This window comes from Urtica dioica, chromosome 6 (assembly GCF_054948205.1).
Source record: "Urtica dioica subsp. dioica isolate 48M chromosome 6, U.dioica_male_clone48M_v1_H2, whole genome shotgun sequence".
In the NCBI taxonomy this organism is placed as follows: Eukaryota; Viridiplantae; Streptophyta; class Magnoliopsida; order Rosales; family Urticaceae; genus Urtica; species Urtica dioica.
In genome coordinates, this window is record NC_142761.1 from 32181035 (window position 1) to 32325213 (window position 144179).

A 144179-nucleotide genomic window follows, 5' to 3' on the forward strand; every position below is an offset into this window, starting at 1 on the left:
TATCCTCCGTGGGAGACAAGCCTCTACGCCCCCCGCGACCCCGACGAGGACAATGACCATGGCCGCGATGAGTAGGGCGCTCGATCACCCCCGCAAAGGTACGTTCCTCCACCCATGTTTTGCATAGATACATTGAGGGCAATGTAAGTTTTGAGTTTTTTTTTGGGGGGGGGGGGTTTGTTTATCTTGCGGGGGTATTTTTGTATACTAGTAGTTAATATTCTAGGTTTTTGTGTATTTTAGGATAATTGGTAGAAATTGGTGTGTTGACTGATTTGATTGACTCGTTATATGTTTGCCGATGATATGGATAGTCTTGAGCTATAGGCATTTGAAAAGATCTGTGAATTACCAAGTGAAAAAGAATATGTTTGAGTTCTGTGTATTGCCTAAAGCCCGAATAATGTGTGTCTCGATGCTTAGATGACCTTGAGTAGTAGTCTAACTAGTCCTAAAAAGTGACCACCGAACACACTAAGAACCTCTTCGGACCCTTAGTCGAGGCGAAATTGAGCGAATGCTGATCAGGCGAGAGTGCTATAGGCATTAGGAATAACCCTTCAAGCCAAAAAGCCAACCCGGAAATATGTATCAAGCAGAACCCACTCACAAAAAGCCGAACAATTTGTCCTCTCTCGATACTTAGTCAGAAAAAGCCGAGCCAATAAGTTTGAAATCCCACAAAGAACCCAGTTAACTTTAGCGACTCCTGAGTGACGTATTTGAGTGATTTTTTCCAATTTTGTGATATGTACTATGACCACACTCTCTGTGTTTGTTAGTTTTTTTTAGACACCACGCCGGTGATTTACCCGTCTATATCTCTTGAAAAATAAATTAAAAAAAGAGAAAAAAATATTAAAAATAGAGAAAAAAAAAAACTCACAAATGTGCCTAATTGAGTTATTTGTAGTTATGGCGTGGTGGTCTATGTTCTTTTGAAGAGTGTGATCGTGGTTGAGTCAAAATTTGGGGAAGAAATGCTAAAGAGGTAAGATGCATTTTCAAAGCCAAGAACATTGAGAAAAATGAGTGAGTGAAGAAATAGGGTGATGTTTTGGTGAGGATGGAGTCGCTAAGGTTAATGTTAAAGTCACTAAAAATTCGTTTTCCCACCCGAACCTAAGCCTGAACATTACAAGGCTTTAAGATCTATTGACAAGCTAGGAATGACGTGTGCGCATTAGTGGAGATCAAGGGGGAAGAGAAGGCTTATGGTGTGTCGAGTCGAAGAAATTGTCAAGACAAAGGAAACAATTCTTGTGGTTGCGTCTTAGGATTGGGAAGGTCACGAGACTTGGGAAGCAAAAGTTAATTGAGATAAAAGAACATCGCAAACGGCTAGGGCTAACACGAATTTGTAAGGATTCTTTTAAATTTGGTAGTTGACTTGGAGTTTAAAACCACAGATGTCTATGTCGATGTAAGTCTAGAGGTTTGAAGTTGAGGCAAGCATGGGTCGATCAGTATAGTCAAGGCATCGAAATTTACCAATTTTAGTCTGGATAACTTCTTTTGCGTGATTTTATGTTTTTATGTTTCTTTTGTTACTTGAGGGCAAGTAACGGTTTAAGTTTGAGGGGATTTGATAGGTGCGTTAATCGCGCGTAAAACTCCTATTTCCCGAACCAAAAACCAACGAGTCCTCAAGTATTTTAATGGTTTTTAGTAGGTTTTTGAGTAGTTTCAGGTTGAGAGGAGCATTAGAGCGTCTACAATCAATTTCGTTGAAAGAGGACGGGATTTGGAGACAAAACGGTCGAAATAGAGTAAAAAAGAGATGAGCAAGAAAATTGGCGACTACGCGCGCCGCTCGCATCCCATCGCGCGCCGCGGGAAGACAGAATTCGAGACCGCACGCCGCGTGCCTCTAGTCGCACGCCGCACATACGGTGGCACAAACCGTGAAATCGCATAGAGTCTTATGCGCGGAGCGCGCGTAACCTGGAGTTTAGTCTGCGCACCGCACATCGACCACCGCGCGCCGCGCGCTTCCGGATTGCTGGAATAGGAAACTAACGTTTTCTGAAGATTTTTTACCATTGGATTGAATTGGAAGGCTCAGATAACTCCGAAAAACACACATTCAGGGCTAAAAACACCTCTTGTAACCTAATTAACTCATTCTAGTTTGAAGTTGTTTTTTCTACTTTTTTTGGTGCACTTTTTCTTTGAGAGCTTTTGCTTGGGAGCGAAGTTGAGTCGAAGATCCGACGAACAAGCAACTGAACTCCCGTTTTAATAGTTTTTCCTCCTTTCCCTTATTCTCTATTACTCTAATGTTCGTTAATTGATAGTTTCATTCTTCCCGTCATGAATCTCATAGTGTTTCTCTTATTTATGGTTATGTTGATTCTTGTCTTGATCATTATGTTGATGAATATGGATTCCGTTAGAGGCTAGATTTTTAGCGGGGTTGCGATGTAGCCGGATTGAATTGGGTTAGGGGGTTTCGTTAGGGTGAAATTATGCTTTAATTTACTTAATTATTCATGCTTGTGTGGATGTGTTCTTAATGCGTTCTTTAGATTGGCCATCTTTAGGATTGTTTTTAGGAGTTTTATGTCACTCGAGAGAGGGCGAAAACTCACGATCATAATCCATGCTTTTTTTTGTTCTTAGGTTGCTAGACGGCTTAAGCTTAATGTGATCATTTGAATTCTCGTGTTTATTGCTCGAGATTGTTTTAATAGGATTAGAGGCCGAGAAGATATATAATCCGTCAATTGCGTAGGTTGCTAGATCACTCGAGAGAGGCTAGTAATATCATAGGGAGAATGAGATTAGCGTGAGTAGAGTAGGGCAAGTTGTTTGAACCTGAAACCCCCGAGTCTTAATTTTCTGGTGAAGTCGTAACCCCCATTTTCTCTTATTCAAAGTTTCGTGTTACATTTCTGTTGCTGTTTTTGTTAGTTTAATTATAGTCAAGTCTTGCACCACCTACTTGAATACCGTGAATTCAATTTGCTTTTGATTATTTAACGTCGCTATAGTAACTAGTCTCTGTGGGATCGATATCCGTTACTTACGTAACACTATTACTTGTTCGATACGTCCGCTTGCGTACTAGTTATAAAAATATCGCAACAGACGCATCAAAGAGGGATCTTGATGGCATTGCTATGACGGGAGTCTCCGTATAATTATCTTGCGTGAGAATGACGAACTCTCTTCGTGGCTAAAAAATATGTGCTCCGTCGCTTTGTTGGAAACATTCGTCAAGCTTGCCCCAAATCTCATTCGCCGGCAAACAAGAAGCTTGATCAACTTTCTTTGGCAACAAAATCGAGAAGCCAAGAAACTACAATGTTGCTGTCGCGCTTCCAAAGATTCGGTCTTGTAGATTATCTGAGGCCGGTCTGGCGGAGTGTACAATATTCACTATTCGCAACAAAGAGACGTGATTGTCTTCACTGAGCCGATGAGAGAGCAAGGGTTTCTTTGGAATATCGTAATTTCCAAAATAGAAAAGATCGGTCTGAACTTCGAGAACGGAACTCCGTCTCGCTCCTACACCGGATCGAGAGAATGGAGCGCTGTCTCGAATCTTCACCGAATCAGAATAAACTCTTCATCGATGAAATTCCAGTTTCCGCCATGGTAGCACGGGAAGGGAATCGGAATGTACATCAAGAAAAGAGAGGCAGAAAAACCTAATCTTCATGAGTTTTCACTTGAGCTTGCATCGGAGATCTACGTGTCCGTCTGAATTGCCATTGAACATGAAAAGAATGAGAAAAGCAGAAACATAGATCATTTGAATTGTGGACGACGGAGGATATATTTAACCTAGAAAATCAAATCCGAAAATATGCTCTGAACTACACGACCTATCTCCGTGGATGAAGATTTGTCATTTGCCATTGTAGTGATAAGAAAAAAGCTTGAAAACGTGAAGGAGAAGAAATTGGGGATCGGAAAACTCAGAGTACACGGAAGACTCGCTATGACATCATATTAGATTTATAGGTTTAGATTGAAGAAATCGAATTGGGAAAAATGAACTTTGTTCTTGATTGAATTAGAGACAAAAGTTTATTCGATCTTAATGAATTGTATAAGATAACAGCCTTTATATAGCGGAGATAAACAACACATTACAAAACCTAAACAACCAACTAAGAAAACGAGATGTTATTTGCTTATACAGACTAAACCATAAAAGACTAAACGACATGGACTGAGACACAGAGTTTGTGTTCCAATACCCTTCAAATCCATGTCCGACTGTGAAGCTCATTTGTTCTCCATTGGACTCCTCCTTTTCTTTTTATTCAGAACCCTAAATCCCAGACAAACCAATCATCGACAGGGGAAGAAGGCATAAGCGTGGATTTCATCTTGCCAACAAGAGAGAGCAAGCCTCGTCGTGGATCAAAGACACGCTGTGGGTCTTGTGCTCGCCGGTATCGACATCGGTCATGTCGTGGTCTTGTTCTTTTCGGCCTCAACATCGGACTCGCGGTGGGTCTTAAGCTTGTCGGTGTCGACATTTGACTTTTCATGGGCCTTGTGCTCGCCTGTCCCAACATCAGACTTGCCATGGGTTTTGTGCGCGAGTCAAAGCAAAACCCACTATGATTTCGATTAGAAAGAGAGGAACAAGGATAGAGAGAAAGAGAGAGAGAGATATATTTTCATATTGGGCTGGTTTAATCGCTTCCTTTCAATCATCACGTGACATTGCGATCTTAAGGATAAAAATAACAAAAGGACAAGTGAAAATTTAACTATCACAAAAGGCCGAGAAATCAGTTTTTCGTTCTGGGTGCAACTTGTTAAAGTGGCTATAGTTGAGATGCTAAAAGTATCAATAATTCATATATATATATATATATATATATATATATATATATATATATATATATATATATAGAGAGAGAGAGAGAGAGAGAGAGAGAGAGATAGAGAGAATGGAAAGCCTCCAATTGAAGGCTCTATTTAAAGTTGAATTCTTTACAGTTTAGGCCGTGTGCAGGGCCGACTTGAGATATTTTGAGGTCTAAAACTAAACTTTAAAATAAGACTTTTATGAGTATTGAAATAAAAATATATATAGTAGCAAATTTCAAGTGCGATAATAATAGAGATTAATTACACAAATCCCCCTGAAATTATGCACCATTAATAATTTGTCTTGTCAAATGTTTACCTCAAACTTTAAAACATAAGAAAAATTCTCCTTCTGTCTAATGTTGAATTCTTTATAGTTTAGGCCATATGCAAGGCCGGCTTGAGACATTTTGAGGTCTAAAACTAAACTTTGAAATAAGACTTTTATGAGTATTGAAATAAAAATATGTATAGTAGTAAATTTCAAGTGTGATAATGATAGAGATTAACTACACAAATTCCCCTAAAGTTATGCACCATTAATAATTTGTCTTGTCAAATGTTTACCTCAAACTTTAAAACATAACAAAAATTCTCCTTCTATCTAATATTGAATTCTTTACAGTTTAGGCCATATGCAGGGCTGGGTTGAGACATTTTGAGGTCTAAAACTAAACTTTAAAATAAGACTTTTATGAGTATTGAAATAAAAATATGTATAGTAGTAAATTTCAAGTGCGATAATAATAGAGATTAATTACACAAATCCCCCTGAAGTTATGCACCATTAATAATTTGCCTTGTCAAATGTTTACCTCAAACTTTAAAACATAACAAAAATTCCCCTTCTGTATAATATTTAGAGCATCTTCTATCACACGGCATCCCACTATATATATGCCGTGTGATATGCTCCAACCACACTCTATGTGCATCACCAAATATAGAGTGTGATACAGTGTCATGCTATATTTGCAGTGGCACTGTATAACATGGTAAAGTTAAAAAAAAAAATTCTTTTAGTAACACATTAACATTAATTATATATATATATGTATATATTAACCGTATAAATATTTATAAAATACCAAAACTCATAAATTGACTACAAAAAACATATTAAAATAAACTTCAAGTAAAACATAAAAAAATTTAAACATAGATTACAAAGTTTAAATTAAACACACAAAATAAAATAAAAACTAAAAACAATAACATAATTTTAAAAGACATAGTAAATACTTAAAACACAATTTAATAACCGGGAAAATTATTTCCAGTTCCGTCAAGATAATTATAATACTGAGTAATATCTTGATCTCGATCTCCTTGAGTTTGATCTCCCTGAGCTTGATCTCCCCGAGCTTGACCTCGTTGATAATTAGATACTCGATATTGAGATCCATGATATTGGGAACCTTCTCCTTGTTCTTCATATTGGTTCGTCTGTTGATGGAAATTTTCTTAACTAAAGAAAATTCTACACGACGCAAGTGAACGTGTCGTCAAGTAATAGAGTGCAAAAGCACGGATATCGATCCCACAAGGACTCCAGACTATTTCCGAAGCAAACTCACTAGCTTTCTTTCTCAAGTTATGGAAATAAAAAGGGGGTTTTTTTTATTGTTTTGAGAACAAGATGAAATGTAAACAAAAGCGAAAACAATATTTAAACACAAGTTAAAAGCAAGGGGCACGATTTTGTTATTTCATCGAGTCGGTCGGTCATGGTACGATTCTAAGCTCGGGTTTAGAGTGTTAAAATTTAGTCTCAATCCCTCATATAACATTCGCTAATCTCTCTCGAGTCTTTAGGAATCTAGCTATGTGTCGAACTTACACCTCTCGGTTTGGGTTCTATTAAAACACAAAACCGCATTTAGCCCGAGATTTCAATCAACTACAACTACCCCCTAGTCTGTCTATAGCTCTAGGAAGGTTAAAGATGGGATAGGTAGAGCTCACTCGTTTATTACCTCTCGGTGTCTAAACTTATCTAAGATTCACTAACTAGGTAGCTACTCTAGTTAGCGCTAACACACACCCCATACCCATAGAATTTCACTCTCAACCCAACCATGGAGCACCAATCTAATCCAAATATTTGACCAATCAACTCAACTACTCAACTACATCGCACCCCAAATCAACTTAGCTACTCATGATTAAGAATAAACAAAGTAAAACTGAAATAAGTAAAGCAATAAAGAAACAAGATATTGAATGCTAATCTCAACAACCAAATAAAGCTTTCATTAAACTCAAGCAATGCTTCAATATTCCACTTAGATAAAGCAATAAAGTTAAGATCACAATATTCAATGCTCAAGAGATAAAGGTAGTCAACAAAAACTCAAATAGAATACTTGAAAGCTTAAAATGTGTTCAACAAAGCAATAAATGAAGTAAATAAGTCAAGAACAATAAATAGAAGAGATAAAGTTAAGGATGACCAAATGGAGATGATGAGGATGATGGAGGTTGTCACTTCTTCCTCTTCTTCTTCACTCCCAAGCTTAAGAATAAAATGAGAATCAAACCCTAGCTTTCTCTCTCTAACTCTCTCTCAAGTTTTTAAACAAAAGTAAAAAGTGTTATATGGTAAAGATGATTTTCCTTTTTTTTGAACAAGTGTATATGAGGGATTAAGAGAGGTTTTCGGAGCAATTATGGAACCTTGGATGAGATCCAAGGGCCAAAAATGATTTAAAAGACGAGCTCCAAAAAACACTGAAACAGGCGAGGCACGGCGCGCCACATACCTGGCGTGCCGCGCCACTTGTAAAATTCTGAAGGTGCGTCGCGCCTCTCGAGCTCTCGTTGTAAACTTTGAGCACCAGGGAGCGGCACGCCATACAATAGGCGCGGCTCGCCAACCTTGAAACGTTGACTTCTTTGTTGACCGTCGTTGACTTTTGTTGACTTGACTTCAAAAGGCCATAGCTTCCTCGATTTAGCTCCGATTCAGCCCGTTTTCGCACCACAGCCTTCTCTCACTCTCTTTAACCTGAAAACATAATAAAAACTACAAAATAACATCATAAACACTAGGAACAAGTTCCGATTCTTATCTAAGAACCATAAATAAGTGTGAATGAATATCACTTATCAAACCCCCAAACTTGAACCGTTACTTGTCCTCAAGTAACAATCAAAAGTATATACAACACAACCATACAAAACTTAAACAAGACACAAAGCTATACCAAATAATAAAAGAAGTTATGCTACGCTAATCTAAAAAAAATTGAGTGTTGAAAGTGTTATGTCCTTGGTTTCGCATGAACGTCTCTCCTAGATAAAATCGACTCAAGAGTAAGAACAATCACATGTAAAGCTCAATTAATACAAGTGTTCAACCAATTCTCGTGTGGCTTTACCTAGCTTGAGGCTTCCCGTGTAGAAGTTTTCATCGAGTCCAAGTCAAGTATCTTTGGAGTTTTTCCTGTTGTCGCACGAAAATGAACAACTATTGAATACCTCGGGCGGTTCGATCCAAGGCCGGACCAAGTGATCACACCCGGGCCAAAAGTGTGAACTCGAAAGTCTCGAGCTAGGTTTTCTCCGATCAACCCGCCTCTCGGAAGAGGGAATGGGTGAGAAGGAGGAGTGACCATGCCTTGTGTGTCGGCTGCCTACGTACCTGTGTGTGGGATCAGGTCAGAACGTAGTTCAGGTGTGTAAGACGCAGTATGAGGCGCGGAACCTTGGCGGAGAAGCGTGCTCGACGAAGGAGACAAGGCGCAGAGGAGTCCTCGGCAGCGTCTCAGAACTTCGGAGATCGCGTGCGCGTCTAGCGTGTTAAACGCGCAGGGGGACGCTAGTCGAGAACCCTAGGAGCGTGCTTGAGCACCGGGGGGCGTTCGGTCAGAGGGAGCGACGTCCGAAAAGTCCCCGTGAGTGCTTCGGAACCTCTGAGAATGAGAGAGACTTGCAAGAATGCTTCAGGCCAAATATGGCATCAAAAGAAGCAGAGGAGAGCGAGAATTCGAGCGTATTGATAGGAGAAGAAGGGATCGCCTCCCCCTCAGTGAGAGGGGGTTTATATAGGTGTTTGAGGACCTTAAGAGGGTCATTCGTAGCCAATGTGGGACTTGGGGCGCGCACCTTTTCAAGAGGAGGCGCACAAGGGGCAGCAGCGCACCACGCACGGTGCGCGACCCGCGGCGCGCAAGCTGCGTCGCTCAGCGCGCGGTGCGACCCTGACCAGGCGCGGCGCGCTTTGGGCTGTGTCTTCGTGGGCTTTTCGCGATCGTCGTCCTTCCGGGCCCGTTTAGTTATTGTGGGCTTTGCATTTCGGGTTTATGACACAAATGTATCTATTCCACAGATAAAATCCGAGTCGAGGCTCGATTCGAGGAGCGAGGCTCGACTTGAGGAGACCGACTCAAGGCTCGACTCGAGGAGACTGACTATAGGCTCGACTTGAGGAGCGAAGCTCGACTCAAGGAGACTGACTCAAGGCTCGACTCGAGGAGCGAAGCTCGACTCGAGGAGACTGACTCAAGGCTTGACTCGAGGAGCGAAGCCCGACTCAAGGAGACTGACTCAAGGCTCTACTCGAGGAGCAAAGCTCGACTCGAGGAGATTGACTCAGGGCTCGACTCGAGGAGCGAAGCTCGACTCGAGGAGACTGACTCAAGGCTTAACTCGAGGAGCGAGGCTCGACTCGAGGAGACTGAATCCTTGAAGGCTCGCCGCTCTTCAGGACCTCCGGCCTGATCACCGGCCCTTTGAGCGACGTGTCTTCCTGCCATCTCGGGTTTTCCGAAAACGACCGACAACATTAGCTCCCCAAGTTCGTCGCTCGGGAGGTTCCCGGCGATGAACTTTTTTTGTCTTTTCGGTTGGGTGTTTGAGGAAAATATCTTTAAAATCCCGTCCCCCGAGGAAAATATCCGCTAGAGTCGGTCCTCGACGAGATTGACTGCGTGGACGATTTTGGTCCCGAGTCTGAAGATCCCGGAGGTGATTTAGATGCCAACTTTCATTGAGTGAAGCTGCCCGTGTTCGAGCGGAGCGTGACTTCTTGGCGGAGGAGGTGGCTCGGGTCACCGCGGAGAAAGCTGCGGTGGAACAGCTCGCGTCCGACCTTCAAGACGACTTCGACGTCGGGGTCGAAGAGGCAAGACATGCGGCAGCGGTGGAGTGTCGGGACGTCACAGCTACCGAGAATACTTCTCGGGGGGTCACCTTCCATTTCTTCGACTTGCTGTTCCCACCACTCGACGGGGCCAATCCTATTGGCGACGATCCCGCCGAGTGATACATTCTCTTTATTATTTTTACCGCGCAAGTGTTTAGCGCATGCTTTCTTTTAGGTTTTTCCTTCCAGCGCACTTGTTTTAGCGCTTGCTTTCTAGGATTTTTCCTTTCAGCGCACTTGTTTTAGCGCTTGCTTTCTAGGATTTTTCGGGGTGGTCGCCCTTTCTTTTATGAGATGTTATTTATTTTTATGAACGTTTTTTTTTGCTCATTCATTTGTCATGGCATGTTTCGATAGGCAAGTATTGTGTCAATTTAGCAGGATCTCACTTCAGACGCGCCAGCCGCTTGGACAGTTTGCGTTCTGCGAGTTTTTTCAACTGTGAATCAGCCATGCTGCATAGGCAACTTATGTGTGCCGGATTGTGCCATGTAGACGTCTTAGGTAGTGCCATGTAGGCGTCTTAAGTGCGCCATGAAGGCGTTTTGAGTTGCGCCATGTAGGTGTCTTGAGTTGCGCCATGTAGGCGTCTTAATTAAGTGCGCCATGTAGGCGTCTTAGTGCGCCATGTAGGCGTCTTGGGTGCGCCATGTAGGCGTCTTAGGTGCGTCTCGAGAGACGACTTGGTTGCTCCATGTAGGTGTCTTAGGTGCGCCATGTAGGCGTCTTAGGTGCATCTCGAGAGACGACTTGGTTGCGCCATGTAGGCGTCTTACGTGCGCCATGTAGGCGTCTTGGTTGCGCCATGTAGGTGTCTTACGTATGCCATGTAGGCGTCTTAGGTGCGCCATGTAGGCGTCTTGGTTGCGCCATGTAGGCGTCTTGGTTGCGCCACGTAGGCGTCTTAGGTGCGCCATGTAGGCGTCTTGGGTGCGCCATGTAGGCGTCTTAGGTGCGTCTCGAGAGACTACTTGGTTGCGCCATGTAGGCGTCTTGAAATTTTTTTGGTGGAGCGTGTTCTTTTTTAGGGTTTCCTTACCGTTGCTAGCCCCCCCAATTTTTGGGGTTATCAGTTTTAATTTTTGATAACCGGAAAACTTGCACAAGACGAATTTTGAAATGGAAAACTTTAATTTTATTACGTTTGCGAAAAATTTGCGAGAAATTTGCGAGAAATTTAAAATCCTAACACATTGACTCGTAGGCCTTATTGATATTGGGAAATAAAAGCGATAAAACGTGGGGAATGTTAGCTATTGGTAGTACTGCCTCAAGTGTTCCGCATTCCACGGGTGGTGAATCGGAGTTCTGTCTGTGTGCTCGATGTAGTATGTCCCGTCGTGAATGACTTTACAGAATCTATAGGGGCCTTCCCAATTCGGGCCTAGGACGCCAGCGCCTTGAACTTGTGTATTCTGGAAAACTCGTCTGAGTACAAGGCTTCCAACGACAAAGGTTCGCCTTTTGATCTTGGAGTTGTAGTATCTTTCGACCTTGCGCTTCTGTGCAGCGAGGCGTCTGAATGCTTCTGATCTCTTTTCGTCGATCAAATCCAACTCTAGGCGCATGACCTCGTCGTTGTTTGCTTCGTCGAACGTATCGACTCGGAACGTGGGTATCTCGGTTTCGATTGGAACCACGGCCTTGATCCCGTACGCGAGGGAGAATGGCGTTTCACCGGTGGCGTTTCGCGCGGTCGTCCTGTAAGCCCATAGGACGAACGGCAATTCCTCGGCCCAGGCGCCGTTTCTGTCTTCGAGCTTCTTTTTAAGATTGCTCTTGATAGTCTTATTGACTGCTTCGACCTGGCCATTGGCCTGAGGATGACACGGCGAGGAGAAGGTCTTGCTGATCTTTAGCTGATCGCAGATATCTCTTACTCGTGCGTTGTCGAATTGTGCGCCATTGTCAGTCACAATCGAGGCGGGGATACCGTGCCTGCATATGATGCTTTTCTAGATGAAATTCGTCGTGTTTGCTTTAGTTATTCTGGCTAGCGGCTCGGCCTTTACCCACTTAGTGAAGTAGTCAATGACGATTATGGCATATTCGTATTGCCTTGGCGCTCTAGGGAGCTTGCCAATGATGTCCACGCCCCACTTAGCAAAGGGACGCGGGACGACGATGCTGCTTAATGGGGTCGGCGGTTGTCGGGGGATTTCCGCGAAGCGTTGGCATTTGTCGCAACGCCTTGCCCATTCGCAAGCATCCCGCTGTTGTCAATGGTGCCCACAAGAAGAGTTGTAGTCTTTATATTGTACATTTGATGTAATAAAGTCTCATGAAGACTCTTGCTTATAATTGCTTATTCATTAATAAAAAAGTTGAAACGTTCATTCATTCTTCCGTGTCTGTTTGAAGCTTTATGATAAAACATTAGTCTTTAGTCCATAAACAAACTAAACAACTTGCGAAGAGACAAATGTAGATTTGCATGAACAAACTCTTCGTAGTTTGCTTAAAACGATATATTCGCAACCTAAGGGTCAAAGGACTATTGACCTCAGTATGATTGTTAGGAGAATCTATGATGTCTGGGAGTTGGAGACTCTATAGTTCTTCTAGGTATCTTCCGAAGGTATTGAATTGACCAGTGCACTTCTAGAGACAAGATAAGAACAAACCATTTAACCTCTTATGTCTCGAAGTCACTGCGTATGAATTGCATCGTGCTTACCTTAATCCTGAAATGAGACATGTCATTTCACACCTTAGTATTCTCATTTGAGAAAGTCAGAGTTCGGACTCACTACGTGATTCCGAACAAGGCCTATTGGTGAAGTACTAAGTTGTGAGAATGTCATGAGTAACTTTGTGAAGTTCTCATAGATATGGAATTCATGTACAAGATTGCTGAAATGCAATGTATATCACCTCATGCTTTGTTCCTTGGAGTGTGAATAAATGAACTGGCCAGTGTCCCAATTGAGTCTTGACTCTTTTGGATGAAACAATGTGACTTGTTAGCTCCTCGTCAATACAGTGTTTCTAACTTATTCACAAGCGATAAAGGAGTTGAGGAAATAACAGCTAAAAGGGTAAAATGGTAATTTTGTAAATCCCGACTAGCTGATGATATTCATGAAGGGTAAACACTGATAATATTCTGTGGATCCGCTCATTACAATTAGGCTGGATTCTTGAGTAGAAAATAAATTCATTTGAACCGAGAGATTTTCAGTGTCAACTCTTTAGTGGAGTCAGTTGACATTAAGCTAAACTTGGAAAAGGTTTGTGAACTTTTGAGTCCAAGTATTTAGCTCAAGCTTTGTTCATTTGGATCCATGAGGTCACTATCATGAATCACATCGAGTAGGAATAGTTAAACTGGAAGCTAAGTCAAAACAAGAATGAAAATTGTCAAAATGGTATTTTTGTCTTTTGAGACATAGGATGAAATGAATGTCAATAAATTTTTTGACAAGGTCATTTAATGACATGTTTCACTTGGCCAATATTAGTCTTATTGGCCCTTGTGGATTAATTTCATTTCATAAGTATTTTATTGAAAATTCTTAATGGCCTTTTTCATGTTGTCATGAACAAATGGAAAAGCTTCTAGAAGTCTTTTCTAGATGAAATAGGCGCCCAACATACCCAAGAGAAAGAGAGAATATTTTGTGCATAAATGTATGAAGATACTTGCTAAAAGAAAAAGAGGAAACAAATTTCCCCTAAGAGGAAATGAAGTAGGCGCCCAAGTAGAGTCAAGGCAAGGCAAGGAACAAAAAAGGAAACAAATCCAAGCCTTCTAGAAGGCTGCCTTGGCCGAGTATCTCATAGAGGAAAAGAGGAAATTGGCTCATGAATATGTGATATTCTATAGAAGAGGAAACTACCTTATTGAAAGTGAGACCTCTCCTATAAATAGGAGCCTTATTCTTCACATTTCATTCATCCAAAGTTTTAGAGATTGAGAGCTTCTCTCTCTAGACTTGGCCGCCCCTCTCCTCTCTCTCTCTAGTCAATTTCGTTTTATTGCTTTGGCACCTAGGTCCTCATTTGACCTAGAGTTTAGCTCTGCGACTTCAAGACTCGTTCTTAAGTCGTTGTGTTTAAAAGTGCCCACACACTAATTCTTTTTATTTCGAGTGATTTAGTGATAGAAACTTTCGTGGTTGCTCGAGTTGCCGAGGAAAGAAAGAGAGACGTGCTGCGAGGGAGACGAACGTTTTCAACCTTCCGAAGGCTCATCAACGTTCAAGCTTCTAAAGAGGTTAGTAAATTTATTATGCTCATATTAGTTTTATTTACATGTGCTTGCTCTTTATCTAGGTTAGTAAAAACTGTTTTACTTGAAAAAGAAATTTTTTAAAATTCTGCCGCTTAACGAAGCGTTAAACTTTTTCTTAAACCCTAGATCAATTCCAACACCCGCTTCATGGTAGGCCAGAAATAGCCTTGCTTAAGCGCTTTGAGCGCGAGGGAAGTTCCAGCGGCGTGGTTCCCACAGATGCCCCCATGTATTTCGTGGAGGACCTTGGTTGACTCAACGCTATTGAGGCATCGGAGCAACGGTGTTGAGTAACCGCGCTTATAGAGTACGCCTTCTCGGAGCGTGTATTTGGATGCTAAGGCCCTCAGCTTATCAGCTTCTTTGCGGTCTTCGGGAAGTTCCCCTCTTCGCAGAAACTCGACACTTGAGTCCATCCAAGTGGGCTGAGATGCCACCTCTACGGTTCCGATTTCGTCTCGGGAGATGATGGCCGTGGGAGAAATTCAACAGGTACGGTTCCCAACCCATCTTCGTCGATGCCAGATCCAAGACGAGCAAGTGCATCGAGTTTGGAGTTTGTCTTAGCCAAGTAAGCAACCATGTTAGGTTCCTTGGCAGTGTAATCCCCTTTAACTTGGTTCACGATCAACTGCGAGTCGCAGTGTATTCGCAGGTTATGAGAGCCAAGCTTCTGCGCTAGCTCTATCCCCACAATGAGCGCCTCATATTCGGCTTCATTGTTGGAGGCCTGGAAGCCGTAGTGCAGGGCGTAACGTAACTTTTCCCCGTCGGGGTTAATCAGGACTATCCCAGCACCAGCCCCCCGAGCATTAGATGCTCTGTCTACATACAACTCTCAGACGAGACCCGTCGGGTCAACCTTTCTTTTCCGAGTTATTGCGTCCTCGTTTATGTCATTTTATGCTATTCCCATATCAGGAGTATATGAGAATTCTACCACAAAGTCAGCTAAGGCCAGCCCCTTTATAGCCGTTCTTAGGTGGAACTCAATCCCGTACTCGCTCAACTCTTGGGACCAGATCGTCATGCGAGTCGATGTTCCCTTTTGAAGAGCTTTACCGATCGGATGCTCGGTTCGCACCGCGATTGGGTGAGCTTGGAAATACGGACGTAGCTTCTCAGCTGCCGTTACGAGAGCCAGAGGAAGTTTCTCTATCTCGGTCTAGTGCATTTCCGCGTCGAGTAAGGCTTTGCTCACGTAGTAGACCGGCCATTGGACCTTGTCTTCTTCGCGGACAAGAACAGCACTTACGGCTCTTTTAGAGACGGCGAGATATACATAAGCCTTCATTTCCTGGAAGGCGTCTTCGCATTCGTCCGTCCACTCAAAGATGTCCGTCTTCTTTAGAGCTTTGAAGAACGGTTGACACTTGTCGATGGCTTTAGACACGAAGCGTGTCAGAGCGGCAACCCGACCGGTCAGGCTTTGCACCTCTTTGACTCGTCTTGGAGACTTCATGTCAAGGAGTGCCTTGATTTTTTCGGTGTTCGCCTCTATCCCTCGTCGGCTGACGATGTATCCAAGGAATTTCCCGGTAGGATATGGAGTTTTTAAGTGGCTAAACACGCTACCCTAGCGACTCATACTCACCAAAAGACCAATATTCACAACTTTCTTTTACATTCCTTATTTCCTCATTAGCACTAAGCTTCACAAATACCCCCAAACTTAGATATTTCAAACTCTAGTCTAGATTATGTGCTTGCTTGTCTAACAAGAAATGTTGCACCTGCACCGTGCCAAATACAAACAAAAAAATATATGAATATGTACATCTCTTTACTAAGCAAGATTGTGCCTTTTTTTATTATATTTTCTTTTTCTTTTTCTCTCTTCTTCTTCTTTTTCTTTTTTTTTTCTCTTTGTTTGAATTTGAAGAAATAAAGGAAAATAAGAATTTAAAAGAGTATATACAAAAGCTGGCGCGGCACAAATTTCGACAAGTAAAGAGAGCACACATTCTACAAGATATAACATGCATGCTCAAAGAGTCACTCAAGAGTCGCTAGAGCACAGAGTTCTTTGTGTGAATTTCAATTCATTGGCTAGGCTTCTTTGGGACTATGTAGCAAGAGTTGATTTACGTTTGGCTTTATGTGAATAGAGTTCTAAGTGGAAGTAGAACGGGTTGGCTTTTGGCTCGATTGGCTATTCCTATGCCTTTTTCATCCTAACGCTCCTCTCCTATGACCATTGAGCCTCGAGGAAGGATGAAACGGTTCTAGTGTTCCGAGATGCATTCTGGCTAAGGTTAGATTTTCAAATCTCCTAAATACTCACTACTAGAAATATGACATTTAGCTACAGAAGTATTAGCGACGACTTAATCGTCGCTAATTTTTTGTCGCTAATCACCATTTTAGCGACGAATTTATCGTCGGTAATTATTTGGTGCCAAAACTTCTAAAGTTTGGCGGCAAAGGTTATTAGCGACGATATTTTCGTCGCTAATTATTTCTATTCGTCGCTAAGTTCGCGGGAAAACAATTAGCGACGATATTATCGTCGCTAATAGTTTGGAATTAATATCGAATTAATTTTGAATTTTAACGAAATTGAAAGAGGGAAAAATCCCCCCAAAATAATTTAAATGAAATGATTTAGCGACGATAAAATCGTCGCTAAACGTGTAAAAAACTATTAGCGACGATTAAATCGTCGCTAAATGCCTGGTTATGAACTTAAAAATTTAAGTTCATTTAGCTACGAATTTAAAACATTTAGCGACGATTTAATCGTCGGTAAATGTCTTTAAATACTAGGTCGCGTATCAGTTTCCCCCATTTTCTTCCCCGACCTAAAAATCTTCATTTCTCCATTCTCTCCCAAAAACGCGATTCTCCTCCGACGAACCTCCGTCCTCCGCCATCGTCCGCCGTCCCCGAAGCTCCGGTAAGTTGCTCTCTCCTCTTGTCTCTCTCTCCTCACATCTCTCTCTCCTTACGTCTCTCTCTCTCTCCGAAGCTCGGCGCCGTCCACCGCCGTCCTCCGCCTGTTCATCGCCGACGCCGAAGTCCATGTCGTCCGCCTCTTCCTCCGCCTGCACGTCTCCTCCTCGATCCGCCACCGCCGGTAAGTTTATATATATAAATATATATATATATATATATAAGTTATATTTTATATAGGTATATGTATTTATATAATTAGTTATAATTATATAGGATATAAGTATTTACATAATTAGTTATATATATAATTATTTAGGATATAAGTTTTTAGGATATAATTTAGTATATAATTTAGTATTTATGATTTAATTACGATATAATTTAGGATGTTTGATAATTTAAAATTGTAAATTAAGATTAGAGATTAATTATGTATATAAGTATAGTAGATTAGAGATTAATAAATTAGGAAATGTAATTTTGTTAATTACGATTAGAAAATTTAAAATTGTTTAATTTTGTGTAGCTGGCCTCGACGTTAGGAGATCGATATAGTTTGTCGCTTAATTCGGATCCAATTTCGATCGATTCTCTAAAGGTAACAAACTTAAATTAATGAATTAGTTTAACGAAAATTAGGTAGTTTATGTGAAATTAATTAATTGGTTATGGATTGAAATTAAAATTGAAATTGGATTTAATTTTTGTTAGAAATGAATAAAAATGTGTCATTAATTAATTGGTTATAGATTTAAAAATGAATAAAAATGTGAAATTAATTAGTTTATATATTTAAAAAAGAATAAAAATATGAAATTAATTAGTTGGTTATGGATTATGTATTTTAATAATCGAACCACTGAGGTTCGATTTATCGTTAGTTTTAGGATGTTTCTATGCAGGTTTTAAAGTTAAAGGCTTGATGCCAGGTTGTTAAGTTTATAGGGGAGGTTCTGCCGAAATTTCGGTAGGATAGTGAAATTATAAAATAAAATCTGAAAATTACTAAATTTTTAAATGTTGAATCTTTAGGTAAAATAAAATGAGTTATCTTTAGGTAAATTTCAGATGGCTACGGCTACAGGAGTCGGAGGCAACGGAGGCGGGGATGACTACCTATCCCGTCTCCCGAATTATTGCAAGTCGGCACCCGTACGCGATGGCGTCGAAGAAGCCGACGAGGATATCGAACCCGCCGTGCGTGGGCCGACGCTCGGGAAACGATCTGAGCGTGCACGGCGCCCCGGGGTGAAGGAAGTTGTTATTTATAACGAGGAGTTTCAGTCGTTCTTGTAGCCAGAGCGAGAGATGGATCCGGATCTCGCGACGTTTGCGAACACGCTCGGGTTAGTCGTCCGAGACAAGATCTCGCCTACGGTCCCAAGGTGGACGACTGCGAACGTGGGGCCGGCGAAGGAGGCCGAGATCCGATCAGCGATTCGAGACAAGTACGACATTCGAGTCGATGGCGACGCAACCGGGAAGAAGAAGGCGATTGTCGATGCGGAAATCATTCGAGACGCAAAGACTCCTCTTTGCAATTGGAGGCATACCTTGCGGTCATGGTTCGACATCGACTGCAAGAGCAGCGTACAGGTGGCGCGGTCGATGAAACCGAGGACCGTTAAGCTCGACACCGACTTATTTGATTTTTCATGTTAGAATTTCATAAACGAAAAACAAAATAAAAAATAAATAATTAACGACGATAAAAATTAATAATTTTAAAAATCGAAAAAAAAGTTTGTAATTAGCGACGACAAAGTCTTCGCTAATTATTAAAAAATTAACTTATTAGCGACGACTTTATCGTCGCTAATTCGCGCGCGAAATGTTCCCGCGCGAATTAGCGACGATTAAGTCGTTGCTAAATAATTAAAAAATACTCATCGTTTAAACGTTTAGGGACGAAAAAATCATCGCTAATATCGTCGGTAAATATTTAGCGACGATTAATTCGTCGCTAAATATATTTAGGCACGGACATTTAGCAACGATAAAAATCGTCGCTAAAATCGTCGCTAAAGAGATTTAGCGACGATTATGGGTTTATTAGCGACGAAAAAAATCGTCGGTAATGGTGAAATTTGTTGTAGTGACTCTCTATGGTCTCGAAACGTGCAACGTGAGATGAAGATTCATCGGGTCACTAAAAGCTAAGCAAAGTCACGATAGAGTTTTGGTCAAGCACAAGTCTTGTAGCGCAAGAAAGATACATTGCTATTACTCCTAAGTCTCAAGACTCTATGGGTCATCAACATTCATATTCCACAAGCAAAACCAAGGCATTTCACACATCCAAACACTAAAAAAAATGAAAGAAAATAAATTATGAAATTAAACTAAAGATCAATATTCACACAAATTATGGAAAACCTAAAAAAAAAACAAAATTAAACTAAAGAAACACATACCGCAACAAACTTAAATTATCCAATACAAAATATGCTACGAAAGCAAAAATAAAGCAATAAAACTTAAATTATCCATGAAAAATGAGAAAAGAGAGCAAATAAAGGAAGAATTCGGTGTATAATTAAGGAAAAAAAATTCCCAAATGTGCTCACATTTGAAGTTGCTCTCCATTTGAACCAGTGCTTTCCATGTCACCATTCCTTTCAGAATACCAACCAGTGCCTTCGTCCGGAACCAACCCGATCACTAACGAGGACTACGACCTCTGCAAAATAAAATGACCAAAAGTAAACTCAACCAACAAACCTTCAATTTTTGGAAAACCACCAAATCATCTGAACATTATCAATCATTTTTTTATTCGACTAATAAATCATGAACACCAACATGAAATCAAAATCACCAATTTAAATATGAAATCCGAAACTTTAGCATCAGTCCACCGGAGAAAAATATAGATTCGAATATTTTGGTGGGTCTGCAATTGCAAGTGGTGGTGACCCGATGATGACCGTGAGAGACTGAGACATCAGAGAGAATAAGAGAACGAAATGAGAAATTGCGATTCATATCCCTAAATTTGGAGAGAGAGAGAGAGAGAGAGATCTTAAGACGGAGGATGGAAGAGACGCGCCGGCGGATGTATGTTAGAGAGGAAGATGACGATGGGTGCGGAGTAAAGGACTTTGGATGCGGGTGCCGCCTTAAGTCCCATGTACGCCTACTCAGGAGAGGCATACGATAGCCCACCGTGAAGGGAACATATGATGACTTGATCTTGACTAAGGCATCGCACACGCAACCGAGCGGAGAGTCATGCGGGAGAGCGCTGATGCGGGATTGGTCGAGGTGACGCGAGGGAACCTAGTAACAAGGCGAGTGTTAGCGAGGCATTGCTCGGGCAAGCCTCGGCACTGGGATGTAGTTCTAGTCGCTACGAGTGAGACTCTTCGGACATAGTTTCCGTCAGGATATCCGTGTCCGTGAGCACACAGTGCGCGGAGGTTTTCATGAAGAAGACCGAAGAAAGGTAGGCTGGCCTCGACTGTGAAAGTCTTGGCACCGCACGGGTGTAGTATTCTGCAGAAAAAAGTTGGCCCGTGACAGATATATTATGGACTTCAATCCGACACGTGAGGCTTAAGTTATAGTCTTTCAAAGCTGGGCTCTGCGCGAGCTGCGGGAAAGCTGATCGAAACGCTCAAAGAAAGTTAGGGCGTGCTCTTGGGCCGGGTCTTCATGTTGGGCCACATCAATTTCAAACTCTGAAACAAGCAATATTGTCCCTTGTCATTGCTATTTTTAATGGTGCTGATTCATCATTGAAATGAAGCCGAATTTTATTTACTGGAAGCAAATTTTTAAATCATTTCCATTTAAACATAAGTACTTACCTATGATCAATGCTTTTCTCTTTATCCTTACTCAATCCTGTATGGCCATTTTATTTTTAAAAGATCATTATATTATTCTTCTAAAAGTCATTGCCATTTTTTCTCTGTTTGTTTCTTTAAATGATTGCAGACTTGGGTTCGCAGTGTCAATGTAAACTCGGATGGATATAAACATAAAGTAAACAGGATTTTGAAGAAATTTCAGAGTAACTATTAATGACAATCAAAATATTTTATTTCTTTTGTTTTTCTTTTTCTTCTAAATATTTGACGCGCTGTAATTATTTTTTCTCAACAGCATAAGATGTTGCCTCTTGTGGTGTAGATTTCATGTAGGTGATTATGCTATGTTTTTCCTTCCCTACAAAGTTCGTAAAGTTTTCTATAAATGTGGTGATTATGCAATCTGTTTGTAATATATAAAAAGCATTATTCACACCTCAGTCGATACAAGTCAAACCATTTTAAGTATCTCTTCCCTCTTTATTTTGACTTGCTAGTTATTAGTTTTAGTGGATAATAAAATCACTCAAGATATAGAAACGTCCCAATTGTTGACCTTCGTTTTTCATTTACTAAGATAATATATATTGAGATATACGTTGTAATTTTTATTTTTAATTTTAAGGAAACTATTGTCTACCCTAATGGTAGACCACATAAGCAAAGGCTCAAGGTCCCAAACTTTTTGTGAAAAAAAGGTTAAAAAAAAGACCTCTAATTTTTGAAAAAAAAGCCTCTAATTTTTAGAAAATAAACTATTGTATCTAATATTTTTAATATATGTTTAAAAAGCCCTATAATTATTACTATTTCTTAAGGCCACATATTAGTTTGAGCCGGCCCTGTCATATAAGCTTTAAGTGAGTGACACTTTACTTACATAAGGATTGATTATTATCCAAAATTACTGTGTTGGCTAGAATATTTATAAAGAACTTAAAGATGAAAATATTTTCATAACCAAAGAAAACATGAGAAGTAACAATACATCATCAACAATGAATACTCTTGTATAAACAAAAAACATAGCTCCAATCTAAAAAAAACAAGATACCAATAAAAATCAATTAATACAACTTGTGAACCGGGAAAGCTTACTTATATTAAATTACTTAAAACCAATGATTGAAATACCGTGAAAAGCATAATCGGAAAAAAAAGAGTATAAAATCAAAATATTGATGATATTCATATTAAAACTCAACTAATTACACATACATTTTATATTCTACAACTAATTTAACAAAAAAAAAAGTCAAAAACACATTCAAATCTAAATCCTATTTTATAATGTAACCAAAAACTTGAAAACAATTGGATACAAACTCCTATTAAAGTTTAAACACAATAATGAAGTTAGAAACCAAGAATTTGAACTAAATCATCAAAAACTAACGACGAATTATTTCGTGAAGAACACTAAATATCATCAGCTTTTAAGAATTGTAGGTATTTGATCACTTACCGGTAAATCTCCGTCGAAATACGTGAAAATTTGCCTAAAGAGATCCGGAAAGTGGACGGTTTCCCTGGAAAGTGGATGGTTTCCCAATAATGAAGTTAGAAACCAAGAATTTGAACTAAATCATCAAAAACTAACGACGAATTATTTCGTGAAGAACACTAAATATCATCAACTTTTAAGAATTGTAGGTATTTGATCACTTACCGGTAAATTTCCGTCGGAATGCGTGAAAATTTGCCTAAAGAGAACCGGAAAGTGGACGGTTTCCCTGGAAAGTGGATGGTTTCCGGAATGGTTTCCTCGGAATCCAAGGAAAAACGAAAAGTGAACGGTTTTGTACATACCGGTACCGAGACTTTGAAAAAAACGATTTCCGGATTAGTTTACATTCGGTTTCCCCGGAATTTCAAACCTTGCTTAAAGTAACTAGATTTCATATTTTAGTGTGGTTTGGTTGACGTGTGATGAAAATTCTAACATCTTAATTTTCATCGTTTCTTTTTGTCCTCTTCATTACTTTAATTTTTCTTTCACTTTATTTTCAGCTCTTTTTTTTTTTGAGTTTTGCATGAAATATGCATTGCAATGTGTGTGTGTCGCACACATTATTGTTCATACGTGCAAACAAAAAAAAAGTATAAATGTACTTGTAAATTTAATCAACCTATTAGAGAGTAGCAAAAAAAAAGATAAAAACTAAAATTATTCAACCATCAAAGGGATACTATCAACGGGTCAATAATCCAAAATTTTGCTAGTTATTAGTTTTAGTGGATAATAAAATCACTCAACATATTGAAAACGTCCGAATTGTTGACGTGCGTTTTTCATTTACTTAGATAATATATATTTAAATATACATTGTAAATTTTTTTTTTCTCTAAGAAAATTATTTTCTACATAGCCAGTCCAGATGTTAAATTATTAATAAGCTTTAAGTGAGTGACACTAACATAAGGATTGATTATTATCCAACATTACTGTGTTGGCTGGAATATTTAAATAGAAGTTAAAGATGAAAATATTTTCATACCCAAAGAAAACACGAGAAGTAACAATATATCATCAACAATGGATACTCTGGTATAAACAAAAAAAACATAGCTCCAATATATAAAAAGCATCAATACAACTTGTGAACTGGGAAAGCTCAAGAGGATATGGACCCAACGCCAGTCTTGCACGCGAGCCCGAAACCAAAAGAATAAACCCAGCCACGAATACAAAAAAGAACAACATCACATGTTTGTTGTGTAAATAAGGACAACCATAAGGATAAATCCCAATCGGTGAGGGAAAAAGAGTGCATCATCCTCTTTTTAGACTACATTTTTGGACAGCAATAAGCATAACTCGTACACTACGGTCTCGGCCTCTTGCGGCGAGGAGATTGCACTGCCGGGTCATCATCTTCCACATTCTGTTGCGGAAGCGGTTCAAAATCAACGTCGAAACTAACAAGCTCCTGCGTGAACAAAAAAAAGAAAAAAGAATTACACAACATAAATTACATCACATAAACTTCATCTAAAAAAAAAACTCACACTAAACCAGGAGTCAAAGTTTTGAATAGAATCTTCCTCTACAACAACATGTTGCTCTCGCGGCTCAGCATCACAAAACATATGCTCCTGCGTAAATAATATACAATTAATATAACAAACTTTTTAAGTAATAATAACTTGACATATACTTGAAGGAAGCAATGAATAATTTGGAAAAAAAACTCACACTAAACATGGGCCATTCAATTTGAATGCCATCTTCAACGGCCAATTGTTGCCATTGTCGCTCATCACGCTGGCTTTGGTAGATATCCAACGAAGAGTTTTGAATAGCATCTTCGTCTACAACATGTTGCTCTTGCGGCTCATCACCCAAAATCACAATCTCCTGCATAAACAATATACACGATTATATATACATACTTTCACATATATATACACGCTTTCAAGCAATGACAAACTCACTTGAAATGGATCTTCAACTGCCAACTCTTGCTCTTGCATCTCATCACGCTGACTTTGGAAGATCTCAGGTGTTGCAGGTTGCGGCGGTGGAAGCGGTGCTATAATTGGCCGTGGAAGCGGTGCAATCTGCGGTGCGGTGCTGTCTTTTACCCGACAAACCGACCATTCTTGAAACTGCAGCCGACCAATATATAATTTAATAATTTATTGAATACAATTATTTTTCAACGAGATACTGCATCACTTACGCTTGTAGTATCATTGGTGTGAAGTATGTACTCGTGCATGATCCAGTGAGTTTTGACGGCGCGATTTGTTTGAGCATCGTAAGCGTAAAAGTTGAGATGATTCATGATTCCGATCACACCGTCGTTTGAATCTTTAATCGGCTTCGTTTGTGCAGCTCTCCAAAATCCGGTTTCACCGCTGCGATTCACATTCTGGCCGGACGATGACTTCGGCACCCTCTTTATTAGATAATACCGCTCGTTGTCGAACAGGTTCACGTTCGGACTCCCTGTACATAATTTTAAAATTTTAGAAAATTAATAATAACTTTTTATTTTAATTCAAACATAACAACGTATGACAAGTATAGTAATAAAAATATATTTAATTGTGTTTTGGAAGTGCAGTTAATTAAAGACTAAAGAGAACGTTAGTTCTTTGATTCTTCTTCTTTTTTATTATTATAAAAAGTTGTGCTATAAATTTTAGTTGTACATATTACTGAGCAGTCGAGTATAATTTTTAATATTTATTTTTTGGATTAAAAGCTCAAGTGAGGGATAATTTCTCAAAGCTGCGAGTTCCAGGTGGAGTTATTGATTCGGTTTTTTTATGTTATTATTGTCACAGTGACAAGGCTAAAACGCAGTTAATGAAATCAATAAGTATGAATGTCGAAAAGAATGTACTTACAATCAACGGTTCTTGGATCAAGAAAGTGGGTACTGTGTTCTTTGACAATCTTGGAGCAAATATGAATGTCGAAAGTAATCTTTGAAGCAAGAACTTTTAGAAGCAACTCCTCCTCCGACGGAGCGAACCTCATGAAAGTTATATCTTCCATCGTAAACCCTAGAAAAAAAAAAGCAAGATCAAGGTGTATAAATATGAATGTCTCAACCGATCACGATGTGATACAATAACAATGTGTAAAAAAAGTGTATGTTATATTTACCTGGTAAAAGCGATCGAATTTAATTAAGTCTAGAGAGAGTTTGAACGAGATATTCTTGAAATGTTAAAATTTATCAAAATATGGTATATGGAATATTATTTATATACGCAGCTGTGATTTCATAAAAAATGGTATAAAACAAACAGTTTATTTTATTTTTCAAAAACCCACTTGAAGTGGGATTAGTCGATATCAAAATATATTTTAAGACTTGGTCAAAGTAAATAATAAAAATGAATCAAGAATCAAGAAGGAAAAAAAAAAATAATGTACGTACCTTACGCCTTCCTGAATGTATTAGCCCTGGTTTGGCATCATTATTAAAAAGAACTATAAAAATAAAATAAAGTAGTATATAGTAACAAATGATGAATAGCTTCGTATATAATCAACGATGTATCTAAAAAATGTAAGAGAAATACAGCTGGAAAATAGTTAAAGTACTGTAATACTTTTTTAAACTAAGTATTTAGCCCCTAGTCCCAGAAATAACTACCATTTTGTTTCAAACATGTCACTCTACTGCCTCGTTTCAATATCACTTCAGATTTTATTGTTGGAATTTTTTTTTTTCCTATTACATTCCTCTAATCTAACACAAAACGTGCAGCTTAATTTTTATCAAGTTGTTTCAATATCACTTGAAGTTGAGGCAAGCATGAGTCGATCAGTGTAGTCAAGGCATCGAAATTTACCAATTTTAGTCTGGATAACTTCTTTTGCGTGATATTATGTTTTTATGCTTCTTTTGTTACTTAAGGGCAAGTAACGGTTTAAGTTTGAGGGGATTTGATAAGTGCGTTAATCACGCGTAAAACTCCTATTTCCCGAACCAAAAACCGACGAGTCCTCAAGTATTTTAATGGTTTTTAATAGGTTTTTTAGTAGTTTCAGGTCCAGAGGAGCATTAGAGCGTCTACAATAAATTTCGTTGAAAGAGGATGGGATTTGGAGACAAAACAGTCGAAATAGAGTAAAAAAGAGATGAGCAAGAAAATTGGCGACTACGCGCGCCGCGCGCATCCCATCGCGCGCCGCAGGAAGAGAGAATTCGAGACCGTGCCACGTGCCTCTAGTCATGCGCCGCGCATACGGTGGCACAAACCGTGAAATCGCACAGAGTCTTATGCGCGGAGCGCGCGTAACCTGGAGTTTGGTCCGCGCGCCGCGCATCGACCACCGCGCGCCTCCGGATTGCTGGAATAGGAAATTAACGTTTTCTGAAGATTTTTGACCATTGGATTGAATTGGAAGGCTCAGATAACTCCGAAAAACACACATTCAGGGCTAAAAACACATATTGTAACCTAATTAACTCATTCTAGTTTGAAGTTGTTTTTTCTACTTTTTTTGGTGCACTTTTTCTTTGAGAGCTTTTACTTGGGTTAGGGGGTTTCGTTAGGGTGAAATTATGCTTTGATTTACTTAATTATTCATGCTTGTGTGGATGTGTTCTTAATGCGTTCTTTAGATTGGCCATCTTTAGGATTGTTTTTAGGATTTTTCTGTCACTCGAGAGAGGGCGAAAACTCACGCTCATAATCCATGCTTTGTTTTGTTCTTAGGTTGCTAGACGGCTTAAGCTTAATGTGATCGTTTGAATTCTCGTGTTTATTGCTTGTGATTGTTTTAATAGGATTAGAGGCCGAGAGGATATATCACTAGTACAAAATATAGCATCAGGTGCGACTTTTTTCGGGTGCGACAAAGTCGCACCCGAAAGTCCGCACCTGATGCTTTTAGGTGCGAAAATTCGCATCTGAAAGTCTTAATTATTAGGTGCGAAAAGTCGCACCTGAAAGTCTTGATTATCAGGTGCGAAAAGTCGCATCTGATGCTCTTTAGCTTTTTAAAAAAAAATTAATATGCTGGTTTTATTAATTTTTATTCTAAATTTAATTATATAATAATTATGTTACAACTTTTTCGGTTACAAAGAGTCAAAATGAATCACATAGCCAAAATGAATCACATAGCTCTTTATTTTTTTTTTTTTAATTTTCATAATAGAATAAACATATAATTTTTTGTTCTAAAATTAATTATATAATACTACTCATAATAAGTTCACCACCTTTTCAGTTACAACCAAGTTTATGTCACCACTTTATCAAGTTTAAGCTTTTACACACACACATGTCATTAGCTTCATATTGATACTCTATTTTTATAACTAGTTCATCTGCATTAAAACCAAATGTACAAAGTTCAGAAAATCATTAATTCAAATTGAACAATTAAACAAGAAACTTTTCTGCAAAGTAAACATGTGTGTTTGATGGCCGCTTAGCATAGCAGTCAGCTTTTCAATTTTCTGTAAAAAAAAACACACACACACAATAATAAAAAACTGATCCAGACATATATACAAGTACTACTAACTACAACCAATCCAATTTCACACATACATGGGCAGATGGAGAGACTGCGGGAAAAGAGCTTACGGCTCGCGGACAGCGGACAACGGCTCGGGACAGCAGTCGACGGCAACATTGGCACTGAAAAAAATAAATAAAAATTAAACAAAATAGATACAACACACACATACGTATTCACACACACTCTAACATATACACACCCAGTGAACACATACACAGACCTCACCCACGCCTGAAAATCAAAGAGAAATATACAGGAAAAGATGTAATAAAACCTATTACAATGTCCAGAACCATGTTGGTGCAAAGATCACGCTGGTGCCTTCTTTTTCACCGTGTCACTGTCCAGAACCAATCCGGTCTCCAACGAGGGCGACGACTGCAGCTGCAAAAATAAAATAAAATAAAATAACTTCAACAAAGAAACCAACAATTTATTAAAAAAAATTGTACACCAAGCATAACCCATTCCCGTAAGGCACAAGAGATAGCCACAACTATTTATATTTTTGGGAAAATAACACATTTATACCCTGTGTTTTAGTGAAATGTCGAGTTTAACCCTCGGTTTTCAAAAATGTCGAGTTCATACCCTCTGTTTAACTAAAATGACGAAATTATACCTTCTATTTAACTAAAATGACGAAATTATACCCTGAAATAGACAACAGTGTCACAAATATTTTTTTATTGACTTTTCATTGACGTTGACTATAATATTTATATATAAACACCAATTATCTTTATTCATTCGCGCCATATATGTAATTTATTTAAAAACTAAAAAATAAACAACAGTCTCTTAATTGTGAAGAACACAGAAATAGGCAAAGGGGTAAACATCGATAGTTGATAGTCATCAAAATCGCATATTCGAACAGAGAATCCGGGATTTAGAGTTACAATTCGAACACAGAATGAAGTCATTTCTTAGTGGTATGAGTTTTATTATTTAATTTCAATTTAAGACTATTTTTATTTCAAAATTGAGAATTTGGAAGTTAGGGTAGTGATTTAGATTTTATTGGGTTTTTCTTATATAAGAGTTAATATCAATGAAAGGGAGATTTGTGACGCTGTTATTCATTTCAGGGTACAATTTCGTCATTTTAGTTAAACAGAGGGTATAATTTCGTCATTTTAGTTAAACAGAGGGTATGAACTTGATATTTTTGAAAACCGAAGGTTAAACTCGACATTTCACTAAAACACAGAGTATAAATGTGTTATTTTCCCTATATTTTTTTTTAGAACATATCAAAGTAATGCTACACCAAGAGTAATGCCACAACTATGTTTACCTTCTTCTTTACTATCTTCACCATCTCGTGAAAAACATCCTTCTCTGCCACATGCATATGAACAATGTCAAATCTAGTCCTTTACCTAAACTATTTCATAATTAAACCAACTTAAACACACAGTCAAGCACATAGAAAACAACTCACAACACAATCACATAACCTAAATTCATATTCTCAAATCAGTCTCAGTCCCGAAACAACAAGGAAACTTAAGAGAATTCAGTTCCGATCATGAACTAAACCGAGCCAAACATTATTTCAACAAGATTTCTGAAATTGCACGTGTAAATATCAAATTTTACACTTAAAATCCAAGACCCAACAAGCCATTTACTGATTCAAGCTTCATAAATTGAAAACCACCAATTTATTTTCCAATTTTCGGCCAAAAAAATCAATTAAAACTCAGAGACCCTAGCTCAAAGAATTTCACATAAGAATAATAACAAACCGAGCCCGATCCAAGCCAAAAACCCACTCAAGCAATGTAAAAACAAACAAAAAAACAAACACATGTTCTAAGAATAAAAAAATCCCCAAATTTCAGCTTGAAAAACCCTAAATCCGAAATAAAAAATAAGGGTTTTCGAATTTCCTTTAACCTCTTCACGTGGTCTGTTGGCTTCGCACGACTCTCTCCGATTCGACGCTTGATCCTCGTGGCTTCGGTTTACTCGCGCGACGCTCGAGCTGGCTGTACATTGTTGAGTCGAGTAGTGGCGGAGAGAAGGAAATGCAGGGAGGCGGTGATTTTAGGGCTTGGTCGAGCAAAGAGAGAGCTAAGAGAAAAAGAGATGGTAGGGATTGGATGAAAGAAAAGTAGAGACGTTCTAATTTGAGAGAGCGTGAGAAAAAGAATCGGTTTCAATCGAGTCAAACAAAAAAAATCCCGGCTATACCAAAATTTTAGCTGAAAAATAAGTGGGAAATTTTTCCCTCTAAATTTTTTACTTTTAGGTGCAACTAATCGCACTTAAAAGTTTCGATGACTATTGGGTGCTAAAAGTCGCACCCAAAAGTTTAAAATTCAGCGAAATTTTTAGGTGGTTTTGGTGCTTTTTGGGTGCGACTTTTCGCACCCAAAAGTATCACTTGGTGCGACTTTTAGGTGCGAAAAGTCGCACCCAAAAGTCTTCCGCACTGGAAAACAGTATTTGTCATAGTGTAAAATCCGTCAATTGCGTAGGTTGCTAGATCACTCGAGAGAGGCTAGTAATATCATAGGGAGAATGAGATTAGCGTGAGTAGAGTAGGGCAAGTTGTTTGAACCTGAAACCCCCGAGTCTTAATTTTCCAGTGAAGTCGTAACCCCCATTTTCTGTTATTCAAAGTTTCGTGTTACATTTCCGTTGTTGTTTTTGTTAGTTTAATTGTAGTAAAGTATTGCACCACCTACTTTAATACCGTGAAATCAATTTGCTTTAGGTTGTTTAACGTCGCTATAGTAACTAGTCTCTGTGGGATCGATATTCGTTACTTACGTAACACTATTAGTTGTTCGATACGACCGCTTGCGTGCTAGTTATAAAAATATCGCAACAAGTTTTTGGCGCCGTTGCCGGGGACTTTTTACAATAGCGTCGAAAAATAATCTGCTTAGCCATTTGATTTCGTTACGTGTTTCCTAACTTTGCGTGTTATTTTCTCTGTTTTGAAGGTGCATGCGGAGTGAGGGAACATCAAACCTCGTTCCACTAAATATTGAGATCGAAAAATTATGCAAGACGAGCATAAAGCAATCAAAGGAACGAGCGATGGAAGATAGAGCGAACAACGCGGCAAATGAAGGGCCAAAGACCCTATTTCAATATGGGTTACCACCAACTGACGCCGCGCAATCGGCAATCGCTCTCCCGGCTCTTGCGGGTAATCAGAATTTCGAGATCAAGACCGGCATAATACACATGGTCCAAGCGAATCAATTCTCTGGATCACTTACCGAAGACCCGCAAGACCATCTGACGAACTTCGTCGAGATCGCAAACACGTTCAAGCTCCACAACGTGTCCGACGAAGCCATCCGCCTCCGCCTCTTCCCGTTCTCACTGCGGGACCGAGCCAAGACGTGGCTCAACTCCCTCCCGCCAGGTTCCATCACCTAATGGGCCGACCTGCGCGTCAAATTTATCTCAAAGTTCTTCCCGTTCGAGAAGATGCACAAGAGACGCAACGAGATCCACTTGTTTGCTCAATACGACGGGGAGTCATTATTTGAAGCATGGGGACGCTTCAACGAGTTAGAGAGGAGGTGTCCCAATCATGGCATCCAAGGGTGGATGATGGTGCAGATTTTCTATGGCGGTCTCTCACCATCATCTCGCACCCTAGTCAATACGGCCGCTGGAGGGTCGTTCTTTCAGAAGATGGAGGAGGAAGCTCACATCTTTCTCGAGGAGCTGGCTTACAACAACTATCAATACCCGTCCGAGCGGCGCATCTTGAAGAATATGCCAGTTACTCCCGAGATGGAGCTGATGAAGGCACTGGCGGCACATGTGGTGGATCTCACAAAGTCAGTCCAGGGACAGAAGGCCTCCGTTCAAGCCGTGCACACCCCTGAAGTCTGTTTCTGGTGCAACGGGCAGCACAATAGTGACGAGTGCGCTTATGGGGACAACGGCCAACAAGCCAACTTCATCAACAATAGGCCGCCCAGAACAACTTCAATCAAGGCCCAAGGAACAACTACCAGAATGGGGGATGGAGAGGTCCCCAAAACAACATGCTGATGAAACCTGGGCCTCAAGCCCAGCCTTGTCCACCACAGAATCAGCCCCGACCACCGCCATACCAGGCTCCTCCATTTCGGGCATACAAGGGCGAGATCAACCTAGAGGAGCTCATCGCTAACTTGGCCACGTCAACAACCTCCTTCATAAACTCCACCACCGAGTTCATGCACGAAACAAAGACGTCTCTCTCGAACCAATAGGCACAGATCCGAAATCTCGAGACGCAAATGGGGCAACTTTCCACCGCGGTAAACTCACGACCTCAGGGAACGCTTCCGAGCAACACCGACATCAACCCCAGGTCACAAGTCAATGCCATTACACTCAGAAGCGGACAAGTGATCGACAACTCAGACAAGAAGAAAGAGAAGGTGGGGAAAGACGAGCCCCCCGTATCGATGAACCAAGCCACGCCACCTCCGACGAGTGCCCCAGCTCCAACAAGCACACCAAAGCTGCCGTTTCCTCAGAGGCAGAAAGAAGGGAAACTTGACCACCAGTTCAGCAAGTTCCTCGAGGTATTCAAGCAGCTTCAGATAAATATCCCGTTTGCTGATGCTCTTGAGCAAATGCCGACGTACGCCAAGTTCCTGAAGGACATCCTCTCGAAAAAGAGGAAAATAAAGGACTGCAACACGATTACCCTCACCGAAGAGTGCTCCGCCATCATTCAGAGGAAGTTGCCGGTGAAGATGAAGGATCCAGGGAGTATCACCGTCCCGTGTGCTATTGGGAACACCTTCTTTGAGCGAGCACTATGCGACCTGGGAGCGAGCATCAACCTGATGCCGTATTCTATCTTCAAGAAGCTCGGCATCGGAGATGTGAGGCCGACCCGAATCACTCTCCAGATGGCGGACAGCTCCATCGTATACCCGCGAGGAGTGATCTAGGATCTCTTGGTCAAAGTCAACAAGTTCATCTTCCCCACCGACTTCGTGGTGCTCGACATGGAGGAAGACCGTGACGTCCCAATCATCCTAGGGCGGCCATTCCTTGCCACAAGAGGAGCTCTCATCGACGTAACTCGATCAAGACTTTGGGGGAGAGCCAACCTGAGTGCCTCCGGATCGACGTGTACAAGAAGAAGAAGTGGTGTTCAACGCGTTCAACGCTATAAAATACCCTAGGGCGAGCGACGATGTCTTCCGGATCGACGTGTGTAACTCCATCATCGCCGACTTCTCTCACCGATCCGAGGACCCTCTCGAGGTAAGTTTGCAAAACTCTATCGATTTCTATAACGATTTTGATAAATGTGAAGCTTTAGAGCACGTGGAGTACATGAACACAGCCATGCCATATTGACGTAACTCGATCAAGAGTTTGGGGGAGAGCCAACCTCGAGTGCCTCCGTCCATTCAACAGCCCCCAAAGCTCGAGTTGAAAGAATTACCAGCACATCTCCGCTACGCATACTTAGGCGCAGACTCGACCCTTCCGGTGATCATCTCGAATCACCTCACCAAGGGAGAAGAAGAAAAGCTGCTCGTGGCGCTACGCAAGCACAAGGGAGCGATCGGGTGGACACTCTCGGACATTAAAGGGATCAGCCCCTCATATTGCGTTCACCGCATACTCTTGGAGGATGGACATCGTCCCTCGGTGGAACACCAAAGACGCCTAAATCCGACGATGAAAGAGGTCGTGAGGAAAGAGATTTTGATGTGGCTCGACGTCGGGGTCATTTACCCGATCTCCGACAATGCATGGGTAAGTCTGGTGCAATGCGTTCCGAAGAAAGGCGGAATGACGGTTGTGAGAAACGACAATAACGAGCTCATTTCCACTCTGACGGTGACCGGGTACAGAATTTGCATGGACTACCGCAAGCTCAACAACGCCACTCGGAAAGACCACTTCCCACTCCCCTTCATCGACCAGATGCTCGACCGTCTAGCAGGGCACAGGTACTATTGTTTTCTTGATGGCTATTCCGATTATAACCAGATCACGATAGCACCAGAGGATCATGAGACGACCACCTTTACACGCTCTTATAGCACTTTTGCCTTCAAGCGAATGCCGTTTCGGCTACGTAACGCACCAACCACGTTCCAAAGATGCATGATGGCCATCTTCTCCGACATGGTGGAGAAAACAATTGAGGTTTTTATGGACGATTTTTCTGTATTTGGCCCTACATTTGATCAATGTTTGGAGAATTTGTCTCAGGTGCTTAACATGTGTGAAGAAACTAACCTCGTGCTTAACTGGAAGAAGTGCCATTTCATGGTACTAGAAGGCATCGTGCTGGGCCACAGAGTCTCGAAGGACGGGTTAGAGGTGGACCGGGCAAAAATTTCCATAATCGAGAAGCTACCACCGCCAACTTCGGTCAAGGGAATGAGAAGTTTTCTGGGGCATGCCGGCTTCTATAGGTGCTTCATCAAGGACTTCTCGAAAATAACAAAGCCACTATACGGACTACTCGAGAAAGATGCCAAGTTCTCCTTCTCCACCGAGTGCTTAGAGGCCTTCGACTCCCTCAAGCAACGACTCAGCTCCGCCCCGATCATCACCGCCCCAGACTGGAGCCTCCCGTTCGAGATCATGAGCGACGTTAGCGACCACGCGGTGGGTGCAATCCTTGGGCAGCGTAAAGATAAAGCTTTCCACGCTATTTACTATACGAACCGGACCCTTAACGAAGCCCAAGTGAACTACACGACGACGGAGAAGGAGCTTCTGGCAGTGGTGTTCGCCTTCGACAAGTTCATACCCTACATCATTGGCAACAAGGTGATCGTCTACACCGACCACGCAGCCATACGATACCTCATGGAGAAGAAGGACCCCAAACCACACATAATCCGTTGGGTCCTTCTGCTCCAAGAGTTCGACATCGAGGTCAAAGACAAGAAGGGCGCAGAGAACCTAGTAGCTGACCACCTATCGAGACTGGAGACGCTCGAGCACGTTCCAGACAAGACGACACTCATCAATGACGACTTCCCCGACGAAAAGCTTCTGGCCGTCCATCAAGCTATCCTCCCCTGGTATGTCGACATCGTGAATTACCTCGTAGGCAAGGTGGTGCCTACCGACCTCAAGACGTACCAGAAGCGGAAATTTCTTTCGGAGGTCTGGAGGTATTACTGGGAGGAGCCGATTCTATATCAGCAGTGTACATATCTGATTGTGAGGAGGTGTGTTCCCGAGGATGAGATGGAGTCAGTTCTGCGACATTGCCATGGTCTCGAGTGTGGAGGTCACTTCGGTCCAAACCGCATGGCAGCGAAGGTCCTTCAAAGAGGCTTCTATTGGCCAACGCTCTTCAAAGATAGCCGAGACTTCATTATCTCCTGTGACCGGTGCCAACGAACAGGTAATATTTCTAACCGGAATGACATGCCACTCACAAACATTTTGGAAATAGAACCGTTCGACGTCTGGGGAATGGATTTCATGGGCCCATTTCCGTCTTCATACGGAAACAAGTACATTCTCTTGGCGGTGGATTACGTATCCAAGTGGGTCAAGGCCAAAGCTACTTCGGAAAGCGATGAGAATGTGGTCTTGAAGTTTGTAAAGACCATCTTCACCCGATTCGGCACACCACGAGCCATCATCAGCGATGGGGGAGCACACTTTTGCAACCAACAGTTCGACGCACTCCTCGCCAAATACAGCGTCACACACCGGAAGACATTGGCGTACCACCCTCAAGCCAACGGTCAGGCGGAGGTCTCTAACCGGGAAATTAAGAAAAACCTGGAAAAGACGATGGGAAGTTCTCTCAAAGACTGGGCCGCCAAGCTCGACGACGCACTGTGGGCCTACCGCACAGCCTACAAGATGCCAATTGGTATGTCCCCGTACCACCTCATTTACGGGGAAGCATGTCATTTGCCAGTCGAGCTAGAGCACAGGGCACTTTCGGCAATGAAGAAGCTAAACTTCGACTACAAAGCTTCGGGCCAACAGAGACTCCTTCAGCTGAACGCCCTTGATGAACTCAGACGAGACGCGTACGAGAATGCCAAAATCTACAAGGAGAAGACCAAAGCATGGCATGACAAACACATCGTCAGGAAGGACCTCAAGTCGGGCCAAAAGGTACTCCTCTATAATTCCAGGTTGAAGTTGTTCCCTGGGAAGCTAAAGTCGCGATGGTCGGGTCCGTTCGAAGTCGTGAATGTTTATCCACACGGGTGGGTGGAACTGGAAAACAGGCAAGGAGAACGCTTCAAAGTCACCGGTCAAAGGGTGAAGCCATACTTTAGGGGAGTGTTCGAAAGTGAGAAAGCAGTGACCTTCATCACCACCATTTTGTGAACCGAAGACGTATCTCGTCAAGCTATTGACGTTAACTAAAGCGCTAATCGAGAGGCAACCCGACTTTCTTTCGTTGCATTTTCATTACTTATTTGTTTGAACTCGATATAGTATTAGCTTGTTAGTTTTCTTAAAATAATAATAAAAAAAGACGCACATCGCGCGCCGCGGGCTACACATTGCGCAGCGCGCGGACGAAACTTTCGGCTTTTTCCATTCACACAGTCATATGCGCGGAGCCCGCGTAAGCCGAAATTTGGTCCGCGCGCCGCGAGGCCGTCATATGCGCGGCGCGAGGAAAACATGAGTGTGTGCGCCGCGGCCTCCCTTACGCGCGGCACGCGAAATGATTCGTCCGAAGTCACAAACTCATATGCACGCTCCGCGTGTATGTTGAGACTCTGGTCCGCGCGGCACGCAGAACAAGGCGCGCGGCGCGCGGACCCGCGTAAGTTGTTTTAAATAAGGCTTTATGGCAGTTTTTTTTTCAAAAATTTATCTCTTCCCCAATTCCTCTCGAACCCTAACCCCATTCTCACAAAAATCCGACCCCAATCATCATACAAACACGGAATTCGATCATCACAATTCTTGTATTTGATTCATCTACCTCAATTCGTGTGGGTTTAGTTTATTTTTGGGTATTCCTCATCTCTTTCACCTCTCACTCCCCAACACATCAAGGTATGGCTTTTTCACTCGAATTTTATTATGGTTTGGTGTTGATTTCGTGAAATTAAGAAGGAATGCAAGAATGTTGGCTATATGAATGGTTTAGATACTCTTGATGACTCAATTGTTCATCAAAAAATTTGCATGCACTCTAGGTGTTCGATGAAATACCCGAACGAACGTACAAACGAAAAAGTGAAATATTTACGTACGATTACGGGTCAATACGCACGGGGTGTAGTTGTGAATATGTGGGGGGGGGGGGGGGGGGTAAAAAGGGGTTAATAGACGTTCATCATAATATCATCGACTCATTTTACGTTGTGTTTTGCAGATGCAACGAGCTTCAACATCGAGAGTCAACTCCAAACGTGTCCGTCGATCGGGGGCGGCATTGCCTCGACCATCAACATTACTGGAGGGTGCCGGTGAGGTTTGGGACGCCATATCAAAGAAGGGACTAATAGCCGAGCGTGTGCTTACACCCATTCAGATGTGCGGGAACATGTTGGCACAAATTCAGAGACTCCATTGGGAGAAGCCGTGCAACGTTGAGACGCCAGCATCACAGAAGTTGGTGCGCGAGTTCTACGCTAATCTCTCCGTCACAGAGGGAAATCTCGTCAGAGTGCGTAATGTGGTGGTCATCATCTCTGCGCTGGCACTCAACGATTATCTCGGGATCCCAGAACCCGAGAATGACGACTACGTCGACATGTGCCTGTATCCATAACGGGAGGAATGGATTCGCCTCCTCGCCCACCCCGGAGCCACCTACAAGACGAAAGTGGTGCATGGCCAGGTCGTCCCGAGCCACCTCCCAATATCGAGCCTGAACCGTTACGCAAATGCGTTACAGCACTTCATCTGCGCCACGATCCTTCCTAACCTGCGGGAACACACGGTGGATCTCCAACGCCTGGCTCTATTGGTGTGCATCGTCACCGGAAAAGGCGTCAACATCGGGAAAATCTTGAAGGAGAGATTCGTGTTTTGTGCAAATTGCGACACCGATGTCACGCTCGGCAATGGGGGGCTCATCACACAGCTCTACCTCAACGAGGGACTTCGAATCCCGGCCTCCGAGACGCGAGAAAAATTGGGGGACCCAATCGACGACCGGAAGATCATGAGCCTAAAGCAGTGGAAACACGGAGCCGCACATCCGGATGGGTGCGGGTTCATAGACATTCCCGAGCAGTACCAAGGCAAACCGGGTGCCCCATCTTAGACGCTCCCGATGAAATTCCACCCCCGGTCGCAACCAACGAAGCTCCCACAGCCGGATACAATGAAGTGTTAGCCATGATGAACCGGTTCGACCACCACTTGGGAGCTTCCTCACCGACTTCGGCCAACGGCAGCGCGACAGAGACGAGTTCCACCAAAACGTCTACAACACGTGGATGTCGCATCAAAGCTTCCCCGCTTCTCATCCCGATGTTCAAGCCGGAACACATCATGACGCCCCGATCTACCCGGCATACCCACATCACCTAATGGCACCATACCCGGCGTATCCTCCGTGGGAGCTAAGCCTCTACGCCCCCCGCGACCCCGACGAGGATGATGACCATGGCCGCGATGAGTAGGGCCGCTCGATCACCCCCGCAAAGTTACGTTCCTCCACCCCTATTTTGCATACATACATTGAGGGCAATGTAAGTTTTGAGTTTGGGGTGGGGGGGGGGGGGGGGGGGGGGGGGGTTGTTTGTCTTGCGGGGGTGTTTTTGTATACTAGTAGTTAATATTCTAGGTTTTTGTGTATTTTAGGATAATTGGTGTGTTGACTGCTTTGATTGACTCGTTATATGTTTGCCGATGATAGGGATAGTCTTGAGCTATAGGCATTTGAAAATATCTGTGAATTACCAAGTGAAAAAGAATCTGTTTGAGTTCTGTGTATAGCCTAAAGCCCGAATAATGTGTGTCTCGATGCTTAGATGACCTTGAGTAGTAGTCTAACTAGTCCTAAAAAGTGACCACCGAACACACTAAGAACCTCTTCGGACCCTTAGTCGAGGCGAAATTGAGCTCATGCTCATCTGGCGAGAGTGATATAGGCATTAGGAATAACCCTTCAAGCCAAAAAACCAACCCGGAAATATGTATCAAGCAGAACCTGTTGTCAATGGTGCCCACAAGAAGAGTTGTAGTGTGTATTTATGTACATTTGATGTCATATAGTCTTACGAAGACTCTTGCTTGTAACTGCTTATTTATCAATAAAAGTTGAAACGTTCATTCAATCTTCCTTGTCTGAAGCTTTATGATAAAACCTTAGTCTTTTAGTCCATAAACAAACTTAACAACTTACGAAGAGACAAATGTAGATTTGCATGAACAATATCTTCGTAGTTTGCTTAAAACGATATATTCGCAATCTAAGGGTCAAATGACTATTGACCTCGGTACGATTGTTAGGAGAATCTATGATGTATGGTTATGGGGCATTGAGAGTTGGAGACTCTATAGTTCTTCTAGGTATCTTTCGAAGGTACTGAATTGACCAGTGCACTTCTAGAGACAAAATAAGAACAAACCATTTAACCTCTTATGTCTCGAAGTCACTACGTATGAATTGCATCGTGCTTACCTTAATCCTGAAATGAGACATGCCATTTCACAACTTACGTATTCTCATTTGAGAAATCAGAGTTCGGACTCACTATGTGATTCCGAACAGGGCCTATTGGTGAAGTACTAAGTTGTGAGAATGTCATGAGTAACTTTGTGAAGTTCTCATAGATATGGAATTCATGTACAAGATTGCTGAAATGCAATGTATATCACCTCATGCTTTGTTCCTTGGAGTGTGAATAAATGAACTGGCCAGTGTCCAAATTGAGTCCTGACTCTTTTGGATGAAACAATGTGTCTTGTTAGCTCCTCGTCAATACATTGTTTCTAACTTATTCACAAGCGACAAAGGAGTTGAGGAAATAACAGCTAGAATGGTAAAATGGTAATTTTGTAAATCCCGACTAGCTGATGATATTAATGAAGGGTAAACATAAATAATATCCAGTGGATCCGCTCATCGTAATTTGGTTGAATTCTTGAGTAGAAAATAAATTCATTTGAACCGAGAGATTTTCAGTGTCAACTCTTTAGTGGAGTCAGTTGACATTAAGCTAAACTTGGAAAAGGTTTGTGAACTTTTGAGTCCAAGTGTTTAGCTCAAGCTTTGTTCATTTGGATCCATGAGGTCACTGTCACAAATCACATCGAGTAGGAATAGTTAAACTAGAAGCTAAGTCAAAAAAAGAACGAGACAGGTTTTAAGATAATTGTCAAAAGAGTAAATTTGTCTTTTTGGACATAGCATGAAATGAATGTCAATAAATTTTTTTGACATGGTCATATGATGGCCTAGATCACTTGGCCATGATGTGTTCATTGGGCCTTGTGGATTAATTTCATTTCATAGAATTTTACTTGAAAATTCTCAATGGGCTTTTCTTATGTTGTCATGAACAAGTAAAGAAAAATCTAGAAAGGCTTTCTAGAAGCCCTTTGGCCGTCCAACCCAAGAGAATTGGAGACTAATTTCGTGCAGCCCAATAGAGAAAAAGAGAGTTTATTTTGTGCATTAATGTATGAAGATACTTGCCAAAAGAAAAAAGAGGAAACAAATTTCCTCTAGAAGGAAAGTGCAATTTCGGCCAACTAAGAGAGAAAGCAAATGAGGAAACAAATCCAAAGGCTTCTAGAAGCTCATTTGGACGTGCAAGAGGTATGAGAAAACTACCTTTTGAAGGTAATCCTCCTCCTATAAATACCCCACCTCATTCCTCTCATTTCATTCATCCAACATAAGTTAGAGATTGAGAGACTCTCTCTCTAGACATTGTTGGCCAACTCCTCTCTCTCTCTCTAGTCAATTTCGTTTTTGTTTTGGCACCTAGGTCCTCATTTGACCTAGTGTTTTAGCTCTTCGACTCTAAGACTTGTTCTTGAGTCGTCGTGTTTAAAAGTGCCCACACACTAATTCCTTTCTTTCTCGAGTAATTCTTGTGATAGAAACTTTCGTGGTTGCTCGAGTTTGCGAGGAAAGAGGAGAGACGTGCTGCAAGGGGAGACGAACGTTATCAACCTTCCGAAGGCTCATCAACGTTCAAGCGTCTAAAAAGGGTAGTAAACTTCTATGCTCATAATAGTTTTTATTTACATGTACTTGCTCTTTGTCTAGGTTAGTAAAAACTGTTTTACTTGAAAAAGAAAATTTTTAAAATTCCGCCGCTTAACGAAGCGTTAAACTTTTTCTTAAACCCTTGATCATTTCCAACAGAACCCACTCACAAAAAGCCGAACAATTTATTCTCTCTCGATACTTAGTCTGAAAAAGCCGAGCCAATAAGTTTGAAATCCCACAAAGAACCAAGTTAACTTTAGCGACTCCTAAGTGACGTATTTGAGTGTTTTTTTTTTCCAATTTTGTGATATGTACTATGACCACACTCTCTGTGTTTGTTAGTTTTTTTTAGACACCACGCCGGTGATTTACCCGTCTATATCTCTTGAAAAAAAAATAAAAAAAATAATAAAAAAGAGAAAAAAAAAAACTCACAAATGTGCCTAATTGAGTTATTTGTAGTTATGACGTGGTGGTCTATGTTCTTTTGAAGAGTGTGATCGTGGTTGAGTCAAAGTTTGAGGGGAATTTGGGGAAGAAATGCTAAAGAGGTAAGATGCATTTTCAAAGCCAAGAACATTGAGAAAAATGAGTGAGTGAAGAAATAGGGTGATGTTTTGGTGAGGATGGAGTCACTAAGGTTAATGTTAAAGTCACTAAAAATTCGTTTTCCCACCCGAACCTAAGCCTGAACATTACAAGCCTTTAAGACCTATTGACAAGCTAGGAATGACATGTGCGCATTAGTGGAGATCAAGGGGGAAGAGAAGGCTTATGGTGTGTCGAGTCGAAGAAATTGTCAAGACAAAGGAAACAATTCTTGTGGTTGCGTCTTAGGATTGGGAAGGTCACGAGACTTGGGAAACAAAAGTTAATTGAGATAAAAGAACATCGCAAACGGTTAGGGCTAACACGAATTTGTAAGGATTCTTTTAAATTTGGTAGTTGACTTGGAGTTTAAAACCACATTTGTCTATGTCGATGTAAGTCTAGAGGTTTGAAGTTGGGGCAAGCATGAGTCGATCAATGTAGTCAAGGTATCGAAATTTACCAAATTTGTGTGAGAATGACGAACTCTCTTCGTGGTTAAAAAATATGTGCTCCGTCGCTTTGTTGGAAACATTCCTCAAGCTTGCCCCAAATCTCATTCTCGGACTCGGCAAACAAGAAGCTTAATCAACTTTCTTTGGCAACAAAATCGAGAAGCCAAGAAACTACGATGTCGCTGTTGCGCTTCCAAAGATTCGGTCTTGTAGATTATCTGAGGGCGGTCTGGCGGAGAGTACAAAATTCGCTGTTCGCAACAAAGAGACGTGATTGTCTTCACTGAGCCGATGAGAGAACAAGGATTTCTTTGGAATATCGTAATTTCCAAAATAGAAAAGATCGGTATGAACTTCGAGAATGGAACTCCGTCTCACTCCTACACCGAATCGAGAGAATGGAGCGTTGTCTCGAATCTTCACCGAATCATAATAAACTCTTCATCGATGAAATTCCAGTTTCCGCCATGGTAGCACAGGAAGGGAATCGGAATGTACATCGAGAAAAGAGAGGCAGAAAAACCTAATCTTCATGAGTTTTCACTTAAGCTTGCATCGGAGATCTACATGTCCGTCTGAATCGCCATTGAACATGAAGAGAATGAGAAAAGCAGCAACATAGATCATTTCCGAACGCAAGGAATTGTGGACGATGGAGGATATATTTAACCTAGAAAATCAAATCCGAAAATATGCTCTGAACCACACGACCTATCTCCGTGGATGAAGATTTGTCATTTGCCATTGTAGCGATAAGAAAAAAGCTTGAAAACATGAAGGAGAAGAAATTGGAGATCGGAAAACCTGAACATTACAAGCCTTTAAGACCTATTGACAAGCTAGGAATGACGTGTGCGCATTAGTGGAGATCAAGGGGGAAGAGAAGGCTTATGGTGTGTCGAGTCGAAGAAATTGTCAAGACAAAGGAAACGATTCTTATGGTTGCGTCTTAGGATTGGGAAGGTCACGAGAGTTGGGAAGCAAAAGTTAACTGAGATAAAAGAACATCGCAAACGGCTAGTGTTAACACGAATTTGTAAGGATTCTTTTAAATTTGGTAGTTGACTTGGAGTTTAAAACCACAGATGTTTATGTCGATGTAAGTCTAGAGGTTTGAAGTTGAGGCAAGCATGAGTCGATCAGTGTAGTCAAGGCATCGAAATTTACCAATTTTAGTCTGATAACTTCTTTGGCGTGATTTTATGTTTTTATGTTTCTTTTGTTACTTGAGGGCAAGTAACAGTTTAAGTTTAAGGGGATTTGATAGGTGCGTTAATCACACGTAAAACTCCTATTTCCCGAACCAAAAACCGACGAGTCCTCAAGTATTTTAATGGTTTTTAGTAGGTTTTTGAGTAGTTTCAGGTTCAGAGGAGCATTAGAGCGTCTACAATAAATTTCGTTGAAAGAGGACGGGATTTGGAGACAAAACGGTCGAAATAGAGTAAAAAAGAGATGAGCAAGAAAATTGGCAACTACGCGCGCCGCGCGCATCCCATCGAGCGACGCGGGAAGACAGAATTCAAGACCGCGCATCGCGTGCCTCTAGTCGCGCGCCGCGCATACGGTGTCACAAACCGTGAAATCGCACAGAACCTGGAGTTTAGTCCGCGCACCGCGCATCGACCACCGCGCGCCTCCAGATCGTTGGAATAGGAAATTAACGTTTTCTAAAGATTTTTGACCATTGGATTGAATTGGAAGGCTCAGATAACTCCGAAAAACACACATTCAGGGCTAAAAACACCTCTTGTAACCTAATTAACTCATTCTAGTTTGAAGTTGTTTTTTCTACTTTTTTGGTGCACTTTTTCTTTGAGAGCTTTTGCTTGGGAGCGAAGTTGAGTCGAAGATCCGACGAACAAGAAATCATGAACTACCGTTTTTAATAGTTTTTCCTTCTTTCTCTTATTCTCTATTACTCCAATTTTCGTTAATTGATAGTTTCATTCTTCCCGTAATGAATCTCATAGTGTTTCTCTTATTTATGGTTATGTTGATTCTTATCTTGATCATTATGTTGATGAATATGGATTCCGTTAGAGGCTAGATTTTTAGTGGGGTTGCGATGTAGCCGGATTGAATTGGGTTAGGGGGTTTCGTTAGGGTGAAATTATGCTTTGATTTACTTAATTATTCATGCTTGTGTGGATATGTTCTTAATGCGTTCTTTAGATTGGCCATCTTTAGGATTGTTTTTAGGAGTTTTCTGTCATTCGAGAGAGGGCGAAAACTCACGCTCATAATCCATGCTTTGTTTTGTTCTTAGGTTGCTAGACGGCTTAAGCTTAATGTGATCATTTGACTTCTCGGGTTTATTGCTCGTGATTGTTTTAATAGGATTAGAGGTCGAGAAGATATATAATCCGCCAATTGCGTAGGTTGCTAGATCACTCGAGAGAGGCTAGTAATATCATAGGGAGAATGAGATTAGCGTGAGTAGAGTAGGGCAAGTTGTTTGAACCTGAAACCCACGAGTCTTATTTTTCTGGTGAAGTCGTAACCCCCATTTTCTCTTATTCAAAGTTTCGTGTTACATTTCCGTTGCTATTTTTGTTAGTTTAATTGTAGTCAAGTCTTGCACCACCTACTTGAATACCGTGAAATCAATTTGCTTTTGGTTGTTTAACGTCGCTATAGTAACTAGTCTCTGTGGGATCGATATCCGTTACTTACGTAACACTATTACTTGTTCGATACGTCCGCTTGCGTGCTAGTTATAAAAATATCGCAACAGACGCATCAAAGAGGGATCTTGATGGCATTGCTATGACGGGAGTCTCCATATAATGATCTTGCGTGAGAATGACGAACTCTCTTCGTGGCTAAAAAATATGTGCTCCGTCGCTTTGTTGGAAACATTCCTCAAGCTTGCCCCAAATCTCATTCGCCGGCAAACAAGAAGCTTGATCAACTTTCTTTGGCAACAAAATCGAGAAGCCAAGAAACTATGATGTTGCTGTCGTGCTTCCAAAGATTCGGTCTTGTAGATTATCTGAGGCCAGTTTGGCAGAGTGTACAATATTCACTGTTCGCAACAAAGAGACGTGATTGTCTTCACTGAGCCGATGAGAGAGCAAGGGTTTCTTTGGAATATCGTAATTTCCAAAATAGAAAAGATCGGTCTGAACTCCGAATCTTCACCGAATCAGAATAAACTCTTCATCGATGAAATTCCAGTTTCCGGCATGGTAGCACGGGAAGGGAATCGGAATGTACATCGAGAAAAGAGAGGCAGAAAACCTAATCTTCATGAGTTTTCACTTGAGCTTGCATCGGAGATCTACGTGTCCGTCTGAATCGCCATTGAACATGAAGAGAATGAGAAAAGCAGCAACATAGATCATTTTCGATCGTTGGGAATTGTTGACGACGGAGGATATATTTAACCTAGAAAATCAAATCCGAAAATATGCTCTTAACCACACAACCTATCTCCGTGGATGAAGATTTGTCATTTGCCATTGTAGCGATAAGAAAAAAGCTTGAAAACGTGAAGGAGAAGAAATTGGGGATCGGAAAACTCAGAGTACACGGAAGACTCGCTATGACATCATATTAGATTTATAGGTTTAGATTGAAGAAATCGAATTGGGAAAAATGAACTTTGTTCTTGATTGAATTAGAGACAAAAGTTTATTCAATCTTAATGAATTGTATAAGATAACAGCCTTTATATAGCGGAGATAAACAACAGATTACAAAACATAAACAACCAAGTAAGAAAACGAGATGTTATTTGCTTATACAGACTAAACCATAAAAGACTAAACGACATGGACTGAGACACAGAGTTTGTGTTCCAATACCCTTCGAATCCATGTCCGACTGTGAAGCTCATTTGTTCTCCATTGGACTCCTCCTTTTCTTTTTATTCAGAACCCTAAATCCCAGACAAACCAATCATCGACAGGGGAAGAAGGCATAAGCGTGGATTTCATCTTGCCAACAAGAGAGAGCAAGCCTCGCCGTGGGTCAAAGACACGATGTGGGTCTTGTGCTCGCCGGTATCGACATCAGTCATGCCGTGGTCTTGTTCTTTTCGACCTCAACATCGGACTCGCGGTGGGTCTTAAGCTTGTCGGTGTCGACATTTGACTTCTCATGGGCCTTGTACTCGCCGGTCCCAACATAAGACTTGCCATAGGTTTTGTGCGCGAGTCAAAGCAAAAGCCACCCTGATTTCGATTGGAAAGAGAGGAACAAGGAGAGAGAGAGAGAGAGAGAGAGAGAGAGAGAGAGAGAGATATATATATATATATATATATATATATATATTCATATTGGGCTGGTTTAATCGCTTCGTTTCAATCATCACGTGACATTGCGATAATAATAGAGATTAATTACACAAATCCCCCTGAAGTTATGCACCATTAATAATTTGTCTTGTCAAATGTTTACCTCAAACTTTAAAACATAACAAAAATTCTCCTTCTGTCTAATGTTGAATTCTTTATAGTTTAGGTCATATGCAAGGCCGGCTTGAGACATTTTGAGGTCTAAAACCAAACATTAAAATAAGACTTTTATGAGTATTGAAATAAAAATATGTATAGTAGTAAATTTCAAGTGCGATAATAATAGAGATTAATTACACAAATCCCCCTGAAGTTATGCACCATTAATAATTTGCCTTGTCAAATGTTTACCTCAAACTTTAAAACATAACGAAAATTCCCCTTCTGTATAATATTTAGAGCATCTCCTATCACACGGCATCCCACTATTTATGCCGTGTGATATGCTCCAACCACACTCTATTTGCATCACCAAATATAGAGTGTGATACAGTGTCACGCTATATTTGCAGTGGCACTGTATCACATGGTACTTTTAAAAAAAAAAAATCTTTTAGTAACACATTAAACATTAATTATATATATATATATATATGTATATATTAACCGTATAAATATTTATAAAACACCAAAACTCATAAATTGACTACAAAAAACATAAACTTCAAGTAAAATATAAAAAAATTTAAACATAGATTACAAAGTTTAAATTAAACACACAAAATAAAATAAAAACTAAAAACAATAACATAATTTTAAAAGACATAGTAAATACTTAAAACACAATTTAATAAACGGGAAAATTATTTCCAGTTCCGTCAAGATAATTATAATACTGAGTAAAATCTTGATCTCGATTTCCTTGAGTTTGATCTCCCTGAGCTTGATCTCCCCGAGCTTGATCTCGTTGATAATTAGATACTTGATATTGAGATCCATGATATTGGGAACCTTCTCCTTATTCTTCATATTGGTTCGTCTGTTGATGGGAATTTTCTTAACTAAAGAAAATTCTACATGACGCAAGTGAACGTCTCGTCAAGTAATAGAGTGCAAAAGCACGGATATCGATCCCACAAGGACTCTAGACTATTTCCGAAGCAAACTCACTAGCTTTCTTTCTCAAGTTATGGAAATAAAAAAGGGGGGTTTTTTTTATTGTTTTGAGAGCAAGATGAAATGTAAACAAAAGCGAAAACAATATTTAAACACAAGTTAAAAGGAAGGGTCACGATTTTGTTATTTCATCGAGTCGGTCGGTCATGGTACGATTCTAAGCTCGGGTTTAGAGTGTTAAAACTTAGTCTCAATCCCTCATATAACATTCGCTAATCTCTCTCGAGTCTTTAGGAATCTAGCTATGTGTCGAACTTACACCTCTCGGTTTGGGTTCTATTAAAACACAAAACCGCATTTAGCCCGAGATTTCAATCAACTACAACTACCCCCTAGTCTTTCTATAGCTCTAAGAAGGTTAAAGATGTGATAGGTAGAGCTCACTCGTTTATTGCCTCTCGGTGTCTAAACTTATCTAAGATTCACTAACTAGGTAGCTACTCTAGTTAGCGCTAACACACACCCCATACCCATAGAATTTCACTCTCAACCCAACCATGGAGCACCAATCTAATCCAAATATTTGAACAACCAACTCAACTACTCAAATACATCACACCCCAAATCAACTTAGCTACTCATGATTAAGAATAAACAAAGTAAAACTGAAATAAGTAAAAGAAGTAAAGCAATAAAGAAACAAGATATTGAATGCTAATCTCAACAACCAAATAAAGCTTTCATTAAACTCAAGCAATGCTTCAATATTCCACTTAGATAAAGCAATAAAGTTAAGATCACAATATTCAATGCTCAAGAGATAAAGGTAGTCAACAAAAACTCAAATAGAATACTTGAAAGCTTAAAATGTGTTCAACAAAGCAATAAATGAAGTAAATAAGTCAAGAACAATAAATAGAAGAGATAGAGTTAAGGATGAACAAATGGAGATGATGAGGATGATGGAGTTTGTCACTTTTCCATCTTCTTCTTCACTCCCAAGTTTAAGAATAAAATGAGAATCAAACCCTAGCTTTCTCTCTCTAACTCTCTCTCAAGTTTTTAAACAAAAGTAAAAAGTGTTATATGATAAAGATGAGGGTTTAAGAGAGGTTTTCGGAGCAATGATGGACCCTTGGATGAGATCCAAGGGCCAAAAATGATTTAAAAGACTAGCTCCAAAAAAACACTGAAACAGGCGAGGCACGACGCGCCACATACCAGGCGTGCCGCGCCACTTGTAAAATTCTGAAGGTGCGTCGCGCCTCTCGAGCTCTCGTTGTAAACTTTACGCACCAGGGAGCGGCACGCCATACAATAGGCGCGGCGCGCCAACCTTTAAACGTTGACTTCTTTGTTGACCATCGTTGACTTTTGTTGACTTGACTTCAAAAGGCCATAGCTTCCTCGATTTAGCTCCGATTCAGCCCGTTTTCGCACCACAGCCTTCTCTCACTCTCTTTAACCTGAAAACATAATAAAAACTACAAAATAACATAAAAAACACTAGGAACAAGTTCCGATTCTTATCTAAGAACCATAAATAAGTGTGAATGAATATCACTTATCAAACCCCCAAACTTGAACCGTTACTTGTCCTCAAGTAACAAAACAAAAGTATATACACCACAACCACACAAAACTTAAACAAGACACAAAGCTATACCAAATAATAAAAGAAGTTATGCTACGCTAATCTAAAAAAAATTGAGTGTTGAAAGTGTTATGTCCTAGGTTTCGCATGAACGTCTCTCCTAGATAAAATCGACTCAAGAGTAAGAACAATCACATGTAAAGCTCAATTAATACAAGTGTTCAACCAATTCTCGTGTGGCTTTACCTAGCTTGAGGTTTCCCTTGTAGAAGTTTTCATCGAGTCCAAGTCAAGTATCTTTGGAGTTTTTCCTGTTGTCGCACGAAAATGAACAACTATTGAATACCTCGGGTGGTTCGATCCAAGGCCGAACCAAGTGATCGCACCCGGGCCAAAAGTGTGAACTCGAAAGTCTCGAGCTAGGTTTTCTCCGATCAACCCGCCTCTCGGAAGAGGGAAGGGGTGAGAAGGAGGAGTGACCGTGCCTTGTGTGTCGGATGCCTACGTACCCGTGTGTGGGATCAGGTCAGAACGTAGTTCAGGCGTGTAAGACACAGTGTGAGGCGCGGAGCCTTAGCAGAGAAGCGTGCTCGATTAAGGAGACGAGGCGCAAAGGAGTCCTCGGCGGCGTCTCAGAACTTCGGAGATCGCGTGCGCGTCTAGCGTGTTAAAGGCGCAGGGGGACTCTAGTCGAGAACCCTAGGAGCGTGCTTGAGAACCGGGGGGCGTTCGGTCAGAGGGAGCGACGTCCGGGAAGTCCCCGTGAGTGCTTCGGAACCTCTGAGAACGAGAGAGACTTGCAAGAATGCTTCAGGCCAAATATGGCATCAAAAGAAGCAGAGGAGAGCGAGAATTCGAGCGTATCGATAGGAGAAGAAGAGATGGCCTCCCCCTCAGTGAGAGGGGGTTTATATAGGTGTTCGAGGACCTTGAGAGGGTCCTTCGTAGCCAATGTGGGACTCGGGGCGCGCACCTTTTCAAGAGGAGGCGCACAAGGGGCAGCGGCGCACCACGCGCGGCGCGTGACCCGCGGCGCGCATGCTGCGTCGCTCAGCGCGCGGCGCGACCCTGACCGGGCGCGGCGCGCGTTGGGCTGTGTCTTCGTGGGCTTTTCGCGATCGTCGTCCTTCCGGACCCGTTGAGCTATTGTGGGCTTTGCATTTCGGGTTTATGACACAAATGAATCTATTCGACGGATAGAATGCGAGTCGAGGCTCGACTCGAGGAGCGAGGCTCGACTCGAGGAGACCGACTCAAGGCTCGACTCGAGGAGCGAAGCTCGACTTGAGGAGACTGACTCAAGGCTCGACTCGAGGAGACTGACTCAAGGCTCAACTCGAGGAGACTGACTCAAGGCTCGACTCGAGGAGACTGACTCAAGGCTCGACTCGAGGAGACTGACTCAAGGCTCAACTCGAGGAGCGAAGCTTGACTCGAGGAGACTGACTCAGGGCTCGACTTGAGGAGCGAAGCTCGACTCGAGGAGACTGACTCAAGGCTCAACTCGAGGAGCGAGGCTCGACTCGAGGAGACTGAATCAAGTCTCAACTCGAGGGGCGAGGCTCGACTCGGGGAGCCGACTCAAGTCTCAACTCGAGAGGCTAGGCTCGACTCAAGGAGTCAAGAGTTTGGGCGAGGGCTTGAAGGCTCGCCGCTCTTCAGGACCTCCGGCCTGACCACTGGCCCTTTGAGCGACGTGTCTTCCTGGCGTCTCGGGTTTTCCGAAAATGACCGACAACATTTCCCACCTTTTCCTTGCATGCAAACTCAATAAGGATATTCAATGATGAATTAGGAACACCATAAGGCTTTCACCAAACACTCTCCACTCGGTTTAGGAGAGTAAGCGATGGTCCAAAGGTCATTCAAGGTTTGTAACGTTAGGCTTGGGTCAAGGGTAGGATATGGAGTTTTTAAGTGACTAAACACGCTACCCTAGCGACTCATACTCACCAAAAGACCAATATTCACAACTTTCTTTTACATTCCTTTCCTCATTAGCACTAAGCTTCACAAATACCCCCAAACTTAGATTTTTCAAACTCTAGTCTAGATTATGTGCTTACTTGTCTAACAAGAAATGTTGCACCGCGCCAAATACAAACAAAAAAATATATGAATATGTACATCTCTTTACTAAGCAAGATTGTGCCTTTTTTTATTATATTTTCTTTTTCTTTTTCTCTCTTCTTCTTCTTTTTCTTTTTTTTCTCTCTTTTTTTTTTAATTTGAAGAAATAAAGGAAAATAAGAATTTACAAGAGTATATACAAAAGCTAGCGCGGCACAAATTTCGACAAGTAAAGAGAGCACACATTCTACAAGATATAACATGCATGCTCAAAGAGTCACTCAAGAGTCGCTAGAGCACAGGGTTCTTTGTGTGAATTTCAATTCATTGGCTATGCTTCTTTAGGACTATGTAGCAAGAGTTGATTTACGTTCGGCTTTATGTGAATATAGTTCTAAGTGGAAGTAGAACGGGTTGGCTTTTGGCTCGATTGGCTATTCCTATGCCTTTTTCATCCTAACGCTCCTCTCCTATTACCATTGAGCCTCGAGGAAGGATGAAATGGTTCTAGTGTTCCGAGATGCATTCTAGCTAAGGTTAGATTTTCAAATCTCCTAAATACTCTCTATGGGCTCGAAACGTGCAACGTGAGATGAAGATTCATCGGGTCACTAAAAGCTAAGCAAAGTCACGATAGAGTTTTGGTCAAGCACAAGTCTTGTAGCGCAAGAAAGATACATTGCTATTACTCCTAAGTCTCAAGACTCTATGGGTCATCAACATTCATATTCCACAAGCAAAACCAAGGAATTTCACACATCCAAACATTAAAAAAAATGAAAGAAAATAAATTATGAAATTAAACTACTTAAGATCAATATTCACACAAATTATGGAAAACCTAAAAAAAAACTAGATTAAACTAAAGAAACACATACCGCAACAAACTTAAATTATCCAAAACAAAATATGCTACGAAAGCAAAAATAAAGCAATAAAACTTAAATTATCCATGAAAAATGAGAAAAGAGAGCAAATAAAGGAAGAATTCGGTGTATAATTAAGGAAAAAAAATTCCCAAATGTGCTCACATTTGAAGTTCCTCTCCATTTGAACCAGTGCCTTCCATGTCACCATTCCTTTCAGAATACCAACCAGTGCCTTCGTCCGGAACCAACCCGATCACTAATGAGGACTACGACCTCTGCAAAATAAAATGACCAAAAGTAAACTCAACCAACAAACCTTCAATTTTTGGAAAACCACCAAATCATCTGAACATTAGCAATCATTTTTTTATTCGACTAATAAATCATGAACACCAACATGAAACTCAAAACCACCAATTTAAATATGAAATCCGAAACTTTATCATCAGTCCACCGGAGAGAAATATAGATTCGAATATTTTGGTGGGTCTGCGATTGCAAGTGGTGGTGACCCGATGATGACCATGAGAGACTGAGACAGCAGAGAGAATAAGAGAGCGAAATGAGAAATTGCGATTCATATCCCAAAATTTGGAGAGAGAGAGACAGAGAGAGAGAGAGAGAGAGAGAGAGATCTTAAGACGGAGGATGGAAGAGACGCGCCGGCGGATGTATGTTAGAGAGGAAGATGACGATGGGTGCGGAGTAAAGGACTTTGGATGCGGGTACCGCCTTAAGTGCCATGTACGCCTACTCAGGAGAGGCATACGATAGCCCACCGTGAAGGGAACAGATGATGACTTGATCTTGACTAAGGCATCGCACACGCAACCGAGCGGAGAGTCATGCGGGAGAGCGCTGATGCGGGATTGGCCGAGGTGACGCGAGGGAACCTAGTAACAAGGCGAGTGTTAGCGAGGCATTGCTCAAGCAAGCCTCGGCACTGGGATGCAGTTCTAGTCGCTACGAGTGAGACTCTTCGGACATAGTTCCCGTCAGGATATCCGTGTCCGTGAGCACACAGTGCGTTGAGGTTTTCATGAAGAAGACCGAAGAAAGGTAGGCTGGCCTCGACTGTGAAAGTCTTGGCACCGCACGAGTGTAGTATTCTGCAGAAAAAAGTTGGCCCGTGACAGATATATTATGGACTTCAATCCGACACGTGAGGCTTAAGTTATAGTCTTTCAAAGCTGGGCTCTGCGCGAGCTGCGGGAAAGCTGATCGAAACGCTCAAAGAAAGTTAGGGCGTGCTCTTGGGCCGGGTCTTCATGTTGGGCCACATCAATTTCAAACTCTGAAACAAGCAATATTGTCCCTTGTCATTGCTATTTTTAATGGTGCTGATTCATCATTGAAATGAAGCCGAATTTTATTTACTGGAAGCAAATTTTTAAATCATTTCCATTTAAACATAAGTACTTACCTATGATCAATGCTTTTCTCTTTATCCTTACTCAATCCTGTATGGCCATTTTATTTTTAAAAGATCATTATATTATTCTTCTAAAAGTCATTGCCATTTTTTCTCTGTTTGTTTCTTTAAATGATTGCAGACTTGGGTTCGCAGTGTCAATGTAAACTCGGATGGATATAAACATAAAGTAAACAGGATTTTGAAGAAATTTCAGAGTAACTATTAATGACAATCAAAATATTTTATTTCTTTTGTTTTTCTTTTTCTTCTAAATATTTGACGCTCTAATTATTTTTTCTCAACAGCATAAGATGTTGCCTCTTGTGGTGTAGATTTCATGTAGGTGATTATGCTATGTTTTTCCTTCCCTACAAAGTTCGTAAAGTTTTCTATAAATGTGGTGATTATGCTATCTGTTTGTAATATATAAAAAGCATTATTCACACCTCAGTCGATACAAGTCAAACCATTTTAAGTATCTCTTCCCTCTTTATTTTGACTTGCTAGTTATTAGTTTTAGTGGATAATAAAATCACTCAAGATATAGAAACGTCCCAATTGTTGACCTTCGTTTTTCATTTACTAAGATAATATATATTGAGATATACGTTGTAATTTTTATTTTTAATTTTAAGGAAACTATTTTCTACCCTAATGGTAGACCACATAAGCAAAGGCTCAAGGTCCCAAACTTTTTGTGAAAAAAAGGTTAAAAAAAAGACCTCTAATTTTTTTAAAAAAAGCCTCTAATTTTTAGAAAATAAACTATTGTATCTAATATTTTTAATATATGTTTAAAAAGCCCTATAATTATTACTATTTCTTAAGGCCACATATTAGTTTGAGCCGGCCCTGTCATATAAGCTTTAAGTGAGTGACACTTTACTTACATAAGGATTGATTATTATCCAAAATTACTGTGTTGGCTAGAATATTTATAAAGAACTTAAAGATGAAAATATTTTCATAACCAAAGAAAACATGAGAAGTAACAATACATCATCAACAATGAATACTCTTGTATAAACAAAAAACATAGCTCCAATCTAAAAAAAACAAGATACCAATAAAAATCAATTAATACAACTTGTGAACCGGGAAAGCTTACTTATATTAAATTACTTAAAACCAATGATTGAAATACCGTGAAAAGCATAATCGGAAAAAAGAGAGTATAAAATCAAAATATTGATGATATTCATACTCAACTAATTACACATACATTTTATATTCTACAACTAATTTAACAAAAAAAAAAAGTCAAAAACACATTCAAATCTAAATCCTATTTTATAATGTAACCAAAAACTTGAAAACAATTGGATACAAACTCCTATTAAAGTTTAAACACAATAATGAAGTTAGAAACCAAGAATTTGAACTAAATCATCAAAAACTAACGACGAATTATTTCGTGAAGAACACTAAATATCATCAGCTTTTAAGAATTGTAGGTATTTGATCACTTACCGGTAAATCTCCGTCGAAATACGTGAAAATTTGCCTAAAGAGATCCGGAAAGTGGACGGTTTCCCTGGAAAGTGGATGGTTTCCCAATAATGAAGTTAGAAACCAAGAATTTGAACTAAATCATCAAAAACTAACGACGAATTATTTCGTGAAGAACACTAAATATCATCAGCTTTTAAGAATTGTAGGTATTTGATCACTTACCGGTAAATTTCCGTCGGAATGCGTGAAAATTTGCCTAAAGAGAACCGGAAAGTGGACGGTTTCCCTGGAAAGTGGATGGTTTCCGGAATGGTTTCCTCGGAATCCAAGGAAAAACGAAAAGTGAACGGTTTTGTACATACCGGTACCGAGACTTTGAAAAAAATGATTTCCGGATTAGTTTACATTCGATTTCCCCGGAATTTCAAACCTTGCTTAAAGTAACTAGATTTCGTATTTTAGTGTGGTTTGGTTGACGTGTGATGAAAATTCTAACATCTTAATTTTCATCGTTTCTTTTTGTCCTCTTCATTACTTTAATTTTTCTTTCACTTTATTTTCAGCTCTTTTTTTTTTTTGAGTTTTGCATGAAATATGCATTGCAATGTGTGTGTGTCGCACACATTATTGTTCATACGTGCAAACAAAAAAAAAGTATAAATGTACTTGTAAATTTAATCAACCTATTAGAGAGTAGCAAAAAAAAAAGATAAAAACTAAAATTATTCAACCATCAAAGGGATACTATCAACGGGTCAATAATCCAAAATTTTGCTAGTTATTAGTTTTAGTGGATAATAAAATCACTCAACATATTGAAAACGTCCGAATTGTTGACGTGCGTTTTTCATTTACTTAGATAATATATATTTAAATATACATTGTAAATTTCTTTTTTCTCTAAGAAAATTATTTTCTACATAGCCAGTCCAGATGTTAAATTATTAATAAGCTTTAAGTGAGTGACACTAACATAAGGATTGATTATTATCCAACATTACTGTGTTGGCTGGAATATTTAAATAGAAGTTAAAGATGAAAATATTTTCATACCCAAAGAAAACACGAGAAGTAACAATATATCATCAACAATGGATACTCTGGTATAAACAAAAAAAACATAGCTCCAATATATAAAAAGCATCAATACAACTTGTGAACTGGGAAAGCTCAAGAGGATATGGACCCAACGCCAGTCTTGCACGCGAGCCCGAAACCAAAAGAATAAACCCAGCCACGAATACAAAAAAGAACAACATCACATGTTTGTTGTGTAAATAAGGACAACCATAAGGATAAATCCCAATCGGTGAGGGAAAAAGAGTGCATCATCCTCTTTTTAGACTACATTTTTGGACAGCAATAAGCATAACTCGTACACTACGGTCTCGGCCTCTTGCGGCGAGGAGATTGCACTGCCGGGTCATCATCTTCCACATTCTGTTGCGGAAGCGGTTCAAAATCAACGTCGAAACTAACAAGCTCCTGCGTGAACAAAAAAAAGAAAAAAGAATTACACAACATAAATTACATCACATAAACTTCATCTAAAAAAAAAACTCACACTAAACCAGGAGTCAAAGTTTTGAATAGAATCTTCCTCTACAACAACATGTTGCTCTCGCGGCTCAGCATCACAAAACATATGCTCCTGCGTAAATAATATACAATTAATATAACAAACTTTTTAAGTAATAATAACTTGACATATACTTGAAGGAAGCAATGAATAATTTGGAAAAAAAACTCACACTAAACATGGGCCATTCAATTTGAATGCCATCTTCAACGGCCAATTGTTGCCATTGTCGCTCATCACGCTGGCTTTGGTAGATATCCAACGAAGAGTTTTGAATAGCATCTTCGTCTACAACATGTTGCTCTTGCGGCTCATCACCCAAAATCACAATCTCCTGCATAAACAATATACACGATTATATATACATACTTTCACATATATATACACGCTTTCAAGCAATGACAAACTCACTTGAAATGGATCTTCAACTGCCAACTCTTGCTCTTGCATCTCATCACGCTGACTTTGGAAGATCTCAGGTGTTGCAGGTTGCGGCGGTGGAAGCGGTGCTATAATTGGCCGTGGAAGCGGTGCAATCTGCGGTGCGGTGCTGTCTTTTACCCGACAAACCGACCATTCTTGAAACTGCAGCCGACCAATATATAATTTAATAATTTATTGAATACAATTATTTTTCAACGAGATACTGCATCACTTACGCTTGTAGTATCATTGGTGTGAAGTATGTACTCGTGCATGATCCAGTGAGTTTTGACGGCGCGATTTGTTTGAGCATCGTAAGCGTAAAAGTTGAGATGATTCATGATTCCGATCACACCGTCGTTTGAATCTTTAATCGGCTTCGTTTGTGCAGCTCTCCAAAATCCGGTTTCACCGCTGCGATTCACATTCTGGCCGGACGATGACTTCGGCACCCTCTTTATTAGATAATACCGCTCGTTGTCGAACAGGTTCACGTTCGGACTCCCTGTACATAATTTTAAAATTTTAGAAAATTAATAATAACTTTTTATTTTAATTCAAACATAACAACGTATGACAAGTATAGTAATAAAAATATATTTAATTGTGTTTTGGAAGTGCAGTTAATTAAAGACTAAAGAGAACGTTAGTTCTTTGATTCTTCTTCTTTTTTATTATTATAAAAAGTTGTGCTATAAATTTTAGTTGTACATATTACTGAGCAGTCGAGTATAATTTTTAATATTTATTTTTTGGATTAAAAGCTCAAGTGAGGGATAATTTCTCAAAGCTGCGAGTTCCAGGTGGAGTTATTGATTCGGTTTTTTTATGTTATTATTGTCACAGTGACAAGGCTAAAACGCAGTTAATGAAATCAATAAGTATGAATGTCGAAAAGAATGTACTTACAATCAACGGTTCTTGGATCAAGAAAGTGGGTACTGTGTTCTTTGACAATCTTGGAGCAAATATGAATGTCGAAAGTAATCTTTGAAGCAAGAACTTTTAGAAGCAACTCCTCCTCCGACGGAGCGAACCTCATGAAAGTTATATCTTCCATCGTAAACCCTAGAAAAAAAAAGCAAGATCAAGGTGTATAAATATGAATGTCTCAACCGATCACGATGTGATACAATAACAATGTGTAAAAAAAGTGTATGTTATATTTACCTGGTAAAAGCGATCGAATTTAAATAAGTCTAGAGAGAGTTTGAACGAGATATTCTTGAAATGTTAAAATTTATCAAAATATGGTATATGGAATATTATTTATATACGCAGCTGTGATTTCATAAAAAATGGTATAAAACAAACAGTTTATTTTATTTTTCAAAAACCCACTTGAAGTGGGATTAGTCGATATCAAAATATATTTTAAGACTTGGTCAAAGTAAATAATAAAAATGAATCAAGAATCAAGAAGGAAAAAAAAAAATAATGTACGTACCTTACGCCTTCCTGAATGTATTAGCCCTGGTTTGGCATCATTATTAAAAAGAACTATAAAAATAAAATAAAGTAGTATATAGTAACAAATGATGAATAGCTTCGTATATAATCAACGATGTATCTAAAAAATGTAAGAGAAATACAGCTGGAAAATAGTTAAAGTACTGTAATACTTTTTTAAACTAAGTATTTAGCCCCTAGTCCCAGAAATAACTACCATTTTGTTTCAAACATGTCACTCTACTGCCTCGTTTCAATATCACTTCAGATTTTATTGTTGGAATTTTTTTTTTTCCTATTACATTCCTCTAATCTAACACAAAACGTGCAGCTTAATTTTTATCAAGTTGTTTTTTTTTTTCCTCTTCATTACTTTAATATTCCATTCTTTTATAATTTTGCATAATGCAATATGCATTGTAATGTGTGACGCACGTATTATTGTTCATACATGCTAAGAAATGTGTTTAGTTGTCCCTTTTAAAACCTTCTCAGAGAGGTGGATAAAAAAAAATGATGAGTTATAAATTTTTAAGAATTATAGATTAACAAATAGAGTGAGCATATTATTGTTAGTTAATTAAATGCAAAATCAATAATTAAGTGATAAATGAATTTAAAAAAAAAGCGACGATTTTGCTACTAAATAAATTAGTTTGAATAATAAGCCCGTTCATGTAAAAAGACTTACAACAATTGCTACCACGAAGTAATTAAGAATTATACCTGCAAAAAAAGTATATGAGTGTTTATTTGATCAAATCACCTCAAGATTTCACAACTTCTTGATCTCCTCATGAGTGTTTATTTGTTCTTTTTTTTATCGATTATATGTATGTGTGTTTTAATTTTTAAGAAATTTATTGCAATGAACACATATAAAAACATGTTATTTTATTATATTTATGTCAACAAATCATGGTGTTTGTCGATATGTATGTCAACCAATCGTGATGTTTATTGACATAAAAGTCAACAACTTTTAACATTTCCTCAATTTCTAATATTTGCTTAAATACAAGTAAGCAAATATTATGATTTAAAGGGGGAAGAGATTAAGGGGGAAGAGAAGGCTTATGGTGTGTCGAGTCGAAGAAATTGTCAAGACAAAGGAAACGATTCTTGCGGTTGCGTCTTAGGATAGGGAAGGTCACGAGACTTGGGAAGCAAAAGTTAATTGAGATAAAAGAATATCGCAAACGGCTAGTGCTAACACAAATTTGTAAGGATTCTTTTAAATTTGGTAGTTGACTTGAAGTTTAAAACCACAAATGTCTATGTCGATGTAAGTCTAGAGGTTTGAAGTTGAGGCAAGCATGAGTCGATCAGTGTAGTCAAGGCATCGAAATTTACCAATTTTAGTCTGGATAACTTCTTTTGCGTGATATTATGTTTTTATGCTTCTTTTGTTACTTGAGGGCAAGTAACGGTTTAAGTTTGAGGGGATTTGATAAGTGCGTTAATCACGCGTAAAACTCCTATTTCCCGAACCAAAAACCGACGAGTCCTCAAGTATTTTAATGGTTTTTAATAGGTTTTTTAGTAGTTTCAGGTCCAGAGGAGCATTAGAGCGTCTACAATAAATTTCGTTGAAAGAGGATGGGATTTGGAGACAAAACAGTCGAAATAGAGTAAAAAAGAGATGAGCAAGAAAATTGGCGACTACGCGCGCCGCGCGCATCCCATCGCGCGCCGCAGGAAGAGAGAATTCGAGACCGTGCCACGTGCCTCTAGTCGCGCGCCGCGCATACGGTGGCACAAACCGTGAAATCGCACAGAGTCTTATGCGCGGAGCGCGCGTAACCTGGAGTTTGGTCCGCGCGCCGCGTATCGACCACCGCGCGCCTCCGGATTGCTGGAATAGGAAATTAACGTCTTCTGAAGATTTTTGACCATTGGATTGAATTGGAAGGCTCAGATAACTCCGAAAAACACACATTCAGGGCTAAAAACACATATTGTAACCTAATTAACTCATTCTAGTTTGAAGTTGTTTTTTCTACTTTTTTTGGTGCACTTTTTCTTTGAGAGCTTTTACTTGGGAGCGAAGTTGAGTCGAAGATCCGACGAACAAGCAACCGTGAACTCCCGTTTTTAATAGTTTTTCCTTATTTCCATTATTCTCTATTACTCTAATTTTCGTTAATTGATAGTTTCATTCTTCCCGTCATGAATCTCATAGTGTTTCTCTTATTTATGGTTATGTTGATTCTTGTCTTGATTATTATGTTGATGAATATGGATTCCGTTAGAGGCTAGATTTTTAGTGGGGTTGCGATGTAGCCGGATTGAATTGGGTTAGGGGGTTTCGTTAGGGTGAAATTATGCTTTGATTTACTTAATTATTCATGCTTGTGTGGATGTGTTCTTAATGCGTTCTTTAGATTGGCCATCTTTAGGATTGTTTTTAGTATTTTTCTGTCACTCGAGAGAGGGCGAAAACTCACGCTCATAATCCATGCTTTGTTTTGTTCTTAGGTTGCTAGACGGCTTAAGCTTAATGTGATCGTTTGAATTCTCGTGTTTATTGCTCGTGATTGTTTTAATAGGATTAGAGGCCGAGAGGATATATCACTAGTACAAAATATAGCATCAGGTGCGACTTTTTTCGGGTGCGACTTTTTTCGGGTGCGACTTTAGGTGCGACAAAGTCGCACCCGAAAGTCCGCACCTGATGCTTTTAGGTGCGAAAATTCGCATCTGAAAGTCTTAATTATTAGGTGCGAAAAGTCGCACCTGAAAGTCTTGATTATCAGGTGCGAAAAGTCGCATCTGATGCTCTTTAGCTTTTTAAAAAAAAATTAATATGCTGGTTTTATTAATTTTTATTCTAAATTTAATTATATAATAATTATGTTACAACTTTTTCGGTTACAAAGAGTCAAAATGAATCACATAGCCAAAATGAATCACATAGCTCTTTATTTATTTTTTTAAATTTTCATAATAGAATCAACATATAATTTTTTGTTCTAAAATTAATTATATAATACTACTCATAATAAGTTCACCACATTTTCAGTTACAACCAAGTTTATGTCACCACTTTATCAAGTTTAAGCTTTTACACACACACATGTCATTAGCTTCATATTGATACTCTATTTTTATAACTAGTTCATTTGCATTAAAACCAAATGTACAAAGTTCAGAAAATCATTAATTCAAATTGAACAATTAAACAAGAAACTTTTCTGCAAAGTAAACATGTGTGTTTGATGGCCGCTTAGCATAGCAGTCAGCTTTTCAATTTTCTGCAAAAAAAAACACACACACACACACAATAATAAAAAACTGATCCAGACATATATACAAGTACTACTAACTACAACCAATCCAATTTCACACATACATGGGCAGATGGAGAGACTGCGGGAAAAGAGCTTACGGCTCGCGGACAGCGGACAACGGCTCGGGACAGCAGTCGACGGCAACATTGGCACTGAAAAAAATAAATAAAAATTAAACAAAATAGATACAACACACACATACGTATTCACACACACTCTAACATATACACACCCAGTGAACACATACACAGACCTCACCCACGCCTGAAAATCAAAGAGAAATATACAGGAAAAGATGTAATAAAACCTATTACAATGTCCAGAACCATGTTGGTGCAAAGATCACGCTGGTGCCTTCTTTTTCACCGTGTCACTGTCCAGAACCAATCCGGTCTCCAACGAGGGCGACGACTGCAGCTGCAAAAATAAAATAAAATAAAATAACTTCAACAAAGAAACCAACAATTTATTAAAAAAAATTGTACACCAAGCATAACCCATTCCCGTAAGGCACAAGAGATAGCCACAACTACTTATATTTTTGGGAAAATAACACATTTATACCCTGTGTTTTAGTGAAATGTCGAGTTTAACCCTCGGTTTTCAAAAATGTCGAGTTCATACCCTCTGTTTAACTAAAATGACGAAATTATACCTTCTATTTAACTAAAATGACGAAATTATACCCTGAAATAGACAACAGTGTCACAAATATTTTTTTATTGACTTTTCATTGACGTTGACTATAATATTTATATATAAACACCAATTATCTTTATTCATTCGCGCCATATATGTAATTTATTTAAAAACTAAAAAATAAACAACAGTCTCTTAATTGTGAAGAACACAGAAATAGGCAAAGGGGTAAACATCGATAGTTGATAGTCATCAAAATCGCATATTCGAACAGAGAATCCGGGATTTAGAGTTACAATTCGAACACAGAATGAAGTCATTTCTTAGTGGTATGAGTTTTATTATTTAATTTCAATTTAAGACTATTTTTATTTCAAAATTGAGAATTTGGAAGTTAGGGTAGTGATTTAGATTTTATTGGGTTTTTCTTATATAAGAGTTAATATCAATGAAAGGGAGATTTGTGACGCTGTTATTCATTTCAGGGTACAATTTCGTCATTTTAGTTAAACAGAGGGTATAATTTCGTCATTTTAGTTAAACAGAGGGTATGAACTTGACATTTTTGAAAACCGAAGGTTAAACTCGACATTTCACTAAAACACAGAGTATAAATGTGTTATTTTCCCTATATTTTTTTTTAGAACATATCAGAGTAATGCTACACCAAGAGTAATGCTACACCAAGAGTAATGCCACAACTATGTTTACCTTCTTCTTTACTATCTTCACCATCTCGTGAAAAACATCCTTCTCTGCCACATGCATATGAACAATGTCAAATCTAGTCCTTTACCTAAACTATTTCATAATTAAACCAACTTAAACACACAGTCAAGCACATAGAAAACAACTCACAACACAATCACATAACCTAAATTCATATTCTCAAATCAGTCTCAGTCCCGAAACAACAAGGAAACTTAAGAGAATTCAGTTCCGATCATGAACTAAACCGAGCCAAACATTATTTCAACAAGATTTCTGAAATTGCACGTGTAAATATCAAATTTTACACTTAAAATCCAAGACCCAACAAGCCATTTACTGATTCAAGCTTCATAAATTGAAAACCACCAATTTATTTTCCAATTTTCGGCCAAAAAAATCAATTAAAACTCAGAGACCCTAGCTCAAAGAATTTCACATAAGAATAATAACAAACCGAGCCCGATCCAAGCCAAAAACCCACTCAAGCAATGTAAAAACAAACAAAAAAACAAACACATGTTCTAAGAATAAAAAAATCCCCAAATTTCAGCTTGAAAAACCCTAAATCCGAAATAAAAAATAAGGGTTTTCGAATTTCCTTTAACCTCTTCACGTGGTCTGTTGGCTTCGCACGACTCTCTCCGATTCGACGCTTGATCCTCGTGGCTTCGGTTTACTCGCGCGACGCTCGAGCTGGCTGTACATTGTTGAGTCGAGTAGTGGCGGAGAGAAGGAAATGCAGGGAGGCGGTGATTTTAGGGCTTGGTCGAGCAAAGAGAGAGCTAAGAGAAAAAGAGATGGTAGGGATTGGATGAAAGAAAAGTAGAGACGTTCTAATTTGAGAGAGCGTGAGAAAAAGAATCGGTTTCAATCGAGTCAAACAAAAAAAATCCCGGCTATACCAAAATTTTAGCTGAAAAATAAGTGGGAAATTTTTCCCTCTAAATTTTTTACTTTTAGGTGCAACTAATCGCACTTAAAAGTTTCGATGACTATTGGGTGCTAAAAGTCGCACCCAAAAGTTTAAAATTCAGCGAAATTTTTAGGTGGTTTTGGTGCTTTTTGGGTGCGACTTTTCGCACCCAAAAGTATCACTTGGTGCGACTTTTAGGTGCGAAAAGTCGCACCCAAAAGTCTTCCGCACTGGAAAACAGTATTTGTCATAGTGTAAAATCCGTCAATTGCGTAGGTTGCTAGATCACTCGAGAGAGGCTAGTAATATCATAGGGAGAATGAGATTAGCGTGAGTAGAGTAGGGCAAGTTGTTTGAACCTGAAACCCCCGAGTCTTAATTTTCCAGTGAAGTCGTAACCCCCATTTTCTGTTATTCAAAGTTTCGTGTTACATTTCCGTTGTTGTTTTTGTTAGTTTAATTGTAGTAAAGTATTGCACCACCTACTTTAATACCGTGAAATCAATTTGCTTTAGGTTGTTTAACGTCGCTATAGTAACTAGTCTCTGTGGGATCGATATTCGTTACTTACGTAACACTATTAGTTGTTCGATACGACCGCTTGCGTGCTAGTTATAAAAATATCGCAACAAGTTTTTGGCGCCGTTGCCGGGGACTTTTTACAATAGCGTCGAAAAATAATCTGCTTAGCCATTTGATTTCGTTACGTGTTTCCTAACTTTGCGTGTTATTTTCTCTGTTTTGAAGGTGCATGCGGAGTGAGGGAACATCAAACCTCGTTCCACTAAATATTGAGATCGAAAAATTATGCAAGACGAGCATAAAGCAATCAAAGGAACGAGCGATGGAAGATAGAGCGAACAACGCGGCAAATGAAGGGCCAAAGACCCTATTTCAATATGGGTTACCACCAACTGACGCCGCGCAATCGGCAATCGCTCTCCCGGCTCTTGCGGGTAATCAGAATTTCGAGATCAAGACCGGCATAATACACATGGTCCAAGCGAATCAATTCTCTGGATCACTTACCGAAGACCCGCAAGACCATCTGACGAACTTCGTCGAGATCGCAAACACGTTCAAGCTCCACAACGTGTCCGACGAAGCCATCCGCCTCCGCCTCTTCCCGTTCTCACTGCGGGACCGAGCCAAGACGTGGCTCAACTCCCTCCCGCCAGGTTCCATCACCTAATGGGCCGACCTGCGCGTCAAATTTATCTCAAAGTTCTTCCCGTTCGAGAAGATGCACAAGAGACACAACGAGATCCACTTGTTTGCTCAATACGACGGGGAGTCATTATTTGAAGCATGGGGACGCTTCAACGAGTTAGAGAGGAGGTGTCCCAATCATGGCATCCAAGGGTGGATGATGGTGCAGATTTTCTATGGCGGTCTCTCACCATCATCTCGCACCCTAGTCAATACGGCCGCTGGAGGGTCGTTCTTTCAGAAGATGGAGGAGGAAGCTCACATCTTTCTCGAGGAGCTGGCTTACAACAACTATCAATACCCGTCCGAGCGGCTCATCTTGAAGAATATGCCAGTTACTCCCGAGATGGAGCTGATGAAGGCACTGGCGGCACATGTGGTGGATCTCACAAAGTCAGTCCAGGGACAGAAGGCCTCCGTTCAAGCCGTGCACACCCCTGAAGTCTGTTTCTGGTGCAACGGGCAGCACAATAGTGACGAGTGCGCTTATGGGGACAACGGCCAACAAGCCAACTTCATCAACAATAGGCCGCCCAGAACAACTTCAATCAAGGCCCAAGGAACAACTACCAGAATGGGGGATGGAGAGGTCCCCAAAACAACATGCTGATGAAACCTGGGCCTCAAGCCTAGCCTTGTCCACCACAGAATCAGCCCCGACCACCGCCATACCAGGCTCCTCCATTTCGGGCATACAAGGGCGAGATCAACCTAGAGGAGCTCATCGCTAACTTGGCCACGTCAACAACCTCCTTCATAAACTCCACCACCGAGTTCATGCACGAAACAAAGACGTCTCTCTCGAACCAATAGGCACAGATCCGAAATCTCGAGACGCAAATGGGGCAACTTTCCACCGCGGTAAACTCACGACCTCAGGGAACGCTTCCGAGCAACACCGACATCAACCCCAGGTCACAAGTCAATGCCATTACACTCAGAAGCGGACAAGTGATCGACAACTCAGACAAGAAGAAAGAGAAGGTGGGGAAAGACGAGCCCCCCGTATCGATGAACCAAGCCACGCCACCTCCGACGAGTGCCCCAGCTCCAACAAGCACACCAAAGCTGCCGTTTCCTCAGAGGCAGAAAGAAGGGAAACTTGACCACCAGTTCAGCAAGTTCCTCGAGGTATTCAAGCAGCTTCAGATAAATATCCCGTTTGCTGATGCTCTTGAGCAAATGCCGACGTACGCCAAGTTCCTGAAGGACATCCTCTCGAAAAAGAGGAAAATAAAGGACTGCAACACGATTACCCTCACCGAAGAGTGCTCCGCCATCATTCAGAGGAAGTTGCCGGTGAAGATGAAGGATCCAGGGAGTATCACCGTCCCGTGTGCTATTGGGAACACCTTCTTTGAGCGAGCACTATGCGACCTGGGAGCGAGCATCAACCTGATGCCGTATTCTATCTTCAAGAAGCTCGGCATCGGAGATGTGAGGCCGACCCGAATCACTCTCCAGATGGCGGACAGCTCCATCGTATACCCGCGAGGAGTGATCTAGGATCTCTTGGTCAAAGTCAACAAGTTCATCTTCCCCACCGACTTCGTGGTGCTCGACATGGAGGAAGACCGTGACGTCCCAATCATCCTAGGGCGGCCATTCCTTGCCACAAGAGGAGCTCTCATCGACGTAACTCGATCAAGACTTTGGGGGAGAGCCAACCTGAGTGCCTCCGGATCGACGTGTACAAGAAGAAGAAGTGGTGTTCAACGCGTTCAACGCTATAAAATACCCTAGGGCGAGCGACGATGTCTTCCAGATCGACGTGTGTAACTCCATCATCGCCGACTTCTCTCACCGATCCGAGGACCCTCTCGAGGTAAGTTTGCAAAACTCTATCGATTTCTATAACGAGTTTGATAAATGTGAAGCTTTAGAGCACGTGGAGTACATGAACACAGCCATGCCATATCGACGTAACTCGATCAAGAGTTTGGGGGAGAGCCAACCTCGAGTGCCTCCGTCCATTCAACAGCCCCCAAAGCTCGAGTTGAAAGAGTTACCGGCACATCTCCGCTACGCATACTTAGGCGCAGACTCGACCCTTCCGGTGATCATCTCGAATCACCTCACCAAGGGAGAAGAAGAAAAGCTGCTCGTGGCGCTACGCAAGCACAAGGGAGCGATCGGGTGGACACTCTCGGACATTAAAGGGATCAGCCCCTCCTATTGCGTTCACCGCATACTCTTGGAGGATGGACATCGTCCCTCGGTGGAACACCAAAGACGCCTAAATCCGACGATGAAAGAGGTCGTGAGGAAAGAGATTTTGATGTGGCTCGACGTCGGGGTCATTTACCCGATCTCCGACAGTGCATGGGTAAGTCTGGTGCAATGCGTTCCGAAGAAAGGCGGAATGACGGTGGTGAGAAACGACAATAACGAGCTCATTTCCACTCTGACGGTGACCGGGTACAGAATTTGCATGGACTACCGCAAGCTCAACAACGCCACTCGGAAAGACCACTTCCCACTCCCCTTCATCGACCAGATGCTCGACCGTCTAGCAGGGCACAGGTACTATTGTTTTCTTGATGGCTATTCCGGTTATAACCAGATCACGATAGCACCAGAGGATCACGAGACGACCACCTTTACACGCTCTTATAGCACTTTTGCCTTCAAGCAAATGCCGTTTGGGCTACGTAACGCACCAGCCACGTTCCAAAGATGCATGATGGCCATCTTCTCCAACATGGTGGAGAAAAGAATTGAGGTTTTTATGGACGATTTTTCTATATTTGGCCCTACATTTGATCAATGTTTGGAGAATTTGTCTCAGGTGCTTAACATGTGTGAAGAAACTAACCTCGTGCTTAACTGGAAGAAGTGCCATTTCATGGTACTAGAAGGCATCGTACTGGGCCACAGAGTCTCGAAGGACGGGTTAGAGGTGGACCGGGCAAAAATTTTCTGGGGCATGCCGGCTTCTATAGGTGCTTCATCAAGGACTTCTCCAAAATAACAAAGCCACTATGCGGACTACTCGAGAAAGACGCAAAGTTCTCCTTCTCCACCGAGTGCTTAGAGGCCTTCGACTCCCTCAAGCAACGACTCAGCTCCGCCCCGATCATCACCGCCCCAGACTGGAGCCTCCCGTTCGAGATCATGAGCGACGTTAGCGACCACGCGGTGGGTGCAATCCTTGGGCAGCGTAAAGATAAAGCTTTCCACGCTATTTACTATACGAACCGGACCCTTAACGAAGCCCAAGTGAACTACACGACGACGGAGAAGGAGCTTCTGGCAGTGGTGTTCGCCTTCGACAAGTTCATACCCTACATCATTGGCAACAAGGTGATCGTCTACACCGACCACGCAGCCATACGATACCTCATGGAGAAGAGGGACGCCAAACCACACCTAATCCGTTGGGTCCTTCTGCTCCAAGAGTTCGACATCAAGGTCAAAGACAAGAAGGGCGCAGAGAACCTAGTAGCTGACCACCTATCGAGACTGGAGATGCTCGAGCACGTTCCAGACAAGACGACACTCATCAATGACGACTTCCCCGAAGAAAAGCTTCTGGCCGTCCATCAAGCTATCCTCCCCTGGTATGTCGACATCGTGAATTACCTCGTAGGCAAGGTGGTGCCTACCGACCTCAAGACGTACCAGAAGCGGAAATTTCTTTCGGAGGTCTGGAGGTATTACTGGGAGGAGCCGATTCTATATCAGCAGTGTACATATCTGATTGTGAGGAGGTGTGTTCCCGAGGATGAGATGGAGTCAGTTCTGCGACATTGCCATGGTCTCGAGTGTGGAGGTCACTTCGGTCCAAACCGCATGGCAGCGAAGGTCCTTCAAAGAGGCTTCTATTGGCCAACGCTCTTCAAAGATAGCCGAGACTTCATTATCTCCTGTGACCGGTGCCAACGAACAGGTAATATTTCTAACCGGAATGACATGCCACTCACAAACATTTTGGAAATAGAACCGTTCGACGTCTGGGGAATGGATTTCATGGGCCCATTTCCGTCTTCATACGGAAACAAGTACATTCTCTTGGCGGTGGATTACGTATCCAAGTGGGTCAAGGCCAAAGCTACTTCGGCAAGCGATGGGAATGTGGTCTTGAAGTTCTTAAAGACCATCTTCACCCGATTCGGCACACCACGAGCCATCATCAACGATGGGGGAGCACACTTTTGCAACCAACAGTTCGACGCACTCCTCGCTAAATACAGCGTCACACACCGGAAGACATTGGCGTACCACCCTCAAGCCAACGGTCAGGCGGAGGTCTCTAACCGGGAAATTAAGAAAAACCTGGAAAAGACGATGGGAAGTTCTCTCAAAGATTGGGCCGCCAAGCTCGACGACGCACTGTAGGCCTACCGCACAGCCTACAAGATGCCAATTGGTATGTCCCCGTACCACCTCATTTACGGGGAAGCATGTCATTTTCCAGTCGAGCTAGAGCACAGAGCACTTTCGCCAATGAAGAAGCTAAACTTCGACTACAAAGCTTCGGGCCAACAGAGACTCCTTCAGCTGAACGCCCTTGATGAACTCAGACGAGACGCGTACGAGAATGCCAAAATCTACAAGGAGAAGACCAAAGCATGGCATGACAAACACATCGTCAGGAAGGACCTCAAGTCGGGCCAAAAGGTACTCCTCTATAATTCCAGGTTGAAGTTGTTCCCTGGGAAGCTAAAGTCGCGATGGTCGGGTCCGTTCGAAGTCGTGAATGTTTATCCACACGGGTGGGTGGAACTGGAAAACAGGCAAGGAGAACGCTTCAAAGTCACCGGTCAAAGGGTGAAGCCATACTTTAGGGGAGTGTTCGAAAGTGAGAAAGCAGTGACCTTCATCACCACCATTTTGTGAACCGAAGACATATCTCGTCAAGCTATTGACGTTAACTAAAGCGCTAATCGGGAGGCAACCCGACTTTCTTTCGTTGCATTTTCATTACTTATTTGTTTGAACTCGATATAGTATTAGCTTGTTAGTTTTCTTAAAATAATAATAAAAAAAGACGCACATCGCGCGCCGCGGGCTACACATTGCGCAGCGCGCGGACGAAACTTTCGGCTTTTTCCATTCACACAGTCATATGCGCGGAGCGCGCGTAAGCCGAAATTTGGTCCACGCGCCGCGAGGCCGTCATATGCGCGGCGCGAGGAAAACATGAGTGTGTGCACCGCGGCCTCCCTTACGCGCGGCGCGCGAAATGATTCGTCCGAAGTCACAAACTCATATGCACGCTCCGCGTGTATGTTGAGACTCTGGTCCGCGCGGCACGCAGAACAAGGCGCGCGGCGCGCGGACCCGCGTAAGTTGTTTTAAATAAGGCTTTATGGCAGTTTTTTTTTTCAAAAATTTATCTCTTCCCCAATTCCTCTCGAACCCTAACCCCATTCTCACAAAAATCCGACCCCAATCATCATACAAACACGGAATTCGATCATCACAATTCTTGTATTTGATTCATCTACCTCAATTCGTGTGGGTTTAGTTTATTTTTGGGTATTCCTCATCTCTTTCACCTCTCACTCCCCAACACATCAAGGTATGGCTTTTTCACTCGAATTTTATTATGGTTTGGTGTTGATTTCGTGAAATTAAGAAGGAATGCAAGAATGTTGGCTATATGAATGGTTTAGATACTCTTGATGACTCAATTGTTCATCAAAAAATTTGCATGCACTCTAGGTGTTCGATGAAATACCCGAACGAACGTACAAACGAAATAGTGAAATATTTACGTACGATTACGGGTCAATACGCACGGGGTGTAGTTGTGAATATGTGGGGGGGGGGGGGGGGGGGGGAGGGGGGGGGTAAAAAGGGGTTAATAGACGTTCATCATAATATCATCGACTCATTTTACGTTGTGTTTTGCAGATGCAACGAGCTTCAACATCGAGAGTCAACCCCAAACGTGTCCGTCGATCGGGGGCGGCATTGCCTCGACCATCAACATTACTGGAGGGTGCCGGTGAGGTTTGGGACGCCATATCAAAGAAGGGACTAATAGCCGAGCGTGTGCTTACACCCAATCAGATGTGCGGGAACATGTTGGCACAAATTCAGAGACTCCATTGGGAGAAGCCGTGCAACGTTGAGACGCCAGCATCACAGAAGTTGGTGCACGAGTTCTACGCTAATCTCTCCGTCACAGAGGGAAATCTCGTCAGAGTGCGTAATGTGGTGGTCATCATCTCTGCGCTGGCACTCAACGATTATCTCGGGATCCCAGAACCCGAGAATGACGACTACGTCGACATGTGCCTGTATCCATAACGGGAGGAATGGATTCGCCTCCTCGCCCACCCCGGAGCCACCTACAAGACGAAAGTGGTGCATGGCCAGGTCGTCCCGAGCCACCTCCCAATATCGAGCCTGAACCGTTACGCAAATGCGTTGCAGCACTTCATCTGTGCCACGATCCTTCCTAACCTGCGGGAACACACGGTGGATCTCCAACGCCTGGCTCTATTGGTGTGCATCGTCACCGGAAAAGGCGTCAACATCGGGAAAATCTTGAAGGAGAGATTCGTGTTTTGTGCAAATTGCGACACCGATGTCACGCTCGGCAATGGGGGGCTCATCACACAGCTCTACCTCAACGAGGGACTTCGAATCCCGGCCTCCGAGACGCGAGAAAAATTGGGGGACCCAATCGACGACCGGAAGATCATGAGCCTAAAGCAGTGGAAACACGGAGCCGCACATCCGGATGGGTGCGGGTTCATAGACATTCCCGAGCAGTACCAAGGCAAACCGGGTGCCCCATCTTAGACGCTCCCGATGAAATTCCACCCCCGGTCGCAACCAACGAAGCTCCCACAGCCGGATACAATGAAGTGTTAGCCATGATGAACCGGTTCGACCACCACTTGGGAGCTTCCTCACCGACTTCGGCCAACGGCAGCGCGACAGAGACGAGTTCCACCAAAACGTCTACGACACGTGGACGTCGCATCAAAGCTTCCCCGCTTCTCATCCCGATGTTCAAGCCGGAACACATCATGACGCCCCGATCTACCCGGCATACCCACATCACCTAATGGCACCATACCCGGCGTATCCTCCGTGGGAGCTAAGCCTCTACGCCCCCCGCGACCCCGACGAGGATGATGACCATGGCCGCGATGAGTAGGGCCGCTCGATCACCCCCGCAAAGTTACGTTCCTCCACCCCTATTTTGCATAGATACATTGAGGGCAATGTAAGTTTTTGTATACTAGTAGTTAATATTCTAGGTTTTTGTGTATTTTAGGATAATTGGTGTGTTGACTGCTTTGATTGACTCGTTATATGTTTGCCGATGATAGGGATAGTCTTGAGCTATAGGCATTTGAAAATATCTGTGAATTACCAAGTGAAAAAGAATCTGTTTGAGTTCTGTGTATAGCCTAAAGCCCGAATAATGTGTGTCTCGATGCTTAGATGACCTTGAGTAGTAGTCTAACTAGTCCTAAAAAGTGACCACCGAACACACTAAGAACCTCTTCGGACCCTTAGTCGAGGCGAAATTGAGCGCATGCTCATCTGGCGAGAGTGATATAGGCATTAGGAATAACCCTTCAAGCCAAAAAACCAACCCGGAAATATGTATCAAGCAGAACCTGTTGTCAATGGTGCCCACAAGAAGAGTTGTAGTGTGTATTTATGTACATTTGATGTCATATAGTCTTACGAAGACTCTTGCTTGTAACTGCTTATTTATCAATAAAAGTTGAAACGTTCATTCAATCTTCCTTGTCTGAAGCTTTATGATAAAACCTTAGTCTTTTAGTCCATAAACAAACTTAACAACTTACGAAGAGACAAATGTAGATTTGCATGAACAATATCTTCGTAGTTTGCTTAAAACGATATATTCGCAATCTAAGGGTCAAATGACTATTGACCTCGGTACGATTGTTAGGAGAATCTATGATGTATGGTTATGGGGCATTGAGAGTTGGAGACTCTATAGTTCTTCTAGGTATCTTTCGAATGTACTGAATTGACCAGTGCACTTCTAGAGACAAAATAAGAACAAACCATTTAACCTCTTATGTCTCGAAGTCACTACGTATGAATTGCATCGTGCTTACCTTAATCCTGAAATGAGACATGCCATTTCACAACTTACGTATTCTCATTTGAGAAAGTCAGAGTTCGGACTCACTATGTGATTCCGAACAGGGCCTATTGGTGAAGTACTAAGTTGTGAGAATGTCATGAGTAACTTTGTGAAGTTCTCATAGATATGGAATTCATGTACAAGATTGCTGAAATGCAATGTATATCACCTCATGCTTTGTTCCTTGGAGTGTGAATAAATGAACTGGCCAGTGTCCAAATTGAGTCCTGACTCTTTTGGATGAAACAGTGTGACTTGTTAGCTCCTCGTCAATACATTGTTTCTAACTTATTCACAAGCGACAAAGGAGTTGAGGAAATAACAGCTAGAATGGTAAAATGGTAATTTTGTAAATCCCGACTAGCTGATGATATTCATGAAGGGTAAACATAGATAATATTCAGTGGATCCGCTCATCGTAATTTGGTTGAATTCTTGAGTAGAAAATAAATTCATTTGAACCGAGAGATTTTCAGTGTCAACTCTTTAGTGGAGTCAGTTGACATTAAGCTAAACTTGGAAAAGGTTTGTGAACTTTTGAGTCCAAGTGTTTAGCTCAAGCTTTGTTCATTTGGATCCATGAGGTCACTGTCACAAATCACATCGAGTAGGAATAGTTAAACTAGAAGCTAAGTCAAAACAAGAACGAGACAAGTTTTAAGAAAATTGTCAAAAGAGTAAATTTGTCTTTTTGGACATAGCATGAAATGAATGTCAATAAATTTTTTTGATATGGTCATATGATGGCCTAGATCACTTGGCCATGATGTGTTCATTGGGCCTTGTGTATTAATTTCATTTCATAGAATTTTACTTGAAAATTCTCAATGGGCTTTTCTTATGTTGTCATGAACAAGTAAAGAAAAATCTAGAAAGGCTTTCTAGAAGCCCTTTGGCCGTCCAACCCAAGAGAATTGGAGACTAATTTCGTGCAGCCCAATAGAGAAAAAGAGAGTTTATTTTGTGCATTAATGTATGAAGATACTTGCCAAAAGAAAAAAGAGGAAACAAATTTCCTCTAGAAGGAAAGTGCTATTTCGGCCAACTAAGAGAGAAAGCAAATGAGGAAACAAATCCAAAGGCTTCTAGAAGCTCATTTGGACGTGCAAGAGGTATGAGAAAACTACCTTTTGAAGGTAATCTTCCTCCTATAAATACCCCACCTCATTCCTCTCATTTCATTCATCCAACATAAGTTAGAGATTGAGAGACTCTCTCTCTAGACATTGTTGGCCGACTCCTCTCTCTCTCTCTAGTCAATTTCGTTTTTGTTTTGGCACCTAGGTCCTCATTTGACCTAGTGTTTTAGCTCTTTGACTCTAAGACTTGTTCTTGAGTCGTCGTGTTTAAAAGTGCCCACACACTAATTCCTTTCTTTCTCGAGTAATTCTTGTGATAGAAACTTTCGTGGTTGCTCGAGTTTGCGAGGAAAGAGGAGAGACGTGCTGCGAGGGGAGATGAACGTTATCAACCTTCCGAAGGCTCATCAACGTTCAAGCGTCTAAAAAGGGTAGTAAACTTCTATGCTCATAATAGTTTTTATTTACATGTACTTGCTCTTTGTCTAGGTTAGTAAAAACTGTTTTACTTGAAAAAGAAAATTTTTAAAATTCCGCCGCTTAACGAAGCGTTAAACTTTTTCTTAAACCCTTGATCATTTCCAACAGAACCCACTCACAAAAAGCCGAACAATTTATTCTCTCTCGATACTTAGTCTGAAAAAGCCGAGCCAATAAGTTTGAAATCCCGCAAAGAACCCAGTTAACTTTAGCGACTCCTAAGTGACGTATTTGAGTGTTTTTTTTTTCCAATTTTGTGATATGTACTATGACCACACTCTCTGTGTTTGTTAGTTTTTTTTAGACACCACGCCGGTGATTTACCCGTCTATATCTCTTGAAAAAAAAATAAAAAAAATAATAAAAAAAGAGAAAAAAAAACTCACAAATGTGCCTAATTGAGTTATTTGTAGTTATGACGTGGTGGTCTATGTTCTTTTGAAGAGTGTGATCGTGGTTGAGTCAAAGTTTGAGGGGAATTTGGGGAAGAAATGCTAAAGAGGTAAGATGCATTTTCAAAGCCAAGAACATTGAGAAAAATGAGTGAGTGAAGAAATAGGGTGATGTTTTGGTGAGGATGGAGTCACTAAGGTTAATGTTAAAGTCACTAAAAATTCGTTTTCCCACCCGAACCTAAGCCTGAACATTACAAGCCTTTAAGACGTATTGACAAGCTAGGAATGACATGTGCGCATTAGTGGAGATCAAGGGGGAAGAGAAGGCTTATGGTGTGTCGAGTCGAAGAAATTGTCAAGACAAAGGAAACAATTCTTGTGGTTGCGTCTTAGGATTGGGAAGGTCACGAGACTTAGGAAACAAAAGTTAATTGAGATAAAAGAACATCGCAAACGGTTAGGGCTAACATGAATTTGTAAGGATTCTTTTAAATTTGGTAGTTGACTTGGAGTTTAAAACCACAGATGTCTATGTCGATGTAAGTCTAGAGGTTTGAAGTTGGGGCAAGCATGAGTCGATCAATGTAGTCAAGGTATCGAAATTTACCAAATTTGTGTGAGAATGACGAACTCTCTTCGTGGTTAAAAATATGTGCTCCGTCGCTTTGTTGGAAACATTCCTCAAGCTTGCCCCAAATCTCATTCGCGGACTCGGCAAACAAGAAGCTTAATCAACTTTCTTTGGCAACAAAATCGAGAAGCCAAGAAACTACGATGTCGCTGTTGCGCTTCCAAAGATTCGGTCTTGTAGATTATCTGAGGGCGGTCTGGCGGAGAGTACAAAATTCGCTGTTCGCAACAAAGAGACGTGATTGTCTTCACTGAGCCGATGAGAGAACAAGGATTTCTTTGGAATATCGTAATTTCCAAAATAGAAAAGATCGGTATGAACTTCGAGAATGGAACTCCGTCTCACTCCTACACCGAATCGAGAGAATGGAGCGTTGTCTCGAATCTTCACCGAATCATAATAAACTCTTCATCGATGAAATTCCAGTTTCCGCCATGGTAGCACAGGAAGGGAATCGGAATGTACATCGAGAAAAGAGAGGCAGAAAAACCTAATCTTCATGAGTTTTCACTTAAGCTTGCATCGGAGATCTACATGTCCGTCTGAATCGCCATTGAACATGAAGAGAATGAGAAAAGCAGCAACATAGATCATTTCCGAACGCAAGGAATTGTGGACGATGGAGGATATATTTAACCTAGAAAATCAAATCCGAAAATATGCTCTGAACCACACGACCTATCTCCGTGGATGAAGATTTGTCATTTGCCATTGTAGCGATAAGAAAAAAGCTTGAAAACATGAAGGAGAAGAAATTGGAGATCGGAAAACCTGAACATTACAAGCCTTTAAGACCTATTGACAAGCTAGGAATGACGTGTGCGCATTAGTGGAGATCAAGGGGGAAGAGAAGGCTTATGGTGTGTCGAGTCGAAGAAATTGTCAAGACAAAGGAAACGATTCTTATGGTTGCGTCTTAGGATTGGGAAGGTCACGAGAGTTGGGAAGCAAAAGTTAACTGAGATAAAAGAACATCGCAAACGGCTAGTGCTAACACGAATTTGTAAGGATTCTTTTAAATTTGGTAGTTGACTTGGAGTTTAAAACCACAGATGTTTATGTCGATGTAAGTCTAGAGGTTTGAAGTTGAGGCAAGCATGAGTCGATCAGTGTAGTCAAGGCATCGAAATTTACCAATTTTAGTCTGATAACTTATTTTGCGTGATTTTATGTTTTTATGTTTCTTTTGTTACTTGAGGGCAAGTAACAGTTTAAGTTTAAGGGGATTTGATAGGTGCGTTAATCACACGTAAAACTCCTATTTCCCGAACCAAAAACCGACGAGTCCTCAAGTATTTTAATGGTTTTTAGTAGGTTTTTGAGTAGTTTCAGGTTCAGAGGAGCATTAGAGCGTCTACAATAAATTTCGTTGAAAGAGGACGGGATTTGGAGACAAAACGGTCGAAATAGAGTAAAAAAGAGATGAGCAAGAAAATTGGCAACTACGCGCGCCGCGCGCATCCCATCGCGCGACGCGGGAAGACAGAATTCGAGACCGCGCACCGCGTGCCTCTAGTCGCACGCCGCGCATACGGTGTCACAAACCATGAAATCGCACAGAGTCTTATGCGCGGAGCGCACGTAACCTGGAGTTTAGTCCGCGCACCGCGCATCGACCACCGCGTGCCTCCAGATTGTTGGAATAGGAAATTAACGTTTTCTAAAGATTTTTGACCATTGGATTGAATTGGAAGGCTCAGATAACTCCGAAAAACACACATTCAGGGCTAAAAACACCTCTTGTAACCTAATTAACTCATTCTAGTTTGAAGTTGTTTTTTCTACTTTTTTGGTGCACTTTTTCTTTGAGAGCTTTTGCTTGGGAGCGAAGTTGAGTCGAAGATCCGACGAACAAGAAATCGTGAACTACCGTTTTTAATAGTTTTTCCTTCTTTCTCTTATTCTCTATTACTCTAATTTTCGTTAATTGATAGTTTCATTCTTCCCGTAATGAATCTCATAGTGTTTCTCTTATTTATGGTTATGTTGATTCTTATCTTGATCATTATGTTGATGAATATGGATTCCGTTAGAGGCTAGATTTTTAGTGGGGTTGCGATGTAGCCGGATTGAATTGGGTTAGGGGGTTTCGTTAGGGTGAAATTATGCTTTGATTTACTTAATTATTCATGCTTGTGTGGATGTGTTCTTAATGCGTTCTTTAGATTGGCCATCTTTAGGATTGTTTTTAGGAGTTTTCTGTCATTCGAGAGAGGGCGAAAACTCACGCTCATAATCCATGCTTTGTTTTGTTCTTAGGTTGCTAGACGGCTTAAGCTTAATGTGATCATTTGACTTCTCGTGTTTATTGCTCGTGATTGTTTTAATAGGATTAGAGGTCGAGAAGATATATAATCCGTCAATTGCGTAGGTTGCTAGATCACTCGAGAGAGGCTAGTAATATCATAGGGAGAATGAGATTAGCGTGAGTAGAGTAGGGCAAGTTGTTTGAACCTGAAACCCACGAGTCTTAATTTTCTGGTGAAGTCGTAACCCCCATTTTCTCTTATTCAAAGTTTCGTGTTACATTTCCGTTGCTATTTTTGTTAGTTTAATTGTAGTCAAGTCTTGCACCACCTACTTGAATACCGTGAAATCAATTTGCTTTTGGTTGTTTAACGTCGCTATAGTAACTAGTCTCTGTGGGATCGATATCCGTTACTTACGTAACACTATTACTTGTTCGATACGTCCGCTTGCGTGCTAGTTATAAAAATATCGCAACAGGCGCATCAAAGAGGGATCTTGATGGCATTGCTATGACGGGAGTCTCCATATAATGATCTTGCGTGAGAATGACGAACTCTCTTCGTGGCTAAAAAATATGTGCTCCTTCGCTTTGTTGGAAACATTCCTCAAGCTTTCCCCAAATCTCATTCGCCGGCAAACAAGAAGCTTGATCAACTTTCTTTGGCAACAAAATCGAGAAGCCAAGAAACTATGATGTTGCTGTCGTGCTTCCAAAGATTCGGTCTTGTAGATTATCTGAGGCCAGTTTGGCAGAGTGTACAATATTCACTGTTCGCAACAAAGAGACGTGATTGTCTTCACTGAGCCGATGAGAGAGCAAGGGTTTCTTTGGAATATCGTAATTTCCAAAATAGAAAAGATCGGTCTGAACTCCGAATCTTAACCGAATCAGAATAAACTCTTCATCGATGAAATTCCAGTTTCCGGCATGGTAGCACGGGAAGGGAATCGGAATGTACATCGAGAAAAGAGAGGCAGAAAACCTAATCTTCATGAGTTTTCACTTGAGCTTGCATTGGAGATCTACGTGTCCGTCTGAATCGCCATTGAACATGAAGAGAATGAGAAAAGCAGCAACATAGATCATTTTCGATCGTTGGGAATTGTTGACGACGGAGGATATATTTAACCTAGAAAATCAAATCCGAAAATATGCTCTTAACCACACAACCTATCTCCGTGGATGAAGATTTGTCATTTTCCATTGTAGCGATAAAAAAAAAGCTTGAAAACGTGAAGGAGAAGAAATTGGGGATCGGAAAACTCAGAGTACACGGAAGACTCGTTATGACATCATATTAGATTTATAGGTTTAGATTGAAGAAATCGAATTGGGAAAAATGAACTTTGTTCTTGATTGAATTAGAGACAAAAGTTTATTCAATCTTAATGAATTGTATAAGATAACAGCCTTTATATAGCGGAGATAAACAACAGATTACAAAACATAAACAACCAAGTAAGAAAACGAGATGTTATTTGCTTATACAGACTAAACCATAAAAGACTAAACGACATGGACTGAGACACAGAGTTTGTGTTCCAATACCCTTCGAATCCATGTCCGACTGTGAAGCTCATTTGTTCTCCATTGGACTCCTCCTTTTCTTTTTATTCAGAACCCTAAATCCCAGACAAACCAATCATCGACAGGGGAAGAAGGCATAAGCGTGGATTTCATCTTGCCAACAAGAGAGAGCAAGCCTCGCCGTGGGTCAAAGACACGCTGTGGGTCTTGTGCTCGCCGGTATCGACATCAGTCATGCCGTGGTCTTGTTCTTTTCGACCTCAACATCGGACTCGCGGTGGGTCTTAAGCTACTCGGTGTCGACATTTGACTTCTCATGGGCCTTGTACTCGCCGGTCCCAACATAAGACTTGCCATAGGTTTTGTGCACGAGTCAAAGCAAAAGCCACCCTGATTTCGATTGGAAAGAGAGGAACAAGGAGAGAGAGAGAGAGAGAGAGAGAGAGAGATATATATATATATATATATATATATATATTGGGCTGGTTTAATCGCTTCGTTTCAATCATCACGTGACATTGCGATCTTAAGGATAAAAATAACAAAAGGACAAGTGAAAACTTAACTATCACAAAAGGCCGAGAAATCAGTTTTTTCGTTTTGGGTGCAACTTGTTAAAGTGGCTATAGTTGAGAAGCTAAAAGTATCAATAATTCATATGTATATATATATATAGAGAGAGAGAGAGAGAGAGAGGGAGAGAGAGAGAGAGAGAGAATTGAAGCCTCCAATTGAAGGCTCCATTTAAAGTTGAATTCTTTACAGTTTAGGCCGTGTGCAGGGCCGAATTGAGACATTTTGAGGTCTAAAACTAAACTTTAAAATAAGACTTTTAAGAGTATTGAAATAAAAATATATATAGTAGCAAATTTCAAGTGCGATAATAATAGAGATTAATTACACAAATCCCCCTGAAGTTATGCACCATTAATAATTTGTCTTGTCAAATGTTTACCTCAAACTTTAAAACATAACAAAAATTCTCCTTCTGTCTAATGTTGAATTCTTTATAGTTTAGGTCATATGCAAGGCCGGCTTGAGACATTTTGAGGTCTAAAACCAAACATTAAAATAAGACTTTTATGAGTATTGAAATAAAAATATGTATAGTAGTAAATTTCAAGTGCGATAATAATAGAGATTAATTACACAAATCCCCCTGAAGTTATGCACCATTAATAATTTGCCTTGTCAAATGTTTACCTCAAACTTTAAAACATAACAAAAATTCCCCTTCTGTATAATATTTAGAGCATCTCCTATCACACGGCATCCCACTATTTATGCCGTGTGATATGCTCCAACCACACTCTATTTGCATCACCAAATATAGAGTGTGATACAGTGTCACGCTATATTTGCAGTGGCACTGTATCACATGGTACTTTTTAAAAAAAAAAATCTTTTAGTAACACATTAAACATTAATTATATATATATATATGTATATATTAACCGTATAAATATTTATAAAACACCAAAACTCATAAATTGACTACAAAAAACATAAACTTCAAGTAAAATATAAAAAAATTTAAACATAGATTACAAAGTTTAAATTAAACACACAAAATAAAATAAAAACTAAAAACAATAACATAATTTTAAAAGACATAGTAAATACTTAAAACACAATTTAATAAACGGGAAAATTATTTCCAGTTCCGTCAAGATAATTATAATACTGAGTAAAATCTTGATCTCGATTTCCTTGAGTTTGATCTCCCTGAGCTTGATCTCCCCGAGCTTGATCTCGTTGATAATTAGATACTTGATATTGAGATCCATGATATTGGGAACCTTCTCCTTATTCTTCATATTGGTTCGTCTGTTGATGGGAATTTTCTTAACTAAAGAAAATTCTACATGACGCAAGTGAACGTCTCGTCAAGTAATAGAGTGCAAAAGCACGGATATCGATCCCACAAGGACTCTAGACTATTTCCGAAGCAAACCCACTAGCTTTCTTTCTCAAGTTATGGAAATAAAAAAGGGGGGTTTTTTTTATTGTTTTGAGAGCAAGATGAAATGTAAACAAAAGCGAAAACAATATTTAAACACAAGTTAAAAGGAAGGGTCACGATTTTGTTATTTCATCGAGTCGGTCGGTCATGGTACGATTCTAAGCTCGGGTTTAGAGTGTTAAAACTTAGTCTCAATCCCTCATATAACATTCGCTAATCTCTCTCGAGTCTTTAGGAATCTAGCTATGTGTCGAACTTACACCTCTCGGTTTGGGTTCTATTAAAACACAAAACCGCATTTAGCCCGAGATTTCAATCAACTACAACTACCCCCTAGTCTTTCTATAGCTCTAGGAAGGTTAAAGATGTGATAGGTAGAGCTCACTCGTTTATTGCCTCTCGGTGTCTAAACTTATCTAAGATTCACTAACTAGGTAGCTACTCTAGTTAGCGCTAACACACACCCCATACCCATAGAATTTCACTCTCAACCCAACCATGGAGCACCTATCTAATCCAAATATTTGAACAACCAACTCAACTACTCAAATACATCACACCCCAAATCAACTTAGCTACTCATGATTAAGAATAAACAAAGTAAAACTGAAATAAGTAAAAGAAGTAAAGCAATAAAGAAACAAGATATTGAATGCTAATCTCAACAACCAAATAAAGCTTTCATTAAACTCAAGCAATGCTTCAATATTCCACTTAGATAAAGCAATAAAGTTAAGATCACAATATTCAATGCTCAAGAGATAAAGGTAGTCAACAAAAACTCAAATAGAATACTTGAAAGCTTAAAATGTGTTCAACAAAGCAATAAATGAAGTAAATAAGTCAAGAACAATAAATAGAAGAGATAGAGTTAAGGATGAACAAATGGAGATGATGAGGATGATGGAGTTTGTCACTTTTCCATCTTCTTCTTCACTCCCAAGTTTAAGAATAAAATGAGAATCAAACCCTAGCTTTCTCTCTCTAACTCTCTCTCAAGTTTTTAAACAAAAGTAAAAAGTGTTATATGATAAAGATGATTTTCCTTTTTTTTTAACAAGTGTATATGAGGGTTTAAGAGAGGTTTTCGGAGCAATGATGGACCCTTGGATGAGATCCAAGGGCCAAAAATGATTTAAAAGACTAGCTCCAAAAAAACACTGAAACAGGCGAGGCACGACGCGCCACATACCAGGCGTGCCGCGCCACTTGTAAAATTCTGAAGGTGCGTCGTGCCTCTCGAGCTCTCGTTGTAAACTTTACGCACCAGGGAGCGGCACGCCATACAATAGGCGCGGCGCACCAACCTTTAAACGTTGACTTCTTTGTTGACCATCGTTGACTTTTGTTGACTTGACTTCAAAAGGCCATAGCTTCCTCGATTTAGCTCCGATTCAGCCCGTTTTCGCACCACAGCCTTCTCTCACTCTCTTTAACCTGAAAACATAATAAAAACTACAAAATAACATAAAAAAACACTAGGAACAAGTTCCGATTCTTATCTAAGAACCATAAATAAGTGTGAATGAATATCACTTATCAAACCCCCAAACTTGAACCGTTACTTGTCCTCAAGTAACAAAACAAAAGTATATACACCACAACCACACAAAACTTAAACAAGACACAAAGCTATACCAAATAATAAAAGAAGTTATGCTACGCTAATCTAAAAAAAATTGAGTGTTGAAAGTGTTATGTCCTAGGTTTCGCATGAACGTCTCTCCTAGATAAAATCGACTCAAGAGTAAGAACAATCACATGTAAAGCTCAATTAATACAAGTGTTCAACCAATTCTCGTGTGGCTTTACCTAGCTTGAGGTTTCCCTTGTAGAAGTTTTCATCGAGTCCAAGTCAAGTATCTTTGGAGTTTTTCCTGTTGTCGCACGAAAATGAACAACTATTGAATACCTCGGGTGGTTCGATCCAAGGCCGAACCAAGTGATCGCACCCGGGCCAAAAGTGTGAACTCGAAAGTCTCGAGCTAGGTTTTCTCCGATCAACCCGCCTCTCGGAAGAGGGAAGGGGTGAGAAGGAGGAGTGACCGTGCCTTGTGTGTCGGACGCCTACGTACCCGTGTGTGGGATCAGCTCAGAACGTAGTTCAGGCGTGTAAGACGCAGTGTGAGGCGCGGAGCCTTAGCAGAGAAGCGTGCTCGATTAAGGAGACGAGGCGCAAAGGAGTCCTCGGCGGCGTCTCAGAACTTCGGAGATCGCGTGCGCGTCTAGCGTGTTAAAGGCGCAGGGGGACTCTAGTCGAGAACCCTAGGAGCGTGCTTGAGAACCGGGGGGCGTTCGGTCAGAGGGAGCGACGTCCGGGAAGTCCCCGTGAGTGCTTCGGAACCTTTGAGAACGAGAGAGACTTGCAAGAATGCTTCAGGCCAAATATGGCATCAAAAGAAGCAGAGGAGAGCGAGAATTCGAGCGTATCGATAGGAGAAGAAGAGATGGCCTCCCCCTCAGTGAGAGGGGGTTTATATAGGTGTTCGAGGACCTTGAGAGGGTCCTTCGTAGCCAATGTGGGACTCGGGGCGCGCACCTTTTCAAGAGGAGGCGCACAAGGGGCAGCGGCGCACCACGCGCGGCGCGTGACCCGCGGCGCGCATGCTGCGTCGCTCAGCGCGCGGCGCGACCCTGACCGGGCGCGGCGCGCGTTGGGCTGTGTCTTCGTGGGCTTTTCGCGATCGTCGTCCTTCCGGACCCGTTGAGCTATTGTGGGCTTTGCATTTCGGGTTTATGACACAAATGAATCTATTCGACGGATAGAATGCGAGTCGAGGCTCGACTCGAGGAGCGAGGCTCGACTCGAGGAGACCGACTCAAGGCTCGACTCGAGGAGCGAAGCTCGACTTGAGGAGATTGACTCAAGGCTTGACTCGAGGAGACTGACTCAAGGCTCAACTCGAGGAGACTGACTCAAGGCTCAACTCGAGGAGACTGACTCAAGGCTCGACTCGAGGAGCGAAGCTTGACTCGAGGAGACTGACTCAGGGCTCGACTTGAGGAGCGAAGCTCGACTCGAGGAGACTGACTCAAGGCTCAACTCGAGGAGCGAGGCTCGACTCGAGGAGACTGAATCAAGTCTCAACTCGAGGGGAGAGCCTCGACTCGGGGAGCCGACTCAAGTCTCAACTCGAGAGGCTAGGCTCGACTCAAGGAGTCAAGAGTTTGGGCGAGGGCTTGAAGGCTCGCCGCTCTTCAGGACCTCCGGCCTGACCACCGGCCCTTTGAGCGACGTGTCTTCCTGGCGTCTTGGGTTTTCCGAAAATGACCGACAACATTTCCCACCTTTTCCTTGCATGCAAACTCAATAAGGATATTCAATGATGAATTAGGAACACCATAAGGCTTTCACCAAACACTCTCCACTCGGTTTAGGAGAGTAAGCGATAGTCCAAAGGTCATTCAAGGTTTGTAACGTTAGGCTTGGGTCAAGGGTAGGATATGGAGTTTTTAAGTGACTAAACACGCTACCCTAGCGACTCATACTCACCAAAAGACCAATATTCACAACTTTCTTTTACATTCCTTTCCTCATTAGCACTAAGCTTCACAAATACCCCCAAACTTAGATTTTTCAAACTCTAGTCTAGATTATGTGCTTACTTGTCTAACAAGAAATGTTGCACCGCGCCAAATACAAACAAAAAAATATATGAATATGTACATCTCTTTACTAAGCAAGATTGTGCCTTTTTTATTATATTTTCTTTTTCTTTTTCTCTCTTCTTCTTCTTTTTCTTTTTTTTCTCTCTTTTTTTTTAATTTGAAGAAATAAAGGAAAATAAGAATTTACAAGAGTATATACAAAAGCTAGCGCGGCACAAATTTCGACAAGTAAAGAGAGCACACATTCTACAAGATATAACATGCATGCTCAAAGAGTCACTCAAGAGTCGCTAGAGCACAGGGTTCTTTGTGTGAATTTCAATTCATTGGCTATGCTTCTTTAGGACTATGTAGCAAGAGTTGATTTACGTTCGGCTTTATGTGAATATAGTTCTAAGTGGAAGTAGAACGGGTTGGCTTTTGGCTCGATTGGCTATTCCTATGCCTTTTTCATCCTAACGCTCCTCTCCTATTACCATTGAGCCTCGAGGAAGGATGAAACGGTTCTAGTGTTCCGAGATGCATTCTAGCTAAGGTTAGATTTTCAAATCTCCTAAATACTCTCTATGGGCTCGAAACGTGCAACGTGAGATGAAGATTCATCGGGTCACTAAAAGCTAAGCAAAGTCACGATAGAGTTTTGGTCAAGCACAAGTCTTGTAGCGCAAGAAAGATACATTGCTATTACTCCTAAGTCTCAAGACTCTATGGGTCATCAACATTCATATTCCACAAGCAAAACCAAGGCATTTCACACATCCAAACACTAAAAAAATGAAAGAAAATAAATTATGAAATTAAACTACTTAAGATCAATATTCACACAAATTATGGAAAACCTAAAAAAAAAACTAGATTAAACTAAAGAAACACATACCGCAACAAACTTAAATTATCCAAAACAAAATATGCTACGAAAGCAAAAATAAAGCAATAAAACTTAAATTATCCATGAAAAATGAGAAAAGAGAGCAAATAAAGGAAGAATTCGGTGTATAATTAAGGAAAAAAAATTCCCAAATGTGCTCACATTTGAAGTTCCTCTCCATTTGAACCAGTGCCTTCCATGTCACCATTCCTTTCAGAATACCAACCAGTGCCTTCGTCCGGAACCAACCCGATCACTAACGAGGACTACGACCTCTGCAAAATAAAATGACCAAAAGTAAACTCAACCAACAAACCTTCAATTTTTGGAAAACCACCAAATCATCTGAACATTAGCAATCATTTTTTTATTCGACTACTAAATCATGAACACCAACATGAAACTCAAAACCACCAATTTAAATATGAAATCCGAAACTTTATCATCAGTCCACCGGAGAGAAATATAGATTCGAATATTTTGGTGGGTCTGCAATTGCAAGTGGTGGTGACCCGATGATGACCGTGAGAGACTGAGACATCAGAGAGAATAAGAGAACGAAATGAGAAATTGCGATTCATATCCCAAAATTTGGAGAGAGAGAGAGAGAGAGAGAGAGATCTTAAGACGGAGGATGGAAGAGACGCGCCGGCGGATGTATGTTAGAGAGGAAGATGACGATGGGTGCGGAGTAAAGGACTTTGGATGCGGGTGCCGCCTTAAGTGCCATGTACGCCTACTTAGGAGAGGCATACGATAGCCCACCGTGAAGGGAACTGATGATGACTTGATCTTGACTAAGGCATCGCACACGCAACCGAGCGGAGAGTCATGCGGGAGAGCGCTGATGCGGGATTGGCCGCGGTGACGCGAGGGAACCTAGTAACAAGGCGAGTGTTAGCGAGGCATTGCTCAAGCAAGCCTCGGCACTGGGATGCAGTTCTAGTCGCTACGAGTGAGACTCTTCGGACATAGTTCCCGTCAGGATATCCGTGTCCGTGAGCACACAGTGCGTGGAGGTTTTCATGAAGAAGACCGAAGAAAGGTAGGCTGGCCTCGACTGTGAAAGTCTTGGCACCGCACGGGTGTAGTATTCTGCAGAAAAAAGTTGGCCCGTGACAGATATATTATGGACTTCAATCCGACACGTGAGGCTTAAGTTATAGTCTTTCAAAGCTGGGCTCTGCGCGAGCTGCGGGAAAGCTGATCGAAACGCTCAAAGAAAGTTAGGGCGTGCTCTTGGCCCGGGTCTTCATGTTGGGCCACATCAATTTCAAACTCTGAAACAAGCAATATTGTCCCTTGTCATTGCTATTTTTTAATGGTGCTAATTCATCATTGAAATGAAGCCGAATTTTATTTACTGGAAGCAAATTTTTAAATCATTTCCATTTAAACATAAGTACTTACCTATGATCAATGCTTTTCTCTTTATCCTTACTCAATCCCGTATGGCCATTTTATTTTTAAAAGATCATTATATTATTCTTCTAAAAGTCATTGCCATTTTTTCTCTGTTTGTTTCTTTAAATGATTGCAGACTTGGGTTCGCAGTGTCAATGTAAACTCGGATGGATATAAACATAAAGTAAACGGGATTTTGAAGAAATTTCAGAGTAACTATTAATGAAAATCAAAATATTTGATTTCTTTTGTTTTTCTTTTTCTTCTAAATATTTGACGCGCTGTAATTATTTTTTCTCAACAGCATAAGATGTTGCCTCTTGTGGTGTAGATTTCATGTAGGTGATTATGCTATGTTTTTCCTTCCCTACAAAGTTCGTAAAGTTTTCTATAAATGTGGTGATTATGCAATCTGTTTGTAATATATAAAAAGCATTATTCACACCTCAGTCGATACAAGTCAAACCATTTTAAGTATCTCTTCCCTCTTTATTTTGACTTGCTAGTTATTAGTTTTAGTGGATAATAAAATCACTCAAGATATAGAAACGTCCCAATTGTTGACCTTCGTTTTTCATTTACTAAGATAATATATATTGAGATATACGTTGTAATTTTTATTTTTAATTTTAAGGAAACTATTTTCTACCCTAATGGTAGACCACATAAGCAAAGGCTCAAGGTCCCAAACTTTTTGTGAAAAAAAGGTTAAAAAAAAGACCTCAAATTTTTGAAAAAAAAGCCTCTAATTTTTAGAAAATAAACTATTGTATCTAATATTTATAATATATGTTTAAAAAGCCCTATAATTATTACTATTTCTTAAGGCCACATATTAGTTTGAGCCGGCCCTGTCATATAAGCTTTAAGTGAGTGACACTTTACTTACATAAGGATTGATTATTATCCAAAATTACTGTGTTGGCTAGAATATTTATAAAGAACTTAAAGATGAAAATATTTTCATAACCAAAGAAAGCATGAGAAGTAACAATACATCATCAACAATGAATATTCTTGTATAAACAAAAAACATAGCTCCAATCTAAAAAAAAAGATACCAATAAAAAGCATTAATACAACTTGTGAACCGGGAAAGCTTACTTATATTAAATTACTTAAAACCAATGATTGAAATACCGTGAAAAGCTGAATAGGAAAAAAAAAAAAAAGTATAAAATCAAAATATTGATGATATTCATGTTAAAAATCAACTAATTATACATACATTTTATATTCTACAACTAATTTAACAAAAAAAAGTAAAAAATACATTCAAATCTAAATCCTATTTTATAATGTAACCAAAAACTTGAAAACAATTGGACACAAACTCCTATTAAAGTAGTTTAAACACAATAATGAAGTTAGAAACCAAGAATTTGAACTAAATCATCAAAAACTAACGATGAATTATTTCGTGAAGAACACTAAATATCATCAGCTTTTAAGAATTGTAGGTATTTGATCACTTACCGGTAAATTTCCGTCGGAATGTGTGAAAATTTGCCTAAAGAGATTCGGAAAGTGGACGGTTTCCCTGGAAAGTGGATGGTTTCCCAATAATGAAGTTAGAAACCAAGAATTTGAACTAAATCATCAAAAACTAACGATGAATTATTTCGTGAAGAACACTAAATATCATCAGCTTTTAAGAATTGTAGGTATTTGATCACTTACCGGTAAATTTCCGTCGGAACGCGTTAAATTTTGCCTAAAGAGAACCGGAAAGTGGACGGTTTCCCTGGAAAGTGGATGGTTTCTGGAATGGTTTCCTCGAAATCCAAGGAAAAACAGAAAGTGAACGGTTTTGTACATACCGGTACCGGGACTTTGAAAAAAAACGATTTCCGGATTAGTTTACATTCGGTTTCCCCGGAATTTCAAACCTTGCTTAAAGTAACTAGATTTCATATTATAGTGTGGTTTGGTTGACGTGTGATGAAAATTCTAACATCTTAATTTTCATCAAGTTTCTTTTTGTCCTCTTCATTACTTTAATTTTTCTTTCACTTTATTTTCAGCTCTTTTTTTTTAGTTTTGCATGAAATATGCATTGCAATGTGTGTGTGTCGCACACATTATTGTTCATACGTGCAAACAAAAAAAAAAGTATAAATGTACTTGTAAATTTAATCAACCTATTAGAGAGTAGCAAAAAAAAGATAAGAACTGAAATTATTCAACCATCAAAGGGATGTTAATAAGACTATCAACGGGTCAATAATCCAAAATTTTACTAGTTATTAGTTTTAGTGGATAATAAAATCACTCAACATATTGAGAACGTCCGAATTGTTGACGTGCGTTTTTCATTTACTTAGATAATATATATTTAAATATACATTGTAAATTTTTTTTTTCTCTAAGAAAATTATTTTCTACATAGCCAGTCCAGATGTTAAATTATTAATAAGCTTTAAGTGAGTGACACTAACATAAGGATTGATTATTATCCAACATTACTGTGTTGGCTGAAATTATTAATAAGCTTAGGAAGATGTTGCTAATCATGTCACAAACACTATAGAGGAAGAAAAAGTTGAAGAAGAAGAGAGGTCCAGGACTACTAAGAAGAAGAAGCATATCAGGCAAGAGGTTCATGATGTTCCCTATTACAGGAATTTCCTTCCATACCCTGCAGAATGCCAGCAGATGGAAGTTTGTGATCCTCATAAAGATTGCCCCGGAATGTGTGCTCTCAAGTGAAGCGCTCAAGTGCACTGACATCATCGATCTGCTCAAGAATGTCGGTCTCCTCACCACTGTTACTTATGTTGGGAAATATCATGCTCAGCTTGTTAGGGAGTTCATTGTGAATCTCCCAGACCAAATCGATGATGCCACTCACCCACATTTTCAGAAGGTGGTGGTCAGGAACAAGACTATTGAGTTCTCCCCTAAGGTCATTCATGACTACTTGGGAACGGAAGCACCGGTCTCTGAAGATCCTATGCCTTCGAGGATTGAGCTTGTCTCTGAGATGACAGGAGGCAAAGATCAGAAGGGATGGCCTGAGACATGACTTTACCGAGCCTCTCTCCCTAGCTCCAAATACTCAATTCTTCAAGAAATATGTGTCAAGAACTGGATCCCTACAACACATTCAACATGTGTGTCTCTCACACTTGCCTAGTTTATGTTCGTGATTGGCTCAGGGAGATCTGTTGATTTCGGGAAGCTTGTCTACGCGCATATCATCAAACATGCCAGCTCAGAGGCCACCAAGCTCCCCATCCCTTACCCAGTAATGATCACGGGGATCCTCCTGCATCAACACCCTGACATTCTGTCTCTTGAAGAGTTGAAAAGATGTATCTCTGCCCCTGCTAAGATCTCTTTCAGCTACAAACTCTTCCAGAAACATCACGTGGCTGACATCAGGAAGCCTCCTCAATCCAGCTTACCTCATGCTCGCTTCAACGACCTTGACGCCCCCTCTGTGCCTCCCTTGTCAGCTGATGTCAGGAAGTTAATGGCCCTCGCTATCATGGATGAAATCAAGCATCTTGAGTCTGTTATCGCATCTTCGTCAGAAAGGAAAATTTCTCTTGTAGCTACTCTCACCAGGATGCTATCTGCTTCTTCCTCCCCGTAAACTCTTTCTCAGTGTTCTGTTTGAGTTTTTTTTTTCTTCTTGAACCTCCCCTAGTTTGTAATATTGCTTTCCCTTTTGTCTTTGCTTGGCAAAAGGGGGAGTAAATCTTTGATACCTTGTTGAATTTGTATCTAAAACTGCTGCATGCTATTTGAAGGCTTTCTTTTGCTTAGCTGTCGTCTTTCCTCTGTCAGTCACTGTTACATGAGTGATATAGCAGTTAGATGTTCTTGTGTGCTCTCTCCTTTGTCAGTCACGGTGACATGAGTGACTCTGCAGGTTGTTTTGCTGCTCAGATTCTCTGGTTAGTGTTTTGCTTTCTCAAAGCCAAAGGGGGAGAATGTTGTTACAAGGAAATTGGCTATTTGGTTCAGGCTCTTTTTTTTGTCACTCATGTTGTTTCTAGCATCTCGAAGAACATTTTTCTGTTCAAGCTGTGTCAGCTCTTGTTGTGGCGCCACTGACAGCTTTTTACTGTTTTCGATGGATGTGTGCCATCTGGCACTGTTTTAGATCAGAGGACATTCTCTTGGTCTGTTCCTTATAAAGAGAGAGTAAAACCCCTTGGTAGGGTTACACATTATTCACGCAGAAAAACACCCCAGCTGAAGAGGGTTTTTGTGTCTCTGGTTTTGCTGAGAGTGGTTCTCGAGCAGGTAAATCAAACCTCCTATTTGAATGTTGTTGAGTGAGGTTCTTTGACACACCGAATGATTGTAAAAGTGAAAAGAGAGGGGAGCTCAAATCTAGGGGGAGCCTAGATTAGTAACAAGCTAAGGTTGTATTGGAGTTAGGAATAGTGAAAGGTTATCATTCATTGTATTCCGGATTGTACTCATACTTTTGATTATTGAAGTTATTCTTTTCACCGGGATTCACATCCCCCCAGAATAGGCAGTTGAGGCCGTACTGGGTTATCATTCGTGGTGTCTTTTTTTTCTTATTGTGTTGTGTTTACAGGTGTTACTAATCTCTTTACAACTTCTCAGAGTTTGATAAAACAGTGGATCTGGACTTTCAAGTGGTATCAGAGCGGGCACCCTACTTTACTGGGTGAAGTTCTAGCAGATCCAGCTGGTGTTGCTCGAGATGGACACTTTCAGAGAAGGGGGTTCTATCTCTCGGGTGCCTCTTCTTGATGGGCAGAACTACGCATATTGGAAAGCCAACATGGGAGCCTTCATTAGGTCTATTGATCATAAAACATGGAAATCTGTCATTACAGGTTGGGAAGCGCCAAAGCAACTCTTGGCCGACGGTGTGACCACAATAAAAAAGGCTGAGATTGATTGGAGCCCAACTGAAGACGAAGCAGCCTTGTCCAACTCTAAAACTCTCAATGCCATCTACAATGGTGTTGACAGGAACATATTCAAGTTGATCAATACTTGTGAAAGTGCTAAAGAAGCCTGGGACATTCTGGAAACTACGTATGAGGGCACATACAAGGTCAAGGTCAAGAACTCTCGACTCCAACTTGTCACCACCAAGTTCGAGAACATGAAGATGCTCGAGGAAGAGACTATCAGTGAGTTCTATGTTAGTGTAAAGTATGGACTTTTGTATCGCTCTCTTTGTAAATTTCGGATGAAATAAAAGAGCTTCCTTTGTTACAATTAGAATTGTGAACGAAGTTGTGTTTCGGTCAACATGTTGAATTAATTTAAAATATTTTAAGGTAATGGAAAATCTCGGAATAAATAAAAGATTTATCGAGTTCGTCTCGAATAATAAATTATTTTTCGAAGAAATATTCCGGAATTTAATTTAAGAAATAAATTCTCAAGGACGAGAATTATTTCTGAGAAACCTTGAATATATTTAAATTAATCGAGATCAAACGAAAAAATTCTCGGTTTAATTATTTAATTAAAATCCGGTCGGTCCCGTATTTAATTAAATAACTATATCAACGGACATAATCGTAACGAAAAATTTAGGACCCATTTGTGAAAAGTTTTGAAGTAGAGGTCGGGTTGGAGATATGTGATAATAGAAGGATTTTAAAAAAAAAAAAACCTTTTCCCTTATCTTATTCTCTCTTCTTATCTCTTCCTCACGCTTATCTTCTTCTTTTCTTCTCCATCCCCGTGCGCTACACCCGCAAGAAGAGGCAAAGAAAAAAAATTCCAATCACCGCCGTTCGCTGTGAACAGCCTCTGTAAATTAACGTGGACAGATCAGTATCAATTTAATTTGGATTTGTTGATATTTTTCCTAAATAGTAGACGTTATGGGCTTTCTAAAATGACCAAGAACGTGTAAATCGTTCATATTCTACAACTAATTTAACAAAACAAAAAAAAGAGACAAAAACACATTCAAATCTAAATCCTATTTTATAATGTAACCAAAAACTTGAAAAAAAATTGGATACAAACTCCAATTAAAGTTTAAACACAATAATGAAGTTAGAAATCAAGAATTTGAACTAAATCATCAAAAACTAACGACGATTTATTTCGTGAAGAACACTAAATATCATCAGATTTTAAGAATTGTCGGTATTTGATCACTTACCGATAAATTTCCGTCGGAATGCGTGAAAATTTGAATAAAGAGAACCGGAAAGTGGACGGTTTCCCTGGAAAGTGGATGGTTTCTCTGGAAACAGGAATGGTTTCCTCGGAATCCAAGGAAAAACAGAAAGTAAACGGTTTTGTACATACCGGTATCGGAACTTTGAAAAAAACGATTTCCAGATTAATTTCCTTCCGCTTTCCCCGAAATTTCAAACCTTGCTTAAAATAACTAGATTTCTATTTTAGTGTGGTTTGGTTGACGTCTGATGAAAATTCTAACGTCTTAATTTTCATCGTTTCTTTTTGTCCTCTTCATTACTTTAATTTTTCTTTCACTTTATTTTCTGCCCTTTTTTTTTAGTTTTGCATGAAATATGCATTGCAATGTGTGTGTGTCGCACACATTATTGTTCATACGTGCAACAAAAAAAAAGAGTATAAAAAGATAAAAACTGAAATTATTCAACCATTAAAGGGATGTTAATAAGACTATCAACGGGTCAATAATCCAAAATTTTACTAGTTATTAGTTTTAGTGGATAATAAAATCACTCGACATATTGAAAACGTCCGAATCGTCGACGTGCGTTTTTCATTGACTTAGATAATATATATTGAGATATACGTTTTAATTATTTTTTTAAGGAAACTATTTTTTACGTATAGCCAGTACAGTACAGATGTTAAATTATTAATAAGCTTTAAGTGAGTGACACTTTACTTACATAAGGATTGATTATTATCCAACATTACTGTGTTGGCTGGAATATTTAAATAGAAGTTAAAGATGAAAATATTTTCATACCCAAAGAAAACACGAGAAGTAACAATATATCATCAACAATGGATACTCTGGTATAAACAAAAAAAACATAGCTCCAATATATAAAAAGCATCAATACAACTTGTGAACTGGGAAAGCTCAAGAGGATATGGACCCAACGCCAGTCTTGCACGCGAGCCCGAAACCAAAAGAATAAACCCAGCCACGAATACAAAAAAGAACAACATCACATGTTTGTTGTGTAAATAAGGACAACCATAAGGATAAATCCCAATCGGTGAGGGAAAAAGAGTGCATCATCCTCTTTTTAGACTACATTTTTGGACAGCAATAAGCATAACTCGTACACTACGGTCTCGGCCTCTTGCGGCGAGGAGATTGCACTGCCGGGTCATCATCTTCCACATTCTGTTGCGGAAGCGGTTCAAAATCAACGTCGAAACTAACAAGCTCCTGCGTGAACAAAAAAAAGAAAAAAGAATTACACAACATAAATTACATCACATAAACTTCATCTAAAAAAAAAACTCACACTAAACCAGGAGTCAAAGTTTTGAATAGAATCTTCCTCTACAACAACATGTTGCTCTCGCGGCTCAGCATCACAAAACATATGCTCCTGCGTAAATAATATACAATTAATATAACAAACTTTTTAAGTAATAATAACTTGACATATACTTGAAGGAAGCAATGAATAATTTGGAAAAAAAACTCACACTAAACATGGGCCATTCAATTTGAATGCCATCTTCAACGGCCAATTGTTGCCATTGTCGCTCATCACGCTGGCTTTGGTAGATATCCAACGAAGAGTTTTGAATAGCATCTTCGTCTACAACATGTTGCTCTTGCGGCTCATCACCCAAAATCACAATCTCCTGCATAAACAATATACACGATTATATATACATACTTTCACATATATATACACGCTTTCAAGCAATGACAAACTCACTTGAAATGGATCTTCAACTGCCAACTCTTGCTCTTGCATCTCATCACGCTGACTTTGGAAGATCTCAGGTGTTGCAGGTTGCGGCGGTGGAAGCGGTGCTATAATTGGCCGTGGAAGCGGTGCAATCTGCGGTGCGGTGCTGTCTTTTACCCGACAAACCGACCATTCTTGAAACTGCAGCCGACCAATATATAATTTAATAATTTATTGAATACAATTATTTTTCAACGAGATACTGCATCACTTACGCTTGTAGTATCATTGGTGTGAAGTATGTACTCGTGCATGATCCAGTGAGTTTTGACGGCGCGATTTGTTTGAGCATCGTAAGCGTAAAAGTTGAGATGATTCATGATTCCGATCACACCGTCGTTTGAATCTTTAATCGGCTTCGTTTGTGCAGCTCTCCAAAATCCGGTTTCACCGCTGCGATTCACATTCTGGCCGGACGATGACTTCGGCACCCTCTTTATTAGATAATACCGCTCGTTGTCGAACAGGTTCACGTTCGGACTCCCTGTACATAATTTTAAAATTTTAGAAAATTAATAATAACTTTTTATTTTAATTCAAACATAACAACGTATGACAAGTATAGTAATAAAAATATATTTAATTGTGTTTTGGAAGTGCAGTTAATTAAAGACTAAAGAGAACGTTAGTTCTTTGATTCTTCTTCTTTTTTATTATTATAAAAAGTTGTGCTATAAATTTTAGTTGTACATATTACTGAGCAGTCGAGTATAATTTTTAATATTTATTTTTTGGATTAAAAGCTCAAGTGAGGGATAATTTCTCAAAGCTGCGAGTTCCAGGTGGAGTTATTGATTCGGTTTTTTTATGTTATTATTGTCACAGTACTGACAAGGCTAAAACGCAGTTAATGAAATCAATAAGTATGAATGTCGAAAAGAATGTACTTACAATCAACGGTTCTTGGATCAAGAAAGTGGGTACTGTGTTCTTTGACAATCTTGGAGCAAATATGAATGTCGAAAGTAATCTTTGAAGCAAGAACTTTTAGAAGCAACTCCTCCTCCGACGGAGCGAACCTCATGAAAGTTATATCTTCCATCGTAAACCCTAGAAAAAAAAAGCAAGATCAAGGTGAATAAATATGAATGTCTCAACCGATCACGATGTGATACAATAACAATGTGTAAAAAAAGTGTATGTTATATTTACCTGGTAAAAACGATCGAATTTAAATAAGTCTAGAGAGAGTTTGAACGAGATATTCTTGAAATGTTAAAATTTATCAAAATATGGTATATGGAATATTATTTATATACGCAGCTGTGATTTCATAAAAAATGGTATAAAACAAACAGTTTATTTTATTTTTCAAAAACCCACTTGAAGTGGGATTAGTCGATATCAAAATATATTTTAAGACTTGGTCAAAGTAAATAATAAAAATGAATCAAGAATCAAGAAGGAAAAAAAAAATAATGTACGTACCTTACGCCTTCCTGAATGTATTAGCCCTGGTTTGGCATCATTATTAAAAAGAACTATAAAAATAAAATAAAGTAGTATATAGTAACAAATGATGAATAGCTTCGTATATAATCAACGATGTATCTAAAAAATGTAAGAGAAATACAGCTGGAAAATAGTTAAAGTACTGTAATACTTTTTTAAACTAAGTATTTAGCCCCTAGTCCCAGAAATAACTACCATTTTGTTTCAAACATGTCACTCTACTGCCTCGTTTCAATATCACTTCAGATTTTATTGTTGGAATTTTTTTTTTTCCTATTACATTCCTCTAATCTAACACAAAACGTGCAGCTTAATTTTTATCAAGTTGTTTTTTTTTTCCTCTTCATTACTTTAATATTCCATTCTTTTATAATTTTGCATAATGCAATATGCATTGTAATGTGTGACGCACGTATTATTGTTCATACATGCTAAGAAATGTGTTTAGTTGTCCCTTTTAAAACCTTCTCAGAGAGGTGGATAAAAAAAAAATGATGAGTTATAAATTTTTAAGAATTATAGATTAACAAATAGAGTGAGCATATTATTGTTAGTTAATTAAATGCAAAATCAGTAATTAAGTGATAAATGAATTTAAAAAAAAAAAGCGACGATTTTGCTACTAAATAAATTAGTTTGAATAATATGTTCATGTAAAAAGACTTACAACAATTGCTACCACGAAGTAATTAAGAATTATACCTGCAAAAAAATTATATGAGTGTTTATTTGATCAAATCACCTCAAGATTTCACAACTTCTTGATCTCCTCATGAGTGTTTATTTGTTCTTTTTTTTATCGATTATATGTATGTGTGTTTTAATTTTTAAGAAATTTATTGCAATGAACACATATAAAAACATGTTATTTTATTATATTTATGTCAACAAATCATGGTGTTTGTCGATATGTATGTCAACCAATCGTGATGTTTATTGACATAAAAGTCAACAACTTTTAACATTTCCTCAATTTCTAATATTTGCTTAAATACAAGTAAGCAAATATTATGATTTAAAGGGGGAAGAGATTAAGGGGGAAGAGAAGGCTTATGGTGTGTCGAGTCGAAGAAATTGTCAAGACAAAGGAAACGATTCTTGTGGTTGCGTCTTAGGATAGGGAAGGTCACGAGACTTGGGAAGCAAAAGTTAATTGAGATAAAAGAATATCGCAAACGGCTAGTGCTAACACAAATTTGTAAGGATTCTTTTAAATTTGGTAGTTGACTTGAAGTTTAAAACCACAGATGTCTATGTCGATGCAAGTCTAGAGGTTTGAAGTTGAGGCAAGCATGAGTCGATCAGTGTAGTCAAGGCATCGAAATTTACCAATTTTAGTCTGGATAACTTCTTTTGCGTGATATTATGTTTTTATGCTTCTTTTGTTACTTAAGGGCAAGTAACGGTTTAAGTTTGAGGGGATTTGATAAGTGCGTTAATCACGCGTAAAAATCCTATTTCCCGAACCAAAAACCGACGAGTCCTCAAGTATTTTAATGGTTTTTAATAGGTTTTTTAGTAGTTTCAGGTCCAGAGGAGCATTAGAGCGTCTACAATAAATTTCGTTGAAAGAGGATGGGATTTGGAGACAAAACAGTCGAAATAGAGTAAAAAAGAGATGAGCAAGAAAATTGGCGACTACGCGCGCCGCGCGCATCCCATCGCGCGCCGCAGGAAGAGAGAATTCGAGACCGTGCCACGTGCCTCTAGTCATGCGCCGCGCATACGGTGGCACAAACCGTGAAATCGCACAGAGTCTTATGCGCGGAGCGCGCGTAACCTGGAGTTTGGTCCGCGCGCCGCGCATCGACCACCGCGCGCCTCCGGATTGCTGGAATATGAAATTAACGTTTTCTGAAGATTTTTGACCATTGGATTGAATTGGAAGGCTCAGATAACTCCGAAAAACACACATTCAGGGCTAAAAACACATATTGTAACCTAATTAACTCATTCTAGTTTGAAGTTGTTTTTTCTACTTTTTTTGGTGCACTTTTTCTTTGAGAGCTTTTACTTGGGTTAGGGGGTTTCGTTAGGGTGAAATTATGCTTTGATTTACTTAATTATTCATGCTTGTGTGGATGTGTTCTTAATGCGTTCTTTAGATTGGCCATCTTTAGGATTGTTTTTAGGATTTTTCTGTCACTCGAGAGAGGGCGAAAACTCACGCTCATAATCCATGTTTTGTTTTGTTCTTAGGTTGCTAGACGGCTTAAGCTTAATGTGATCGTTTGAATTCTCGTGTTTATTGCTTGTGATTGTTTTAATAGGATTAGAGGCCGAGAGGATATAACACTAGTACAAAATATAGCATCAGGTGCGACTTTTTTCGGGTGCGACAAAGTCGCACCCGAAAGTCCGCACCTGATGCTTTTAGGTGCGAAAATTCGCATCTGAAAGTCTTAATTATTAGGTGCGAAAAGTCGCACCTGAAAGTCTTGATTATCAGGTGCGAAAAGTCGCATCTGATGCTCTTTAGCTTTTTAAAAAAAAATTAATATGCTGGTTTTATTAATTTTAATTCTAAATTTAATTATATAATAATTATGTTACAACTTTTTAGGTTACAAAGAGTCAAAATGAATCACATAGCCAAAATGAATCACATAGCTCTATATTTTTTTTTTAATTTTCATAATAGAATAAACATATAATTTTTTGTTCTAAAATTAATTATATAATACTACTCATAATAAGTTCACCACCTTTTCAGTTACAACCAAGTTTATGTCACCACTTTATCAAGTTTAAGCTTTTACACACACACATGTCATTAGCTTCATATTGATACTCTATTTTTATAACTAGTTCATCTGCATTAAAACCAAATGTACAAAGTTCAGAAAATCATTAATTCAAATTGAACAATTAAACAAGAAACTTTTCTGCAAAGTAAACATGTGTGTTTGATGGCCGCTTAGCATAGCAGTCAGCTTTTCAATTTTCTGCAAAAAAAAACACACACACACAATAATAAAAAACTGATCCAGACATATATACAAGTACTACTAACTACAACCAATCCAATTTCACACATACATGGGCAGATGGAGAGACTGCGGGAAAAGAGCTTACGGCTCGCGGACAGCGGACAACGGCTCGGGACAGCAGTCGACGGCAACATTGGCACTGAAAAAAATAAATAAAAATTAAACAAAATAGATACAACACACACATACGTATTCACACACACTCTAACATATACACACCCAGTGAACACATACACAGACCTCACCCACGCCTGAAAATCAAAGAGAAATATACAGGAAAAGATGTAATAAAACCTATTACAATGTCCAGAACCATGTTGGTGCAAAGATCACGCTGGTGCCTTCTTTTTCACCGTGTCACTGTCCAGAACCAATCCGGTCTCCAACGAGGGCGACGACTGCAGCTGCAAAAATAAAATAAAATAAAATAACTTCAACAAAGAAACCAACAATTTATTAAAAAAAATTGTACACCAAGCATAACCCATTCCCGTAAGGCACAAGAGATAGCCACAACTACTTATATTTTTGGGAAAATAACACATTTATACCCTGTGTTTTAGTGAAATGTCGAGTTTAACCCTCGGTTTTCAAAAATGTCGAGTTCATACCCTCTGTTTAACTAAAATGACGAAATTATACCTTCTATTTAACTAAAATGACGAAATTATACCCTGAAATAGACAACAGTGTCACAAATATTTTTTTATTGACTTTTCATTGACGTTGACTATAATATTTATATATAAACACCAATTATCTTTATTCATTCGCGCCATATATGTAATTTATTTAAAAACTAAAATATAAACAACAGTCTCTTAATTGTGAAGAACACAGAAATAGGCAAAGGGGTAAACATCGATAGTTGATAGTCATCAAAATCGCATATTCGAACAGAGAATCCGGGATTTAGAGTTACAATTCGAACACAGAATGAAGTCATTTCTTAGTGGTATGAGTTTTATTATTTAATTTCAATTTAAGGCTATTTTTATTTCAAAATTGAGAATTTGGAAGTTAGGGTAGTGATTTAGATTTTATTGGGTTTTTCTTATATAAGAGTTAATATCAATGAAAAGGAGATTTGTGACGCTGTTATTCATTTCAGGGTACAATTTCGTCATTTTAGTTAAACAGAGGGTATAATTTCGTCATTTTAGTTAAACAGAGGGTATGAACTTGATATTTTTGAAAACCGAAGGTTAAACTCGACATTTCACTAAAACACAGAGTATAAATGTGTTATTTTCCCTATATTTTTTTTTAGAACATATCAAAGTAATGCTACACCAAGAGTAATGCCACAACTATGTTTACCTTCTTCTTTACTATCTTCACCATCTCGTGAAAAACATCCTTCTCTGCCACATGCATATGAACAATGTCAAATCTAGTCCTTTACCTAAACTATTTCATAATTAAACCAACTTAAACACACAGTCAAGCACATAGAAAACAACTCACAACACAATCACATAACCTAAATTCATATTCTCAAATCAGTCTCAGTCCCGAAACAACAAGGAAACTTAAGAGAATTCAGTTCCGATCATGAACTAAACCGAGCCAAACATTATTTCAACAAGATTTCTGAAATTGCACGTGTAAATATCAAATTTTACACTTAAAATCCAAGACCCAACAAGCCATTTACTGATTCAAGCTTCATAAATTGAAAACCACCAATTTATTTTCCAATTTTCGGCCAAAAAAATCAATTAAAACTCAGAGACCCTAGCTCAAAGAATTTCACATAAGAATAATAACAAACCGAGCCCGATCCAAGCCAAAAACCCACTCAAGCAATGTAAAAACAAACAAAAAAACAAACACATGTTCTAAGAATAAAAAAATCCCCAAATTTCAGCTTGAAAAACCCTAAATCCGAAATAAAAAATAAGGGTTTTCGAATTTCCTTTAACCTCTTCACGTGGTCTGTTGGCTTCGCACGACTCTCTCCGATTCGACGCTTGATCCTCGTGGCTTCGGTTTACTCGCGCGACGCTCGAGCTGGCTGTACATTGTTGAGTCGAGTAGTGGCGGAGAGAAGGAAATGCAGGGAGGCGGTGATTTTAGGGCTTGGTCGAGCAAAGAGAGAGCTAAGAGAAAAAGAGATGGTAGGGATTGGATGAAAGAAAAGTAGAGACGTTCTAATTTGAGAGAGCGTGAGAAAAAGAATCGGTTTCAATCGAGTCAAACAAAAAAAATCCCGGCTATACCAAAATTTTAGCTGAAAAATAAGTGGGAAATTTTTCCCTCTAAATTTTTTACTTTTAGGTGCAACTAATCGCACTTAAAAGTTTCGATGACTATTGGGTGCTAAAAGTCGCACCCAAAAGTTTAAAATTCAGCGAAATTTTTAGGTGGTTTTGGTGCTTTTTGGGTGCGACTTTTCGCACCCAAAAGTATCACTTGGTGCGACTTTTAGGTGCGAAAAGTCGCACCCAAAAGTCTTCCGCACTGGAAAACAGTATTTGTCATAGTGTAAAATCCGTCAATTGCGTAGGTTGCTAGATCACTCGAGAGAGGCTAGTAATATCATAGGGAGAATGAGATTAGCGTGAGTAGAGTAGGGCAAGTTGTTTGAACCTGAAACCCCCGAGTCTTAATTTTCCGGTGAAGTCGTAACCCCCATTTTCTGTTATTCAAAGTTTCGTGTTACATTTCCGTTGTTGTTTTTGTTAGTTTAATTGTAGTAAAGTATTGCACCACCTACTTTAATACCGTGAAATCAATTTGCTTTAGGTTGTTTAACGTCGCTATAGTAACTAGTCTCTGTGGGATCGATATTCGTTACTTACGTAACACTATTAGTTGTTCGATACGACCGCTTGCGTGCTAGTTATAAAAATATCGCAACAAGTTTTTGGCGCCGTTGCCGGGGACTTTTTACAATAGCGTCGAAAAATAATCTGCTTAGCCATTTGATTTCGTTACGTGTTTCCTAACTTTGCGTGTTATTTTCTCTTTTTTGAAGGTGCATGCGGAGTGAGGGAACATCAAACCTCGTTCCACTAAATATTGAGATCGAAAAATTATGCAAGACGAGCATAAAGCAATCAAAGGAACGAGCGATGGAAGATAGAGCGAACAACGCGGCAAATGAAGGGCCAAAGACCCTATTTCAATATGGGTTACCACCAACTGACGCCGCGCAATCGGCAATCGCTCTCCCGGCTCTTGCGGGTAATCAGAATTTCGAGATCAAGACCGGCATAATACACATGGTCCAAGCGAATCAATTCTCTGGATCACTTACCGAAGACCCGCAAGACCATCTGACGAACTTCGTCGAGATCGCAAACACGTTCAAGCTCCACAACGTGTCCGACGAAGCCATCCGCCTCCGCCTCTTCCCGTTCTCACTGCGGGACCGAGCCAAGACGTGGCTCAACTCCCTCCCGCCAGGTTCCATCACCTAATGGGCCGACCTGCGCGTCAAATTTATCTCAAAGTTCTTCCCGTTCGAGAAGATGCACAAGAGACGCAACGAGATCCACTTGTTTGCTCAATACGACGGGGAGTCATTATTTGAAGCATGGGGACGCTTCAACGAGTTAGAGAGGAGGTGTCCCAATCATGGCATCCAAGGGTGGATGATGGTGCAGATTTTCTATGGCGGTCTCTCACCATCATCTCGCACCCTAGTCAATACGGCCGCTGGAGGGTCGTTCTTTCAGAAGATGGAGGAGGAAGCTCACATCTTTCTCGAGGAGCTGGCTTACAACAACTATCAATACCCGTCCGAGCGGCGCATCTTGAAGAATATGCCAGTTACTCCCGAGATGGAGCTGATGAAGGCACTGGCGGCACATGTGGTGGATCTCACAAAGTCAGTCCAGGGACAGAAGGCCTCCGTTCAAGCCGTGCACACCCCTGAAGTCTGTTTCTGGTGCAACGGGCAGCACAATAGTGACGAGTGCGCTTATGGGGACAACGGCCAACAAGCCAACTTCATCAACAATAGGCCGCCCAGAACAACTTCAATCAAGGCCCAAGGAACAACTACCAGAATGGGGGATGGAGAGGTCCCCAAAACAACATGCTGATGAAACCTGGGCCTCAAGCCCAGCCTTGTCCACCACAGAATCAGCCCCGACCACCGCCATACCAGGCTCCTCCATTTCGGGCATACAAGGGCGAGATCAACCTAGAGGAGCTCATCGCTAACTTGGCCACGTCAACAACCTCCTTCATAAACTCCACCACCGAGTTCATGCACGAAACAAAGACGTCTCTCTCGAACCAATAGGCACAGATCCGAAATCTCGAGACGCAAATGGGGCAACTTTCCACCGCGGTAAACTCACGACCTCAGGGAACGCTTCCGAGCAACACCGACATCAACCCCAGGTCACAAGTCAATGCCATTACACTCAGAAGCGGACAAGTGATCGACAACTCAGACAAGAAGAAAGAGAAGGTGGGGAAAGACGAGCCCCCCGTATCGATGAACCAAGCCACGCCACCTCCGACGAGTGCCCCAGCTCCAACAAGCACACCAAAGCTGCCGTTTCCTCAGAGGCAGAAAGAAGGGAAACTTGACCACCAGTTCAGCAAGTTCCTCGAGGTATTCAAGCAGCTTCAGATAAATATCCCGTTTGCTGATGCTCTTGAGCAAATGCCGACGTACGCCAAGTTCCTGAAGGACATCCTCTCGAAAAAGAGGAAAATAAAGGACTGCAACACGATTACCCTCACCGAAGAGTGCTCCGCCATCATTCAGAGGAAGTTGCCGGTGAAGATGAAGGATCCAGGGAGTATCACCGTCCCGTGTGCTATTGGGAACACCTTCTTTGAGCGAGCACTATGCGACCTGGGAGCGAGCATCAACCTGATGCCGTATTCTATCTTCAAGAAGCTCGGCATCGGAGATGTGAGGCCGACCCGAATCACTCTCCAGATGGCGGACAGCTCCATCGTATACCCGCGAGGAGTGATCTAGGATCTCTTGGTCAAAGTCAACAAGTTCATCTTCCCCACCGACTTCGTGGTGCTCGACATGGAGGAAGACCGTGACGTCCCAATCATCCTAGGGCGGCCATTCCTTGCCACAAGAGGAGCTCTCATCGACGTAACTCGATCAAGACTTTGGGGGAGAGCCAACCTGAGTGCCTCCGGATCGACGTGTACAAGAAGAAGAAGTGGTGTTCAACGCGTTCAACGCTATAAAATACCCTAGGGCGAGCGACGATGTCTTCCGGATCGACGTGTGTAACTCCATCATCGCCGACTTCTCTCACCGATCCGAGGACCCTCTCGAGGTAAGTTTGCAAAACTCTATCGATTTCTATAACGATTTTGATAAATGTGAAGCTTTAGAGCACGTGGAGTACATGAACACAGCCATGCCATATTGACGTAACTCGATCAAGAGTTTGGGGGAGAGCCAACCTCGAGTGCCTCCGTCCATTCAACAGCCCCCAAAGCTCGAGTTGAAAGAATTACCAGCACATCTCCGCTACGCATACTTAGGCGCAGACTCGACCCTTCCGGTGATCATCTCGAATCACCTCACCAAGGGAGAAGAAGAAAAGCTGCTCGTGGCGCTACGCAAGCACAAGGGAGCGATCGGGTGGACACTCTCGGACATTAAAGGGATCAGCCCCTCCTATTGCGTTCACCGCATACTCTTGGAGGATGGACATCGTCCCTCGGTGGAACACCAAAGACGCCTAAATCCGACGATGAAAGAGGTCGTGAGGAAAGAGATTTTGATGTGGCTCGACGTCGGGGTCATTTACCCGATCTCCGACAGTGCATGGGTAAGTCTGGTGCAATGCGTTCCGAAGAAAGGCGGAATGACGGTTGTGAGAAACGACAATAACGAGCTCATTTCCACTCTGACGGTGACCGGGTACAGAATTTGCATGGACTACCGCAAGCTCAACAACGCCACTCGGAAAGACCACTTCCCAATCCCCTTCATCGACCAGATGCTCGACCGTCTAGCAGGGCACAGGTACTATTGTTTTCTTGATGGCTATTCCGGTTATAACCAGATCACGATAGCACCAGAGGATCATGAGACGACCACCTTTACACGCTCTTATAGCACTTTTGCCTTCAAGCGAATGCCGTTTCGGCTACGTAACGCACCAACCACATTCCAAAGATGCATGATGGCCATCTTCTCCGACATGGTGGAGAAAACAATTGAGGTTTTTATGGACGATTTTTCTGTATTTGGCCCTACATTTGATCAATGTTTGGAGAATTTGTCTCAGGTGCTTAACATGTGTGAAGAAACTAACCTCGTGCTTAACTGGAAGAAGTGCCATTTCATGGTACTAGAAGGCATCGTGCTGGGCCACAGAGTCTCGAAGGACGGGTTAGAGGTGGACCGGGCAAAAATTTCCATAATCGAGAAGCTACCACCGCCAACTTCGGTCAAGGGAATGAGAAGTTTTCTGGGGCATGCCGGCTTCTATAGGTGCTTCATCAAGGACTTCTCAAAAATAACAAAGCCACTATGCGGACTACTCGAGAAAGATGCCAAGTTCTCCTTCTCCACCGAGTGCTTAAAGACCATCTTCACCCGATTCGGCACACCACGAGCCATCATCAGCGATGGGGGAGCACACTTTTGCAACCAACAGTTCGACGCACTCCTCGCCAAATACAGCGTCACACACCGGAAGACATTGGTGTACCACCCTCAAGCCAACGGTCAGGCGGAGGTCTCTAACCGGGAAATTAAGAAAAACCTGGAAAAGACGATGGGAAGTTCTCTCAAAGACTGGGCCGCCAAGCTCGACGACGCACTGTGGGCCTACCGCACAGCCTACAAGATGCCAATTGGTATGTCCCCGTACCACCTCATTTACGGGGAAGCATGTAATTTGCCAGTCGAGCTAGAGCACAGGGCACTTTCAGCAATGAAGAAGCTAAACTTCGACTACAAAGCTTCGGGCCAACAGAGACTCCTTCAGCTGAACGCCCTTGATGAACTCAGACGAGACGCGTACGAGAATGCCAAAATCTACAAGGAGAAGACCAAAGCATGGCATGACAAACACATCGTCAGGAAGGACCTCAAGTCGGGCCAAAAGGTACTCCTCTATAATTCCAGGTTGAAGTTGTTCCCTGGGAAGCTAAAGTCGCGATGTTCGGGTCCGTTCGAAGTCGTGAATGTTTATCCACACGGGTGGGTGGAACTAGAAAACAGGCAAGGAGAACGCTTCAAAGTCACCGGTCAAAGGGTGAAGCCATACTTTAGGGGAGTGTTCGAAAGTGAGAAAGCAGTGACCTTCATCACCACCATTTTGTGAACCGAAGACGTATCTCGTCAAGCTATTGACGTTAACTAAAGCGCTAATCGAGAGGCAACCCGACTTTCTTTCGTTGCATTTTCATTACTTATTTGTTTGAACTCGATATAGTATTAGCTTGTTAGTTTTCTTAAAATAATAATAAAAAAAGACGCACATCGCGCGCCGCGGGCTACACATTGTGCAGCGCGCGGACGAAACTTTTGGCTTTTTCCATTCACACAGTCATATGCGCGGATCCCGCGTAAGCCGAAATTTGGTCCGCGCGCCGCGAGGCCGTCATATGCGCGGCGCGAGGAAAACATGAGTGTGTGCGCCGCGGCCTCCCTTACGCGCGGCGCGCGAAATGATTCATCCGAAGTCACAAACTCATATGCACGCTCCGCGTGTATGTTGAGACTCTGGTCCGCGCGGCACGCAGAACAAGGCGCGCGGCGCGCGGACCCGCGTAAGTTGTTTTAAATAAGGCTTTATGGCAGTTTTTTTTTCAAAAATTTATCTCTTCCCCAATTCCTCTCGAACCCTAACCCCATTCTCACAAAAATCCGACCCCAATCATCATACAAACACGGAATTCGATCATCACAATTCTTGTATTTGATTCATCTACCTCAATTCGTGTGGGTTTAGTTTATTTTTGGGTATTCCTCATCTCTTTCACCTCTCACTCCCCAACACATCAAGGTATGGCTTTTTCACTCGAATTTTATTATGGTTTGTTGTTGATTTCGTGAAATTAAGAAGGAATGCAAGAATGTTGGCTATATGAATGGTTTAGATACTCTTGATGACTCAATTGTTCATCAAAAAATTTGCATGCACTCTAGGTGTTCGATGAAATACCCGAACGAACGTACAAACGAAAAAGTGAAATATTTACGTACGATTACGGGTCAATACGCACGGGGTGTAGTTGTGAATATGTGGGGGGGGGGGGGGGGGGGGGGGGTAAAAAGGGGTTAATAGACGTTCATCATAATATCATCGACTCATTTTACGTTGTGTTTTGCAGATGCAACGAGCTTCAACATCGAGAGTCAACTCCAAACGTGTCCGTCAATCGGTGGCGGCATTGCCTCGACCATCAACATTACTGGAGGGTGCCGGTGAGGTTTGGGACGCCATATCAAAGAAGGGACTAATAGCCGAGCGTGTGCTTACACCCATTCAGATGTGCGGGAACATGTTGGCACAAATTCAGAGACTCCATTGGGAGAAGCCGTGCAACGTTGAGACGCCAGCATCACAGAAGTTGGTGCGCGAGTTCTACGCTAATCTCTCCGTCACAGAGGGAAATCTCGTCAGAGTGCGTAATGTGGTGGTCATCATCTCTGCGCTGGCACTCAACGATTATCTCGGGATCCCAGAACCCGAGAATGACGACTACGTCGACATGTGCCTGTATCCATAACGGGAGGAATGGATTCGCCTCCTCGCCCACCCCGGAGCCACCTACAAGACGAAAGTGGTGCATGGCCAGGTCGTCCCGAGCCACCTCCCAATATCGAGCCTGAACCGTTACGCAAATGCGTTACAGCACTTCATCTGCGCCACGATCCTTCCTAACCTGCGGGAACACACGGTGGATCTCCAACGCCTGGCTCTATTGGTGTGCATCGTCACCGGAAAAGGCGTCAACATCGGGAAAATCTTGAAGGAGAGATTCGTGTTTTGTGCAAATTGCGACACCGATGTCACGCTCGGCAATGGGGGGCTCATCACACAGCTCTACCTCAACGAGGGACTTCGAATCCCGGCCTCCGAGACGCGAGAAAAATTGGGGGACCCAATCGACGACCGGAAGATCATGAGCCTAAAGCAGTGGAAACACGGAGCCGCACATCTGGATGGGTGCGGGTTCATAGACATTCCCGAGCAGTACCAAGGCAAACCGGGTGCCCCATCTTAGACGCTCCCGATGAAATTCCACCCCCGGTCGCAACCAACGAAGCTCCCACAGCCGGATACAATGAAGTGTTAGCCATGATGAACCGGTTCGACCACCACTTGGGAGCTTCCTCACCGACTTCGGCCAACGGCAGCGCGACAGAGACGAGTTCCACCAAAACGTCTACAACACGTGGACGTCGCATCAAAGCTTCCCCGCTTCTCATCCCGATGTTCAAGCCGGAACACATCATGACGCCCCGATCTACCCGGCATACCCACATCACCTAATGGCACCATACCCGGCGTATCCTCCGTGGGAGCTAAGCCTCTACGCCCCCCGCGACCCCGACGAGGATGATGACCATGGCCGCGATGAGTAGGGCCGCTCGATCACCCCCGCAAAGTTACGTTCCTCCACCCCTATTTTGCATAGATACATTGAGGGCAATGTAAGTTTTGAGTTTGGGGGGGGGGGGGGGGGGGGGGGGGGGGGGTTGTTTGTCTTGCGGGGGTGTTTTTGTATACTAGTAGTTAATATTCTAGGTTTTTGTGTATTTTAGGATAATTGGTGTGTTGACTGCTTTGATTGACTCGTTATATGTTTGCCGATGATAGGGATAGTCTTGAGCTATAGGCATTTGAAAATATCTGTGAATTACCAAGTGAAAAAGAATCTGTTTGAGTTCTGTGTATAGCCTAAACCCCGAATAATGTGTGTCTCGATGCTTAGATGACCTTGAGTAGTAGTCTAACTAGTCCTAAAAAGTGACCACCGAACACACTAAGAACCTCTTCGGACCCTTAGTCGAGGCGAAATTGAGCGCATGCTCATCTGGCGAGAGTGATATAGGCATTAGGAATAACCCTTCAAGCCAAAAAACCAACCCGGAAATATGTATCAAGCAGAACCTGTTGTCAATGGTGCCCACAAGAAGAGTTGTAGTGTGTATTTATGTACATTTGATGTCATATAGTCTTACGAAGACTCTTGCTTGTAACTGCTTATTTATCAATAAAAGTTGAAACGTTCATTCAATCTTCCTTGTCTGAAGCTTTATGATAAAACCTTAGTCTTTTAGTCCATAAACAAACTTAACAACTTACGAAGAGACAAATGTAGATTTGCATGAACAATATCTTCGTAGTTTGCTTAAAACGATATATTCGCAATCTAAGGGTCAAATGACTATTGACCTCGGTATGATTGTTAGGAGAATCTATGATGTATGGTTATGGGGCATTGAGAGTTGGAGACTCTATAGTTCTTCTAGGTATCTTTCGAAGGTACTGAATTGACCAGTGCACTTCTAGAGACAAAATAAGAACAAACCATTTAACCTCTAATGTCTCGAAGTCACTACGTATGAATTGCATCGTGCTTACCTTAATCCTGAAATGAGACATGCCATTTCACAACTTACGTATTCTCATTTGAGAAAGTCAGAGTTCGGACTCACTATGTGATTCCGAACAGGGCCTATTGGTGAAGTACTAAGTTGTGAGAATGTCATGAGTAACTTTGTGAAGTTCTCATAGATATGGAATTCATGTACAAGATTGCTGAAATGCAATGTATATCACCTCATGCTTTGTTCCTTGGAGTGTGAATAAATGAACTGGCCAGTGTCCAAATTGAGTCCTGACTCTTTTGGATGAAACAGTGTGACTTGTTAGCTCCTCGTTAATACATTGTTTCTAACTTATTCACAAGCGACAAAGGAGTTGATGAAATAACAGCTAGAATGGTAAAATGGTAATTTTGTAAATCCCGACTAGCTGATGATATTCATGAAGGGTAAACATAGATAATATTCAGTGGATCCGCTCATCGTAATTTGGTTGAATTCTTGAGTAGAAAATAAATTCATTTGAACCGAGAGATTTTCAGTGTCAACTCTTTAGTGGAGTTAGTTGACATTAAGCTAAACTTGGAAAAGGTTTGTGAACTTTTGAGTCCAAGTGTTTAGCTCAAGCTTTGTTCATTTGGATCCATGAGGTCACTGTTACAAATCACATCGAGTAAGAATAGTTAAACTAGAAGCTAAGTCAAAACAAGAACGAGACAAGTTTTAAGAAAATTGTCAAAAGAGTAAATTTGTCTTTTTGGACATAGCATGAAATGAATGTCAATAAATTTTTTTGACATGGTCATATGATGGCGTAGATCACTTGGCCATGATGTGTTCATTGGGCCTTGTGTATTAATTTCATTTCATAGAATTTTACTTGAAAATTCTCAATGGGCTTTTCTTATGTTGTCATGAACAAGTAAAGAAAAATCTAGAAAGGCTTTCTAGAAGCCCTTTGGCCGTCCAACCCAAGAGAATTGGAGACTAATTTCGTGCAGCCCAATAGAGAAAAAGAGAGTTTATTTTGTGCATTAATGTATGAAGATACTTGCCAAAAGAAAAAAGAGGAAACAAATTTCCTCTAGAAGGAAAGTGCAATTTCGGCCAACTAAGAGAGAAAGCAAATGAGGAAACAAATCCAAAGGCTTCTAGAAGCTCATTTGGACGTGCAAGAGGTATGAGGAAACTACCTTTTGAAGGTAATCCTCCTCCTATAAATACCCCACCTCACTCCTCTCATTTCATTCATCCAACATAAGTTAGAGATTGAGAGACTCGCTCTCTAGACATTGTTGGCCGACTCATCTCTCTATCTCTCTAGTCAATTTCGTTTTTGTTTTGGCACCTAGGTCCTCATTTGACCTAGTGTTTTAGCTCTTCGACTCTAAGACTTGTTCTTGAGTCGTCGTGTTTAAAAGTGCCCACACACTAATTCCTTTCTTTCTCGAGTGATTCTTGTGATAGAAACTTTCGTGGTTGCTCGAGTTTGCGAGGAAAGAGGAGAGACGTACTGTTAGGGGAGACGAACGTTATCAACCTTCCGAAGGCTCATCAACGTTCAAGCGTCTAAAAAGGTTAGTAAACTTCTATGCTCATAATAGTTTTTATTTACATGTACTTGCTCTTTGTCTAGGTTAGTAAAAACTGTTTTACTTGAAAAAGAAAATTTTTAAAATTCTGCCGCTTAACGAAGCGTTAAACTTTTTCTTAAACCCTTGATCATTTCCTACAAATGGTATCAGAGCTATGGTCAAAGATATGCATGTACATGTATTTAAAAATATGAGCTTGAAAATCGTTTTCGAAAGTTTACTAATTTTGTGACAAGTTAGAATTGTTTTCTTAGATTTTTTTTAATTTATTGCTCTTACCTTTAAATTAAAAATCATGTTGTTTTTCTATTAGTTTGGGATGGTTTTAAAACACATTAGAATCAGGTCTAAAAGTTTTTAATTTTTTATATTGAAAAACGTGTTTTAAGAAGTTTGAGAAAATTTCGAGTAAATTTTGTGACTAGTTTTCTTGTCTTACTAGTTTCTTTTATTTACTTGAATCGTTTTATGCTTGTTGTTATTTCTTTTATGCCATGTTATTACCTTGCTAATAAAACACAAATAAAAGCTTTAACAACATCCTAAAACGTTCCGTTACACTCGATTCTTTTTCGCACCTATAAGAACCAAGCTTTAATTATTTTTTTTCTTCGAGCTGGAGTAAAGCCTGCAGTAAAAGTGGCATAACTCTCTGCTCCAAAATCGAAATTTAATGATTCTTGAATCAAATTAAAGCTCTATCTGTTCTCTGTCCAATGCCACCGGTTTCAGGTCAAAAGGACATTGGAGCCTCCAGTTATGGCGATTTTACTCCGAGGTGCGCGGCTGTTCCGAAAGTCCAGTTTTTTAGAATTCCGGATTTTCAGCCCCACTACCATGAGTTATAGAACTCTAATGAGATAAATTTCTTGAGCAAAAAATGTTTTTCATAAGATTATAAACATGATGTGTAAGATTAATATGTTTTGATTTTTGAAAGTTTAATTGAAATTGAATTTTTACAAAACTAGTTTGAATCTTGAAAAAGCGTTTTCGTTTTCAAACTTGGAAAATTTTGTCATCCAAATCAAATAAGTTTTCAAAATGTTTTCAAAACTATATCTATATCACATATGTTCAAAATCTATATGCTCTTGAAAATTTGAGTGGGAGGTCTCCTTGTAGACAAGCCGAAAAATAAAAAGATGTGTAATCTCAAACTTTCAAGTGTTCAAGTGAGTTGAAGTTCACACTTCCCTCATGCACTTTCCCGAAATAGAAAATAGGAAAAGATCCGAGTATGTCCCTTGTGCCTTTATGCACTAACACTGCTCTGAACATGAAAATCTAGGATTCTTTTCTAGTTGTCCGCTCTATCGCTCTATAACTAGGAAAACCGTTTCCGAACTTATAAGAGTCGATGTACCAACTCCAAAAACTAAGTGGGAGGGTTATACTTGTTGTTTGTAACCCACGATCCCCAACACTAATGAAAAGTGCAATTGTCGCTAGACTAAGAGTCACCCTTGTGGCCCTCTCCTAAATGAGAGTACTCAAGGGCGCTTTGCACTGATCATTGCTCAATGAGCTAAATATGAAAGTGAGACAATGAGACAAGACCTCCCCTCGGCGGATTGTTTTTCAAAGTCAATCTTTTGGACTAAGTGGTTGGTTACACACTTAGACTCAATCCCTAGTAATCCTCCCTCTGCGAAAGGATGTGAGTGATCAAACCAATTTAAAAGCTGGCTGGTCAAAATTGGTGTATTGACATCTAGGCTAAGCATTAATGATGTGTCATTTACTTATAAATGGAGATTTTTCGCGGCCTTCCCTCGAAGGAGTAAATTATCGTTTAGTTTATAACACCTTTGGATTTTATCAAATGGTTAAAAACTTAAATCATAAACCAAAGACTAATCATAAACTTGTTTCAACTTTTATAGGCAATATGTCTCTCAACCCTCTCTCGATCATCTTTTCCTCAAACAAACTCGAAACCAAAAACTACGTTAATTCGAAACATAACCTCGACATTGTCCTTACCATTAACAAACACAAATGGGTACTCACCACCCCGTGTCCTCCTCTGACGAATGATGATTCGACTCAAGAGGGCAAAGACGCCTTGGCGGCCTGGCTCTGCTCCGATGAGATTATGAGGTGCTATATCTTAGCATCAATGAACAATGTGTTACAACAACAATGTCGTGACATCGAGACTGCCGCCGACATGCTCAACAATCTCCATGAGATGTTTGGAGGGCAAAGGCGTCAAGCAGTATGACAGTTTATGAACTGTCATATGAAGGCTAGGACTCCTGTTGGAGACTTTATGTTACTGATCATTAGTTTTCTGAATAAAATGGAAATCCTAGGATCTGAGATTGATGGGAAGAATGTCATAGATATGATCTTAGAAACTCTCCCCGCATCTCTTGATACCTCCAAGATGAACTACTCCATAAACAAGCTAGGGTACACTGTTACCAAGCTTATAAAGGAACTTCACACTGCTGTAGGTCTCACTAAGAGAAAGAGGAATCAAAGAGAGGCACATGCTACTGAGCAAAAAGCCTCCGCCTCTGGAACTAAGAAGAGACCTCATAAGGCCGATAAAAAGAACTGTCCTGCCTATCTCAAAGCAAAGGAACATAGTATTGTACAAGTTACCGAAGCATGCTTAGTAGCTGATAATGTATCAACGTGGATTCTTGACTCCGCTGCTACTAACCATATTTGTTGTTCCTTGAATGGTTTCAAGAAAACCAAAATCTTAGAGGATGGCGACTTCTGCTTCAAGTGGGGGGTGGGAGCATGGTGTTTGCGAAGGCCGTGGGATCCATGACGCTATCTTTTGAAGATCGCACTTTAAACTTGAATAATGTTTATTTTGTTCCTACCTTTGGGAAGAACTTAATATCCGTTGCTCGTCTTCTCGAGCAAGATTATTGTTTAAAGTTCATTAAGAATGGAATTCGTATTTCGTTTCCTGATAATTCTTTTGTCACTGATGCATGTATGAAGAATGCTCTTTTCTACATCTATCCCACTCAACCTTCTCTTTTAGACACCGAAATAGATAATGATCTTATTAGGGAGCCAAAGAGGATCAATCTTTCTGAATCCTCCGATCTAACAAAATCAACATACCTATGGCACTTAAGACTTTGTCATATCAGTCTAGATAGGATTAAGAGACTTGTAAGGGACGGTCAACTCCAAGCCTCTGCAATAGGTTCACTACCTACTTGTGAATCCTGCATAGAAGGAAAAATGACTAAGCCACCTTTCTCCGATAAGGGTCGAAGCGCCACTGAGTTGCTGGAACTAGTACATTCTGATGTATGTGGTCCGCTCAGCCAACAGGCACGTGGAGGATACGAATACTTCGTTACCTTCATCGATGATTACTCGCGATATGGTTTTGTCTATTTGCTCAAACACAAATCAGAGACCTTTAACGTATTTAAGGTCTTTAGGGCTTTAGTGGAAAAGCAAACTGGCTAAGTGATCAAAACACTTCGATCTGATCGAGATGGTGAGTATATGTCTGGAGAGTTCGATGACTTTCTTAAAGAAGAAGGAATCGCTTCTCAGCTTACCGCACCTGGCACACCTCAACAAAACAGAGTGTCAGAGAGAAGAAATCGATTTCTTATGGAGATGGTTAGATCAATGATGAGTTACTCATCACTCCCTCTTTCCTTTTGGGGATATGCCCTCGAAACAACCGCTTATATTCTGAACCAAGTTCCATCCAAAACGGTTCCTGGTACTCCTTATGAACGATGGACTGGCCGTAAAGTAAATCTGGGTCACATCCGAATTTCGGGTTGCCCTACACACGCGGTAAGGCAAAAGACTAGCAAGTTGGCTAGTAGGTCAGAATTGTGCTTGTTTGTGGGATATCCAGAGGAAACCAAAGGTTTCATTTTCTATAGTCCCGAGGACAATAAGATTTTCCTTAGCGCGAATGCTCGTTTCCTCGAGGAGGACTTTATGAAGAATGCGAAACCTAGAAGCAAAATTGTGCTTGAAGAAAATTTGGGGGAGGAAGCTTCTACCTCATCTGTAAGAATTGTTCTTACCCCAACTGAAACACAACATAACTCATCAGAATCTCGTCAAGTAGTACTTCGACGTAGTGGGAGGGCTACTCAAAAGTCTGACAGGTACATGTCTTATGGAGACTTTCTCGTAGCTGTCTCTGACATGGATGATCATGTTTCCTATAGCCAAGCGATGGCTTGTTCTGAATCAAACCTTTGGCTTGACGCCATGAAAGTTGAGATGCACTCGATGTATGTCAACAAAGTCTGGAAACTTGTAGACCTTCCTGAAGGGATTAAACCCGTAGGGTGTAAGTGGATATACAAGAAGAAAAGGGGTCCTGATAGCAACATCGAGACGTTCAAAGCACGACTTGTTGGGAAGGGTTATACCCAACAAGAAGGGATTGACTATGAAGAAACCTTCTCGCCAGTCGCGATGCTTAAATCTATCCGCATACTCCTATCCATAGCTGCAGCTCTCGACTATGAGATCTGGCAAATGGATGTCAAGACAGCCTTCCTGAATGGAAATCTTGACGAGCGCATTTACATGGCTCAACCAGACGGTTTCGTGGAAGAAGGTCAAGAGACCAAGGTTTGTGAGTTGCTTAAGTCTATTTATGGATTAAAGCAAGCATCTAGGTCATGGAATATTAGATTCGATGAAACTGTGAAGAGTTTCGGCTTTGAACAGTCAATAGATGAGCCTTGTGTTTACAAGTTAATATATGAAGGCAAAGTTGTGTTTCTGGTACTATATGTCGATGATATACTACTCATTGGTAATGACGTGGGTAAGTTATCTGAGGTTAAGGTATGACTGGCAAAGCAATTCGATATGAAGGATCTAGGAGAAGCCGCGTACATTCTAGGGATCCAAATCTTTCGAGATAGGAAAAACCGGACCTTGTCACTCTCTCAAGCATCTTATATTGATAAGGTGATGGATCGCTTCTCAATGCAAGACTCCAAGAAGGGCTAAACACCCTTTAGGCATGGAGTCTCACTCTCTAAGGACCAGTCTCCCAAGACTGCACAAGAGATTGAAGACATGAGGAAAATTCCTTACGCCTCTGTCATAGGAAGCCTCATGTATGCTATGCTTTTCACTAGACCTGACATATGTTTCGCCGTTGGCGTAGTTAGCCGTTTCCAATCCAATCCTGGACCCGAGCACTGGATTGCTGTTAAGCATGTTCTCAAGTATCTTCGAAGAACTAGGAACTTGATGCTTACATACTCAGGTACTGACCTGACTATGACGGGATATACCGACTCCGATTTTCAAGCGGATAAGGATTCCAGGAAATCCACTTCGGGATCTGTGTTTATCCTTAATGGTGGAGCTGTTGTGTGGAGGAGTATTAAGCAATCTTGCATTGTTGACTCCATAATGGAAGCAGAATATGTGGCTGCTTGTGAAGCATCCAAAGAGGCTGTATGGCTTAGAAAATTCCTTAAGTATTTGGAAGTTGTTCCAAACGTCGACGAGCCCATGACCCTTTATTGTGATAATAGTGGGGTTGTCGCTAACTCAAAGGAACCTCGAAGCCATAAGCGCTCTAAGCATATTGAGAGGAAATACCATTTGATTCGAGAGATCGTGCAGTGCGGAGACGTGGAGGTGAAGTAGATCTCTGGCAGATTCATTCACCAAGGCCCTAGCGAACAAGGTCTTCGACCAACATCGAGAGGGATTAGGCATGAATGACTACACACATCTTCTTTGAGTCAAGTGGGAGTTTGTTGTCAATGGTGCCCACAAGAAGAGTTGTAGTGTGTATTTATGTACATTTGATGTCATATAGTCTTACGAAGACTCTTGCTTGTAACTGCTTATTTATCAATAAAAGTTGAAACGTTCATTCAATTTCCTTGTCTGAAGCTTTATGATAAAACCTTAGTCTTTTAGTCCATAAACAAACTTAACAACTTACAAAGAGACAAATGTAGATTTGCATGAACAATCTCTTCGTAGTATGCTTAAAACGATATATTCGCAATCTAAGGGTCAAAGGACTATTGACCTCAGTACGATTGTTAGGAGAATCTATGATGTCTGGTTATGGGGCATTTAGAGTTGGAGACTCTATAGTTCTTCTAGGTATCTTTCGAAGGTACTGAATTGACCAGTGCACTTCTAGAGACAAAATAAGAACAAACCATTTAACCTCTTATGTCTCGAAGTCACTACGTATGAATTGCATCGTGCTTACCTTAATCCTGAAATGAGACATGCCATTTCACAACTTACGTATTCTCATTTGAGAAATCAGAGTTCGGACTCACTATGTGATTCCGAACAGGGCCTATTGGTGAAGTACTAAGTTGTGAGAATGTCATGAGTAACTTTGTGAAGTTCTCATAGATATGGAATTCATGTACAAGATTGCTGAAATGCAATGTATATCACCTCATGCTTTGTTCCTTGGAGTGTGAATAAATGAACTGGCTAGTGTCCAAATTGAGTCCTGACTCTTTTGGATGAAACAATGTGTCTTGTTAGCTCCTCGTCAATACATTGTTTCTAACTTATTCACAAGCGACAAAGGAGTTGAGGAAATAACAGCTAGAATGGTAAAATGGTAATTTTGTAAATCCCGACTAGCTGATGATATTCATGAAGGGTAAACATAAATAATATCCAGTGGATCCGCTCATCGTAATTTGGTTGAATTCTTGAGTAGAAAATAAATTCATTTGAACCGAGAGATTTTCAGTGTCAACTCTTTAGTGGAGTCAGTTGACATTAAGCTAAACTTGGAAAAGGTTTGTGAACTTTTGAGTCCAAGTGTTTAGCTCAAGCTTTGTTCATTTGGATCCATGAGGTCACTGTCACAAATCACATCGAGTAGGAATAGTTAAACTAGAAGCTAAGTCAAAAAAAGAACGAGACAGGTTTTAAGATAATTGTCAAAAGAGTAAATTTGTCTTTTTGGACATAGCATGAAATGAATGTCAATAAATTTTTTTGACATGGTCATATGATGGCCTAGATCACTTGGCCATGATGTGTTCATTGGGCCTTGTGGATTAATTTCATTTCATAGAATTTTACTTGAAAATTCTCAATGGGCTTTTCTTATGTTGTCATGAACAAGTAAAGAAAAATCTAGAAAGGCTTTCTAGAAGCCCTTTGGCCGTCCAACCCAAGAGAATTGGAGACTAATTTCGTGCAGCCCAATAGAGAAAAAGAGAGTTTATTTTGTGCATTAATGTATGAAGATACTTGCCAAAAGAAAAAAGAGGAAACAAATTTCCTCTAGAAGGAAAGTGCAATTTCGGCCAACTAAGAGAGAAAGCAAATGAGGAAACAAATCCAAAGGCTTCTAGAAGCTCATTTGGACGTGCAAGAGGTATGAGAAAACTACCTTTTGAAGGTAATCCTCCTCCTATAAATACCCCACCTCATTCCTCTCATTTCATTCATCCAACATAAGTTAGAGATTGAGAGACTCTCTCTCTAGACATTGTTGGCCGACTCCTCTCTCTCTCTCTAGTCAATTTCGTTTTTGTTTTGGCACCTAGGTCCTCATTTGACCTAGTGTTTTAGCTCTTCGACTCTAAGACTTGTTCTTGAGTTGTCGTGTTTAAAAGTGCCCACACACTAATTCCTTTCTTTCTCGAGTAATTCTTGTGATAGAAACTTTCGTGGTTGCTCGAGTTTGCGAGGAAAGAGGAGAGACGTGCTGCGAGGGGAGACGAACGTTATCAACCTTCCGAAGGCTCATCAACGTTCAAGCGTCTAAAAAGGGTAGTAAACTTCTATGCTCATAATAGTTTTTATTTACATGTACTTGCTCTTTGTCTAGGTTAGTAAAAACTGTTTTACTTGAAAAAGAAATTTTTAAAATTCCGTCGCTTAACGAAGCGTTAAACTTTTTCTTAAACCCTTGATCATTTCCAACAGAACCCACTCACAAAAAGCCGAACAATTTATTCTCTCTCGATACTTAGTCTGAAAAAGCCGAGCCAATAAGTTTGAAATCCCACAAAGAACCAAGTTAACTTTAGCGACTCCTAAGTGACGTATTTGAGTGTTTTTTTTTTCCAATTTTGTGATATGTACTATGACCACACTCTCTGTGTTTGTTAGTTTTTTTTAGACACCACGCCGGTGATTTACCCGTCTATATCTCTTGAAATAAAAAATAAAAAAAATAATAAAAAAAGAGAAAAAAAAAACTCACAAATGTGCCTAATTGAGTTATTTGTAGTTATGACGTGGTGGTCTATGTTCTTTTGAAGAGTGTGATCGTGGTTGAGTCAAAGTTTGAGGGGAATTTGGGGAAGAAATGCTAAAGAGGTAAGATGCATTTTCAAAGCCAAGAACATTGAGAAAAATGAGTGAGTGAAGAAATAGGGTGATGTTTTGGTGAGGATGGAGTCACTATGGTTAATGTTAAAGTCACTAAAAATTCGTTTTCCCACCCGAACCTAAGCCTGAACATTACAAGCCTTTAAGACCTATTGACAAGCTAGGAATGACATGTGCGCATTAGTGGAGATCAAGGGGGAAGAGAAGGCTTATGGTGTGTCGAGTCGAAGAAATTGTCAAGACAAAGGAAACAATTCTTGTGGTTGCGTCTTAGGATTGGGAAGGTCACGAGACTTGGGAAACAAAAGTTAATTGAGATAAAAGAACATCGCAAACGGTTAGGGCTAACACGAATTTGTAAGGATTCTTTTAAATTTGGTAGTTGACTTGGAGTTTAAAACCACATTTGTCTATGTCGATGTAAGTCTAGAGGTTTGAAGTTGGGGCAAGCATGAGTCGATCAATGTAGTCAAGGTATCGAAATTTACCAAATTTGTGTGAGAATGACGAACTCTCTTCGTGGTTAAAAAATATGTGCTCCGTCGCTTTGTTGGAAACATTCCTCAAGCTTGCCCCAAATCTCATTCGCGGACTCGGCAAACAAGAAGCTTAATCAACTTTCTTTGGCAACAAAATCGAGAAGCCAAGAAACTACGATGTCGCTGTTGCGCTTCCAAAGATTCGGTCTTGTAGATTATCTGAGGGCGGTCTGGCGGAGAGTACAAAATTCGCTGTTCGCAACAAAGAGACGTGATTGTCTTCACTGAGCCGATGAGAGAACAAGGATTTCTTTGGAATATCGTAATTTCCAAAATAGAAAAGATCGGTATGAACTTCGAGAATGGAACTCCGTCTCACTCCTACACCGAATCGAGAGAATGGAGCGTTGTCTCGAATCTTCACCGAATCATAATAAACTCTTCATCGATGAAATTCCAGTTTCCGCCATGGTAGCACAGGAAGGGAATCGGAATGTACATCGAGAAAAGAGAGGCAGAAAAACCTAATCTTCATGAGTTTTCACTTAAGCTTGCATCGGAGACCTACATGTCCGTCTGAATCGCCATTGAACATGAAGAGAATGAGAAAAGCAGCAACATAGATCATTTCCGAACGCAAGGAATTGTGGACGATGGAGGATATATTTAACCTAGAAAATCAAATCCGAAAATATGCTCTGAACCACACGACCTATCTCCGTGGATGAAGATTTGTCATTTGCCATTGTAGCGATAAGAAAAAAGCTTGAAAACATGAAGGAGAAGAAATTGGAGATCGGAAAACCTGAACATTACAAGCCTTTAAGACCTATTGACAAGCTAGGAATGACGTGTGCGCATTAGTGGAGATCAAGGGGGAAGAGAAGGCTTATGGTGTGTCGAGTCGAAGAAATTGTCAAGACAAAGGAAACGATTCTTATGGTTGCGTCTTAGGATTGGGAAGGTCACGAGAGTTGGGAAGCAAAAGTTAACTGAGATAAAAGAACATCGCAAACGGCTAGTGTTAACGCGAATTTGTAAGGATTCTTTTAAATTTGGTAGTTGACTTGGAGTTTAAAACCACAGATGTTTATGTCGATGTAAGTCTAGAGGTTTGAAGTTGAGGCAAGCATGAGTCGATCAGTGTAGTCAAGGCATCGAAATTTACCAATTTTAGTCTGATAACTTCTTTGGCGTGATTTTATGTTTTTATGTTTCTTTTGTTACTTGAGGGCAAGTAACAGTTTAAGTTTAAAGGGATTTGATAGGTGCGTTAATCACACGTAAAACTCCTATTTCCCGAACCAAAAACCGACGAGTCCTCAAGTATTTTAATGGTTTTTAGTAGGTTTTTGAGTAGTTTCAGGTTCAGAGGAGCATTAGAGCGTCTACAATAAATTTCGTTGAAAGAGGACGGGATTTGGAGACAAAACGGTCGAAATAGAGTAAAAAGAGATGAGCAAGAAAATTGGCAACTACGCGCGCCGCGCGCATCCCATCGCGCGACGCGGGAAGACAGAATTCGAGACCGCGCACCGCGTGCCTCTAGTCGCGCGCCGCGCATACGGTGTCACAAACCGTGAAATCGCACAGAGTCTTATGCGCGGAGCGCACGTAACCTGGAGTTTAGTCCGCGCACCGCGCATCGACCACCGCGCGCCTCCAGATCGTTGGAATAGGAAATTAACGTTTTCTAAAGATTTTTGACCATTGGATTGAATTGGAAGGCTCAGATAACTCCGAAAAACACACATTCAGGGCTAAAAACACCTCTTGTAACCTAATTAACTCATTCTAGTTTGAAGTTGTTTTTTCTACTTTTTTGGTGCACTTTTTCTTTGAGAGCTTTAGCTTGGGAGCGAAGTTGAGTCGAAGATCCGACGAACAAGAAATCGTGAACTACCGTTTTTAATAGTTTTTCCTTCTTTCTCTTATTCTCTATTACTCTAATTTTCGTTAATTGATAGTTTCATTCTTCCCGTAATGAATCTCATAGTGTTTCTCTTATTTATGGTTATGTTGATTCTTATCTTGATCATTATGTTGATGAATATGGATTCCGTTAGAGGCTAGATTTTTAGTGGGGTTGCGATGTAGCCGGATTGAATTGGGTTAGGGGGTTTCGTTAGGGTGAAATTATGCTTTGATTTACTTAATTATTCATGCTTGTGTGGATGTGTTCTTAATGCGTTCTTTAGATTGGCCATCTTTAGGATTGTTTTTAGGAGTTTTCTGTCATTCGAGAGAGGGCGAAAACTCACGCTCATAATCCATGCTTTGTTTTGTTCTTAGGTTGCTAGACGGCTTAAGCTTAATGTGATCATTTGACTTCTCGGGTTTATTGCTCGTGATTGTTTTAATAGGATTAGAGGTCGAGAAGATATATAATCCGTCAATTGCGTAGGTTGCTAGATCACTCGAGAGAGGCTAGTAATATCATAGGGAGAATGAGATTAGCGTGAGTAGAGTAGGGCAAGTTGTTTGAACCTGAAACCCACGAGTCTTAATTTTCTGGTGAAGTCGTAACCCCCATTTTCTCTTATTCAAAGTTTCGTGTTACATTTCCGTTGCTATTTTTGTTAGTTTAATTGTAGTCAAGTCTTGCACCACCTACTTGAATACCGTGAAATCAATTTGCTTTTGGTTGTTTAACGTCGCTATAGTAACTAGTCTCTGTGGGATCGATATCCGTTACTTACGTAACACTATTACTTGTTCGATACGTCCGCTTGCGTGCTAGGTATAAAAATATCGCAACAGACGCATCAAAGAGGGATCTTGATGGCATTGCTATGACGGGAGTCTCCATATAATGATCTTGCGTGAGAATGACGAACTCTCTTCGTGGCTAAAAAATATGTGCTCCGTCGCTTTGTTGGAAACATTCCTCAAGCTTGCCCCAAATCTCATTCGCCGGCAAACAAGAAGCTTGATCAACTTTCTTTGGCAACAAAATCGAGAAGCCAAGAAACTATGATGTTGCTGTCGTGCTTCCAAAGATTCGGTCTTGTAGATTATCTGAGGCCAGTTTGGCAGAGTGTACAATATTCACTGTTCGCAACAAAGAGACGTGATTGTCTTCACTGAGCCGATGAGAGAGCAAGGGTTTCTTTGGAATATCGTAATTTCCAAAATAGAAAAGATCGGTCTGAACTCCGAATCTTCACCGAATCAGAATAAACTCTTCATCGATGAAATTCCAATTTCCGGCATGGTAGCACGGGAAGGGAATCGGAATGTACATCGAGAAAAGAGAGGCAGAAAACCTAATCTTCATGAGTTTTCACTTGAGCTTGCATCGGAGATCTACGTGTCCGTCTGAATCGCCATTGAACATGAAGAGAATGAGAAAAGCAGCAACATAGATCATTTTCGATCGTTGGGAATTGTTGACGACGGAGGATATATTTAACCTAGAAAATCAAATCCGAAAATATGCTCTTAACCACACAACCTATCTCCGTGGATGAAGATTTGTCATTTGCCATTGTAGCGATAAGAAAAAAGCTTGAAAACGTGAAGGAGAAGAAATTGGGGATCGGAAAACTCAGAGTACACGGAAGACTCGCTATGACATCATATTAGATTTATAGGTTTAGATTGAAGAAATCGAATTGGGAAAAATGAACTTTGTTCTTGATTGAATTAGAGACAAAAGTTTATTCAATCTTAATGAATTGTATAAGATAACAGCCTTTATATAGCGGAGATAAACAACAGATTACAAAACATAAACAACCAAGTAAGAAAACGAGATGTTATTTGCTTATACAGACTAAACCATAAAAGACTAAACGACATGGACTGAGACACAGAGTTTGTGTTCCAATACCCTTCGAATCCATGTCCGACTGTGAAGCTCATTTGTTCTCCATTGGATTCCTCCTTTTCTTTTTATTCAGAACCCTAAATCCCAGACAAACCAATCATCGACAGGGGAAGAAGGCATAAGCGTGGATTTCATCTTGCCAACAAGAGAGAGCAAGCCTCGCCGTGGGTCAAAGACACGCTGTGGGTCTTGTGCTCGCCGGTATCGACATCAGTCATGCCGTGGTCTTGTTCTTTTCGACCTCAACATCGGACTCGCGGTGGGTCTTAAGCTTGTCGGTGTCGACATTTGACTTCTCATGGGCCTTGTACTCGCCGGTCCCAACATAAGACTTGCCATAGGTTTTGTGCGCGAGTCAAAGCAAAAGCCACCCTGATTTCGATTGGAAAGAGAGGAACAAGGAGAGAGAGAGAGAGAGAGAGAGAGAGAGAGATATATATATATATATATATATATATATATATATTCATATTGGGCTGGTTTAATCGCTTCGTTTCAATCATCACGTGACATTGCGATAATAATAGAGATTAATTACACAAATCCCCCTGAAGTTATGCACCATTAATAATTTGTCTTGTCAAATGTTTACCTCAAACTTTAAAACATAACAAAAATTCTCCTTCTGTCTAATGTTGGATTCTTTATAGTTTAGGTCATATGCAAGGCCGGTTTGAGACATTTTGAGGTCTAAAACCAAACATTAAAATAAGACTTTTATGAGTATTGAAATAAAAATATGTATAGTAGTAAATTTCAAGTGCGATAATAATAGAGATTAATTACACAAATCCCCCTGAAGTTATGCACCATTAATAATTTGCCTTGTCAAATGTTTACCTCAAACTTTAAAACATAACAAAAATTCCCCTTCTGTATAATATTTAGAGCATCTCCTATCACACGGCATCCCACTATTTATGCCGTGTGATATGCTCCAACCACACTCTATTTGCATCACCAAATATAGAGTGTGATACAGTGTCACGCTATATTTGCAGTGGCACTGTATCACATGGTACTTTTTTAAAAAAAAAATCTTTTAGTAACACATTAAACATTAATTATATATATATATATGTATATATTAACCGTATAAATATTTATAAAACACCAAAACTCATAAATTGACTACAAAAAACATAAACTTCAAGTAAAATATAAAAAAATTTAAACATAGATTACAAAGTTTAAATTAAACACACAAAATAAAATAAAAACTAAAAACAATAACATAATTTTAAAAGACATAGTAAATACTTAAAACACAATTTAATAAACGGGAAAATTATTTCCAGTTCCGTCAAGATAATTATAATACTGAGTAAAATCTTGATCTCGATTTCCTTGAGTTTGATCTCCCTGAGCTTGATCTCCCCGAGCTTGATCTCGTTGATAATTAGATACTTGATATTGAGATCCATGATATTGGGAACCTTCTCCTTATTCTTCATATTGGTTCGTCTGTTGATGGGAATTTTCTTAACTAAAGAAAATTCTACATGACGCAAGTGAACGTCTCGTCAAGTAATAGAGTGCAAAAGCACGGATATCGATCCCACAAGGACTCTAGACTATTTCCGAAGCAAACTCACTAGCTTTCTTTCTCAAGTTATGGAAATAAAAAAGGGGGGTTTTTTTTATTGTTTTGAGAGCAAGATGAAATGTAAACAAAAGCGAAAACAATATTTAAACACAAGTTAAAAGGAAGGGTCACGATTTTGTTATTTCATCGAGTCGGTCGGTCATGGTACGATTCTAAGCTCGGGTTTAGAGTGTTAAAACTTAGTCTCAATCCCTCATATAACATTCGCTAATCTCTCTCGAGTCTTTAGGAATCTAGCTATGTGTCGAACTTACACCTCTCGGTTTGGGTTCTATTAAAACACAAAACCGCATTTAGCCCGAGATTTCAATCAACTACAACTACCCCCTAGTCTTTCTATAGCTCTAAGAAGGTTAAAGATGTGATAGGTAGAGCTCACTCGTTTATTGCCTCTCGGTGTCTAAACTTATCTAAGATTCACTAACTAGGTAGCTACTCTAGTTAGCGCTAACACACACCCCATACCCATAGAATTTCACTCTCAACCCAACCATGGAGCACCAATCTAATCCAAATATTTGAACAACCAACTCAACTACTCAAATACATCACACCCCAAATCAACTTAGCTACTCATGATTAAGAATAAACAAAGTAAAACTGAAATAAGTAAAAGAAGTAAAGCAATAAAGAAACAAGATATTGAATGCTAATCTCAACAACCAAATAAAGCTTTCATTAAACTCAAGCAATGCTTCAATATTCCACTTAGATAAAGCAATAAAGTTAAGATCACAATATTCAATGCTCAAGAGATAAAGGTAGTCAACAAAAACTCAAATAGAATACTTGAAAGCTTAAAATGTGTTCAACAAAGCAATAAATGAAGTAAATAAGTCAAGAACAATAAATAGAAGAGATAGAGTTAAGGATGAACAAATGGAGATGATGAGGATGATGGAGTTTGTCACTTTTCCATCTTCTTCTTCACTCCCAAGTTTAAGAATAAAATGAGAATCAAACCCTAGCTTTCTCTCTCTAACTCTCTCTCAAGTTTTTAAACAAAAGTAAAAAGTGTTATATGATAAAGATGAGGGTTTAAGAGAGGTTTTCGGAGCAATGATGGACCCTTGGATGAGATCCAAGGGCCAAAAATGATTTAAAAGACTAGCTCCAAAAAAACACTGAAACAGGCGAGGCACGACGCGCCACATACCAGGCGTGCCGCGCCACTTGTAAAATTCTGAAGGTGCATCGCGCCTCTCGAGCTCTCGTTGTAAACTTTACGCACCAGGGAGCGGCACGCCATACAATAGGCGCGGCGCGCCAACCTTTAAACGTTGACTTCTTTGTTGACCATCGTTGACTTTTGTTGACTTGACTTCAAAAGGCCATAGCTTCCTCGATTTAGCTCCGATTCAGCCCGTTTTCGCACCACAGCCTTCTCTCACTCTCTTTAACCTGAAAACATAATAAAAACTACAAAATAACATAAAAAACACTAGGAACAAGTTCCGATTCTTATCTAAGAACCATAAATAAGTGTGAATGAATATCACTTATCAAACCCCCAAACTTGAACCGTTACTTGTCCTCAAGTAACAAAACAAAAGTATATACACCACAACCACACAAAACTTAAACAAGACACAAAGCTATACCAAATAATAAAAGAAGTTATGCTACGCTAATCTAAAAAAAATTGAGTGTTGAAAGTGTTATGTCCTAGGTTTCGCATGAACGTCTCTCCTAGATAAAATCGACTCAAGAGTAAGAACAATCACATGTAAAGCTCAATTAATACAAGTGTTCAACCAATTCTCGTGTGGCTTTACCTAGCTTGAGGTTTCCCTTGTAGAAGTTTTCATCGAGTCCAAGTCAAGTATCTTTGGAGTTTTTCCTGTTGTCGCACGAAAATGAACAACTATTGAATACCTCGGGTGGTTCGATCCAAGGCCGAACCAAGTGATCGCACCCGGGCCAAAAGTGTGAACTCGAAAGTCTCGAGCTAGGTTTTCTCCGATCAACCCGCCTCTCGGAAGAGGGAAGGGGTGAGAAGGAGGAGTGACCGTGCCTTGTGTGTCGGATGCCTACGTACCCGTGTGTGGGATCAGGTCAGAACGTAGTTCAGGCGTGTAAGACACAGTGTGAGGCGCGGAGCCTTAGCAGAGAAGCGTGCTCGATTAAGGAGACGAGGCGCAAAGGAGTCCTCGGCGGCGTCTCAGAACTTCGGAGATCGCGTGCGCGTCTAGCGTGTTAAAGGCGCAGGGGGACTCTAGTCGAGAACCCTAGGAGCGTGCTTGAGAACCGGGGGGCGTTCGGTCAGAGGGAGCGACGTCCGGGAAGTCCCCGTGAGTGCTTCGGAACCTCTGAGAACGAGAGAGACTTGCAAGAATGCTTCAGGCCAAATATGGCATCAAAAGAAGCAGAGGAGAGCGAGAATTTGAGCGTATCGATAGGAGAAGAAGAGATGGCCTCCCCCTCAGTGAGAGGGGGTTTATATAGGTGTTCGAGGACCTTGAGAGGGTCCTTCGTAGCCAATGTGGGACTCGGGGCGCGCACCTTTTCAAGAGGAGGCGCACAAGGGGCAGCGGCGCACCACGCGCGGCGCGTGACCCGCGGCGCGCATGCTGCGTCGCTCAGCGCGCGGCGCGACCCTGACCGGGCGCGGCGCGCGTTGGGCTGTGTCTTCGTGGGCTTTTCGCGATCGTCGTCCTTCCGGACCCGTTGAGCTATTGTGGGCTTTGCATTTCGGGTTTATGACACAAATGAATCTATTCGACGGATAGAATGCGAGTCGAGGTTCGACTCGAGGAGCGAGGCTCGACTCGAGGAGACCGACTCAAGGCTCGACTCGAGGAGCGAAGCTCGACTTGAGGAGACTGACTCAAGGCTCGACTCGAGGAGACTGACTCAAGGCTCAACTCGAGGAGACTGACTCAAGGCTCGACTCGAGGAGACTGACTCAAGGCTCGACTCGAGGAGACTGACTCAAGACTCAACTCGAGGAGCGAAGCTTGACTCGAGGAGACTGACTCAGGGATCGACTTGAGGAGCGAAGCTCGACTCGAGGAGACTGACTCAAGGCTCAACTCGAGGAGCGAGGCTCGACTCGAGGAGACTGAATCAAGTCTCAACTCGAGGGGCGAGGCTCGACTCGGGGAGCCGACTCAAGTCTCAACTCGAGAGGCTAGGCTCGACTCAAGGAGTCAAGAGTTTGGGCGAGGGCTTGAAGGCTCGCCGCTCTTCAGGACCTCCGGCCTGACCACTGGCCCTTTGAGCGACGTGTCTTCCTGGCGTCTCGGGTTTTCCGAAAATGACCGACAACATTTCCCACCTTTTCCTTGCATGCAAACTCAATAAGGATATTCAATGATGAATTAGGAACACCATAAGGCTTTCACCAAACACTCTCCACTCGGTTTAGGAGAGTAAGCGATAGTCCAAAGGTCATTCAAGGTTTGTAACGTTAGGCTTGGGTCAAGGGTAGGATATGGAGTTTTTAAGTGACTAAACACGCTACCCTAGCGACTCATACTCACCAAAAGACCAATATTCACAACTTTCTTTTACATTCCTTTCCTCATTAGCACTAAGCTTCACAAATACCCCCAAACTTAGATTTTTCAAACTCTAGTCTAGATTATGTGCTTACTTGTCTAACAAGAAATGTTGCACCGCGCCAAATACAAACAAAAAAATATATGAATATGTACATCTCTTTACTAAGCAAGATTGTGCCTTTTTTTATTATATTTTCTTTTTCTTTTTCTCTCTTCTTCTTCTTTTTCTTTTTTTTCTCTCTTTTTTTTTAATTTGAAGAAATAAAGGAAAATAAGAATTTACAAGAGTATATACAAAAGCTAGCGCGGCACAAATTTCGACAAGTAAAGAGAGCACACATTCTACAAGATATAACATGCATGCTCAAAGAGTCACTCAAGAGTCGCTAGAGCACAGGGTTCTTTGTGTGAATTTCAATTCATTGGCTATGCTTCTTTAGGACTATGTAGCAAGAGTTGATTTACGTTCGGCTTTATGTGAATATAGTTCTAAGTGGAAGTAGAACGGGTTGGCTTTTGGCTCGATTGGCTATTCCTATGCCTTTTTCATCCTAACGCTCCTCTCCTATTACCATTGAGCCTCGAGGAAGGATGAAATGGTTCTAGTGTTCCGAGATGCATTCTAGCTAAGGTTAGATTTTCAAATCTCCTAAATACTCTCTATGGGCTCGAAACGTGCAACGTGAGATGAAGATTCATCGGGTCACTAAAAGCTAAGCAAAGTCACGATAGAGTTTTGGTCAAGCACAAGTCTTGTAGCGCAAGAAAGATACATTGCTATTACTCCTAAGTCTCAAGACTCTATGGGTCATCAACATTCATATTCCACAAGCAAAACCAAGGAATTTCACACATCCAAACACTAAAAAAAATGAAAGAAAATAAATTATGAAATTAAACTACTTAAGATCAATATTCACACAAATTATGGAAAACCTAAAAAAAAAACTAGATTAAACTAAAGAAACACATACCGCAACAAACTTAAATTATCCAAAACAAAATATGCTACGAAAGCAAAAATAAAGCAATAAAACTTAAATTATCCATGAAAAATTAGAAAAGAGAGCAAATAAAGGAAGAATTCGGTGTATAATTAAGGAAAAAAAATTCCCAAATGTGCTCACATTTGAAGTTCCTCTCCATTTGAACCAGTGCCTTCCATGTCACCATTCCTTTCAGAATACCAACCAGTGCCTTCGTCCGGAACCAACCCGATCACTAACGAGGACTACGACCTCTGCAAAATAAAATGACCAAAAGTAAACTCAACCAACAAACCTTCAATTTTTGGAAAACCACCAAATCATCTGAACATTAGCAATCATTTTTTTATTCGACTAATAAATCATGAACACCAACATGAAACTCAAAACCACCAATTTAAATATGAAATCCGAAACTTTATCATCAGTCCACCGGAGAGAAATATAGATTCGAATATTTTGGTGGGTCTGCGATTGCAAGTGGTGGTGACCCGATGATGACCATGAGAGACTGAGACAGCAGAGAGAATAAGAGAGCGAAATGAGAAATTGCGATTCATATCCCAAAATTTGGAGAGAGAGAGACAGAGAGAGAGAGAGAGAGAGAGAGAGAGAGAGATCTTAAGACGGAGGATGGAAGAGACGCGCCGGCGGATGTATGTTAGAGAGGAAGATGACGATGGGTGCGGAGTAAAGGACTTTGGATGCGGGTGCCGCCTTAAGTGCCATGTACGCCTACTCAGGAGAGGCATACGATAGCCCACCGTGAAGGGAACAGATGATGACTTGATCTTGACTAAGGCATCGCACACGCAACCGAGCGGAGAGTCATGCGGGAGAGCGCTGATACGGGATTGGCCGAGGTGACGCGAGGGAACCTAGTAACAAGGCGAGTGTTAGCGAGGCATTGCTCAAGCAAGCCTCGGCACTGGGATGCAGTTCTAGTCGCTACGAGTGAGACTCTTCGGACATAGTTCCCGTCAGGATATCCGTGTCCGTGAGCACACAGTGCGTTGAGGTTTTCATGAAGAAGACCGAAGAAAGGTAGGCTGGCCTCGACTGTGAAAGTCTTGGCACCGCACGGGTGTAGTATTCTGCAGAAAAAAGTTGGCCCGTGACAGATATATTATGGACTTCAATCCGACACGTGAGGCTTAAGTTATAGTCTTTCAAAGCTGGGCTCTGCGCGAGCTGCGGGAAAGCTGATCGAAACGCTCAAAGAAAGTTAGGGCGTGCTCTTGGGCCGGGTCTTCATGTTGGGCCACATCAATTTCAAACTCTGAAACAAGCAATATTGTCCCTTGTCATTGCTATTTTTAATGGTGCTGATTCATCATTGAAATGAAGCCGAATTTTATTTACTGGAAGCAAATTTTTAAATCATTTCCATTTAAACATAAGTACTTACCTATGATCAATGCTTTTCTCTTTATCCTTACTCAATCCTGTATGGCCATTTTATTTTTAAAAGATCATTATATTATTCTTCTAAAAGTCATTGCCATTTTTTCTCTGTTTGTTTCTTTAAATGATTGCAGACTTGGGTTCGCAGTGTCAATGTAAACTCGGATGGATATAAACATAAAGTAAACAGGATTTTGAAGAAATTTCAGAGTAACTATTAATGACAATCAAAATATTTTATTTCTTTTGTTTTTCTTTTTCTTCTAAATATTTGACGCTCTAATTATTTTTTCTCAACAGCATAAGATGTTGCCTCTTGTGGTGTAGATTTCATGTAGGTGATTATGCTATGTTTTTCCTTCCCTACAAAGTTCGTAAAGTTTTCTATAAATGTGGTGATTATGCTATCTGTTTGTAATATATAAAAAGCATTATTCACACCTCAGTCGATACAAGTCAAACCATTTTAAGTATCTCTTCCCTCTTTATTTTGACTTGCTAGTTATTAGTTTTAGTGGATAATAAAATCACTCAAGATATAGAAACGTCCCAATTGTTGACCTTCGTTTTTCATTTACTAAGATAATATATATTGAGATATACGTTGTAATTTTTATTTTTAATTTTAAGGAAACTATTTTCTACCCTAATGGTAGACCACATAAGCAAAGGCTCAAGGTCCCAAACTTTTTGTGAAAAAAAGGTTAAAAAAAAGACCTCTAATTTTTTTAAAAAAAGCCTCTAATTTTTAGAAAATAAACTATTGTATCTAATATTTTTAATATATGTTTAAAAAGCCCTATAATTATTACTATTTCTTAAGGCCACATATTAGTTTGAGCCGGCCCTGTCATATAAGCTTTAAGTGAGTGACACTTTACTTACATAAGGATTGATTATTATCCAAAATTACTGTGTTGGCTAGAATATTTATAAAGAACTTAAAGATGAAAATATTTTCATAACCAAAGAAAACATGAGAAGTAACAATACATCATCAACAATGAATACTCTTGTATAAACAAAAAACATAGCTCCAATCTAAAAAAAACAAGATACCAATAAAAATCAATTAATACAACTTGTGAACCGGGAAAGCTTACTTATATTAAATTACTTAAAACCAATGATTGAAATACCGTGAAAAGCATAATCGGAAAAAAGAGAGTATAAAATCAAAATATTGATGATATTCATATTAAAACTCAACTAATTACACATACATTTTATATTCTACAACTAATTTAACAAAAAAAAAAGTCAAAAACACATTCAAATCTAAATCCTATTTTATAATGTAACCAAAAACTTGAAAACAATTGGATACAAACTCCTATTAAAGTTTAAACACAATAATGAAGTTAGAAACCAAGAATTCGAACTAAATCATCAAAAACTAACGACGAATTATTTCGTGAAGAACACTAAATATCATCAGCTTTTAAGAATTGTAGGTATTTGATCACTTACCGGTAAATCTCCGTCGAAATACGTGAAAATTTGCCTAAAGAGATCCGGAAAGTGGACGGTTTCCCTGGAAAGTGGATGGTTTCCCAATAATGAAGTTAGAAACCAAGAATTTGAACTAAATCATCAAAAACTAACGACGAATTATTTCGTGAAGAACACTAAATATCATCAGCTTTTAAGAATTGTAGGTATTTGATCACTTACCGGTAAATTTCCGTCGGAATGCGTGAAAATTTGCCTAAAGAGAACCGGAAAGTGGACGGTTTCCCTGGAAAGTGGATGGTTTCCGGAATGGTTTCCTCGGAATCCAAGGAAAAACGGAAAGTGAACGGTTTTGTACATACTGGTACCGGGACTTTGAAAAAAACGATTTCCGGATTAGTTTACATTCGGTTTCCCCGGAATTTCAAACCTTGCTTAAAGTAACTAGATTTCATATTTTAGTGTGGTTTGGTTGACGTGTGATGAAAATTCTAACATCTTAATTTTCATCGTTTCTTTTTGTCCTCTTCATTACTTTAATTTTTCTTTCACTTTATTTTCAGCTCTTTTTTTTTTTGAGTTTTGCATGAAATATGCATTGCAATGTGTGTGTGTCGCACACATTATTGTTCATACGTGCAAACAAAAAAAAAGTATAAATGTACTTGTAAATTTAATCAACCTATTAGAGAGTAGCAAAAAAAAAGATAAAAACTAAAATTATTCAACCATCAAAGGGATACTATCAACGGGTCAATAATCCAAAATTTTGCTAGTTATTAGTTTTAGTGGATAATAAAATCACTCAACATATTGAAAACGTCCGAATTGTTGACGTGCGTTTTTCATTTACTTAGATAATATATATTTAAATATACATTGTAAATTTTTTTTTTCTCTAAGAAAATTATTTTCTACATAGCCAGTCCAGATGTTAAATTATTAATAAGCTTTAAGTGAGTGACACTAACATAAGGATTGATTATTATCCAACATTACTGTGTTGGCTGGAATATTTAAATAGAAGTTAAAGATGAAAATATTTTCATACCCAAAGAAAACACGAGAAGTAACAATATATCATCAACAATGGATACTCTGGTATAAACAAAAAAAACATAGCTCCAATATATAAAAAGCATCAATACAACTTGTGAACTGGGAAAGCTCAAGAGGATATGGACCCAACGCCAGTCTTGCACGCGAGCCCGAAACCAAAAGAATAAACCCAGCCACGAATACAAAAAAGAACAACATCACATGTTTGTTGTGTAAATAAGGACAACCATAAGGATAAATCCCAATCGGTGAGGGAAAAAGAGTGCATCATCCTCTTTTTAGACTACATTTTTGGACAGCAATAAGCATAACTCGTACACTACGGTCTCGGCCTCTTGCGGCGAGGAGATTGCACTGCCGGGTCATCATCTTCCACATTCTGTTGCGGAAGCGGTTCAAAATCAACGTCGAAACTAACAAGCTCCTGCGTGAACAAAAAAAAGAAAAAAGAATTACACAACATAAATTACATCACATAAACTTCATCTAAAAAAAAAACTCACACTAAACCAGGAGTCAAAGTTTTGAATAGAATCTTCCTCTACAACAACATGTTGCTCTCGCGGCTCAGCATCACAAAACATATGCTCCTGCGTAAATAATATACAATTAATATAACAAACTTTTTAAGTAATAATAACTTGACATATACTTGAAGGAAGCAATGAATAATTTGGAAAAAAAACTCACACTAAACATGGGCCATTCAATTTGAATGCCATCTTCAACGGCCAATTGTTGCCATTGTCGCTCATCACGCTGGCTTTGGTAGATATCCAACGAAGAGTTTTGAATAGCATCTTCGTCTACAACATGTTGCTCTTGCGGCTCATCACCCAAAATCACAATCTCCTGCATAAACAATATACACGATTATATATACATACTTTCACATATATATACACGCTTTCAAGCAATGACAAACTCACTTGAAATGGATCTTCAACTGCCAACTCTTGCTCTTGCATCTCATCACGCTGACTTTGGAAGATCTCAGGTGTTGCAGGTTGCGGCGGTGGAAGCGGTGCTATAATTGGCCGTGGAAGCGGTGCAATCTGCGGTGCGGTGCTGTCTTTTACCCGACAAACCGACCATTCTTGAAACTGCAGCCGACCAATATATAATTTAATAATTTATTGAATACAATTATTTTTCAACGAGATACTGCATCACTTACGCTTGTAGTATCATTGGTGTGAAGTATGTACTCGTGCATGATCCAGTGAGTTTTGACGGCGCGATTTGTTTGAGCATCGTAAGCGTAAAAGTTGAGATGATTCATGATTCCGATCACACCGTCGTTTGAATCTTTAATCGGCTTCGTTTGTGCAGCTCTCCAAAATCCGGTTTCACCGCTGCGATTCACATTCTGGCCGGACGATGACTTCGGCACCCTCTTTATTAGATAATACCGCTCGTTGTCGAACAGGTTCACGTTCGGACTCCCTGTACATAATTTTAAAATTTTAGAAAATTAATAATAACTTTTTATTTTAATTCAAACATAACAACGTATGACAAGTATAGTAATAAAAATATATTTAATTGTGTTTTGGAAGTGCAGTTAATTAAAGACTAAAGAGAACGTTAGTTCTTTGATTCTTCTTCTTTTTTATTATTATAAAAAGTTGTGCTATAAATTTTAGTTGTACATATTACTGAGCAGTCGAGTATAATTTTTAATATTTATTTTTTGGATTAAAAGCTCAAGTGAGGGATAATTTCTCAAAGCTGCGAGTTCCAGGTGGAGTTATTGATTCGGTTTTTTTATGTTATTATTGTCACAGTGACAAGGCTAAAACGCAGTTAATGAAATCAATAAGTATGAATGTCGAAAAGAATGTACTTACAATCAACGGTTCTTGGATCAAGAAAGTGGGTACTGTGTTCTTTGACAATCTTGGAGCAAATATGAATGTCGAAAGTAATCTTTGAAGCAAGAACTTTTAGAAGCAACTCCTCCTCCGACGGAGCGAACCTCATGAAAGTTATATCTTCCATCGTAAACCCTAGAAAAAAAGAAGCAAGATCAAGGTGTATAAATATGAATGTCTCAACCGATCACGATGTGATACAATAACAATGTGTAAAAAAAGTGTATGTTATATTTACCTGGTAAAAACGATCGAATTTAAATAAGTCTAGAGAGAGTTTGAACGAGATATTCTTGAAATGTTAAAATTTATCAAAATATGGTATATGGAATATTATTTATATACGCAGCTGTGATTTCATAAAAATGGTATAAAACAAACAGTTTATTTTATTTTTCAAAAACCCACTTGAAGTGGGATTAGTCGATATCAAAATATATTTTAAGACTTGGTCAAAGTAAATAATAAAAATGAATCAAGAATCAAGAAGAAAAAAAAAATAATGTACGTACCTTACGCCTTCCTGAATGTATTAGCCCTGGTTTGGCATCATTATTAAAAAGAACTATAAAAATAAAATAAAGTAGTATATAGTAACAAATGATGAATAGCTTCGTATATAATCAACGATGTATCTAAAAAATGTAAGAGAAATACAGCTGGAAAATAGTTAAAGTACTGTAATACTTTTTAAACTAAGTATTTAGCCCCTAGTCCCAGAAATAACTACCATTTTGTTTCAAACATGTCACTCTACTGCCTTGTTTCAATATATCACTTCAGATTTTATTGTTGGATTTTTTTTTTTCTATTACATTCCTCTAATCTAACACAAAACGTGCAGCTTAATTTTTATCAAGTTGTTTTTTTTCCTCTTCATTACTTTAATTTTCCATTCTTTTATAATTTTGCATAATTCAATATGCATTGTAATGTGTGACGCACGTATTATTGTTCATACATGCTAAGAAATGTGTTTAGAGGTCATTTGTCCCTTTCAAAACCTTCTCAGAGAGGTGGATAAAAAAAAACAATGATGAGTTATAAATTTTTAAGAATTATACATTAAGAAATAGAGTGAGCATATTCTTGTTAGTTTATAATAATTAAATGCAAAATCAATAATTAAGTGATAAATGAATTAAAAAAAAAAGCGACGATTTTGCTACTAAATAAATTAGTGTGAATAATGAGCCAGTTCATGTAAAAAGACTTAAAACAATTGCTACCACGAAGTAATTAAGAATTATACCTTCAAAATCACAAGCTCTTGCGGCTCATCATCCAAAATCACAAGCTTCTGCGTAAACAATGGCATTGATTCTGACGAAGGATCTTGATGGCAGGACGCATCAAAGAGGGATCTTGATGGCATTGCTACGACGGGAGTCTCGGGATAATGATCTTACGTGAGAATGACGAACTCTCTTCGTGGCTAAAAAATATGTGCTCCGTCGCTTTGTTGGAACCATTCCTCAAGCTTGCCCCAAATCTCATTCGCGGACTTGGCAAACAAGAAGCTTGATCAACTTTCTTTGGAAACAAAATCGAGAAGCCAAGAACCTACGATGTTGTTGTCTCGCTTCCAAACATTCGGTCTCGTAGATTATCTGAGGGCGGTTTGGCGGAGAGTGCAATATTCACTATTCGCAACAAAGAGACGTGATTGTTTTCACTGAGCCGATGAGAGACCAAGGGTTTCTCTGGAATATCGTAATTTCCAAAATTGAAAAGATTGGTCTGAACTTCGAGAATGGAACTCCGTCTCGCTTCTACACCGGATCGAGAGAATGGAGTGTTGTCTCGAATCTTAACTGAATCAGAATAAACTCTTCATCGATGAAATTCCAGTTTCCGCCATGGAAGCATGGGAAGGGAATCGGAATGCACATCGAGAAAAGAGAGGCAGAAACACCTAATCTTCGTGAGTTTTCACTTGAGCTGGCATAGGAGATCTACGTGTCCATCTGAATCGCCATTGAACATGAAGAGAAGGAGAAAAGCAGCAACATAGATCATTTCTGATCGCAGGGAATTGTGGACGATGAAGGATATATTTAACCTAGAAAATCAAATCCGAAAATATGCTCTGAACCACACGACCTATCTCCGTGGATGAAGATTTGTCATTTGCCAATGTAGCGACAAGAGAAAAGCTTGAAAAAGTGAAGGAGAAGAAATTGGAGATCGGAAAACTCAGAGTACACGGAAGACTCGCTATGTTATCATATTAGATTTATAGGTTTAGGTTGAAGAAATCGAATTGGGAAAAATAAACTTTGTTCTTGATTGAATTAGAGACAAAAGTTTATTCGATTCTTAATGAATTGTATAAGATAACAGCCTTTATAAACCGGAGATAAACAACACATTACAAAACATAAACAACCAACTAAGAAAACGAGATGTTATTTGCTTATACAGACTAAACCATAAAAGACTAAACGACATGGACTGAGACACAGAGTTTGTGTTCCAATACTCTTCAAATCCATGTCTGATGTGAAGCTCATTTGTTCTCCATTGTGTTAGGAATATTGCCCACTAGAAGATGATGATTACCAAATAAGATAAGAAGTTGCTTTATTAGCATCATATGATTAGTGGGTTGAGGTCTGATAAGATTCAGAATCAATAACAACTATCATGCATAGTCTACGTATCAAACTAAATCACATACTGGGTATCCGAGATCAAGCAGTGAACTAAAACTTGGTCGATGACTGATATGTTCCTGGAAAGCCTTATCTAAATTCATATATGTGGAACACAAGTGAAGGTTGATCACTTAGTGGGAGCATTCTGCACTTGTGATAAGTGTATGACCCGGACAGATCTTGCATGTAGATGTGTCGTTTAAGAACCATTACGACACACTAGCCAGGGTCACAAATGATGGTCACAGTGACGTTTGATCTTAATCCTGAAGTGAGCATTTTGACTTCTAGGTCGTGTTACCGGGTTCTTTGATTCATTATGTTAAAGGTCAATGAAGGTTGAATAAATGGATGTTTTGGAAACTCGCGAAATGATTGTAGAAGAAAGTGGTTTACAGATACCGAATCCAGCCTTCCTGAAAGAAGGTTAATATTCTCTCACCTAAGGGTTGATTCCAGAACCGATTGATTGTGCACACTTCCGAAGTTGGCTTACATTCGGCTGAATCTTTCACTGGAGGGTCATGATCACGTACTGACTAAATCAGTCGACATTTGTTACGATGAATAAATATTATTCTAGTATTAAAGGACAGTTCAGTCTTAGCTTACACGGTGGAGTATTGACTAAGATTAGACTAATCGATCGAAAAAGAGAAAGGACTTTTTTCGTCTTTTTGATCGGATTTGTTAAGCTTCTACTACTAGGTCTATCGTCCTCGATTTGGCTTCGATAAAGGCGGATAAGAACGTTAATATAATAGTATGTATTATTATTATAATCTCCTTTGCTGTAATAGTGATTGATAACATTAAATTAAAAAAAAATTATTTTAGGAATTAAATAAATATTTATAGTAAAGCTGTTTATTTATTGCTAGATCAAATAAATAAACTTATTATTTATTGTTGGACAAGTAAATACATGTTTAATGGGCTTAAATCTATTGGGCCTTGAAAAAGTAAAAAATCGCCTACCCCCCTACGGTGTTGGACTTTTTTTGCACTAGTGTGGTAACCAGTATTTTTTTTGTTTTTCTGTCCCTAAAATATAAGAGAATAAATAGGAGATATATTTTCCTATATTCTCTCCTAATATTTAGGCTAAATATTAGGAGGATATTTATGAGAATATCTAGGAGAGTATAATTTCCTAAATTTTCTCAACAGAAAATATTTTATACTGTTGTATGAAATAAAATCCTAGATATTGATCTGATGGATGAGAGGAAAAATAGGAGTCACTTGTTGAGATCCAATGGCTAAGATTTAATCCACTAGTGTGAACACAATAAAAGGAAATAATATCTTTTAGAATATTCTGGAATATTCTATAAAGATACCTTTTAAACTGCTATAAATAGAGGGTTGATGTGAAGCAAAATTTAACCGAATTGCCAAGGAATTTCGTGACCTCTCTCCCATGAGTGTGGCGACCTAATTCCTCTACTCCTTCCCCTCGGAATTGCTTCAATTCCGTTCTTAGAAATATGAGAGAAAGATCGGAAACACCACGTTTCCAGATCTAGTGAGATATAACGAAGCCCACTCTTTTGTCTTATCTTCCTCGGAGATTACGTTTCGGAACACTTTGGTGTCATCACATCGAGTCCTTAAAGTAGGAGTTCTAGATCTGATCGTGTGGAGGCTTGTACGTTCAAGACGAAGACGGATTGTGAAAGCTTTCGGTTCGTGAGCCAAAAACTGTAAGTTTTCTTAAACTCGTCTTTTATCTAAGATGGTTGCTCGATGAAGTTTCTTATGATTAATTAATCAAGTAATCTAGATCTTGTTTGATAACCATGTTAATAATTAGCTCTAGTTAGCGTAATTATTCTTTTCCGTATTTTAATTGGTTATTTAAGGTGCATTAACCACCATCACATTGGACTCAGCTCTTTCTTTGATTCGGAACCCTAAATCCCTGACAAACCAATCATCGACAGGGGAAGAAGGCATAGGCGCGGATTTCATCTTGCCAACAAGCGAGAGCAAGCCTCATCGTGGGTCAAAGACACGTTGTGGGTCTTGTGCTCGCCGGTATCGACATCGGTCTTGACATGGTCTTGTTCTTTTTGGCCTCGACATCGGACTCGCGGTGGGTCTTAAGCTTGCCGGTGTCGACATTTGACTCGTCATGGGCCTTGTGCTCGCTGGTCTCAACATCGAACTTACCATGGGTTTTGTGCGCGAGTCAATAGAAAGCAAAACCCACCCTGATTTCGATTGGAAAGAGAGGAACAAGGAAAGAAGGAAGACGAAGAGAGAGAGAGAGAGAGAGAGAGAGAGAGAGAGAGAGAGAGAGAGAGAGAGAGAGAGATATATATATATATATATATATATATATATAGAGATAATTGAAGGCTCCATTTAAAGTTGAATTCTTTACCGTCCATGTGCAGGGCCGGCTTGACACATTTTGAGGTCTAAAACTAAACTTTAAAATAAGACTTTTATGAGTATTGAAATAAAAATATGTATAGTAGTAAATTTCAAGTGCGATAATAATAGAGATTAATTACACAAATCCCCCTGCAGTTATGCACCATTAATAATTTGCCTTGTCAAATGTTTACCTCAGACTTTAAAACATAACAAAAATTCTCCTTCTGTATAATATTTAACAGTAATTAAAAGAAAATAAGGGTGAATTGGTCAGAACTCATATTTTTTTAAAATCCTTCCTTTTATCATTAAAAAATAAAAACAAAATAAACAAACACAGTCTGAAACCAAACAACTGATCTTTCTCACCAAAAAAAAAAAACAAGTTCTACACTACTCAGCGGACGGAAAACCAGAAGACCCACGTGAAGTTCATGTGCAACTACAGCAAGAAAATCCTCCCTCATCCACACGATAACTTTTTTTCTTCCATTACCAAACATTCACAGAAGTTATCACTACTACAAATTTGGTTTTCTGATGCGCATGATTATCAGGTGCGACTAGTCGCACCAAAAAGTCGCATCTAAATGACTTTCGGGTGCGACTAGTCGCACCAGATTGACAACCCGAAGTGTTAAAAATTTCGCTAAAATTGTTGTTTGCTTTTGAGTATTAGGTGCGACTAGTCGCACCTGAAAGTCATAAAAACTATCAGGTGCGACTTTGTCGCACCTGATAGTTTCAAAATTCTAAGCGGGCCAATTCTCCCTCTCATTATTTCATTCAGGATTGACGTGGCGTTCTGGATTAATTTTTTTTAAGATATTATCAGGTGCGACTAGTCGCACCTGATACAATATCGGTTGCGACGAGTCGCATCGGATAGATCTTTCAGGTGCGACAATGTCGCACCCAAAAGTTAGGTTTTCTATAAAACAAAATCGTCTGCACTTCGTCTTCCTCAGTTCAACAGCCTCTCTCTCGAAAAAAAACCGTTTCTCTCTCTTTGACACCTCCGCCGCGCTCCGCCCTTTCCACCACCTCCGCCGCTTCTCTCTCTGCCTCATCTTTGCCACCTCCGCCGCACTCCGCCGATTTCAAAAAAAAAAACCCTCTCTCCGGCCATCTCTGCAACTCTGCCGCGCCACCCTCCGCCGCTTCTCTCTCTCTCTTCTCCTTCTTGGTTGCGCTCGGCCAGCAGCTCCTCCACCAAGCCGCGCGCGCCACCTCCGCCGCACTCCGCCGCACTTCGTCTTCCCCACTTCGCCGACAGATTTTTTTTTAAAAAAAAGCTCTCTTTCTCTGCCTCACTGAGCCACGAGCCCCTCCGACCACAGCTCCGGCTCCGCACCGGTATTTCTCTCTCTCTCTCTCTCTCTCTCTCTCTCTTGGCCTCGAGCCTCTCCGACCACTCTCACTCTTACTCTCACTGTCCAGCTCTCTCTCTGCCTCACTCTCACTCTCTCCGTCAGGCTCTCTCTCTGCCTCACTCTCACCGAGCTTCCGACCGCCGCGCGCTCAGCCTCGACACCTCGGCGTCTCTGCCCCGACGCGTGCTCAGCCTCGGCGTCGCTGAAATCCCGGTAAGCTCTCTCTCACCGCCTCTCTCTATCTCTCTCTCTGACTGAACCGAGAACCGAGAGCAGGGCTGCTGTTGTCCCGAGCTGTCCTCGACAAGTCTGATGTCATCCCCAGCCCTGCGCGCTGCCGTCCCCTGTCCTCGACGAGTCCCTGCCTCGTCCCCTGTCGTCGACGAGTCTCTCTCCCCGCTGCACCGAACCGTCGCTGCCTCGATCCCTCCTCCGCCGTTTCACCGAGCCGTTTCACCGCCGCGCGCTCAGCCCTGTTGTTCCGAGCTGTCCAAGTAAGTCTAGCTTTTTTTTTTAATTTTGTTTGTTATATAAGATGGCTGTTAGTTTAGTTAGTTTAGTTAATTAGGTTAGTTGATATAAAATGTTAGTTAGTTAATTAGTATGTAAATGTTAGTTGATCAAAAATGTTAGTTAGTTAATTAGTATGTAAATGTTAGTTGATATAAAATGTTAGTTAGTTAATTAGTATGTAAATGTAAATGTTAGTTAATATAATTGTAGTTAATCATTGTAAATTGTAATTACATATTTAGTAATATGTTTAGGTTCTTTAATTTAATTTTGATTACTATGTTAATTGTAATTGTAAAGAAATTGTAATTAATTACAATGTTTAGTAATGTGTTTAGGTTAGTGTTTAGTTTAAATTTGTTTTGTTTTAATTAGTTTTGATTTATTGTAATTTATCAATTGGGAATTTTAATTAGTCGAATAATTACATGAATAGGTTGTTTAGTTTAAAATTATTTAATGAAATTAAAATTGTAATTGTAACATGCTAATTTGAAATTGATTAGTAATTGTAATTGATAATGTCATCACATGTTTAATAATTTGATTAGTTTATGTTAAACTAAGTTTTATTTGTGTTTTGTGACATGTTTTGATGTTTTGTGACATGTTTAGTATAAAATGAAGTTTGGGTTAAATCAAGTTAATGTTTGTGATTAGTTTTAGTTGATTTAACATGAAATGAAATTGTAAGTTTAAATAAGAAAAATAGTTTGTGAAATGTTTTGATAGTTTGTGATATTTTGTTTATTTGGCTTTTTCATTTATAAAATGTTGTGACCGAACCACAGAGGTTCGATTTAGAGCCGAGCTAATTTGTAGGATAGTTCTGGATGGTTTGTGTATGTTTTTAAATAATTTTGCAGGTTTTTGGTTTGTCAGTATAATAGGGGAAACTCTGCCAAAATTTCGGTAGAGTTTCGAATTAATTAGTTTAAAAACTCCCAACTTATTCAATC

At 40.2% G+C, this 144179-nt stretch overlaps 4 protein-coding genes, 1 non-coding gene and 1 pseudogene across 5 annotated transcripts; 2 read left to right on the forward strand and 4 right to left on the reverse strand.

The window, feature by feature from the left end:
- Window positions 1–23745: 23745 nt before the first annotated feature.
- Window positions 23746–25427, reverse strand: LOC149393676 (uncharacterized). Its single transcript, XM_089618112.1, has 6 exons — window positions 25277–25427; window positions 24604–24872; window positions 24356–24529; window positions 24117–24278; window positions 23930–24016; window positions 23746–23850 (listed from the first exon to the last, which is right to left on the reverse strand). Exons 1-6 carry the CDS (start codon window positions 25425–25427, stop codon window positions 23746–23748), a joined length of 948 nt encoding a protein of 315 aa, XP_089474238.1.
- A 6752-nt stretch (window positions 25428–32179) lies between these two features.
- LOC149393677 (uncharacterized) lies at window positions 32180–32845 on the forward strand. Its single transcript, XM_089618113.1, has one exon. The coding sequence runs from the start codon at window positions 32180–32182 to the stop codon at window positions 32843–32845; it is 666 nt and encodes a 221-aa protein (XP_089474239.1).
- A 57-nt stretch (window positions 32846–32902) lies between these two features.
- Window positions 32903–106956, forward strand: LOC149393678 (uncharacterized; annotated as a pseudogene).
- Window positions 56217–57898, reverse strand: LOC149393679 (uncharacterized). Its single transcript, XM_089616988.1, has 6 exons — window positions 57748–57898; window positions 57075–57343; window positions 56827–57000; window positions 56588–56749; window positions 56401–56487; window positions 56217–56321 (listed from the first exon to the last, which is right to left on the reverse strand). Exons 1-6 carry the CDS (start codon window positions 57896–57898, stop codon window positions 56217–56219), a joined length of 948 nt encoding a protein of 315 aa, XP_089473114.1.
- LOC149393680 (small nucleolar RNA R71) lies at window positions 65093–65196 on the reverse strand. The gene has a single exon (XR_016299981.1). It is a non-coding gene; the product is annotated as a small nucleolar RNA R71 (small nucleolar RNA).
- Window positions 94598–96282, reverse strand: LOC149393681 (uncharacterized). The gene is made up of 6 exons (XM_089616989.1): window positions 96132–96282; window positions 95456–95724; window positions 95208–95381; window positions 94969–95130; window positions 94782–94868; window positions 94598–94702 (listed from the first exon to the last, which is right to left on the reverse strand). The coding sequence occupies exons 1-6, from the start codon at window positions 96280–96282 to the stop codon at window positions 94598–94600; spliced, it is 948 nt and encodes a 315-aa protein (XP_089473115.1).
- Window positions 106957–144179: the final 37223 nt, after the last annotated feature.

Coding starts and splice junctions, on each gene's coding strand:
- LOC149393681 (XM_089616989.1), bottom strand. CDS start 96,282: ATGGAAGATATAACTTTCATGAGGTTCGCTCCGTCGGAGGAGGAGTTG. Junction 95,725..96,131: donor TGATCCAAGAACCGTTGATT/GTAAGTACATTC, acceptor AATTATGTACAG/GGAGTCCGAACGTGAACCTG. Junction 95,382..95,455: donor ACACCAATGATACTACAAGC/GTAAGTGATGCA, acceptor GGTCGGCTGCAG/TTTCAAGAATGGTCGGTTTG.
- LOC149393679 (XM_089616988.1), bottom strand. CDS start 57,898: ATGGAAGATATAACTTTCATGAGGTTCGCTCCGTCGGAGGAGGAGTTG. Junction 57,344..57,747: donor TGATCCAAGAACCGTTGATT/GTAAGTACATTC, acceptor AATTATGTACAG/GGAGTCCGAACGTGAACCTG. Junction 57,001..57,074: donor ACACCAATGATACTACAAGC/GTAAGTGATGCA, acceptor GGTCGGCTGCAG/TTTCAAGAATGGTCGGTTTG.
- LOC149393676 (XM_089618112.1), bottom strand. CDS start 25,427: ATGGAAGATATAACTTTCATGAGGTTCGCTCCGTCGGAGGAGGAGTTG. Junction 24,873..25,276: donor TGATCCAAGAACCGTTGATT/GTAAGTACATTC, acceptor AATTATGTACAG/GGAGTCCGAACGTGAACCTG. Junction 24,017..24,116: donor TTGAATGGCCCATGTTTAGT/GTGAGTTTTTTT, acceptor TTATTTACGCAG/GAGCATATGTTTTGTGATGC.
- LOC149393677 (XM_089618113.1), top strand. CDS start 32,180: ATGGGGCAACTTTCCACCGCGGTAAACTCACGACCTCAGGGAACGCTT.